At 34.5% G+C, this 122,727-nt stretch overlaps 23 protein-coding genes and 1 pseudogene across 49 annotated transcripts in view; 13 read left to right on the forward strand and 11 right to left on the reverse strand.

Annotated features, from left to right (window-relative positions):
* The window catches only part of LOC140825050 (tRNA (cytosine(38)-C(5))-methyltransferase 2), a 3,665-nt gene extending 2,261 nt beyond the window's left edge, over positions 1-1,404 (reverse strand). For 7 of the 9 annotated variants that reach the window (XR_012116574.1, XR_012116573.1, XM_073186548.1 and 4 more), the window contains exons 1-4: positions 1,276-1,404; positions 1,074-1,184; positions 480-573; positions 236-354 (exon numbers count right to left, since the gene is read on the reverse strand). Coding sequence is in view for 7 of the 9 variants with exons in the window: in XM_073186548.1 (XP_073042649.1) it covers positions 236-354; positions 480-573; positions 1,074-1,184; positions 1,276-1,338 (387 nt within the window). In the remaining 2 variants the exon portion in view is untranslated. The remainder of the gene's footprint in view (positions 1-235; positions 355-479; positions 574-1,073; positions 1,185-1,275) is intronic. The other 2 variants (XM_073186550.1, XM_073186554.1) reach the window with 2 other exon arrangements.
* An 868-nt stretch (positions 1,405-2,272) lies between these two features.
* On the forward strand, positions 2,273-3,563 carry LOC140825052 (U-box domain-containing protein 8-like). Its single transcript, XM_073186557.1, has 2 exons — positions 2,273-2,852; positions 3,087-3,563. Exons 1-2 carry the CDS (start codon positions 2,445-2,447, stop codon positions 3,558-3,560), a joined length of 882 nt encoding a protein of 293 aa, XP_073042658.1. The 5' UTR covers positions 2,273-2,444; the 3' UTR covers positions 3,561-3,563.
* Positions 3,564-3,706: 143 nt separating this feature from the next.
* LOC140825051 (uncharacterized) lies at positions 3,707-8,348 on the reverse strand. Of its 2 annotated transcripts, none has more exons than XM_073186556.1 (11): positions 8,196-8,348; positions 7,453-7,580; positions 6,985-7,077; positions 6,770-6,871; positions 6,401-6,669; positions 6,020-6,151; positions 5,745-5,867; positions 4,946-5,074; positions 4,651-4,865; positions 4,418-4,571; positions 3,707-4,028 (listed from the first exon to the last, which is right to left on the reverse strand). In XM_073186556.1, exons 2-11 carry the CDS (start codon positions 7,550-7,552, stop codon positions 3,810-3,812), a joined length of 1,536 nt encoding a protein of 511 aa, XP_073042657.1. In that variant the 5' UTR covers positions 7,553-7,580; positions 8,196-8,348; the 3' UTR covers positions 3,707-3,809. The 2 variants fall into 2 exon arrangements, with proteins under 2 accessions (XP_073042657.1, XP_073042656.1); XM_073186555.1 differs by having other exon boundaries at positions 3,707-4,049.
* Positions 8,349-12,448: 4,100 nt separating this feature from the next.
* On the reverse strand, positions 12,449-14,273 carry LOC140825053 (F-box only protein 13-like). Its single transcript, XM_073186558.1, has one exon. The coding sequence runs from the start codon at positions 13,820-13,822 to the stop codon at positions 12,581-12,583; it is 1,242 nt and encodes a 413-aa protein (XP_073042659.1). The 5' UTR covers positions 13,823-14,273; the 3' UTR covers positions 12,449-12,580.
* A 2,190-nt stretch (positions 14,274-16,463) lies between these two features.
* LOC140825054 (chorismate mutase 2-like) lies at positions 16,464-20,148 on the reverse strand. Of its 2 annotated transcripts, XM_073186561.1 has the most exons (6): positions 19,880-20,148; positions 19,156-19,373; positions 17,456-17,545; positions 17,209-17,352; positions 16,950-17,042; positions 16,464-16,860 (listed from the first exon to the last, which is right to left on the reverse strand). In XM_073186561.1, exons 2-6 carry the CDS (start codon positions 19,363-19,365, stop codon positions 16,630-16,632), a joined length of 768 nt encoding a protein of 255 aa, XP_073042662.1. In that variant the 5' UTR covers positions 19,366-19,373; positions 19,880-20,148; the 3' UTR covers positions 16,464-16,629. The 2 variants fall into 2 exon arrangements, with proteins under 2 accessions (XP_073042662.1, XP_073042660.1); XM_073186559.1 differs by lacking the exon at positions 19,880-20,148 and having other exon boundaries at positions 19,156-19,571.
* Positions 20,149-23,377: 3,229 nt separating this feature from the next.
* Positions 23,378-25,850, forward strand: LOC140825055 (protein POLAR LOCALIZATION DURING ASYMMETRIC DIVISION AND REDISTRIBUTION-like). The gene is made up of 3 exons (XM_073186562.1): positions 23,378-23,899; positions 24,355-24,785; positions 25,459-25,850. Exons 1-3 carry the CDS (start codon positions 23,629-23,631, stop codon positions 25,750-25,752), a joined length of 996 nt encoding a protein of 331 aa, XP_073042663.1. The 5' UTR covers positions 23,378-23,628; the 3' UTR covers positions 25,753-25,850.
* Positions 25,851-29,478: 3,628 nt separating this feature from the next.
* On the forward strand, positions 29,479-36,521 carry LOC140825056 (pleiotropic drug resistance protein 1-like). The gene is given in 22 exon segments (XM_073186563.1): positions 29,479-30,072; positions 30,169-30,289; positions 30,396-30,484; positions 30,565-30,649; positions 30,758-30,917; positions 31,010-31,086; positions 31,574-31,718; positions 31,832-32,133; positions 32,229-32,414; positions 32,416-32,511; positions 32,607-32,923; positions 33,003-33,163; positions 33,304-33,407; positions 33,510-33,660; positions 33,740-33,981; positions 34,086-34,418; positions 34,507-34,797; positions 34,875-35,092; positions 35,196-35,423; positions 35,522-35,693; positions 35,775-36,029; positions 36,113-36,521. Coding segments are annotated over 22 exon segments (4,329 nt in total). The 5' UTR covers positions 29,479-29,737; the 3' UTR covers positions 36,374-36,521.
* Positions 36,522-36,746: 225 nt separating this feature from the next.
* On the reverse strand, positions 36,747-40,512 carry LOC140825057 (phototropic-responsive NPH3 family protein NPY1-like). 6 transcript variants are annotated; one of them, XM_073186565.1, is made up of 5 exons: positions 40,000-40,512; positions 39,688-39,779; positions 39,161-39,230; positions 37,823-38,986; positions 36,747-37,422 (listed from the first exon to the last, which is right to left on the reverse strand). In XM_073186565.1, exons 2-5 carry the CDS (start codon positions 39,747-39,749, stop codon positions 36,901-36,903), a joined length of 1,818 nt encoding a protein of 605 aa, XP_073042666.1. In that variant the 5' UTR covers positions 39,750-39,779; positions 40,000-40,512; the 3' UTR covers positions 36,747-36,900. The 6 variants fall into 6 exon arrangements, with proteins under 6 accessions (XP_073042666.1, XP_073042665.1, XP_073042667.1 ...); XM_073186564.1 differs by having other exon boundaries at positions 39,688-40,511; XM_073186568.1 differs by lacking the exon at positions 39,688-39,779 and having other exon boundaries at positions 36,748-37,422; positions 40,000-40,509.
* Positions 40,513-44,139: 3,627 nt separating this feature from the next.
* LOC140825058 (patatin-like protein 2) lies at positions 44,140-52,712 on the reverse strand. 3 transcript variants are annotated; one of them, XM_073186572.1, is made up of 7 exons: positions 52,479-52,712; positions 52,017-52,198; positions 51,734-51,920; positions 51,443-51,604; positions 51,007-51,309; positions 50,737-50,912; positions 44,140-44,331 (listed from the first exon to the last, which is right to left on the reverse strand). In XM_073186572.1, the coding sequence occupies exons 1-7, from the start codon at positions 52,623-52,625 to the stop codon at positions 44,256-44,258; spliced, it is 1,233 nt and encodes a 410-aa protein (XP_073042673.1). In that variant the 5' UTR covers positions 52,626-52,712; the 3' UTR covers positions 44,140-44,255. The 3 variants fall into 3 exon arrangements, with proteins under 3 accessions (XP_073042673.1, XP_073042674.1, XP_073042672.1); XM_073186573.1 differs by lacking the exons at positions 50,737-50,912; positions 51,007-51,309; positions 51,443-51,604; ... (1 more) ...; positions 52,017-52,198; positions 52,479-52,712 and adding exons at positions 44,620-44,795; positions 45,014-45,316; positions 45,443-45,604; ... (1 more) ...; positions 46,619-46,800; positions 47,325-47,572; XM_073186571.1 differs by lacking the exon at positions 44,140-44,331 and adding an exon at positions 49,871-50,116.
* A 5,860-nt stretch (positions 52,713-58,572) lies between these two features.
* Positions 58,573-62,513, forward strand: LOC140825059 (transmembrane 9 superfamily member 9-like). The gene is made up of 7 exons (XM_073186574.1): positions 58,573-58,812; positions 59,937-60,101; positions 60,178-60,287; positions 60,387-60,492; positions 60,586-60,698; positions 60,811-60,961; positions 61,125-62,513. The coding sequence occupies exons 1-7, from the start codon at positions 58,681-58,683 to the stop codon at positions 62,280-62,282; spliced, it is 1,935 nt and encodes a 644-aa protein (XP_073042675.1). The 5' UTR covers positions 58,573-58,680; the 3' UTR covers positions 62,283-62,513.
* Positions 62,514-66,375: 3,862 nt separating this feature from the next.
* On the forward strand, positions 66,376-68,904 carry LOC140825060 (uncharacterized). 6 transcript variants are annotated; one of them, XM_073186578.1, is made up of 6 exons: positions 66,376-66,970; positions 67,258-67,328; positions 67,430-67,610; positions 67,700-67,781; positions 68,485-68,531; positions 68,623-68,896. In XM_073186578.1, the coding sequence occupies exons 1-5, from the start codon at positions 66,851-66,853 to the stop codon at positions 68,514-68,516; spliced, it is 486 nt and encodes a 161-aa protein (XP_073042679.1). In that variant the 5' UTR covers positions 66,376-66,850; the 3' UTR covers positions 68,517-68,531; positions 68,623-68,896. The 6 variants fall into 6 exon arrangements, 4 of the variants coding, with proteins under 4 accessions (XP_073042679.1, XP_073042678.1, XP_073042677.1 ...); XM_073186577.1 differs by having other exon boundaries at positions 68,626-68,895; XM_073186576.1 differs by having other exon boundaries at positions 68,485-68,898.
* Positions 68,905-73,738: 4,834 nt separating this feature from the next.
* LOC140825062 (probable phospholipid hydroperoxide glutathione peroxidase) lies at positions 73,739-75,723 on the forward strand. Its single transcript, XM_073186579.1, has 6 exons — positions 73,739-74,098; positions 74,489-74,565; positions 74,713-74,774; positions 74,877-74,995; positions 75,080-75,247; positions 75,526-75,723. Exons 1-6 carry the CDS (start codon positions 73,835-73,837, stop codon positions 75,556-75,558), a joined length of 723 nt encoding a protein of 240 aa, XP_073042680.1. The 5' UTR covers positions 73,739-73,834; the 3' UTR covers positions 75,559-75,723.
* A 990-nt stretch (positions 75,724-76,713) lies between these two features.
* Positions 76,714-79,176, forward strand: LOC140825064 (enhancer of rudimentary homolog). 2 transcript variants are annotated; one of them, XM_073186585.1, is made up of 4 exons: positions 76,714-76,801; positions 77,796-77,889; positions 78,376-78,496; positions 78,884-79,176. In XM_073186585.1, the coding sequence occupies exons 1-4, from the start codon at positions 76,799-76,801 to the stop codon at positions 78,972-78,974; spliced, it is 309 nt and encodes a 102-aa protein (XP_073042686.1). In that variant the 5' UTR covers positions 76,714-76,798; the 3' UTR covers positions 78,975-79,176. The 2 variants fall into 2 exon arrangements, with proteins under 2 accessions (XP_073042686.1, XP_073042685.1); XM_073186584.1 differs by lacking the exon at positions 76,714-76,801 and having other exon boundaries at positions 77,790-77,889.
* Positions 79,177-79,210: 34 nt separating this feature from the next.
* Positions 79,211-82,795, reverse strand: LOC140825063 (probable folate-biopterin transporter 2). 3 transcript variants are annotated; one of them, XM_073186580.1, is made up of 5 exons: positions 82,055-82,795; positions 80,860-81,119; positions 80,667-80,762; positions 80,424-80,594; positions 79,211-80,107 (listed from the first exon to the last, which is right to left on the reverse strand). In XM_073186580.1, exons 1-5 carry the CDS (start codon positions 82,419-82,421, stop codon positions 79,508-79,510), a joined length of 1,494 nt encoding a protein of 497 aa, XP_073042681.1. In that variant the 5' UTR covers positions 82,422-82,795; the 3' UTR covers positions 79,211-79,507. The 3 variants fall into 3 exon arrangements, with proteins under 3 accessions (XP_073042681.1, XP_073042684.1, XP_073042682.1); XM_073186583.1 differs by having other exon boundaries at positions 82,087-82,220; XM_073186581.1 differs by having other exon boundaries at positions 80,860-81,132; positions 82,055-82,188.
* A 3,506-nt stretch (positions 82,796-86,301) lies between these two features.
* Positions 86,302-87,426, reverse strand: LOC140828605 (probable steroid-binding protein 3). The gene is made up of 2 exons (XM_073191542.1): positions 87,400-87,426; positions 86,302-86,875 (listed from the first exon to the last, which is right to left on the reverse strand). Exons 1-2 carry the CDS (start codon positions 87,424-87,426, stop codon positions 86,507-86,509), a joined length of 396 nt encoding a protein of 131 aa, XP_073047643.1. The 3' UTR covers positions 86,302-86,506.
* A 1,652-nt stretch (positions 87,427-89,078) lies between these two features.
* LOC140825068 (uncharacterized) lies at positions 89,079-90,876 on the forward strand. Its single transcript, XM_073186588.1, has 3 exons — positions 89,079-89,299; positions 89,969-90,118; positions 90,455-90,876. Exons 1-3 carry the CDS (start codon positions 89,108-89,110, stop codon positions 90,530-90,532), a joined length of 420 nt encoding a protein of 139 aa, XP_073042689.1. The 5' UTR covers positions 89,079-89,107; the 3' UTR covers positions 90,533-90,876.
* Positions 90,877-91,123: 247 nt separating this feature from the next.
* LOC140825065 (protein TIC 55, chloroplastic-like) lies at positions 91,124-93,763 on the forward strand. The gene is made up of 3 exons (XM_073186586.1): positions 91,124-91,821; positions 92,293-92,395; positions 92,492-93,763. Exons 1-3 carry the CDS (start codon positions 91,382-91,384, stop codon positions 93,623-93,625), a joined length of 1,677 nt encoding a protein of 558 aa, XP_073042687.1. The 5' UTR covers positions 91,124-91,381; the 3' UTR covers positions 93,626-93,763.
* Positions 93,764-93,986: 223 nt separating this feature from the next.
* Positions 93,987-96,079, forward strand: LOC140825067 (peroxidase 18-like). The gene is made up of 4 exons (XM_073186587.1): positions 93,987-94,715; positions 94,859-95,038; positions 95,135-95,300; positions 95,636-96,079. The coding sequence occupies exons 1-4, from the start codon at positions 94,413-94,415 to the stop codon at positions 96,052-96,054; spliced, it is 1,068 nt and encodes a 355-aa protein (XP_073042688.1). The 5' UTR covers positions 93,987-94,412; the 3' UTR covers positions 96,055-96,079.
* Positions 96,080-96,778: 699 nt separating this feature from the next.
* On the forward strand, positions 96,779-99,861 carry LOC140825069 (aspartyl protease family protein At5g10770-like). The gene is made up of 2 exons (XM_073186589.1): positions 96,779-96,998; positions 98,422-99,861. Exons 1-2 carry the CDS (start codon positions 96,845-96,847, stop codon positions 99,690-99,692), a joined length of 1,425 nt encoding a protein of 474 aa, XP_073042690.1. The 5' UTR covers positions 96,779-96,844; the 3' UTR covers positions 99,693-99,861.
* Positions 99,862-100,722: 861 nt separating this feature from the next.
* Positions 100,723-102,307, reverse strand: LOC140825071 (protein ENHANCED DISEASE RESISTANCE 2-like; annotated as a pseudogene).
* Positions 102,308-106,087: 3,780 nt separating this feature from the next.
* On the forward strand, positions 106,088-111,022 carry LOC140825073 (probable protein phosphatase 2C 59). Its single transcript, XM_073186591.1, has 9 exons — positions 106,088-106,374; positions 106,758-107,075; positions 108,080-108,207; positions 109,010-109,108; positions 109,200-109,358; positions 109,865-109,951; positions 110,055-110,146; positions 110,442-110,516; positions 110,614-111,022. Exons 2-9 carry the CDS (start codon positions 106,993-106,995, stop codon positions 110,770-110,772), a joined length of 882 nt encoding a protein of 293 aa, XP_073042692.1. The 5' UTR covers positions 106,088-106,374; positions 106,758-106,992; the 3' UTR covers positions 110,773-111,022.
* Positions 111,023-111,527: 505 nt separating this feature from the next.
* On the reverse strand, positions 111,528-113,676 carry LOC140827956 (ubiquitin-NEDD8-like protein RUB2). 2 transcript variants are annotated; one of them, XM_073190921.1, is made up of 4 exons: positions 113,516-113,676; positions 112,595-112,700; positions 111,920-112,181; positions 111,528-111,814 (listed from the first exon to the last, which is right to left on the reverse strand). In XM_073190921.1, the coding sequence occupies exons 1-4, from the start codon at positions 113,533-113,535 to the stop codon at positions 111,705-111,707; spliced, it is 498 nt and encodes a 165-aa protein (XP_073047022.1). In that variant the 5' UTR covers positions 113,536-113,676; the 3' UTR covers positions 111,528-111,704. The 2 variants fall into 2 exon arrangements, 1 of the variants encoding a protein (XP_073047022.1); XR_012117070.1 differs by lacking the exon at positions 113,516-113,676 and adding an exon at positions 112,833-113,400 and having other exon boundaries at positions 111,681-111,814; positions 111,922-112,171.
* A 594-nt stretch (positions 113,677-114,270) lies between these two features.
* LOC140825074 (peptidyl-prolyl cis-trans isomerase FKBP13, chloroplastic) lies at positions 114,271-116,217 on the forward strand. The gene is made up of 4 exons (XM_073186592.1): positions 114,271-114,700; positions 114,879-114,971; positions 115,656-115,716; positions 115,961-116,217. The coding sequence occupies exons 1-4, from the start codon at positions 114,359-114,361 to the stop codon at positions 116,092-116,094; spliced, it is 630 nt and encodes a 209-aa protein (XP_073042693.1). The 5' UTR covers positions 114,271-114,358; the 3' UTR covers positions 116,095-116,217.
* A 78-nt stretch (positions 116,218-116,295) lies between these two features.
* LOC140825072 (zinc finger protein CONSTANS-LIKE 3-like) lies at positions 116,296-117,847 on the reverse strand. Its single transcript, XM_073186590.1, has 2 exons — positions 117,064-117,847; positions 116,296-116,736 (listed from the first exon to the last, which is right to left on the reverse strand). The coding sequence occupies exons 1-2, from the start codon at positions 117,781-117,783 to the stop codon at positions 116,443-116,445; spliced, it is 1,014 nt and encodes a 337-aa protein (XP_073042691.1). The 5' UTR covers positions 117,784-117,847; the 3' UTR covers positions 116,296-116,442.
* Between the last annotated feature and the right edge of the window lie 4,880 nt (positions 117,848-122,727).

Raw genomic sequence — 122,727 nt, forward strand, 5'->3', positions numbered from 1 at the left:
ACGGGATAGATGCACAACAGTTTGGAGAAATGGTAAGAAGATGAGAATAAAAAACCAGCTAAAACTTTATTCCCCGATGCCTTTCCATTCAGTACTTAGGTTTAGTGAGATCCACGGTTATATAAAGATGCTTCACAAGAAACGAAAATCTGGAAAAAAAACCACCTAAAAACTGATTTTATGGAGAATAGATGTGATTAACCCAAACCGAGAAGTAAATGTAGCATAAACAAACCTCAAATCCAACTACATTCTCCACAAAGAGCATCAGTGGAGGCCGTGAAGTTTGCGGGATGAGTTGAAGAATTTTCAAAAAAGAAGAAGCTCTAGCATCACCTGACCCTTTCTGAAGACCTTAAAATATAGAAATTTTAAGAAGGAAACAGCGATCGACCAGGAAAACAACAATTCCATTTTCCAAAAGTAAAAAAAAAAACATAATGGTACGGAAAAAGAAAAGAGGGAAAGCAATCCATCACCTTGTCGCGTGTAAGGTTGGCAAGGGGGGGATAAAAGCCACACTTCTGCGTCATAAGAGTCGAGATCAGCAGCACTCAAGGTCTGAATGTTACCCTATCATCATAAATGAATGTAGATGTATTAATTATAAGATTGGCAAAACATTGGTACTGAAATCATAAAACAACCACAACCTGTTGTGTGTATACATATGCGTGATTATATTTTACAAAACAAAACGCGAAAATTTAAAAAGTATAAGCGAAGGATAAGACATCATCCTAACTAATGTAACAAAGACGCAGATTAACAACCCAATTTGACGCCTTCTCTCAACATTAATAATTACATATATACTGTTCCAGCTAATACAAATGGTTATCCTACTGATAAGAAGTAAATGAGATTTCTTTGAAACTGTATCCCGACTAATCAATATTCTCCGATAGTTACAAAAACTCCATCCAACTCAAAACTTCATTAATATCCATAAATTAAGTCATACAAACTTCAGAGACAACAAAAATCAGAAGAGCCCTCTCAGATTAGATCAATTAACAAAGCACAGGGTGCGTGCAACTGAGACAATAAATAAAATAAATTAAAAGTGAAACCTGGTGGGGACGGTGGCCAAAATTTTGCTCATATACATCATTCGCTGTGTCGTTAATGTCAAACGCTTCCACCACTTCCGCGTTCACTCCCGCCTTCATCAATGAATATCTCTATGGGAATCATTCACAAAAAGGTCCCGTAGTTACACGAAAATCCCACAAGTAATCCGCAAGAATAGCTAAAAAAATGAAAACGTTTTACCATGCCACCAATGCCACTGTAGAATTCCAGCACCCGCCATAATTTATCCTCTCCCTTTTCCATTCTCAATCAATCTTACAGCAAGTACCCCTCTCCACAGTGTACAAATTTCAACCTTGAAGCCAATTGACAGCGTAGCCCGTCTTAGAGTATAAATTGTCTTTTTATTGGGCCTGGGCCGACCAAATTGTCTAGATTTGGGCCTTCATTCTGAACTTTCAATCATGAATTTGGAGCAGCACCAATTCATAACCCGAATTCTATTACAGACATGACTGGCAGTCTGGCACAACCCTGATGATTTTTAAAAAAATATATTTTCTGATAAAGGATTGTTATAATTGGATGTCAAACACCATCTAGCATTCTAAACTATTATATATACACACACGGGGACATGACTGGCGCAACCCTAATGATTTTTTTTTTTTTTTCGATTTTAGTTAATTTTTTGAGGTGGTGCTGTGACACTTATGTTGTGTCAACGTAGCTCCAATATGATGTTGATGTCTAAATATCATATCATCATTTCGATTAAAAAAAGATTAAATTGTCAAAATTTAAAAATATATATTATAACTAAAATTGAACAATATAAAATATTAAAATGGCCAAGGTAGACCATATATATACTAGTTATTCTGCACACGCGTTGTGTGTGTACAATCTTTTTTATCATTATCGATAGACTAAAGTAAAAATTGACAAATTATGGCGGGACTAAATTGATATTTAATGATTGAAATAAAAATAAAAGTGTGTGTTGAAATAAAAAAAAACAAAAAAACAAAAGTGTAATATTACTATAACTGTAAGGGTAAAACTGGAAAAAAAAGATGGTGTCCTCCTTGACAGTTTTTATAAGGTGCTCAGCCTTAATAAATAGTATATATATATATATATATATATATATATATATATATATATATATATATATATATATATATATATATATATATATATATATATATATATATAAAATGAGGGTTTTCCTTGATTTATTTTGAGTGGCACTGGCGGACAATTCAAGCTTTGCCACGACCTTGTTTCCTCAGAAATTCCGACATTGCAGTAATCGAAGTCGTTCTGTTCAAAGAAACAATACATGTATGTATCTACCCTCTTCAAAAACCATTCAACTCCAGCACTGCAATCAATACGTGTAAACCATGGGAAGTCGAGTGCGCGAGGCCATCGTGGAGTGCCTCAAAGAAGTTCGATCCGATCAAGAACATGAAACCCAAGTGGCACTCCAAACACTGGTGGCAATCACAAGAGTGAGCCCGCAGAATCGGAACCTGCTTTCGCAAACAGATGGCGCCGTTGCAGCACTGGTTAACCTCTCCAAATCCCCATCCCCTGCGTCTGTTCAGATTCTCGCGCTTTCCGTTCTGTTTAATCTGTCGCTGAATCCCAACTTGAAGAACTCGCTCGCAGATATCGATAATATTACTCATCTCAACACTGTGATCCTGTCGTCCTCAGAAGAATCCGTGAAATTAGCAGCTTCTTTGCTTTGCAGTTTGGCCATGTTGGACAAAAATAAAGCTAAGTTCGGTGTTGCTGGAACCATGCAGGTTAGTAACCAAGATTATACGAGTCAGGGCCCTGAATTTACCAAAGCATAAATATTGATTCTTATGTAATATAGATCAAAAAGTGCATTTTGAGTAGTAAAAACGAAATCTAGCTGAAAAATTAAGGATCATGAAGTATTACAAGGCTAGCTATTATCGTGCGCATATCTGCATATTATTCAGTACAAACTGATTCAAATCTCTGTCAATTACCAAGAATCCTGCTTTACTCAGGTGCTCGTGAAGGCGATCTCAGACACGCGAAGCCCCGCGGCACACTATCTCCTCAGCTCCCTGGCGGAGCTGGTACAGTTCCATGGCAACTGCACTCTGGCTGTGCGGTCGGGGGCGATACCGGTGCTTCTGGAGTTGGCGGAGAGTGCCGACGGCGAGGATCTCTCCGATACATCACTGACCATTCTCGGGCTGCTAGCACGCTTCCAGGAAGGGCTGAATGAGTTGAAGAAGACAGATAGGATAGTAGCCCGGATGGTGGGAGTGTTGACACAGCTTCGCATGCAGAGTAAAGAGGGGGCATGCGAGATTCTTCTACGGTTATTTGATGAGACTGAAGTGTGCATGAAGGAAGCCATGCGACTGCCAGAATTCACGTCGGTGGTGGCGGATATCTCTGTGAGGGGCTCGGGCAAGACTAGGGAGAAGGCCGGGTTGCTCATGAAGAAGATGATGGATCCCAACTTGTATTGACAAGTGTGAGCTGGGTCACATGAGATGGTGTTTAAACGAAAAAATAATCCTTTTTTATATATAATTTTTACCAAAATTTTGATCACAATCCAATCTTACAAATAAACAAAATCTCATAAAAAATTTCATCACAAATACACAAAAAATACAGCCGCAACTTCCACAGGTCTGATGAACAAACAAAGAAATCTGCAACATTTTATGAACAAGTAAAGCGTACACCATAAATCTTTTTGTGTGTTCAGAAATTCAAGCTCTGATCACCAGCTCGTAAACATTAGAATTATTATCACCAGAAACTCGTTTCATCATTTCAAAACTCTGTCGACTACCAAGAAAATCAATCCGCTTGAACTCCACATAACCAACTTCAGCCGCTGCCTTGCTGCAGTAAGCAGCTCGAAGCCTGTCAGCATGTCTGGAGTCTGTGTGGATCGCAACCTCGATTTCCTCGGCCGACATATTCTCCTGAGTACAATTACATATAGTCTACTGATATTGTTAGTCCACCTCTCATATGCTCAAGCTTTGGATAAAAATGAATTTTAACATAACATTAGAGCCAAGCTTTTGAGGCTTTGAACTTCTAATGGGCGATCCTCTTTACATGGCTATTAAATAGGTATTGGATGGTAATATTTTGGCCTCTTTTGCCCAATAGACATCACCAATATGCAAGCTTACATCTTTTGATATTATTTCGAGTATATATTTCCGCTCTCTAGCTTACATGGGAGGGAAAGCATTAAATTGTAAAACTATCGTTGGTCCACCCTATGAGCTCGGACTTGTGAGAAACGTGTTTTTCTAACAATTGCAATGTTAGATTTAGATTGAATGAAAAAGGATATACTGACCTGGTAAAATGAGTAGATATGATCCAAAACTTGCTGACATGTAAAGCCTTTATTACTGAAAAATGTCCTTGAACATGGTCCCATCTCCGAAAATCGATCGACAGGGAACAGTATAGTAAGGAAATGGCTTTTGAATATCAACTCAGATTTCTGACTGCAAATTCCAAGCAAGCAAACTTCAAGAACACAAAACGCATAATACCAGAGAGCACAAGTTCAGAACATTAGATAACCTTTCTGCGAGTGGTCTGGATAAGTTCACAAATAAAGTATCTGATTCCTTTACATCTGGCTTCACATCAAAGAACGCTGATCCCTGGTCTTCAATGACATCGACACTTAAAGAGTCTGTATAGATACAAGCTTTTGATGTTGGATCAGAAATTGACCAACTTATGGAATCCAAAAGCCTGCTCGGTGTTATTGGACGTATTGGAGTTTGACACGTCTGAATTTGCAATAGAATAAAGCATGCCATCAAATCTGAGAGCAAAAGACTGAGACAAATATTTGAATAAACAAATATACCTGCATTCGACGATTCCTATGATTTCTGACCCCATCTTTAGCCAGTTTCGCCATCGCTTGCCGTTCTTCATGGCTGACTTTAATAGCAGAAGTGGGAACATTTCCAGGGACCATTACCCTCTTAATTTCCTGCAGATAATCCAAAGTGACTGGTGAAATTTAGAAATTTCGTGTTTGCTTTCATTTTGTTACACATGTCACACATTGATATATTAAACTAATAAAGAGTAAACTCAACAATAGACAAACTTTTTGAGATGGTACCCCTCTTAAGTTTATAAATTAACATTGGTGCTCTCGTTGAGAGTCGAAAGAGACCATCGGAAAAGGTGATTAAAAACCATCTACAGTGGGCCGCTGCAGATGTTAGGTTCTTAAGGAGTAACATTGTCTAACATTGATATATTAAATTAATAAAGAGTGTTTTATAAACTCAAGAAGTTACATCTCCCGATAGAACAGCCTTTTGGGATGGTACAACTATTGGGTTTATAAACTAACACATTTGCACAAAATAAATGGGAAGGAAGTCAAGGAACTACCAAATGAATTACTGGATTGATTTCTCTTACATTTTTTGATCATCATTTGTTATTACATAGAAAAATCACTTTTAAACGAAAAAGGAGAATAAGGGGGAGGAGGGTTTTTTCTGTGGCTGAACATGGAATAAGGGTAGCTCCAAACTGCTATACAATTTAAAGGACTTGGAGTTGCAATGTCAATCAACAATAAAGTTTTGTATAGTAATAGATGGTCAGTCCTGTATAGGGAAAAGTGAACGGAAAAGGCCATGTACCTCGTTGGAAACACCATCCTGAAATCCATCAAGCATAACTCCAGAGAACCTGGCTAAATCGGCAGATAAGTGAACGAGTCTCTGTAAACATTTCTCTTGTGCAGACTTCAGAACCCATAGTGGCTAAGGCAGGAGAAAAAATACTTAGAATGTGGTATAGATTTGAAAAACGAAAAAATTTCCATAAACGAAATATGGAATCACGAGCATATATTCATGCAAGGTCGAGAAATTTTAAAATATGATAGAGTATACATCTGGGTAGAAGCACCCACTGTAACAAGATAACTAGAGTGCCCCAGATATTTTCGAGCCGATGTTCCTTCACATACTACGTGGCTCGCTTTGCTGCCAACAAACCATTGACTTAATAAACTAGCTCCTTGTGCAGAAATAACCTCGGTGACCTGTGAATGAATGCATTATAGTTAATTTTCTTCAATAATGAGATCATTTAAACCAGAGAAGTGAAGTTCAATAAGAACGGGCATCAAATGATCTCTTATAAGCATCATATGAAAGAAGCCGAGAGTCGATGACTTAAAATTTAAAGACCACTGACCTGGTAATTTTTTAGGAAAGGTGAAGTCATATCTACAACCATCAATAAGATATTCGGAAAGTTATTTGATTTCTTGAAGAAAATCCAAGTTTACCTTGGAACGAAGTTCAGCAGGGACTTCCACGTCGATGTAAAACGTTTGACCGGACCAGAATGAAGGATCAGTTCGTCTTTTACTCTCGCCTTCTGGATACCGTGATAGGGGACATTGAATCGTGTCAAGTTGTGTGGTATGCTTAAGCAAACTGTCTCGAAGGCAAGAATTCTCAGCTCCAGCATTCTGATCGAGCCGCTTCGAATCATCAGTTTGGGCACCAGTACCTCCAACATTATTTATGCTATAGAGAGATTCATTCAACCTAACTGAAATGAAATCAACGATAAAAACACAACGTTGACAATAGAATTTGGTTCCACAGATGCAGAAAAATGTAAATACTCAACATGAAACAGCGATCGTTACCATTCCTTTTGATGCTGTCCACAAACCAGCTGAGTGTGACCAGGAATAAACCATTTGTCGGCCCATGTTTTATGGCATGTTCAAATTTATGTCCACGCAAGCTGTGATGATTGTTAAGTGCTAACAAGCAACTGATTGAGCATCAAATACCATCTCTCACTATCCTCCATTTCAACTATTCATGCAAAAAAATGAAATCTGGACAAAAAAGGATATCTGAACCACCAAATGAGTGCATCGAGGATGAAGATGGGGACTGTATTGACCTCCCAATCTCTCTGTTGCTTCCTTCACCTGTTTCCTTGTTTCTGTAGTTGATATCATATAAACATGATTAGTAAAACCAACTGCAGCATCGGTGGCATCCTCTCCATAAACTAATTTTAGCAGGAAACATTAATAATTCAAGAAGAATCTCCGTTCAGTAAACAGAAAAATTATTCCCAAGATTCCAACTTAGCAAAGTAAAGCTTCAGTTTCACAGCATCACATTTACGAATATTAACAGAGTCATGATGATTCAAATGCTGATTTCCTGGTCAGCATCTAATCTTCGACACCTTGGTCTATTGGTTTACAATTCAAGTTACTCAAGTTCAGTCGAATGGTACGCAATCCAGAATCAAACACAGTACGAACATTATAGTAAAAAAAACAAAATAAGTAGCAATAAATCTTTCCACCTTTAGAGAGCCCGGTTACGCAGATGACAAGGCCGGATAAAGGTCCGTGGTAATCCACTGGAGTTCCCAAAGTAATAGAGGCAGTTGAAGCAGGAGACATGGACTCCAACGGAGAGGAGTTAATGCCCCTGAATGAGGAAGAAAAATCAAAAAATCTCCTTGAACACCCCTTACCGTTTATCAACTCCACTCTTCCTCCCCGTCCCCAAATACCACCACCCATATTTAGAACAGCTTCAACCAAATTCGCAATAAAATGCAATGCAAGGGGACTACTTATCTGAAAATTAAGATATTTCGCAAAACAAATAGGTCGGGTCTCTTCAGGAAAAAAAAAGTTGAAGAGTTGTATACATGCAAGAGAATAGAATATACCGCCGCAGTGCTTATTATTTGAAACACCGAAGATACAGAAGCATAAATGGTGTCCTTTATATGCTTTTTTGGAACAAAAAGTGGGTCAATGGAGCATTATAAGCAGAGAGAATACATGGATTTTGAAATTTTCATTAAAAATCAAATCTTTTGTCATAAACTGAGAAGAAAGGCAAAGAATGAAGCAAAAGAACCCATAAATTTTCCAAAATCACATTTTTTTCAAACATTAATCGGGAATAATGGGCGGGCAATGTGAAGCTAGAGTAAAATTGAAGAAGAATCTTCATAGCAACTTTTTTGAATTGTACTTTTGCTTTACAGAGAGTTTAAATAAAGTGAATATCGGCGTGAATCATCAAACTTACTTTAATTTCTCTTTATTTATCTTCGCTCTATGTTTTCCGGGGCAGGATGACGCTCAACGACGCGAGAGCCCTTAGCCGGTGACTTTGGCGACTTGCATTTGCTTTTGAATTCAATGGACGTCCGTTATTTTCCTTTCTGCCCTTCCATTTTATTAGTTCGCATTTTCTGAATTGAATTGTTAATAAATGGTCATTTTACTAAAAAATATTTTGATAACTAAATATGTATTATCTTTGTTATTATTATTTATTAAGTTAAAATATCTATAGAAACTAATTTTTATGTGTTAGTGAAACCTTTTTGGAATTTCAGATATATCATTTTACCACCTAACTTCATATTTAAAATTTCTCTTTTTGTTTTATTTTAATTCCAACAATTTTAATATTAGCATTGCTATATCATTGGATCCATCCAACTATCGTACATTAATATTACCATTGCTATTATCGTAACAGGTTCTATTTTTTCCATCTTGTCTTTATTCTTTGCATAAATAGTTTGCTTCTTAATTTTGCCTTTTATCTTGACTTTGTTAATTGTTTTGGGATTTTTCAACACATAGCAATCAATTAAAGTCTTTTATCTGATAATTTATTTGATTAACAAGATTTGCAGACTCTGAGATAGTTCGAGGTTTTACTCGGTACACTGGCTCAATTGGTACCAGGATTGTGCTAAGTAACTATATATCCATGTGGTCTTAGGTTCGATCTTGGGAAGACACATACTCCATTTCATGGGCTGGAGGAGTTCTATGAGTAACCCGTACGACGTCTATGGAAAGCCCGTGAGGGAAAAGACCCTATAGAGAGAGCCCAAGATCGGGATAAGCCTTGGGTCGATCGGGCAGTGGGCCGTATGGACGGTCTACTGGACCTGTAAAAATAAAGTTATGAATTTTCATATACTAATAAAAAAAAAATCAGTTATCTGACCACTCAAAGTCCTCCGGTCATTTCCAAAGTGGTGCATTTTGTTGGACTACAACCCATCACAAAATTACAAAGTGATGTGCGTAACGTGGACATGCAAACAGTGACTTAGTGCAAAGAAGATTGATTGTACTGAACAAGAAAATTGACATTTTTTTGGAAGTTCAATGGAAAGTTTACCAGTTAAACATCACTCACTATCCTCCAAATCGATAAAGACTATTGCACTGAATGCGCTATCTCCAACAGAACTGCTCAAATACTTATCTCCAAACGAATATTTGTAGTTGATTGTACATCATACAATGTGGGAGAAAGAAACAAAGGCAACCCCCAAACGAACATCTGTAATTTATTGTACATCATACAATGTGGGGGAAAGAAACAAAGGCAATCGTGTCAGGTGCACACTTAATCATATGCTTTTGCCCTATTCATGTCCAAATCTCATAGAGAATATACATTAACAAATATAGGATGTAAATGAATCAATTTGCTCACGAATAGAGCTCGGTGTAAAAAGCTCGTTCAACATCATCTGTGAATATTATCGAACCGAACTCGAGCTTAAGAATATATATTTGGTTCGTAATATCGTGAGTTTGAACTCTGCTAGTTTGTTGAGATATTTTATCGAGTAATGAATGTAGCATTGGAAAGCAGCGTATTTTGTTCCACATTGAGGTTGTAGTGAAAGAGAAGACATGTTTAAATTGCTATAAAATGAGAAAAATACTCCTTAAATTTTCATGTATTAGTTGTCATTTTGGCTAAAAATACTCAAAAAAGATCGAAAATGAGTTTGTTTGATGACCTTGAAAATGATCAAATGTAATGGTTTTCCATTAACTTTTAATATTTATAATAGAATTTTTAAATATTCAAATAAATGCAGATGATATATCATATCCGTCTAAAATGTATAGATTTTTTTTTAAACATATTAATATTTTAATCATGCGATGCACATATTGTTATTTTATGTAAATAAAAGCATATGATATACAATTTCCGGCCCGAATGTATAGAGTTGCTTGTTTTTAAACATATTAAAAATGTTATTGAACGAATTTTTTATTTTATTCTTATTAAATAATTCAAGAAATGATTATATGTATTTCAAGACTTAGTAAAATAGAAATATATATTAATAAAAATAAGAAAAAATTATGCTAAACATAAATCTGACCTATATATTTAGGAAAATCGAAAAACAAAATATAGCATGTACTTCTGGGTTTTGAGACTTTGTGTGAGTATGAAGGGAAAAATTTATTTATTTATTATTTCAATATTGGTGAGGCACACGTGTATTTTTGGCAAGGACGTTACACGTTCCAAGAAACAGTGAATCCCCTAATTTCCCTCCATTCTATTGTCTAGTCAAATTTGAAACAAGCAACACGTACCTCTCAATCTTTGCAGATGGCACCGCCCAATCCCAACACAAAGCCCAGGATCAATCCAATCCTTCTTCCTTGGAATGTTTGGATCTGCAACAAGAGAATATGCAATGGCTTACATTAAATGAACAAGAGAGCCGTATTCATGTTGTGCCCATGTGGACATGGTAAATATATTTCCTTAATATGTCAAGCTCATGGATGGATCACATAAATTTTATTTGTCGTCGAAGTAAGACATAATTGTGTTGGGTTCACAGGTTGACACCAACTTTTCATTTGTGTAATTTAATTTATGTATGGCTATTTCCTTCAATTTCTGACAGGGTCGATATAGTCTGATAGTTGCCTTCTCCCCCACTGGCCGATCATTTGGAAAAGGAAAGAAGTCTACCGGGAAAATGTGGCAGCAGGGCACCATTATAAGGTGAACTAATTTACCAACATTACAAAATATTTATGTAAAAGAGTTTATTTTTCCGTTAACATAGTAAAATTAATTATGCCTAGCGAACACCAATTGGTGCCATGCCACTATCAGTTCACTGAAGTTAAGTTGCATTAGGTCTAGCTCGAGTTTTTGTGTATATGGATTTATTGTTTTAAGTAGTAACTGAAGCTTGAACTTCGATTTTTTCACTACATTTCCTTCAGGTACGAGGTACCATACAGTGAACATAGCAGCTTCACGGAGCTGAGGGAGTTTGTTAAGCTAATTTCTCCAGTGGATATAATCCATAGTATCAATAATCATGACCGAGATTCCCATAATTCGATGATATCTCATCTCTTAGCTTAGGCCGTAAATGTCTTTCATGTTTATTAACGAGGTACAATGTTAGTTATATTTGCATGTTGGTTTTACAATGAGCAATTTTGGTTAGTTTGAGTTTATGAAATACAGGGAATGTACAAATCTTGTCAAAATAGGTTCACGTACGCATTCCACAGTCCCATGTGTGTCTTGCGGCTGCTATAATATATCTTTATCCGTGTTTAACAATAGTCTGTTAGTATTATTTCCAGATACGTGACCCATGGCTAAAGTCTAAATGTACCGCAAGATATGAAAGGATATTTAGTTCTTGTTATCAACAAACTCAAATCACACCAAAAGCACCTCACAACTTAGTTACTTTCTCGAATAAAACACCAAAAGCTACTATAAATTGTACACTGCCATTCAAATCCCCAACTCCAAACAAGATTTATTCTCTGATACCCTCTTCATAAAAATACAAAAAATCATGAACAAAATAATGATCAATCCCTCAATGATTTTCCCAATTCTTTTACTAGTCACCCTCACAATTTCTATGGCCTCAGCAACCGAGCATGCTATACACCCTCACAACAGGAAAGAAATATATTTCCAGAAGCTGGCAGCACGTGATGCAATCACCCTTAGCATTCGGGAGCTCCAAGAAATAAGAAAATTTGTAGACTTGATTCCCAGACTAAAAAACAAGCAGATGCTCAATTCCCAAACTTTGAACCTTCTGTTCAATGTGGATGGCCTGGTTTTCAAGATGGGAGACTTGAAATCCACTCTGCACAGGGTGCGGCACCTGAGGGGTGACCGCCTAATGTTCGAGGCGTACACGCTGAGGAGAAAGATGTCTCACATTGTTAGTTTGGGGAAGATTTGCAGCAACTCACTTGTAAATAATGTGGATCTCATTGTGCTGTCAATGCTTAATAGAAAGTTTGAGGATCTCGCTATGGTTGTTGAGTATGCCGTATGTCGTGTTTTGGAGCTTGAAACAGGACACTTTTGACGCTAAGCAATAGGCTCGAAAATATGTAAATTTTGGTATGTTATTAATATGTGCTTGGCAATAAGCTCTTGATACATACATCTCTTGTATGTTATATATATGCTAGGTATTAGTTAAATATGCTGAAGAATTCGTATGTAGCCGATCATAAATAAAATATGTAATGAAAGATTTCATAATTTTTTTCCTAAATCATACAAATACTGCAAAGAAGTGAATAAAATAAAACAAAAGAAAAAGGGCCTTTTAAGTGTGTCGATTCTTCTTCTCAGATGTCAGCTTCTATCCTAGGCTCAAAAGAGAAAGCACAAACAAAGTCTCTGGCTTTATCATCTTCTGTGTGGTAGTGTGGCAATTCAATCCATTCGTTTCTGACCAAATTGCACATAACATAACTACATACTTCTGCAGAATACAAACACACTAACATCTCATCACCAGCTCCACTGCAATTTATGTCCACTTTCTTGCCATAAAACTTATGCGAACTTGCTGGTGGCATTGCTGCAATCTGCTGCCAAGCATGCATATTTTCATCCCATTTCCATACCCGAAGACTGGCGCTTTCAAAGAATTCCGAAAGCAAAACAACGTACATCTGGCCCCCACACTCAACAATATCAATTGAAAATTCTGAAAAAACAGGCAGTAGCCTCGGGTACTCGAAGAATAACTTGTGGGTAAGGTTGCAGGACACCACCGTGCCGGAGGAGCTAAGGAAATACAAAATTTCGTCTCCATTTTCAACTGTGAGTGCCGCTGAGTACTGCCTAAATGGGCTCCTCTGCATATCTGCGGACACTACGTTACCACTGGTCAAGAAATACTGCGAATGATAATCGTTTTTTTCTGCTTCAGCAGAGTTGTTGATCTTTTGGTTGAGGGAAATTTCCTCTTCCCATAGATCAGTATACGAGTTGTACATCTTGAACGAGAGATTTGGGAGTTGGTCCAAGATTAAAACAAGCTTGAATCTTTCGGAATTCGCCGCCATCGAAATGGAAAGAATGGGTTGCTGAGAAATTGAATTTAGCGCCGGGAGGAGGCGGGTAGATCCGGTGACAGGGTTGCTGACAGTAAAATCACCATTTGTGGAGTGGAAACAAATCAACCCACCTGATGCAGCAACGGGTATGGAATTGCTGCAAGTTTCCTGATTCTTTTTCGGGTGGACCAGAGGCAAGGGATTCAATTTTTTCCATTTCTTTTCGGCAGAATCGAATACTACTGGATGCTGGCTAAGGTGGGGATCAGAATCCACCATGAAAAAACATGGATCACGAAAAGGAACTTGAGAACAAGCGAGCCTGAAGGTGGCAGAATCCGCCACTGATTTCCATTTCTTGCACACTGAAGTCAGGCGTAAAAAAGTAGATGTAGGCAGCCATGAAAGAACTCTTTCAAGAAGATCTTGATTGAGTTCTTGAAGCAAAGATCTTGAATCCTCGCAGATTTCAAGAAACTTTCTCTTCTGTTTCTCTCTCAGAACAAGATTCTCCCCAATCTCCATTTCATGGAAGAAAGAAACAAGAAAACGGGGGTAGCACGATCAAAGAATAAGAGTATTCTTGTTTGAGGCCTGTTGGGGTAGCTTATGTTGAGGAAGTTCCGTGGGAAGCTCAGATTGAACTCATTTTATACCCAAGGATTCATGGGTTGACAAAGAGTAAAGCAAAAGATTGCATTTTGACAAAAGATTTGTTTAAGAATGAGGCACGGGAGGGTGGGATGTTGTGGGAAAAAGAAAAAGCTGAAAAGGTTATGATAAGTCCTTAGTGTTAAATAAATAACAGAGGATTTAATTCTCACGAGGAAAAAGAGAAGTCCTTAGTGTTATCACGGCGCCGATGGGGTTTCCACTGGGGACTTTTGGTGACAAAAGTGAGTAACAAAGGGACCCTATTAACACCTTTTTTTATCTCTGATTTTAGGTCCATCGACGTTTAGATATCAAGAAAGAAGGATCAGTTTGCACATTTGATGGCAAATGAGACTAATTGAACGCTCAAGTTTGGACCTTGTCGTCTAATATACTATTGAGTTGAGATTTTAGGTACAAGTGTGAAAGAGGTGGGGTGGCTGAGCATTCGAAAGTTGACCAAACAAACATATGTTGACATTTTGCTTGCAATGACTTGAGAGGAATCTATCCCTCGTGTATTCGATTTTCTTTTCCTCTTCTCTTTGAATATTTTAATATTGTCATTCTTGAAGTCAATGCAGAATCCAAAGCAATTGACTTTTGTTTCCAGACATGCAGAAAGTAGGCAAAATGGGCTTTGGATGCGTGATAATAATGATTAATAAATCAGAGAAAAGCCATGGATTACGGCTTTTGGTGCTTTCTCGTGTGGTCTCGTCAAATGATGTGTTTGTCTGTATAGGGGTGGGGTGAGGGCTGATATAGTTGAGGTCTAATCTCGTGAGAGTTGACGAATTGCATTATTAAAAAACTAAATAAACCGAATTGAATTAAAATCGTTTACTGTGTTATGCATTCCGAGTTAATCGATTTTTTGGGAAAAAATTGTAATACATTTTTAATTAAAAATAATTAATATTTAATATAAAAATTTACATTTTATTAATAAATTGCTTTACATAATTTAGCTTTTTTATTTAAAAAGAAATTAAATCAAACTGTTTAATACTTTAATATACGATGATGCTAAAAATATTTAGAAATGACAAAAGTAATAAAATTTAGAATATTAATAAAAAATAATAGTATTAACAAAATTAAGGACGAACAAAACTTATGTTAATTAGTTTGATTTTAAATGATTGAATTACATTGACGTCCCCGTTAGTTTCGTTTAACTAAATTTTTGTTTATCCTTAATTCTATCATAAATTTAAGATATTGATGTTAAATAAATTATAAATCGATAATAATTTATTTGATAAAAATAATAATATTCCCATTCATCAAATATAAACGGGCAACATTCAGCCCAATTAGGTGAGTTGAATTATGTTTTGTCCATACTGTCCTTATATTTAATTTTTGTATGTTTTATTAGTTATTATTATTATTTGCTTTATATTAAATTTGTTTGTTGTTCATATTGTCCTTGTATTATAAATTTTGTCTTTTATTAATGTTGTTAAATTCAATTCGAGTTCTTCGATTTGTTAGTTAAAAGTTAAATTTCATAGTTAAAAATTAAATTTTATATTGTCAGTGTATTTTATTAATTACGTTAATAATTAAATTTGTGTTTTGAAGAATCCCAGATAATGAAGCTGTCAGAGAAGGAATGATGATAGATAGGTTATGAATTGTCGGGCCAATTGAGGAGGACAATGCTGGAGGGGGAACAGGATAAGCTAATGAAAAGTCCCGAGCAGAGGGGACTGAAGCTGTTTTTGAGAGAGAAGAGGGAGGAGGAGCAACTAATGGCAAGACCTTCGGAAAGCGATATGTAGTTGTTGAGGGAGAGGGAGGAGGAGGGGGAGGCAGAGGAAAAGATAATAGAGATGGTGATTTAGCTTTCTAAGAAAGGTGGCGGAAGAGGAGGAGGTGGAGATATACTTTGTATAGACGGAAGTGTCTTTTTTACAGAGGGTGGAGGGGGGGTCTGATGATGGGTTTCTGGAATAAGAATTGGACATGAAAAAGATTCGGGCAAAAAGAACCTCTGAGTGGGGTCAATACAGGGAGTAGAAGCCATCTCTGAGCAGCAAGATGGAGAAGAGACTGGGGATGGAGAAAATGATTGTCCATGGGAAGACAAAGATGTAGGGTATGCAGTACAAGGTGGGGGAGGAGGTGGTGGATGAGGCATTGGCAACTGCAGTCTAATGTGACCTGACATTTTACAGTCGAGGCAAAATTCTATGATTGGCAGTACTGGAACAGATGAGTAAGGGTTGGATTGAGAAGGCTGTGGTGAAGGTGGAGATGATGTTACTGATACCAATGCTTGTAGTGGCGGAGACTCTTGTCTTAATTGAAGAAGCGATGGTGTTGGTAGATTAGACTGAATACCTGACGATTTTGAGTGATGCATTTGACAAGTAGCAGGTAATGAAGGTGAAGATAGAGATGGGGGTGAATAAGGTGGCACTTCTAATTATCTTAAAAATAATTTAAAATTAAAACCTGGAAAGCCTATATTGAAGGGAGCATTTCATTAAACGCCACCGAAACATCATAATAAACTTCATTAAAAAAATAAGGGAGAAAATGTGAAATGTTCCCTACACATTGACATTACAAAGATCCAATATTTATTCCAAAAACCTCTTCAATTCCTAACTATGTAAGAAGGCTTCATAGATCATTTGAAGATTGTTGTATGCTACAAATGACCTTTACTCGAGACGACGAAGAAGGTATTCAACTTCAACAAATTTTGTTAATGGCATCACCCATTCTTCATATAACTGAGAAACAACAGAGGGGTTAACCTTGTACTTGCCATCAGTGTCGTTTTCTTGGAGATCCACATCTTGACCGAATATCATTGCTTTTTTTGCCACCCTTTTCTTTATCGCCTTTTCCACACTTGGAAAAGTTAATAACTCCATTAAAGCTTCTCTGTTCTGCTAGAATTCAAGTTACATATGATTGGATACTGCTTCTTCTTCTTGGGGGTTTATAATTTTGAAATATAAGTGAATTGTGTTTTTACCTTAGCATGTACAGCTGGAGTATAGTCTGCGGGGGCATCTCTGAATTTAACCTCGGCTACAAACTTTCCCAAGTGAATCCTTCTTGAAAGTGCCTAAAAATATGAACGTTGCATTGCGACTTGAGAAATCGTAGAAATATTAGCAAGTTTCAGATGATCTTCCACCAGACTAGTCTTTAACTTTGAACTCCGCTCTTATCTTACCATCCAATATTCATTTTGCGGGTAAAAAATTGTTTACGCATATATTTTTCTTTACCTGCAAACAATCTAAATCACTGACTGCAGTGGCGGCATAGTTCCCATCATCTCCCTCACTAGTAATCAAAGGTAGCAATTTTTTGAGGTAAAAATGTGAGATTTTGTCATTTACGTTAATGGAAGCTCCTGCAGGATGCAAGATCTGGAACAATGCATTAGTGTAAAAGAAAACATATGAATCGATACAGAATACTGGTAAAATTGCTGAGATAATCTCAAGACTTCAGTTAATCATCAATCATTACCTGCGTAGAAGAGTTGAGACTTTGCACCAAAGGAGCTGGTAACTTATCTGGGAAAAAGGCGTTCTCTTCTGGAGATGTGTAACGACCAGCCTGAGAACAAACCAGTGGAAAGTTTTACTCGTAAACTTCACACGATGATAAACATTATTCATATAGGCTTCTAATTCAACATCCACTGGATTCGTTTTCATATACGAAAATATTGAGACCAACACCCCCGTAGTCCTAGATGTACACTTTTTATGTTGTATGGCCATTAAAGACATCGGCAAAAAATGTCTATTAACATGATTCTTCTTTTTAAATCTTACAGAAACACCATGTTCTTCTGTCAGTTTGGCTGCAGAGGAATGAAAGCGAACCGACCAAACTAATCCTAAGAGCTAATTTTCGCCATATCACTGAGATGGATTCTGCTGCTTCCTTCGAGTATCACTCCGCCACGCACTTGAAAGACAAAACGAGGAAAAAAATACTGATGTAACACGCTTGTGCAGAGAAAATGGGTAACAACACTGCGAGGCAATGGTTTTTAAATTTCTTTTTCTTTGTTTTTGAACCAGATGCACCATATGATAAGACACCCGCCACAACCACAACACACTTGCTCAAAGCAAGCGACCAACCTTGCACGGCTTGATCAAAATCAAAGTAAATTTTCTAACTACAAAATTCCTATTTATAGCTTTATATACATTCGTAGCTTGCTTTGTGAAAAAACTCCAATTTTATTTAATAAAAATCCAACCATAATTATTGAAGGCATAACGCCTACTAAGGTGCAACACATGTACTCTGGATCCTATGGCTCTTGGCACAAATCAAAGCACGCACGTTGAAGTTGAACCACGCTGAGAAATGGTATTATCAAATTTTGATGTAAGAAGAAATTGTACGATATTGCATAAACATAAACTTTACAAACCATTAAAAAATTCAAGCAATCATAAATGATTATTATATTGGGTAGGACTTGAAACTTAAAAAAGTACACAATCCTTTCATTCAAGGTGCATTCAAGTTGCCTTGGCCCAAAGAAGCCAAAGTTGACCACAAAATCATGGACGAATCTTCCAAAAATTTGAGCTTGGCATATTTCAAGATAACTACAAATGATGGTTCAAACTCCGCACCAGGGCCAAAAACTCATCAACCAAGCCATATGAATTACAAAAATTAATACATCCCAATTATTCCTGAAGAAACATAAATAAATATATATATATATATAAATACATAATTTTGTTATGATACCCAGTATCCATCAACAATACCAACATCAATGATGTGATATTCATTAATTAAATATATCATTTTGAAACATAACATGAATACTTAAATCGATTCTTGTAAAAATAAGTTGTTGGTTCGAAATGCTCATTTGAATAATAATATAAAGAAGAATAAGTCATCTCTGTGTGTGGTTCTATATATATACACACAGAGATGACTTATTCTTCTTTATATTATTATTCAAATGAGCATTTCGAACCAACAACTTATTTTTACAAGAATCGATTTAAGAATTAAAAACATTCATATTGTCACTATCGAAAAAATAATAAACTACTGGGTTAGTTAGTCAGCTTTTTGTTGGCACATACTAACAAAATTCACACATTTTATGACCATAATCCAGATCAGTTCCTTTAAAATTGGAAAATAAAAAAGAAATGAAAAGGGAAAGAAGAAGAGTATACCTTGGCCTGAAGAGCTTCGGATTCTTTGAGAAAGAAATCAAACAAAGAATCCGATGACTCGGGAACACACTTTTCCTCGTACAAGGCCAGATTTCTGGGGTATTTCGCTCTCTCAATCAGATAGAAGATAATGGTGTCTTCTTGGCGAACCAAGCTCTTTCTCAGATAATCAAGATTCAACAGCTCATCAATTCTGGTGCTTTGCGCCATTTTACAGACTACAGCAATCAATATGAACGTTAATACTGCGCTATTGAAGATCCGAAACATCAAATGAAAGAAGGCCGAAAGAAGGGTGTCGATGAAATTATGAAAGATTGGATAATGATTGGAAAATGTGAAGGGGGAAATGTGGATTTTGAAGTGAGGGATGGCGTTGAAGTATCGCCAATAAAAAGAAAACGAGTGGGTGGGTGAAGGGTTGACTTCGTGAAGAAACCTTTTTCTTTTTGCTTTTTAATTAATGTACACAGTATTCAACGGTTTTTAAAAAATGTTTATCAAATTATAATGTCAGCATATAAGGTACACTTTTTTGACGTTTGCCTGTTCAATAAAGTACGTAATCTAATTTACAAACAATCGATTCAACTTTTAATTAGTTTTTCCATATCTTTGGTATGAAAATATTTCGATAGAACAAAATTTGCGGAATCTTCTTCTGTACAGAGACGGTATGAATTATGAAAAACCAACAAAAAAGGCCAGCAATAGAAGACGATACCTCTGATTTTCCTTGTGATATCGTGCAAAACATACTCTCAAGACTACCCGTCAAGTCTCTTCTCCGATTCAGAACCTGCCGCAGATCATGGAGCGCCACGATCAAGGATTCGGGATTCGCCAAGATTCACTTTTAACCAATCAAATACGTCCAACTCCCAATGGTTCTTTTGACAGCTTCATCTTTTGATGGGAAATATAGATTGATCAAGTCTGAACGCCAGGAATTTGAGGTGCAATCGGCGGTTCAATTTCCATCGAAAGAATTCGAGTCTGCCAACCTTTAGATTTATTCAAGGGCTCTTTTAGCCCAACTTGCCAGAAGTATGTGTTACTGAACCCATGACAAGAAATTACTCGATCCTTTCTTGCCCCCCCTCCGTCCATGGTCGTCGTTCCTTAAGTTATGGACTTTGCTTTATAAATATGAAGATGATTATAAAGTTATAGTTGTTCTAGAAGGATGAAAATACTTGGTTTATTCCACTAAAAACGACAGTTGGGCTGAGAGACAAAGCGAATTTAGAGGATATGTAAACCTACGAGGGACTTATGCTGAAGGAGTTGTATATTGGATTTTGTACCTGGCTGGATCATTTCACAGCATGATATCTTTCGATCCTGAAGATAACTTGTTAAAGAAACTAGGGAATCCCGAAAAGAAGTTTCTTTTCTTGGAGAACGATGGAGGAAATTTATGTTTCTACACATGTGATCTAGAGATGAGGATTGCAGCATGGTTGCTGAAAGGCAGTAAATGTTGGATGAAATTAACAAGAGCAGCAAGTGATCCATTGATATTCTTATTTCCTGGCATGCCAATGTGCATGACAAGCGATAACGAGGTTGTGTTTTACGGTGATCAAGTTGGTTAAGGAATTTCCAGGTTGCCATAGAGTGGATTGGATTAGCATTTTTGATAGATTAGTCGAGTTTGATGCATAAAAAAAATTAGATCTTCATGATTCATATTGTCTATTTGACATCGATATTTTCGATTTTATCTTTTTAGCAACATTTGTTTTATCAATTGTCATGCATTTTAATACGGCAAAAACTTGTGTGAGACGGTCTCACGGGTCATATTTGTGAGACGGATCTCTTATTTGGGTTATCCATGAAAAAATATTATTTTTTATGCTAAAAGTATTACTTTTTATTGTGAATATATGTATGAATGACCCGTCTCACGGATTAAGATCCATGAGCGATCTCACATGAGACCTACTCTTTTAATACAGCTTACCTAATTCATTCACAGGTTTTTTTTATCCATCCATTCCAACATTCTTTTTATTTTATTAAAACATTCCTTACATAAGAGTAAAATGAATGAAAATACAAATTATGCTGAGTATCTTAGTTTGGAAAAATATAATATGTTGTTAAAATTTAATTTTTTTATTATGCGACATATATGTCGCTTAAAACACATTAGAGAATACAATTATCAATTTATTTTTCGGTTTCTAATTATTTTACAAATATTTTTTGTGTGGTGTTTTATAAAATTTTATGACTAATAAAAAAAAAGATGTCTTTTAAAGGGAAATACAGTCTAGGTCAGTAATGGACTACGGCTGTCCCAATTTTATGAACACAAAAACTTTTCGAGATGTTAATTTTGTGAGACGAATATTTTATTTGGATCATTCATTAAAAAAAATTACTTTTATTATAAATATGAATAAAATTGACTAATCTTGCAAATAATAATAAGTGCACAAAAGATCTACTCATGAAATACCATCAATGGAATCCATGCAATTGCAGAAATCGTATTTTCACACTCAATTTCAAGTTTTCTTAATTTTTTTAGTACACTTAAATTTAATTTCAACTCAACTTTATCGGAATCATAATAACTGTAAATATTTATTTTTTCAAAAAACAAACACAAATAACTAAAATAAATCATCATCATTAATATCAAAAAATTAATCATTTATTTTTATTGTTATCTGAACAATCTTTATGAATTAAAAGAATAATATTCATATTGTGTTAATTTACTGTAATATAGTAAATATAAATAACAAATTTATATATATATATATATTTGACCCAAAAAAATAAATTTATATTGTAAAAAATTATCAAGAAACACATGAATAATAAAAAATATTATATTGGACAAAAAAGAATTAATTTTTTATATTAAGGAAAAAATACACGAAGAATAAATTTATGTTATGTCAACTTACGGTATTATATAATATATATTTCTTTTTGAAAATTATGAATGCTTGAAAAAATTGGTCCAAATAACTCTACATTTGCATATAAAACTAAAGTCATCGACTCTTTATAGTTTGATTTCATAAAATATAACTTGTCTTCTAGCATCGTTGTATTTATGTATGGCTATACAATGTGTCTTATCAGACAGGTGACAAAGAACATAGGACGGGTAGGGTACATGATTTGGTCGGGTATGGTTTTTGTTATCCGACCTTACTCGAGTGATTATCCGATTAGTCGGGTTACCTGGTCGGATAGGGTTCATTCAGGTATTCGTCTTTTTCTAAAAAATAATTTACGTTTTAAAAATAAAATGCTACCGAATAAGCTTCTAATTCATATTACCAAAAGAAAAAGAAATGATTGTCCACCTCTTGTAGAACACCTAATTTCTTGATTTAGAGGCAATAATGAACCCAAGAGATAGGGACTTAGAAGGAAAAAAAACACCCACACATACACGCACGCAAGCGCGCATATGAATGATCTCGGCCATTGCCTCAAGAGAACACATCTTTAAACTTTGGCAAATTATTTATTTTATTGGATAAAGCTAATTTGCAATGGACAATTCAATCACGTGTATGAAGTGAATGAATAAATATCGGGACCATATTCACCAACATATATCTAAATAATAAATGGAGATAATTCTATGTAAATCTACAATTGACGCAAACGTCACGTTCAATCCCATTCGATTATGATTTGCTCATTATAGTCTGAGTGAAAGCTCACGTGAAAGTCACATAAAAAAATCTTCCATTTTTTGTTGAACGTATTTTTCGAAAAAAAAAAAAAACAATAAGGTTTAGTATTTGATAGATGGTTCGTCTCTTTATGAAAAATAATAATTGATATAAACTCAAATATTTAAACCAACTCAATCATGTCACTTTAATAAAACTAAATGAATAAAACGACGTTCAGATATTTTATAAAACATAACAGTTTAAGTGCTCACGAATCGATCGCTCTCCCATAATTAAACACGATCAAAACCAATATTTTCAAAACTGGACCGGTCTAGAATTGGGTTAGAACATCGACCCAAAAATCCTTTTATTTGTCAAAGGATCAAAATCGGTTAAACTGATTAAGAATTAGTTGGACGGGTGTTTTGATCCGATCGAACGATTGAACTACTGATTTTAAGACATATCAATTTGATCTCCCGTGCTATTATAAAAACATCGTTCAAAACAATGTTTCAACTTTCGCATTAAAAGCCCGCTAACTTTTGGATTTTGATTTAGATTGATTAGATGCCACAATAAATACTAATCTGGAGAGACGCTAAAAAAAGTTGAACCCTGTCTCTCTCAACCCGTGAACTGCACTCTGATCAATCACCAAACCATTTCACGATTCTCTCTCTGCACTAATGGATAGTGGGAACGAATATTTAATTTTCGATCCATTTCATTCAATTCTTGATTCAGCCACAGTGGTTTTAACGCTATATAAGTGCACAATGGCTTCTTCAGTCATGTTTCAGATTGTCCAAAAATGATGGATGATGGCACCGTCGCGGCGGACATGGATCGGCGATGCAGAAAGAGAAGAGTTCGGAGTTACCGGAGCTTCGCTTCTTGTATTTCACCTCGATTGATTTTGTCTCGATGGTTGAATGGGAGAAATTCCAGGGGTGATAAAAATGAAATGGGGAAAAATTGGGAAATGCCGAAGATCGGGGGAAATTTTGGCGTTAATAGGAGGCGGGTGAACGGTTCGACGGATTTTGGATGGTCACCTCCTTCTTTTGCACCCAAAAGTTCAGGTGATTTCATGATTAAGCGAGTAAACTTTTTTTTTAATTGATATTCACATTGAACTTTTATGCTGTGTAAATACACTTCAATTTGTAATTCATTGAAATGCGCCATTCAAATTCGGAGGAGAATGTACCTTTTTAAATAAGATTACCATCTCATTTGGTATTCAAAAACATGTTATTCACTTGAATATATAGAGCAAATGAAATATTTTTTTTAACAGAAAAAAATGCATTTAAGATAGGACGAGTTAGAACTAGCTATCTAGAAGCCAAACTCACGCACAGAGCTATTGTTTTCATTTTTTTCAAATATTTCATTTGCGTACATTTTTTAAATGATTAGACATAGAGATTTTCCACCCAGTCCGCATATCCTGGGTCCTTCTTTGCGAATAGAACAGCCAATTAATCATTGTTGACTGGAAATCAGGACTAAATATTTTCATTTGATTACACAGAAGAAATTGGGAAAGAGGCCTCTTTCAATCTTGGAGTTGGATTTGGTCTTATGTTTCTGATTGCTGCTAGTAGAAATGAGCTGAACAAAATGGTGAATTTGCACAGACAAATGCAGATTTTGTTTCAAAGTTTCAGAACTGAATTTCAAAATAATCAAGAAAAGGAGCACTGCTCTGATTCTATGATGGCTCCATCTTTCCCTAGTGATATCCAGGAAATATCATATGTTGAAAAAACCGTTTGTAGTCAGTACTTATCTTCCCACAATTTTGAAAGCCCCGAAGTAAATTTCAGCAGTGGTCAACATATACGGGAAAATAGTAGAGGAATGGATCTAATTGGAGACGAACTTGAGGCTGAATTAGATCGTATGCAACTCCAAATCGATACAGAAATCCCTTCAAAATCCTCAAAGCATCAGCATTCAGAGGTATGCATTTGATTGTTCACAAGATAACATGTACGGGTACAAACATTAAGAGGTATTCCTTTAATTTAGACCAAGTATGAATTTTCATGAGATCATATTTTGCAGTCCCACGTCGACTTGAAGAACTTGTGTGTTATTGACATTTGAGAGGACACATTTGATAAACCAGGCTTTTAGGCTTGCCTCTTTTGATGGGCTTGAAATCTTTCGGTGTTTTTGTTGATACTCCAAGTTGAAATGGGCTATTAGATAAAGACTACTATTGTTTGCTATGTCGTACTTTACTCCTTGATTTGGCCTAAAACAAGGCCTTTGATAATGTGGCCAATGTTTAAGTTGGATTAAGATGCTCAAGCTAAATATTTTTATAGAGTAAGCGTGCCAGATTATATTTTAGTTTTTTAATTTTTCGATCATCCTTTCTTATTTGTTGATTCAAGCCTAAAGATAACAATATCTTGGAATCCGTGACGAGGGGGTGGGGTAATAACCCTACTCCCCATATAAACTGTTCATTCGAGTGTAATTTCACTACCTAAGTCTTCAGTGTGTTAGTTTCGTCTCTTAAGTAGGAATCGTGGCTCCATCACTACATGGAATCATTCCATTTTCTTGCTTTCATGATAAAGCTACCAATCGTCAAAATATTTGAAGTTGTGATATGTTGTAACAGAGAAATGTAGAGGATAGTGCACCTGAAATGAGCCTCACCTCAAGCTTTGAAGACATTGGCAAGCAGCCTTATCAATTGATGATGTGCAATCAAGATCAATTCTGCGGCATCGATCCATTTGAACTTGAGAGAAGATTGCATCAAGTGTTGGAAGCAAGACAACAAGAAGAGATAACTGAGCTTAGTCACCAGCTTGAGCTTAAAGAAGCTGAGCTTTCTTGGTGGAAGGACACCGTGACGCTCATTTCTCAGCATGCAGAGGAGCCTGTCTATGGGACTGAATCAGAACATTGAAATTAAGGCTATCTTCAACCACAAAATCTATTTTGGTGCAAATTTTATACTAAAATAGTGCGATTTCTGCACCAAATATAAAATCCATTTTCAATCTATTTACTTCAAGTCTTACGTCAAAAAGAATATTCTCGAAATATTCTTTTTATTTTCCATATATTAATTGTTTTCTTTTATTTAATATCTTGTATTATGAATTGTAATATTATATTGATTTTTTGTATTTGTACTAAATTATATTATTTATAAATAATAAATCAAATTATTCTTTAATTATTAATAATTAACATAAATAAATAAACATTAAAAAAACATAATTATTTTTTTAATTTTATGATTAAATATTATAGTATTATTTAAATACTAAAATAAATATTATATTATTATTTAAATAATATTTATAATCATTAATACAAATATTTATAAATAAAAAAAATTTAAAAAAAATTTTTTAAAAAAAAGGAGCGAGCTCCCCTTGGTCGCAGAAGAAATGGGGTTGAGCTAATTTGGCAAAATAACGCAGTATATTTCTCTGCAGAAAAAACGGTGTTTCACAAACCCACGTTTGATATCGAACCAAAATGTAAAAAGAATAATGACGGAGATCCCTACTTTTTGAATCTTCAGTATGTTCTTGTGCTCAGGTTGTCTGGTTGACCGGTCTCACAGATTATTATCCGTGAGATGGTCTCACAGGAGACCCACTCAAATAAAGTCTAAATTTGAACCTTTTTTTTATCACGTGCTGTGTAACTATTTCACATTACTGGAATTCAAAGCAGTCTGCCCATATTCGAAGTCTACAATAATGTTTGCAAAAAAATAAATAAATATACACACATTTATATGTATTAAAAAACAAAGTTTTACCATTTCTAGTCAATAATTTAAACACAACATCGCTATGGTAATATTAAGGTTATGTTTGATTGAAAGATAAAATGATGAAATGGTTAAGAGATAAATAATAAAAAGAATGATTGAAGTAGATAATGATAAAATAATATTATGTTTGGTATAATTGTCGAGAAGGAGATAATTAAGAATCTTTTGATAAATTGACAAAATTGTCCATCCACTTTGGCGGCAGCGGCGGCGGCGGTCGTCTGGCAGCAGTGTCGGCGGTGTTCGACCGACTGTCGGTGGGCGATCGGTGACGGTAAGTATTGGTAAGTTTGAATATAGGAGAATGGTAAAATTCGATACATAGGATGTATTAAGAGTTGGATAAATAATTTTAGGAGGTGAGGAGTGATTATTTATCCCAATTAATATAACATAATCATTATAGGATTAATTGACTTGATTAAATAAAAATCCTATCAAACATGATATTAGATGAGTTAAAAAATCATAAATCCACTTAATTCATCCAACCAAACGTAGCGTAATAGTATTTCATTAATTAAGCAATGCAAATTTTTTTTATGCAATTGTTGTGTATTTCAAGATTATCCTTCTAGAAGGGAGCCATTAATTTATTCTGTATCGCACTATGTGTGGGCCGCATGACTCAGAATTAATTAAAAAAAAATAAGCGTCTCGAGTGGTGCAAATTTCATCCACACACATCTTCTAGATGAACACATCCTATAGCCGGGTCAAAAGTCTAACTTCAACATTATATAGAAGAAATTAACTATAGGAATAAATTATTTTTTAAAAAAAAGGTATCTTAAATGTTCTTGATTTAAAATACTAGAGATAAAATTGATTTCTATATTAAAAAATATTCAAAATCAAAATGAATTTTGCCTCATGTATATGCTTTATATCAATTTTTAAATTTGTCGATAAAACAATCTCATTTTAAACCATATTTAGTCAATCTATTAAGTATGAGTGAATTTATATATCGAAAACTACTATATATTTCATTTCAAAATAAAATTTTGAAATAACTCTCACAAATATAACCCAAGAAATTTGCAAATTTTGGTCATGTATGTCCGTCTCTTTGTATTTTTGGTATTTTGTATTGATAATTTTAGTCATATTTCTGATGTGACGATAACAAGTGTACGGCTAAATACAGTTTTCTCCTAATAACCAGTTGGGACACGAAAGTACCTTCTCCATTTTGTTGGAGTAGTAAAGGACTGAAATGTGATTCAACCCTAGAAGTTGTTTTTTATATTTAATTCATATAACCCAAAAGGGGTTGAATATTAATTTGTCTTTCTTCAAAGATTATAACCAAATCTCAATTGTAGTTTGACTAGTTTTCCAAGTGGAATGATGTCAAGTGGCCTCAGACTCCAACTCACGATGCAAAGAACGGATCCATTCAGATATAATTTCATCAAAATTTTCCCATCAAGATGGAATTAATATGTATCTCTAGGTTTAATTTTGTGACAATAGAAATCATAGAATTGGCAGAAAAGAAAATTGTAATTTTAGTCATATAACTTAGTCTATGTTTAAGTTTAGTTATGTTAATGTTAGGTTTTCCTCATCTGACTTGGATTTTTTTTTTTTGTCATTTTCATCCGAAACAATTCAATCTATCAATATTGTTTATTTGATATTGATATCTTTTTAAACGACAAGATAACAATAATAAAATATATTTTATACGTATTAAAATCTATTTAAGCAAAAATAAAAGAAAACGACAAGCTTTTCTCCTCTCAGTTTTAAAATATTTAGTGCTGTTTTACTTTAATTTTGTTTAGATTTATTTTTATGTGTGTACTATTTGTTTATTCTCGCTACATGAGCTGCGTATAATAACATCGATGTCAAATAAACAATATTCAAAATAGTTACGACTTTTGGCAAAAAAAAAAAGTTAAATAAAAAAATTTAGCTATTAGATTAAAACCAAATATATATCAGTTACATTACTAAAATCTAAAATAAATCGAGATAAAATTGTAATTTTAGATTTTCTTTCAAGAATTTTAAGAGTCGCCAATCAAGAATGGATAGCTGCCAGATTGTCGAATATTTACGTGTAAGATATGCTACGGCTGAGAGAGATGTTGGCTGTATTTGTTTACGATCGACATGGACAAACGCTATGTTTTGTTTTTAAAAATAGTCTTCTTCTGTATATTGTAATTTACATTCGAGCCGGTAAATTATTGGAACCTATTTTTATTAAAGAAAAGAAAAAGATAATATTCGTAGACGCATTCTAACTGATTACTTTATTAATTACCAACGTATTCGCTTATAATTTTTGCTTTAATTAATAATAACATATATATTAATATACGGAGTAAAAATTTTATTTCAACAAATTTTAAAATATTTGCAGTTAATATATTTTTATCAATAAATATTACACACGTGCTAATTGAATTTTTTTTAAAAAAATTTGCAAGAGTCAATTTTGTGAAACATAAATTTTATTTGGGTCACTTATGAAAACATATCACTTTTTATATCAAAAATATTATTTAATAGTGTAAATATAGACGTGATTGACTTGTCTCATAAACGATATGTTAAATGAATTTGTGTTATTTTTATAGTTAACATTCGGAGTTATATTTCTTTGTTTTTTTAAAAAAAAAAAATTAATGAAAATCATGAGATGACTTCCGATTTAAAAATTGAATTTAGGTAAATTGTAGATGTAAATATCTAGATTCCAAAAATGTTTCTATCAATAATAATATATGTGAATAGAAAAGAAAATGGCAAATATTGACCGCTATATAACTGTAATATTATTCTAATATAAAAATTCCTCCAGTCAAATTAGGCTGGCCAGTTGAACCTGAACATTTCCTTGAAGCTTCTCAAGATCCATTCATTGATAATTTTTTGTTTTTAAAAAGGATCCCATTTTGAGAAACTACTCCCACTTCATATACTACACATTGTCTCCCTTTCTTTTTCATTTCAAGAACACCAAGAAAAGGCTTGGTTTCAATGCTCAGAAAACTGTAGCAGCAAGAGAATTTCGAACCCATAAATTAAAGAGTGAGAATCTCCGAGCAACATATACTTCTGCTGCTGACAGGCTCAAGAAATGGATCCCGGTGATCTGTACAAAGCAAGTGGCAGTTTAAGAGCGAGTGGAAGAGCTAACAGCTCCAATCTATGGCGGAATACGGGTATCGAAGTTTTCTCTCGATCCTCGCGTGAGGAGGATGACGAAGAGGCCTTGAAATGGGCTGCGCTTGAGAAACTGCCTACTTTCGATCGTCTGAGAAAAGGGCTCTTATTCGGATCGAAAGGCGCGAATGAAATCGATGTTGGTGATCTTGGATTCCATGACAAAAGGAACTTGGTCGAGAGGCTGGTGAATACCGTGGACGAAGATAACGAGAAGTTCTTGCGGAAGCTCCGGAACAGGATTGATAGGTACTGCCTTGTTTTGCTTTTTATTGGGTTTTCTAGCAAAATGAACTCGTGCGTTTGGTTGCTGATTTTCTTGTTTCGAATCACGTGTTGCTGCAGAGTTGGAATTGATTTGCCCACGATTGAAGTGAGATATGAGCATCTGAATATCGATGCACAAGCCTTTAGCCAGAGCAGGTCTTTGCCCACTTTTCTGAACTTCATTATCAATATGGTGGAGGTAAGAAAACTATATATACCATAATTACATATAACATATACATGCATATATATTTTGCTGAAAATAGATTTGGTATCTAAATTTATGATTTTTCTTTTGTTTAAAGGGAGTTTTGAACACTCTCCATTTGCTCCCGAGTGCAAAGAAGCCTTTCACCATACTTAAGGATGTAAGCGGAATCATCAAACCTTGCAGGTAATTTAAGACTAAAATTAAGCCAAGAAATTTAGTAAATTTTATATCGGATACCCATTTTTCATGAATGTTTTCTGCAGAATGACGCTACTTTTAGGCCCTCCAAGTTCAGGAAAGACATCCCTTCTGTTGGCTTTGGCTGGAAAGCTTGATCCAACTCTAAAAGTCAGCATCTTAATCTTACTTATATATATATATATATATAATATATATATATATATATATAATCAACCATATATGATATATATATTGAGAAACTGAAAATATATTCAGGTTTCTGGAAATGTGACTTATAATGGACATGGACTGAATGAATTTGTACCGCAAAGAACCGCAGCATACATCAGCCAGACTGATTTGCATATCGGAGAAATGACCGTAAGAGAAACCTTAGCATTCTCTGCTCGATGCCAAGGAGTAGGCGATCGATACGGTAATAACATCGAAATTACATTTTAAAAAATAGGGTTATTGAAAAGAAAATATTAGTTTATAAATTTTCTAATTCTTTGTTTTTTGAAACAGAAATGTTGGCGGAATTGTCGAGGAGGGAGAAAGCAGCAAATATCAAGCCTGACCCAGATATCGATATCTACATGAAGGTGAAAAATAAAGTCCCACTCGCATTTTTTTAATTTATTATTCTGTGAATAAATGATGTGGTGAGTTGTCCACCCAGAAAAGTTTTAAGCTTTCTAGAAACTTAGACTTTTCTGCTTAGAATATTGTCCGGAGGCTGACTATTTCTGTATTTTAATATTAAATAATTTCTTTGAAATTGATTTTGTACCGGATAACTTATTTATTATATTTTATTCATCGGAATCTAGCAACACCGCATGATTCACGGGCTCCAAGATTTAATAAAAGAATTATTTATATTTTTTTAAAAGATATTAAATTATCGTATGATATAAAAGTAGTATACTAGCTAGTATAAAAATTGTTTTCATAACTTGTAATATTTCTATCTATCAAAGGCTATATAATTTGAATTTTAACTCACACGGGTTGGACTTATTAATATAATCATCATTTTTATTTTATTCTATGTTGACTGGGAATATTTACGAAACAAACATGATGCAGGCAGCGGCAACTGAAGGAGATGAAGCGAATGTTGTCACAGATTATATTCTCAAGGTTTTGGGTCTCGACATTTGCGCCGATACCATGGTCGGGGATGAGATGATAAGGGGAATTTCCGGGGGACAACGAAAACGTGTTACAACCGGTAATTGAAACTTGCTTTGAAGATCAAAGTTTTCAAGTTCAGCTTGTACTGAGGGATCATTTATATAGAAACCTGAATTTTTTTAATATATAAAAAAAAACAAAATGTGACAGGTGAAATGCTGGTTGGACCCGCAAAAGCACTTTTCATGGACGAAATATCGACAGGACTGGACAGTTCCACGACTTACCAGATTGTCAATATGCTTCGACAGTATGTGCACATTATGAAGGGAACTGCCTTCATTTCCCTCTTGCAGCCAGCACCGGAAACTTACAATCTTTTCGATGACATTGTCCTCTTGTCCGATGGCCGGATTGTATATCATGGCCCGAGAGAAAACGTGGTCGGTTTCTTCGAATCCATGGGTTTCAAATGCCCCAAGAGGAAAGGAGTTGCCGATTTCTTGCAAGAGGTAAGCAGGAAGATGATAAAGATAACAAGTTAACAACCTTTTAAAGATATTGTGTTGCATTTGTTCTGATTAGAGGTTCAAATTACAATACACAGGTGACGTCGAAAAAAGACCAGAAGCAATATTGGGCACGTAAGGATGAGCCTTACCGGTTCATCACAGTGAGTGAATTCGTCGACGCGTTCCAGTCATATGCGGACGGACAAAGACTAGGGGATGAGCTATCGATTCCGTACGATAAGAGCAAAAACCATCCAGCTGCTCTGAGTAAAGACAAGTACTGGTGTTGGACAGAAAGAACTCCTGAAAGCCTGCAAAGATAGAGAATATTTGTTGATGAAAAGAAATGCATTTGTCTATTACTTCAAGCTTTTCCAGGCATGCACTTACACGCAGAACTCCTCCTATACGTACATTTGTCAAGTCGACTGCATATTGCTAACAGTGATTTTTTTTTTAATATTTGCTTGCAGCTAATTACGCTGGCATTGATTGCCACGACTGTCTTCCTACGAGTCAAGATGCACAAAGATACTGTCGATGATGGTTCCATATATATCGGTGCTCTATTTTTCGCTGTGATTCTTACATTGTTCAATGGATTGTCCGAGCTTGCTATGACGATTTACAAGCTTCCTGTATTCTACAAGCAAAGGAATATGTCCTTCTTCCCGGCATGGGCATATGCTATTCCATCTTGGATCCTAAAAATTCCAATTACCTTCGTTGAAGTGGCCATATGGACCTTTTTCTCCTACTACATCATCGGATTCGATCCTAACGTAGGAAGGTATGCATGTCGTTCCTTTGAACAACTTATGCATCAGTTTTCTTCAAAATATTATTGACCAAGAATTCTTTTATTGCAGATTGTTCAAGCAATACATATTACTCCTGACTTTGCACCAGACAGCAGGAGCGTTGTTCAGACTTATTGGAGCATTGGGACGGACTATGGTTATTGCGAACACATTCGGCCTGTTTGCATTGCTCATGCTTTTTGCATTAGGTGGCTTTGTGCTGTCACGAGGTATGAAATGTTGATAATGGATTCCAATTTATTTTTTTACCAAAAGACGATTGTTAAAAAACAAACTACGGTTAGTCCACCTCTCGTGGGCTCGAGCTCGTGGAAAAAATCTGACAACTTATCACATATTATGATGGCAGATGACGTGAAACCATGGTGGATATGGGGTTATTGGTCATCACCATTGATGTACACGCAAAACGCGATTCTTGTCAACGAATTCACAGGGCACAGTTGGAGCAAAGTAAGCCAATGGATTGTCCATTTCAAGTTTAGATTGTTTTTCGTGTTTATATGTATACACATTTGTTAACACCAAACTAATGCAGAATTTATCATTTTATAGTTGGTAAATGGAGTCAAATTGGGAGAAACAGTGTTGAAGGCCCGAGGGTTCTTTCCTTATCCATACTGGTATTGGATAGGATTGGGAGTTACACTTGGATTTGTCTTTCTGTTCAACGCTCTCTATATTCTGGCACTAACGTTCCTGGACTGTAGGTGTTTCTACACTGAATTCTTTCAAGCTCTTTATTTTTAACATTCAGCAATTAATACAGTCAAATTTTTTTGCAGCATTTGATAAGCCTAGAGCTGTGTTGCCTGAAGAAAGTGAAGATGTCCAACAGGGTGACTTAGTTAACCAAGTTTCAGCTCCTGGTGCTGCTAGTAAGCGTAGAAGTGTCTCTTCTGGATCCTCGTCTGTCAGAGAAGATGCAGATGTAGCCAATGCGAACCGGAAAAGAGGAATGATTCTACCATTCGAGCCTCATTCCCTCACTTTTGACGACATTAGATACTCAGTTGACATGCCAGCAGTATGTTTTTGCTTGAAAAAACAATCTCTTCATGCTTATTCCAAATGTGTCATTTGTTTCTTAAACAAGTATAAGTTGTTCATTCAGTACTCGATGTTTTGCAGGAAATGAAAGCTCAAGGTGCCACTGAAGATAGATTGGAGCTCTTGAAGGGTGTAAGCGGCACTTTCCGGCCAGGCGTTCTTACAGCTTTGATGGGTGTTAGTGGAGCCGGTAAAACAACCTTGATGGATGTGTTAGCTGGAAGAAAAACAGGTGGATACATCGAGGGAACTATTACGATCTCAGGTTATCCGAAGAACCAGGCAACATTTGCTAGGATTTCTGGATATTGTGAGCAGAACGACATTCATTCACCAAATGTCACTGTTCACGAGTCCCTTATTTTCTCAGCTTGGTTAAGGTTGCCTCCAGATGTTGATGCAAAGACCAGGAAGGTTAGTACATCCAGACATGATTTTATGTATTGAATCTATTTGTGTCCTAAGATTCTCCGAGTAAACAACTTCCCTCATTTGCTTACAGATGTTCATTGAAGAGGTAATGGAACTTGTCGAACTTACGCCTCTGAGAGGAGCGTTGGTTGGATTGCCTGGGATCAGTGGTCTCTCGACCGAGCAGCGAAAGAGGCTTACAATAGCAGTGGAACTTGTAGCAAATCCATCTATCATCTTCATGGATGAACCAACGTCAGGCCTTGATGCTAGAGCCGCTGCAATTGTGATGAGAACTGTCAGGAATACCGTTAACACCGGAAGAACTGTAGTATGCACCATCCATCAGCCTAGCATAGACATATTTGAAGCATTTGATGAGGTAAGCTGAATCGAAGTTCAAACAGATGTATAAAATTTGGTTATGAAATGACTCACTAAATTGACACAATTTTGCAGCTATTTTTGATGAAACGGGGAGGGCAAGATATATATGTTGGACCATTGGGACACCACTCATCCCATTTGATCAAGTACTTTGAAGGAGTGGAAGGAGTACAGAAGATTAAAGACGGTATCAATCCCGCAACCTGGATGTTGGAAGTCTCCACTTCAGCACAAGAACTGCTTTTGGGGATCGATTTTGCTGAACACTACAAAAAATCAGAACTATATGGGTTAGTATTATCCCCTCATTCCTTGGAAGAAAATAAAAAAAACTTTTCATTCTTGTAAAGTTCTATATGTTAATAATCTCACGAGTACAAGAAAATTCCGCAGGAGGAATAAAGCCCTGATAAAGGAGTTAAGCGTCCCTCGTCCCGGCACGAAAGATTTGTATTTCCGTAACCAATACTCCCAATCTTTCCTCATGCAATGTGTAGCTTGCCTGTGGAAACAACACTGGTCGTACTGGCGGAATCCTCCTTATACAGCCGTGAGATTTTTGTTCACAGTCTGCATTGCCCTTATATTCGGCACAATGTTTTGGAAGCTTGGCTCTAAATGGTAAGCCCGAAGATAATTGAAACAAACCTCTTAACAGGTCTACGACATCTTCTATTCCATTCCTGTTAATATTATTGAGATGATGTTGTGTTTCTCAGGAAAACTCAACAAGATCTATTCAATGCCATGGGTTCTATGTATGCTGCTATCCTCTTTCTGGGATTCCAATACGCCTCGACAGCTCAGCCTGTCGTGGCTGTCGAGCGAACGGTCTTTTACCGAGAAAAAGCAGCCGGAATGTATTCAGCTTTACCATACGCTTTCTCACAGGTAAATACCAGCGAAAGATGCATGAATTTTGCAACCTTTGATGCTGAGATTCCCTAACAAAGCTTTTCCGTTCCATTGCAGTTTCTCATCGAAATCCCATATGTTTTCGTACAATCATTGGTGTACAGTCTCATCGTCTACTCCATGATGAAATTCGACTGGACCGTCGCGAAATTTTTCTGGTTTTTATATTTCATGTTCTTCTCACTTTTGTACTTTGTATTGTATGGCATGATGGCTGTGGCTGTCACGCCTAATCACAACGTAGCTGCGGTTGTTTCTTCTTTCTTCTACGGACTTTGGAACCTTTTCTCCGGATTTATTGTCCCACGACCGGTAAGTTCTCCAACAACCATCCATTGTGTTGGTCTCTATAGACACAAAACACTAACAAGAGAATGTATTATTTCTTGCGACAGAGAATACCTATATGGTGGAGATGGTACTACTGGCTAACACCCGTGGCCTACACCTTGTATGGCTTCATAGTGTCGCAATTTGGACAAGTTCAGGATACACTTGAAGGCACAGACGAAACGGTGGAACAATTCTTGGACCGTTACTTCGGGTTCAAACACAGCATGCTTGGACCAGTTGCGGCTATACTTCTCGGATTCGTGGTACTTTTCACCGTAATTTTTGCCTATGCCATCAAAACATTCAATTTCCAGAGGAGATGAGGCGGTTCCCTGTACAAGTACTACTGTATTGGTTAAGCTTTGGCGTGGTAGATGTTAAGATAGTGTGTAATTATGAAATCTGGCTTTCTCAATTGTGTACTATACATTAAATCATCAGTGAATTCAGCTAGCTGTTTGTTTCTTTTGACCCAGCTGTAAAATTATCCAACCTTCCAATTCTAATCCCCCCGAGTTTCAATTCCATAAAATTAAGGGTTTCAAGAAATGGGATTTGGGGTAGATGAAGGTTTTCGATGTTAACCATTAGAAAGGAAGATCAACGGTCTGGTGGTGAATTAATTGGTCATTGAATGTGATTAATCACCCCCTTAGTTGAAATCTTATAATCTCATTTCATTCACAATAAATAAATAAAATTGATGAAAACACCCCATAAATTACACATCAGGACAAGAATTCCAAGAATTTTGAGTTTCCTGCAACAGAAAACGATAAATAACCACATCTTGTTCAGACCGAACCTCAATCTACTCAGATCCTACGTACTAAACTTTTCTAATGATGCTCTAAGAAACTGAGTATCTCCTGTGTCTTGAAGATAAACCATAGGACTTGGTCTCCCCTTGGATCATTGAGATTGGGCTCTGTGAACTCGCTGACGTCTCCAAGCTCTTAACGTTGCTGTTTCCGATCCCTTTACCCATGATCCACACTTTGTCAAAGATACTCCTTGAACGAGATGGCAGCAGATGTCCCGCAGATCCTATAGTATTCTTGCTGCCTTTTCTCTTCAAATTTCCATTCTTGGTATAGTCCTCTTCTTTAACAGTCAAGCCATCCTTTTGTTCTCTGAGGGATCTGCAACTACCCATGGTTAGTTTTGTCCAATTGCCTTCGGTTTTTTGTTGGCTCTGGATGTTAGTACCGGCTGCTGCTCTAGCTTGGTCGAAAAATAGGATTTGAATGATTACCCGAAGTGGTAGCTGGTTGTTTTGTGCTGCGTCCATGACCGCATTTGGAGTCAGTTTCTTGGCATCCATAAGCCCACACAAGTTCTTTTTCTCGGCTTTTGACAGACTCAGGTGCTCCTGCGAAACAATTAGCCAATCGCGATCATGTTAATAGCTTAGTACAATTCTAACTTTCAACCGCAAATATATCAACATCCACGACACAACGCCCAGAGTATTAAAACATACTACTAGTCCCTCTCAACTTAGAAGACTACTATCCCGCCATATACAAAGTGAAAATATATAGAAAATAAAGTTTCTGAGAGGAAATGACCATAAAATCATATCAAATAAACATCATATTCTTTGATTTCTAAGTTATCATATATACTTGCACGGGAATCGCCTTCTATTGGAGTCGAGAAATAAACATGCAGCAAAACCTTTCCAATAAATTCTTTCGGAGTGGTTCAAGAGTAATCAGGAAAAAAGAGTATAAACACAATTAATGATGCATACTGAAGAACAGGGATACCTTCAAATAGATGTTAATGGCAGCATACAATGCATCGTGAATTGGTCTTGCTGACTCGGGTATTGACCGAGATAATTTGATGAAATTTAGGACCTGGAGATTCGGGTCACAAGCAACTTCAGCAAGGTAACCATCAATTAGTTTTGCAACTGTTAACCAAGATCCGTGTTCTAAAACAAAGTCACCATCATTTTTGTTATTCTTGCTTATTTGTTTTCCATTTGTCATAAATTGTTCCACAAGATGTTGAACAAGATCTATATCATAGGTGGTAGGTTGTGGAGACCTTGCAGGAATCAAAAGATCGCTAACATTAGCTTCGTCCAACTTAAAAGCAACTCTTCTCACCAGATCTACCACCACCAAATCATCAGACCCGATCAAAGAAGCAACATTAAGCAACTTAAACAAGAAACTACAAGAACAGCTAATTCCCTTGTCAGAAAGCAACAAGCAAATTATGGTTTCCACCAAAGACTTATTCTTCAGGACATGGTCTTGAGATACCAAAGTGTCTAAAGAATCTGGCAACCATCTAGCCATATACGTCCTCAACGCCTCACCAATTAAAACTCCCTCCACTCTACCTTTTGATTTTATCATCACCATAACTTGTTTGAAGAAATCAACGTCCAACTCGCATATATCTTCAACCCACCAATCTCTAGGAACAAATTCTATTTTTTGGGGAAATTTCATAACGCTTGGAACCATCTTGTCTGACACTGCCATTTTTCGGTTGTATGTGTAAGACCAAGTGATTGTTGAAGGATCAACTGAGGTTTTAGATGCAGTAGAATCTATACACCTAGCTACGACGATCTTCAGACTTTCAGACCATGGAAGAAGAGTTTTAGTAGTCTGTAAAACAATAATAGAATCTTTCCAGCTCTGTAAAATGCAGGAGTTGAGAAATACATCGATCTTGAAAATGAGGTTGCCTCGATCAATATCCTCAGTCATCTCTAGATACTCTGCAGCACAAAGTGCAGCCACAACATTGTAGGGGTTCAAAGTCACCACCATCCCATAACAGAACTTAGCACAGATTTCAAAAGCTTTAGGCCCACCAGGAAATTCGACCAACTGAATTTCATCAGGGATCTCATAATTGGATTTCGATACCAGCTTTCGTAATTTGTGGCTCTTAGACAAGAGGGGAAACTGTAAAGGAGCATCAAAAGTACAATATCTCATCTAGTGAAACAGGTCATTAACAGAGTTGTAAGGGTAAATGTAATTATCACCATACAAAAAATTAAGAGGAATTCAGAAAATGAACTTAATCGCGTGGAAGTTGTAACTCGCTTCAGTTAATAAATAGTCTCAAAGAGTCACCTTATGGAGATGGAACTTCACTTCGCCAACAGTTATAATAACATCAGTTAACAATTCAGATGATACAAGCCTGCAGAAGCGAATGCACCGAACACGATTTATCAGTTAGAATGTCCATTTTGTCTAATGTTATGATCCAAGGGCCAATATTAAGGGCGGTGTGCCAGCCGATAGCAGCTTGATTGTCATTTTACTCAAGGAAACAACTTGAGTAAGCGTATAACTGCAAACTTGGTTATCTAAGTGTTGTTGGAGTATGTAAACTTGAGTTTTGCACGACAACTTGAAGTTTGTGATTGATCCTAAGGAACAATATTACCAAATCTCCATTAACGGAGAATTACCTACTTCTTTTCTGCATAGAAAAAGAGGGAAGAAAAACAATATTGGCAATGCATATGCATAGTTTCCTAAAAAAGCGTCAGCTTTTCTACAACGGAGAAGGGCCATGCAGTATATGATGATTTAGAGGGTTAAAAGAAAAATATTTGAGAAAGGTAAAAGTTCGATACGAACAACACTCACACCTTGTATAGCTCCCTGCAGATTGGAAAGCATCAGGTCTCGATCCCAACTTCATAAACTTCATATTTTCTTCCCGGAAATTACAATTTTCAATCTCAAAATTTACCACCCAACAAAAAGATAATTTTACCAACGAGCCAACGAAAAAAACGACCACTAATAACCAAGTAGGTTCACAATTAAAGCATGAATCTTTATATCATTCCACCACCTTTCGATCCCTCTTCCAACATAAAGCAAGAATAAACCGTACAAAAACTCCATTCCAAACACAACAAAACAAACCCACGAGAAAAGAACAAAAATCCCATCACCTGCAGGACTTTCAGTGTATCAGCGGTGTAAGAAATGCCTCCACTCTTTTCTTAGTCACACCACTTTAGGAAAATGCATCGACCTTCGAGCCAAACAGCAGCAAAGCTACAAGCAAACGGGTAGAGAAATATTTCCTTATGCCACGTCTCTTTTCGTTCTTTCTTTTTTCACTTTTTTTACCCACGCTACATCACAAATGAATATTCCATCAACGATGCGATCGATTGATGGAACCGTCTTTTGATACAACTCTTCCGGATTCTCAAAGATCTCTCCTTAAGTAGCGAATCTCAAGAACATCCAACCTTCAATTCCCCTCTGCTCTCTCTGTGCATGTGTGTGCGCATAAAGCTTGGAGATATGGACTGTACGAAGTTGTGATTCAGCTTTATTCAGAATTCTTGCAGAATTGTAGCTCACTGGTCCCCGTGCAGAAGCTTTTTGTGCCGCTAATGCACGCCATCCATTTTTGTAATTGTTGTCCAATTTAATTTTCGACTTTTCTTAGGTATCCGTTATTATAATATGAGTCGATCATCGAAGTAGGAGGTGATTGGTGAAGCAACGTGGAAAAAATATGATTTAATATATTTGAGAATAGGACTTCTGCTATTTATTATTAAAAAAATAACAATAAAAAGGCAAAATTTCTATCATTTGGGTTTAAAAATATGGAAAATAGTTATTTTCTTTCACAAATTTGTTTAATTTTAGATTTTTGTTCCATGTTTTTGTAAAGTTTGTTTTTTGTTTGTTACATTTTAATATTCGACTATTTCGATCTAATTATTGACATGAGATCGAAAAATACAAATATAATCTTATAAGAAAATATTTACATGACACGATTATAAGTATTTTTACAAGTCAAAATCAACAATTAGAATAATGAAGAGCATATATATTTATCAGATTATCATACTGTTGCAAAACTTACAGGCAAACAATTACAAAAATAATCATAATACCCTGATATATATCTAATATTTAATGAGTGAGTCTCATGTGAGACCGTCTTACGGATTTTAATCGGTGAGACGGGTCAACCCTACCAATATTCACAATAAAAAGTAATACTATTAGCATAAAAAGTAATACTTTTTCATGGATGACCTAAATAAGAAATCCGTCTCACAAATACGACCCGTGAGACCGTCTCAAACAAATTTTTGTCATATCTAATATCTAATCTATTATATATATATATGTATATATATATATATATATACATATATATATATATATATATATATATATAGTTTGAATTGTGAGCTTACTATTTTATCATTTCATTTATTTTACGATTTGTTATGTTAATGAGGTTTTTTAAGTCATTTTATATGTTGTTTTAATATGAGCTTAATTCAATCAAAATAGTTATTAATTTGATTTTAATTTTAAATTTAATTTAATTACATGTTACATATTTAAAAAACAAATACTATTATAAATGAGTTTGAATTGTGAGCTTACTATTTTACTCTTTAATTTATTTTACAATTTGTTGTGATAATGAGGTTTTTTAAGTTATTTTATATGTTAGTTTAATATGATCATTAATATACTTAATTCAATCAAAATAATTATTAATTTGATTTTAATTTTAAATTTAATTTAATTACATGTTACATATTTAAAAAAAATTTAATATTACGCTGTCAAAAAAAAATTAATATTACTACCGTCTATTAATTTGATTTTAGTTTTAAACTTAATTTAATTAATGTTACATATTTAAAAAAAATTCATATTACTAACGTCTATTTTACTATTATAAATATATGATTTTCATTTGTAAACTTATTATTTTATCATTTTATTTGTTTTATAATTTGTTATGTTCATGAGCTTGTTTAAATTATTTTCTACGTTATTTAATAGGATTATTGATGAAGTACTTAGTTAAGTTATTTATTATTTTAATTTTACTTTTAAATTTAAATATATATCTATTAAATATATGACTTTCATTTGTGAGCTTACTATTTTACTATTTTTTTTTACAAATAATCATATTCATGATGTTATTTAATTCATTTTTTTATGTTAGTTTAAAAAGATTATTAATAATGTACTAACTCAATCAAACTAATTATTATTTTAATTTTAGTTTAATTAGTTAAATTTATACATTGCAGTCAAATTCATGAAAATTTCTACCATATTAAGATAGATAACAATGGGAAGACTAAGGGAGATGAGACAGATTGAATAAAAATAAATTATTAATAAATATTAATTTCATATAAAACTTCTTTCTCCCATTTAGAATTGAAATATTTTCAGACTTTTTATGTGTCAATTGAGATACGTGATTGAGAGAAATGTTTGTATGTAACTGATTTTAAACACTGTTTTTAAGCTATTTAATCAATTTTTTATATACGTTGCTAAATAATATGCTTCATTTAATCATTTAATGTCTTACAATGAGAAGACATATATATCATTTGTGTTGATTATGTTGTATGAATGTCATATAAAATGTTAATATTTCTCAAAGAATAAAAGCGTTTTTCAAAAAGAAAAAAATTCTTTCATCCAGGAAAAGAAATTAAAAAAAAAATAAAGTGTACACAATTCTCATTCTATTTATAATGGTATGAGAACAATTCTAAAGCTTTGTGGACACAATAGATCAATTTTGTGAATTTTTAGTAACTTGAGACATTGAGCCAGTTGCACTCTATTTACTCTAATATTATCTCGATATATTCCAATGTGGCTAAGAGGTTATTTTTGTCTCTTTTTAAGTCAAAGTGATTAATCAGCTAATTCATAAGATATAAGATGGTAGTATTGAAAACTCTCGCCAAATAAATTCACTTAGTCAAATAGTGAAATACAAATATAATTCTACAACAAATTAATCTTGACTATCATAAAATACTCATGAAATCTAAACAGTTCTATTATAGATGAGATATTGAATAAAACAAATACATTTATCTATATTTGAATGATATCTCATAGGTATATTTTAATTACGTTATTCGTGCCTCTTCTCAGAATTTTGAAGACACAATAATTAATTTTGTATATCGTTCCGTAAGATATAAAATATTATAAACAAAATGTAAACTCGATTGAAGAAAATTTGTTTTGTCTCAATGAATAATATAATATTATGTTCTAGACATAACAAATGAGATTGAAACTATGATGAACGCAATCATTGTTCCAAAGTTCTAAAAAAATGATTAACGAGATGATTTTCCTAAATTGCATAAAATTAAACGAGGACATGATTGTAATATATAGCAATTTGAATAGATTTTCAAGTATTATTTCTTCCAGTAATTGAGAAATAATTGTTAAAAATTTATTAACATTATAACTATATGTTAATGATATTGATATTAAATATATAAAAATGATATTACAAATATTACGATGTTTGAAGAAATTACAATACCGTTCATTGGTTATGTTGTTGAAGGAATATATATATATATATATATATATATATATATATATATATATATATATATATATATTGTTATATATAATTTTACTCACAAGTGAAAACATATCACGACTAAAATAATTTTTTTTTAGGAGTTACAGTTCATGATTGTCATAAACTGAAAATCATTCAACAAAAAAAAAAAATAGTCGGAAATATAAAATTACAGGATAAAAAAAATTTAGAAAACCGAAAAAATGTCGTGATAGATAAGCAAACTACAAGAATGTTAGATCCCAGATGAGGATTCAATATAATATAATAAGTGTTAAAGATGATAGTATACTTGTTGAGTGTACCAAAATGATTATACACATATTTTAAAAACTACGACAAAAAGTTGTTGAGTTGTCAAAATCAACCAAAAAACATATTAAAAAATATGTCAAGTGAATAAGATAACCTTTTACGATTCATATACCGTCTGGTTTGTTTTAATTGATAAATGCTACTAGTCACATTTTAATTCATTTAAATATTATCAAATTTTCTTTCATATATTTTCAACAGTTTAGTTGTTTACGTGCAAGCAATGCACGTGCACTTTACTAGTATTATATATATATATATATATATATATATATATATAATATTATGTAATTAAGTAATTTTAATTTTATCTCAATTTCCAACCATTTTTCAGATAACTAAACCAATGAGATACACACACATAAGTTGCAAGTAATTTTTTTATTTTATTTCAATTTTCAACACTATTTTGGAGAACTAAACCAATGAAATACAAACACATAAGTTAATCCACATGGTTGGTCGCTGCATCATCCACTCTCAAGTATCCGAATTGTTTTGAGTAGCTGCGTTTGATCGTCGGAGTTTCTGTTCATCAGACAATATTTTGGCAAACCTACACAATTTTTTTTATTTAAAAAAATTGTATTATACAAGATAATCATTAATTAAATATGTGCTACCAAGCATTAAAAATATATTATATTTCTATCTTCTAAAATTCGCCAAAACTTTTTCCTAAAACTGCTGAACTGTTGTATATGTCTGAGAAAAAAAATTAAACAAAAACTTAATTTAGAGAAAATTATCATATAAAATCACAAAAAATTATTGCATGTAAAACTATATTCAATTCATATTAGTTCGAATTAGAATGGAATATATTAAGGGTTTTGAAACATACTTAATCAAAGCATCCTCATTTGTTCCTCCGTCGACTGCAGGCACTGACACTCCGGTTAGCAGATCAACCCTAGAGCTTGAACCCTTTAGCAACTTTTGTCCAATCTGTGCAAGCTCATCAAGATTCTGCTTCGTCGAAACATCCACCGATGCATTCGGTCCAACTAATGAATCATCCTGTATTAAGAAAACGATCGAGTTTTGGTCACCATATGTATCATGACCACAAATATTGAAAATGAATCAACGATGCATTGGGTCCAACTAAAGAGTCATGTCATTTTGATAAGACGGAAGTCGCAAATTGATAAAAAAACTACTTGACAAAAATAACTGATCACCAAGGATAAGAACAATTGATGATATGAAATTTAAGACGAGTTTCATGGAATTACTTCAATCCGGAGGTAATTTTCTTCGGAATGACGGGCTTGGAAGACGATGGACAAGAAATAATCCACCATATCTTTGCTTGCTTGAGTGAATACTTCCAAAATTGGGGTTGAATGTCCTTGAATCAACCACCCAAACAGACCCCAACTGGCAGCCATTTCTGCTGTATATTTCTGTTCCTGTTTTGCAGATCCAGTGCTCAATGAGACCACCAGCAATTTGCTGCAATCCATGGGCTTCATCGGGAATAAATTGGGGTCTTTTCTGTATACTTGTTTCATTATCTCTCCGACGGCAATCAATGCCTACAAGAAACATTAAGGAAATTAAGTCCATATTTATATTACATAAGGACATGCAATAATATTTTACATGTTTATTATAGCTTGACCTCGACTCGACTTAACTCTTTTTTAAGCTTATATTTATACCGGATTATTAGCAGCGACGCCGCCATCAATTAGATTGAACTCGGAAATATTCCCAGAGCCATCATCGTTAGTGAAATAGTGGGCCGGAAAATAAGTTGGTGCAGCAGAAGTGCTGATGCATATATCAGATAACAGTGCATCCAAAGCTGGAGAATTCTTCGTCTGCATGAATTTATATATGACAAACAAATGGTTAAATATTTAGTAATTATTTGATTTTCGGTCAAAAGTATTGATCAAATAACGGATTATTCTAGATATATATGAATACGTAAAATATTGGGGTGAAATGCATTTGGGCACCCTTTAATATTCACAAACATGATAAAAAAAATGCTTGAGAAAAAAAAGTGAAAGATTTATAACATTCTCTGATTAAAGATACCTCTAATTATTATCCCAAGTGACGCACATCAACATTCAAAAGGATCGTTTCGATCTGCATGTTAAAATTTAGAACTTGTTCTATTTTTTTTAAAAAAATTAGAGACCAAAATAACCGTAAATTGAACCAAAATAGTCAAAATTATAAGTTAATGTAGCAAAACAAAACTTTGAAAACTTAACGGAACAAAAGAATGAACAAGTTAATGGAAAAAATATTAAATAATACATGAAGTTGAAAGATCAGGTACAAAAAATTTATTCCTTCTTGATGCCATTCAATGAATTAATAAAAAAGAAAGAAGTCAGCGTCAATTTTCATAATATAAAGACGTGCATTTTAATAGTCGTTTGGGATGAATAAATAATCACACAAATTATAAAAATAAGTTAAAAACATACAAATCAGATATATTATATCCATTCTCTCCAAAGTTTGCGATCGCTAACAAATAAAAAAAGAAAGAGATGGAATTAAACAAGGACCTCAAAGGAGGAGAATATGGTGGGCTGCAAATTCTTGATGTCAAAAGTTGGAATGACAACGTTTGTTAAGGTATCGTGCAACCGGGTCTTTCCCAAATTGTCCCTTATCAACTTGTGCAGATACTTTCCATCGTATTTGGGGTTCCCAACTTGAACCAACGTGTTTTCCACTGATCCTATGATACCTCTGCAAGAATCAAACAAATATATTTAGAACCCCTAATTTCATGATCATGAAAATTTATCAAATGTAAAATTTTAAAAACCGAAGACATCCTGCCCGGTAGAATATAAATTTATGCGTACCCTTTTTTCGGAAATATGTAAGATCCATGTTTTTGGTAGAATGGAACAATATCTTTAGCTGCATATAATGGTCGATTGTTGGCATCAGGTGCCGTTAACATGGCCGTCACAAGTCCACCAGTGCTCGTTCCAGCCACAATGTCGAAGTAGTCCGCGATTCTAGCATCTTTACCGTCCAATTTCTGGGGATTAATTAAAAAGTTTCCAGTTTAATACAATTTTTTTTTTTGAATTTTATCGAAGATGGTGCTTATGCGGAAAGTAGGAGGAAATCTGTACCATCCCAAAAGAAAAAAAATCATACATTTTTCAAATAATTTAAAGATATAGTTTGATTTTAACATCCAAAATATATTGATCAGTGGCCTCCACCAGTCCTTGATGAAGTATTAAAGATGGAGTGCAAGTCTGAAACTTGCAAGTTAATTAGTGATTTCGGCAGATTCGATATTGGCCTTTTCATTTTCTGGTGCTCGATCGGGTGTGTATTATTTAGAATTATTTTAAATCTACAGATACTACTGCATAATTTGATCCTGAAACCAAAGATGAAAAGTACTGCATAGTAAAATAAGTCAACTCTAATTCCAACTGGATACCTCCTCATGCTCATCTTCAATTTGAGCTGAAACCATGTTTTCTTCTTGTTTTCAAAACACAATAACTCGATTCGTTACAATCTTAAATATAGCTAGAAGTATTATACCTGGAGTTCGGATTCGAGAAAATCAAGAATGGTGGCAGGAATGATGCCTCGAATTCCTCCGCCGTCGATACTAAGAATAGTCACTAATTTTCCAAGAGCTGGAGGTTGGATTTTATTGAAAGATAGCAACGAGGTCATTTGAGATACAATATTGAAGAACTTACGTGAACGACTTGATTTTTATTTTGTGCAATGGTGGACAAAACTCGAGCGTTTTTATAGGAAGAAATCTGGATTCTCCATGAATATTGATTATTATTATTGTAATATTCAACGAACCACAATTTTTTTTTTCTTTTTTTTTTTTGCTCATGCTTTCCACACATCAATCAAACGTCGTGCCAATTATTTAAATTTCTAAATTCTGTTAAAAAAAATAATCTATTGGCTTTGGTCAGCTGTTAGGCACTGCTAGGTATTAATTATTCTTCAATGTAAATTAAAACCGACGTTTCTTGGTGGAATGGATCATCTGCTTGCAATAAAAGATTAGGATAACATGAGAGGTCGTGAGACGCTACCTTAGGGTACGTAGTATCCCAATCATGTATCCAAATGTTTATTATATTTCAATGCATAGATAATATTAATGTTCACAGTGATAACGTGACAAAACACGAGTGATTTAAAGTTATAATAGGTAACGCGAACTTATCCTAAAATAAGATGGCTAAGGAATATTAGTGTTTGAATTTAGATTCATCATTATCCTCTTTAATTTTTTATTACATGCATGACTGTGTCCTAAATTTTATATTAGTGCCCACATGTTGGCAGGCGTTTACATAATTAATGCACTAAATACTATAATTTGTGAAAAATCAGAATAAAATTAAATAATACTAATCGATAATATAGTAATTAGTCCAATTTAAAATTTTAAGTTTTTAATTATATAGAGACCACATGCTTATCTCGAAAGCTAAAGTACAGCAAAGGGTTGAACTAAAAAATGCTTTTAAATACAATGAAGTATTATGTAGACAACTTGAATGGCGATGATCGATATCGGATGAAAATCCCCAAGCTTGACTTTTTTTGTAATTTATTTAAGACGATTATGAAAATGTGAAGTTGGAACCCTACTTGAAATTATGTGAGCAATAGCGTTTCAATCATATTGACTGAGGAAAAGTTGAGATGATGTAGCATGATATCTGCCCAACATTTTCTTTGAGAGGAAATAATTTTTGGTCCATTAACTAGTGAAATATTAAATTTTCAAATTTTGGTTTTGATATACTAACTTTTAATTTTCTTCTATTTTTTTTTCAAATTATTGACGTTACATCTGAAAATCAATAAATTTTTTATGTTATATTCAGTGTCACGTCAACAATTAGAACCAAATGGACGAAAATTGGAATAAAAAATTACATTTTTGGTCTTTTATAGTTGCGTTTTATATCTTCTATGTTATCAAATTTCAGTCTCATGAGTCTTGTATATTTCAATTTTCGAAAATTTTAATTTAGTAATGTTTAATCAGTAGTGCTAATGTGTCACCACAATTATCAGCATCACATCAGCGTCGAATGCAAAAAACAAAAACAAAAAGATAGTAGACTCGGACTGAAATTTGACAACATAAAATATCAAAATCATAAAAGACAAACATGAAGGAACCAAAATGCAAATTTCCTTCGTTTTGGTACAATAATCTTTAATTTCCATTTAGTTCAATAAGTTTTCAAATTTTTGTTTTGGTGAGGAATTAAAGATTATTGTACTAAAACAAAATTTGAAAACTTAGTTAACTAAATATAAAAATTGTACAAGTTAACGGACCTATTAAATTATTTTCGCTATCTTGATTTAACAAATTATTTATTGAGTTGTTCTTATGTGAGACGATCTCGCGAATTAATATCCGTGGAATGGGTAGGCTAGATCCATATTTAGAGTGAAAACTAATACTTTTTTACATAAAAAAATGTAATTTTTCATGAATTGGGTCGGATAGAAGATCCGTCTCACAAAATTAATTTGTAATATGGTCTCATAGTAATTTTTGTGTGTATTTAATTAATACGTGTTCATCATAGTCGTGGATAAAACTAGTATGCCAAAATATTTAATTAAGACATGCTCGTCATAGTCGTGGACAAGTATTACGCCAAATTATTTAATTAAGACGTGTTTAAAATTTAATATACAATAAAACACGAATTATAATAAATCAATTATTAAACGTATATGGACTCTATCAACTTGTTCAAATATAGGAATTAAACATTTTTTTCCCAAAATTATATATAATATAATAAGGATGAATAATTTCCAGTTAACCAGCCAATCTACGTACAATTAATTAATTAAATAAACAGTATGGTAGTTGTATTATATATATATTCTTTGAATTCCATTTATGATTTATTCGAGATCATGTACTTAATTGCATAAAATTATTTTGGTTTTTTTGGACCTTATATATTATTAATTATTATTTATTAAATAATGTTTTTTCAATGTCATTAATGAGAATAGACTTTCATGGTCGAGTATTCACGGAGCTGGGCGAGGTTAGCAAATCTGCCCGATGAAATACGGTATATGGATAATATTGTTTTACAATCACAACAATAAAAATACCAATTAAAATCACATGAAAATTAACCAAATAATACCTTAGAGAATTAAACTAAATAAATGAAATACACACACACAAAATAAATTATAAAATCCACAGTTGCTGCTCGTCCTTCGTAATCCACAATCATGTATCCGACTTGTTTTGCGTTGGTGAGTTTGATCTTCGGAGTTTTTGTTCATCGGATAATATTTTTGCAAACCTAACAAAGAATATTAAATCAAAATGATTAATTACTTTTTTTTGTTTCCAAATACTAACAGATACCCAAAGTATCTATTTTATGTTATTAATGGGTCTAAAAATTCCAATAAACCTTCTCTATAAAATATATATATATATATATTACCCTTCCAAAAATAATTTTCTTTTATGATAAAAATAAAACAAAATTAATCAAAACTTCAGCATAAATTTAGAGAGGGAAAAGTTTCTCCATCAGTTTATTACTGTTTATGTAAAAATAAATTCGTATAATTATATTTTATCTTAAAAATGCAATTGTATGCATCTTTTGCAAAGGATGACTAGTTTGAATTTAAATTGAACAAAGAAAAACTTGTCGGTGCTGTATTTTAGATTCTTGGAAAAATCTCGTCATCTGTACATCTTGTCAAAATGAGGTTATGTTTCGCAATTTTTGTCAATGTTTTTTTTAATTTTAATATTTATTTTATGATAAAACTTATGTGATACTTCACACATCAGCGACACGTTGAAAAATATATATATACACATGATAAAGAGACGAATATATTACTAAAATCATAATTTTCCTTGCGTAAATTAAAAGTATTGAAAGCTATGTTATTATGTGCATACTTTATCAAAGCATCCTTATTTGTTCCTCCGTTGACTATAGGCTCTGACACTCCAGCTTGCAGATCAACCCTAGAGCATGGACCATTTAGCAAATTTTGTCCAATCTTTACAAGCTCATCAAGATTCTTCTTCGTCGAAACATCAACCGATGCATTCGTCCCTACTAATGACTCATCCTGTATTAAGAAAATAATCAAGTTCTTTTTTTTTTTTTTTTTTTGAAATGGAAAAAAAATGACACGAATTTTAAGTTGGGTTTCTGGGTCTTACTTGAATCCGGAGGTAATTATCTTCAGAATGAAGGGCCTGGAAGACGATGGACAAGAAATAATCCACCATATCTTTACTTGCTTGATTGAATACATCTAAAATAGGGGTTGAATTTCCTTGAATCAACCATCCAAACAGACCCCATTTGGCAGCCATTTCTGCTGTAAATTTCTGTTCTTGTTTTGCAGATCCCGTGCTCAATGAGATCACCAGCAATCTGCCGTAATCCATTGGTTTGATCGGGAAAAAATTGGGGTCGTTTCTGAATACTTGTTTCGTTATCTCTCCGACGGCAATCAGCGCCTACATGAAATATTATGGAAGTTAAGTTCATATTTTCTACATTACATAACGAACATATATAATATTTTACATGTTTATTATAACTTGAACTTGACTCGTTCTTTAGTTGGCATCTTATCATATATATTTATACCGGATTGTTAGCAGCGACGCCGCCATCAATTAGATTGAACTCGGAAGAATTCCCAGAGCCATCACCGTTAGTGAAATAGTGAGCCGGAAAATAAGTTGGTGCAGCAGAAGTACCGATGCATATATCAGATAACAGTGCATCCAAAGCTGGAGAATTTTTCGTCTGCATGAATTTATATTATATGACAAATTAATTAATTATAACCATCTTCCAATTCGTCAATTTTTGATTGGTACTAAAATTAATCGCTAATAAGTTGTAATTAAAAAAAAGATAAAAAAAAAAAAATACCTCAAAGGAGGAGAATATAGTGGGCTGCAAATTTTTGATGTCAAACGTCGGAATGACAACGTTTGTTAAGGTATCATGCAACCGGGTCTGTCCCAAATTGTCCCTTATCAACTTGTGCAGGTACTTCCCGTCATATTTGGGGTTCCCAAGTTTAACGATTGTATTTTCCATCGATCCTATAATACCTCTGCAAGAATCAAGGAAATAATTCAAGAACCCTAGCAAATTTCGACGATTTTTAAAAAAGTTATCAACGTGTAAATAATTTATCTGCACTCAATACCCTCTATATGGAAATATCATAGGTCCATGTTTTATGTAAAAGGGAACAATATCTTTAGCAGCATATAATGGTCGGTTGTTGGCATCAGGTGCAGTCAACATGGCCGTCACAAGTCCGCCCGTGCTTGTTCCAGCCACAACGTCGAAGTAGTCTGCGATCCGAGCATCTTCACCATCTAATTTCTGGGGAAAAATTATTTCAAGTAAAAATAAATAAATAAACAAGATTCAAATTATTAGAGGGAGGGTTTACTGGGCATAATTATTATTTTTTTGGTAGCTTTTTTTATAAAAATATAATTTATCGTGAAAAATACGTGGAGTAGCCTCCTCCAACAGTCCGTGATGGAGACCCTCGATCAAGTAAGATTACCCACCCCGTTTTTTTGTTTTGTTTGGGTTTTCTGAATAGAAAAAATCGGTTGTATGTTTACGATTGCGACATCTAAAAAAAATATCTTACCTGGAGTTCGGATTCAAGAAATTCAAGAATCGTGGCTGGAATAATCCCCCGAATGCCTCCACCATCAATACTAAGAATGGTAACCAATTTTCCAAAAGTTGGAGGTTCGATTTTGCTGGAAGACAACGAGGAGGCCATTTGAGACATAATATGGGGACAACAGTGTACGAATAAATTTTTACGTGTTCCAATTCGAGGGTTTTATAGGAAGCTAACGCTTTTCTTCCATCAAACAAAGAAAGTTCGTGTCATGAACTGATTTTTCTAATATAAGTTAAGTATTATAATTATTATTCTTAAATGTAACTTAATTAAAACGATGTTTCTTGGTGGAATGGATCATTCCGTTGACTTCAAATTTGCAATAAAATATTACGATTGCATACAGTTCTTAGGGGATATTGTTTAATTTTGGAGTAATCATTATCCTCTTTAGTTTTTAAATACATGCGTCCATTACTATATGTACATGTCCTAAATTTTATAGGAAAATTTTCATTTTTGATAATATATGTTTTTTTTTTTCCGATTTTTTTTAAGTTATCATGCGGGTATATATTCTGATTTTTAACAATTTTAGTTCTTTCATCGAGAGTGTTAGTAAGTCTCACATTAGTACCACATCGGGAAAAAAAATAAAATTACCAATAAAACAAAGATAGTAGATTACTATTGAAATTTAACAACACAGAAAATCAAATTGCAAAGAGACTGACAAATATATAAAATCGGTAATGTAAATTTTCAATTTTATATATGCGCGCAATTTTCTATTGGCAAAAGTTGTAAAAAAATCGTGAGTTAATTTAAATGGTAGACAAAATTAATGCATTAGATTAGATTATTTAGCAAAAGTGAAACCCACTTTTTATAATATTTTGTGACAATATAGTTATACATGACTATAGCTTAAATTTGAAGCTTTTTGAACCGATGTAAGTGGAGATCGAAAATATTAAATTCGATCTTGCTAGAGACAGCAAGGCTCGACGCGACCTATAAACTTTTTTTTAAAAAAAAAAAACCCACGAAGTATAATATATATATATATATATATACATATATACATATATATATACATATATATACATATATATATATATATTATACATATATATATATATATATATGTATATATATATGTATAAACATATATACATATATATATACATATATATATATGTACATATATATATACATATATATATATATATATATATATATATATATATATATATAAACACACACACACACACGCATTATGTAGATAACTAAAATTACGATTACTTCAAATGAATATATCCGAATTAATTAATTCTTTTGAGGCAATCGTATAAAATACGTACTGAACTCGTGAATTTAAATTTTAAAAAAAAAACACACACACAGACACCTCCACATTCTCGAGTCTGTGTCACATTTCTTTGACTAACATTAATGCTATATGTAGAATTGGTGTAGTCTATGTTGGCAGTCGAGATGACATATAAGGTCATCTCCAACGCTGATATATATATATATATATACATATATACATATATATACATATATATATATATATATTATACATATATATATATATATATATATATGTATATATATGTATAAACATATATACATATATATATACATATATATATATATATATATATATATATATATATATATATATATAAACACACACACACACACACGCATTATGTAGATAACTAAAATTACGATTACTTCAAATGAATATATCCGAATTAATTAATTCTTTTGAGGCAATCGTATAAAATACGTACTGAACTCGTGAATTTAAATTTTAAAAAAAAAAACACACACACAGACACCTCCACATTCTCGAGTCTGTGTCACATTTCTTTGACTAACATTAATGCTATATGTAGAATTGGTGTAGTCTATGTTGGCAGTCGAGATGACATATAAGGTCATCTCCAACGCTGCGCAGCTTTTCATTCTCGTGGCGCTATATTTTGCACTGAAATGGCCCGTCCTAATTTGGTGCAGGGCCAATCATTTTTTCTTAATACGATTATTTGTTTGTAATAATTATAAATAATATATAGATAATAATTTAATACTTATTTATTTTTTTAATAATTAAATATTTAAACATCAAAATTTAATAACTATTATTCGTTTAATTTTATAAATAAATTTTTAATTATTGATTTTATTTATTTACATTAATTATAAATAATTACGGAATGATTTAATTTTATAACTAAATGTTTAATTATTGATTTTATTTATTTATATTATTTATAAATAATTACGGAATGATTTGATTTAATGATTTATAAATAATATAATAGTCTAATACAAATGCAAATAATTAATATGACAATATAATTCATAACTAAATAATATAATAGTTTAATACAAAGAAATTAATATTATAAAATATTAAAAGATACAATTAACATATATAAAATAACAAGAATATTGCGATAATATTCTTTTTTGGATAAGATTTCAAGAAAATTTGTTGGAAATAGATGTTGTATTTGATGCAAAAATCACACTATTTCAGTGCAAAACTTGCACCAAATGGATTTTTTGTGGTTGGAGATAATCTTTTTCCATATTTAATTATTTAAGTCATGTTTGAAATTTCAATATATAATAACTCAGTATTAAACTCTAATTGTAAGAAATCAAAACGTACATGGACACCATTAATTTGGTCAATGGTAGGAAAAATAGGTTTTTTTAGTTATTATTATTATTATACAATATACATGATCACGCTAACTGTCTGATTTTTAATTGAAGAAATCTATGGAAAAACTTACAGAACAATAAATAGCAAGAATTTATGCACCATTTCAAAGCACGGTTGCTTACCAAGTCAAAACAGAAGAAGATTTTTATAGCCTAACCCAAACTCGAACCTTCTCTCCAGTTGAAATTTGAGTTCAATTGAAGAATAGTAGCTTGCTCGATAAGCTTGGCTCGCGTGATGTGATGATAATTTAAAAGATAATAATTACAATATTGTTATTTTTTAATTTTAATTATTTTATTATTTGAGACAAAAACGTTGTTAAGATTGGAACTTGAATCTAACTCAACTCCAAAAGTTAGCTCAAGAGGGGGAGGATTGTCCCAGCCAATATATACAACTCAAGTTATTTATCCAACCGATGTGGGACAATTAACGAGCGTGATGATTCTAAGATGTTGAATCTCCTCGTTCGCTGTCATGACAAAGTTATAGGCTAAAATAGTTGTGTAAATATAAGGTCGGTTTTTTCTTAAATTTCGGCGTTTTCATGGAATGGAGCAAGGATTTTGCGGAACATTTTATGTAGTTTTCTTAATTTGTGTCAATTAAAAATTTTCCAAGTTATATAATTATTTATAATTTTATTATAAAAATACTTCGCGTGATAATAACTGTGATAGTTCTACGAAATATCAATAAAACTGGCACAACTATTTGTTTTTCGCGACCACGTCGACCAAACCATTCTTTTATTAGTCTATACTTTGCATTAGAATTTTAAGTCGAGACTGACAAATTTCCATAATATTTTACCGAAGGCGGTTGCAAATTAAGTGTTATCTGCAGAACACGAGAATTCGTTACAATTTTTTTTTTTTTTACAAAAATTATCTATAATTTTTATAAGTTTTGCAATAAAACAGTCCATTTTCGGACAACCTTCTAGATCCATTATTCATCTGTTAGAGCCCACAAAGTTTTAGGTGTGTGTGGAAAAGCCCGATGGATTAGGGTTTTATTTCTCATAAATGGAAGTATCCCCTAATTACATATTTTTTGTTTGATTTTACCACATTTTTACAAAAAGATTATGGTCATATTTTATTTTTCACCTTCACATCTCAAAAAATGAAACGAACCTTAAAAATTGTTTAAAGTTACAGATCTCTACGACAGTATTGATATATAATAATAATTAAATAAATCGATTCAGTACAATAAATGATTTGCGAGGACTTTTTAAAAAGTTTAAAGCTATGTATGTTATAGCTTTAAAATAAATATTAAAAAAATAATGTTTGAAATACAAATTACAATATCATGACTTAATATTTAGGTGTCAACTCAAATGGGTCGAGTCGCGTAGGGTTGGTTTAAACTGTCACACAATGGGCCCTAACTTTTTGTGAAATATTTGAATTTTCTACACAATTGTTTTTGAAGTAATTAATATTAAACGATGAAAATTTATGATGTCGGTATATAATTTAAAAAATTTCAGCAAACAATATTACTTCCAAGTTTTAAGCTCTACTATTTCTATGTCGTTTCACTCTTTTTTGTGGAGTCGAATTTTGAAACAATGTATGAAATAAAAATAAATAAAATATGAAAACTTTTAAAAAAACCTTAATTTACAAAATTTAACTTGCTCACTTTTCAATGTTCAGTATCAATAACAATGTTAGAATCACCAATAATATGTTGCACCAATATTTAACTCAGCATTCTCATTAATGAACTAATTCATAATATTTTTAATCAAATAATCTAATCCTCTCAATATTTTCCACAGAAAAAAAAAAAAAAAGTTTAAAATTGAATGATGAACCACTTAATCGTGTGTCCATGTAACTAATTTATGCAACAAATTCATGTCTCAATAACATTAAACTTTATCAGCCCTGAAATAAAAAGCTCTGGGATGTTCACGTAATGTAAGAAAATATAAATAGCTTGAGTGAATTGGATGAGTTTGGTACTTTGGTTTGACGGGTGATTTGATTTTTAATATAGATCAACCGAACACAATCTAATTTTTTTCGGGTTAGATTTCGAGTCCAATCATATTTGATCCTAAACCTAAAACCTCCTGTCCGAGCCCAAATTTTTTTGGTAGGTTGGCGGTTCGAGTTTATTTATTACACCTTACAATAATTTATATTCATGTTTTTAAAACCCATGTTTTACTTGAATAATTTAAAATCTCTCAAGTTAGAGATTTAAATTTATTACTCCATATCTTATCGTGCAATCTTCTTTCAAATTATGGATTTTAAAAAATTTAAAGCCACGTATATTACAACTAATTTAAAAACTTTACATTTTTTTTATTGTAAACACAAATTATAATATCAGAACTTAATATTTATTGATTTGTTAAAACCCAAGTTAAAACTTGAATAATTTAAAATTTCTCAAGTTTGAGATTTGAATTTATCACTCCATCACATCTTACTATGTTAATCTTCTTTCAAATTATTGATTTTAAAAATTTTGAAGATGAGTATGTTATCAACTAAATTATAAACATTAAAAATATTTTCTTTTAGATACGGTTTCACGAATCTTTATTTGTGAGACGAGTCAACCCTACCGATATTCACAATAAAAAGTTATACACTTATCATAAAAAATAATTATTTTTCAAAGATGGTCCAAATAAGATAGTCGACCCACGAAATTAATCTAAGAAACCGTGTTACAAGAGTTTTTATGTTTTTCTTATTATAAATTTATATAAATCGTTGTTTTTAAAACCCATGTTTTAAATTGAATAATCTGAAATTCTTAAGTTCGAGATTTAAATTTAGGGGAAGTTATTGAAAAATCTCCAATCAAAAAATTTTTTTGGCTTCACTCTCTACCCACAAAATTGTGGTACTATGTCATACAAAATGTGGTACACTTCACGTGGAAATGTGGTACATTTCATGTGGAAATGTGTTACTAAAAAAGTACCTAGGGACTGAACACAAAAAAAATGGTGGCTGGGGACTGAACCCAAATTTCCCGTTACATTTATTACTCCACGTGCACAATGAAACTAATTTCTTCCGTATTATCTCACACGTGCACAATTTTCCCGCGGCTACTAAACATATGTACATGCAAAAGTGAATGCGCATACGATGTGACACTACACGTCTGCACCATATGGACATATATTGTGACCAAGTTGAAAAATGATTACACAAAGAATAACAACAAATTAAAAGTAACCAATATAAATGAATAAATTTGCAATTTAGACAAATATATATATATATATAGATAACCAATTTCGATTTCAACAAACCTTTGATGTGATTGCCAGTTTTGCCATTGGTGAAATTGCAACTACTAATGCAACCGACAGCCTTGAAATTGAATACACACAAAGATTATTAACTCATCTTAATTCCCATTGTCCTCCCTCTCTCTCTCTCTGGATCTGAAAGCACAGAGTACGGCTTTGAATTTGATTCCACAATGGCAAGAGCTGCGATTCAATCTCATACAATGCGGTTAATCTTCATCTTCGAAACCATCTTCGTTTTAACGATTTCCCACAATGCCATCGGCTTCTATCTTCCCGGCGTTGCCCCCGAAGACTTCCAAAAGGTCCGATTTTTTTTATTTTTTTATTTTCTGTGAACAGCATTTTTATGTTCGCGTACTTCCATCTGAATTAGTGAAGTTTTGGCGTGTTTCTTGATCTGTGTTCTATTTAAAGATCTGATCTTTTTCGTTCTCTGTGCTTTTATGTGGAATTAGCTATTCGAATTGGGTTTTTGTCAAGTCATAGATTTGATCAGAGGTTTTGATTTGAACAAAATGCATCGGAGTCATCGATACTTGTTTCCACTAGATTTTTGTCATGAGAAGAGGTGAAAAGATTGAATTTTTGGAGGACAATGCTCTTTGTTTAATCTTGTGTTTTAAGACGGAGATCTACTAATGACAAAACTCGTGTTATCAATCGTAGTTTAATAATAGGGTCGTATTGGAGAAGAAAGAGGAATTTTGATTATGGACGAATTCATGTATTTTCTCGGGGCAAAGCTTAAAGTTTGAAGGATTTAACTTGAAATTTGAATATCTATCAATGTGTGTGTGTGTGTCTGTTAAAACCAAGTATATCAGCTAATATTTTTATTGCTGTGTCATATTTGGTAAGTGATCTACAAGACTGTAAATTATCTAGTTCATGAGATTATTGCTTTAGTTTCTTGCTCGTTTCTCTCAGAATTTTCATGTCCATCTTTGTTCCCATATGCTTCAGAGTGACTGACTTATGAAGAAGGATGTGTTCCATTCCGGATATTGAATCTTGGAAGATACGGAGAATTATAATTTTGGAAAAGGACTCATAAATAGTTGCTTAATTTGGTGAAGTTGCATTTGCATATTTCGGCCATTTTATTAAATTGAAAAGATTCTCCGAAAAAACAGATAAAATTTAACTTACAAGCTGTATCTAGTGCCACCTGAAGTTGAATTTAATGAGCACACACTTTACCATCGGAGAACAAGAAGAGAGTTGACTCTTCAGTGTCGCAGTGGCCGTCTTTTTTCCCTTCTTTTGAAGAACTGATGCGTGTAATTCGAGGAGTTAATAAAATTGCATGTTTTATGTTTATATCTTCAATGCTTCCTTCTCTACATAATGCGGTCCGCTTGAAGTAAGAAATGTTCTTATGTTAGCCTTTTTTATATTTTTCTTTTAATGTATAATTTTACTCCAGGGAGCTCCACTGAACGTGAAAGTGAACAAATTGACTTCAATAAGAACTCAACTTCCCTACTCATACTATTCTCTTCCCTTTTGTTCTCCGAAAACCATAGTTGACAGTAGGGAAAATCTTGGTGAAGTGCTTCGTGGAGACCGTATTGAAAATTCCCCCTTTGTGGTCAGTAAAATTTCTTACCTGATATAATAGTCCTTTTAACCGTTGTGTTTGTCATTAACATTGCTTACTGTCGCAGTTTAAAATGAGGGAACCACAAATGTGCAGTGTTCTTTGTCGGGTTATACTTGACGCCAAAGTTGCAAAACAATTCAAAGACAAGATTGAGGATGAATATCGTGTCAACATGTATGGAACATATATCTATCTTAATTATGTTATTTTTAAAGTGTATTTAAAATTTAAGAGCATCTCCTTGCCCAATAACTCTACCTTTTTGTTCTACAGGATCTTGGATAACCTTCCATTGGTAGTTCCAATTCCAAGACAACAAGAAGGACCAACAATCTACCAGCTGGGTTATCATATTGGGCTCAAAGGACAATATAGTGGCGTAAATGGACCAACTTCGTCCTAAATTTTTTGAATGATATCTGTGGAACATTTCTTTCGTTTTTTTCACTGGCGTCGTTTTTGTTATGTCCAGAGCAAGGATGTAAAATACTTCCTCAACAACCACTTGAGCTTCACGGTCAAGTTTCACAAGGATCAGGTGACCGAGACTGCCAGAATAGTAGGTTTTGAGGTCACACCATTTAGGTGGGTTTTTTCACGGATGTATTTTTCTAGACCATCTCCCTCCCTATTACGTACTCTCTTGGTGAAGTCTATATTCACGAAACCTTTAATCGTGTTTCTCTTTATTTCTTAGCGTCAAGCATGAATATGAAGGGCAGTGGAGTAAGGATGTTCGTTTAACTACATGTGATCCCCATACTAAGCGTACAGTTTCATCTTCAGACTCTCCACTAGAGGTTGAAGATAAGCAAGAAGTGATATTCACTTACGACGTTGCATTCCTGGTGATCATGTCTCCCATAAATTTCTCATCCTTGATGATGAGTCGTTAAATATATAGCCTAAAACTTCTCATCTTCCTTTCACGGGACATGTTTTTTTGTTAGTTTGCTTTATCTGATTAAATATTTGCGAGGTGGACGTTTTGTGATACGAACTGTATTTCAGGAGAGTGAGGTAAAATGGGCATCAAGATGGGACACTTATCTTCTAATGACCGATGATCAAATCCATTGGTTCTCCATAGTAAACTCTCTGATGATTGTTCTCTTCCTTTCTGGCATGGTAGCGATGATAATGCTAAGAACCCTTTATCGTGACATTTCCAAGTACAACGAACTTGAGACGCAGGAAGAGGCTCAGGAAGAAACTGGATGGAAATTAGTCCATTCGGACGTGTTCCGGCCTCCAATCAACTCGGACTTGCTCTGTGTGTATGTTGGAACCGGTGTACAATTCTTGGGAATGATCCTCATTACGACAATCTTTGCCGTCCTAGGATTCCTATCCCCTTCGAACCGGGGTGGGCTGATGACTGCCATGTTATTGCTTTGGGTTTTCATGGGAATTTTTGCTGGTTACGCCGCTGCACGTCTCTACAAAATGTTCAAAGGCACGGAATGGAAGAAAATCGCCCTCAGAACTGCTTTTTTCTTCCCTGCTGCTGTGTTTGCGGTCTTCTTTGTGCTAAATGCGCTCATCTGGGGCCAGAAGTCTTCCGGGGCTGTGCCGTTCGGGACAATGTTTGCCCTGGTCTTCCTATGGTTTGGAATCTCAGTTCCGCTCGTGTTCGTGGGCAGCTACGTAGGGTTCAAGAAACCGGTAATAGAGGATCCTGTAAAAACGAACAAGATCCCGAGACAGATTCCTGAACAGACGTGGTACATGAACCCCATCTTCTCCATATTGATCGGAGGAATCCTTCCATTTGGAGCTGTTTTCATCGAGCTTTTCTTCATACTAACTTCAATCTGGATGAACCAATACTACTACATCTTCGGTTTCCTCTTCATCGTCTTCATCATCCTCCTCGTCACCTGCGCCGAGATAACTATTGTGCTCTGCTACTTCCAGTTGTGCAGTGAAGATTACCTCTGGTGGTGGAGGTCATACCTGACATCCGGATCCTCAGCATTATACCTCTTCCTCTACGCCACGTTCTACTTCTTCACCAAGCTGGAAATAACGAAGCCAGTCTCAGGTGCTTTGTACTTCGGCTACATGTTGATTGCTTCTTACGCGTTCTTTGTGCTCACGGGCACCATCGGCTTCTACGCGTGCTTCTGGTTCACAAGGCTGATTTATTCTTCCGTCAAGATCGATTGAGCCACGCACAAGTAGCGCGGTTTCATAGGCATAAAGATGGGACCAAGAACATGTGTGAATTTTGGAGAGAGAGCCTGGGGAATTCTTGGAGAAAAGTCAATTTTTTGTATTAATTTGTCTTTTTGAACTTCTTGTTTCATCTATGTAGCAACTAGCGAGAAACTGACGGAAAATTTGCCTCAAACTCGGAAAGTTTCTCTATGAATGAATCGAATGTAGGATTAAATTTGATTTTCTAATTATAAATTGCTAAGTTTTCCATAATATACCAGCATACTTTTTCAGAAACATGAACGTAGCACATATAATTCTTGAATTAATGTTTCTTACGCAACATGAGAATTCACGTACAATAAATATCAAAATATTATTTTACTACATTACATCCTATAAATTCGACAACTGGAAAGTCGAACAAAGAAAATAATACAATAACGCCGGTACACATTCCTATTTGCGTGGCCGAGTTTCATCGGCGGGGACCCTCTGCGAGGACTGGTCTTCCTGTTGTCTTCGGGAGTTCCAGTACCAGAGACCTCCGACCGCAGCGAGGGCGGCTGCAGCAATGGCGTAAGGGCTGTAAGGCATGTTCCGCCGGTACGCTGACCCAGCTTTTTTCACATCATCGGAGTTCATCCTGTGATGGATTACGGTTTCATTTCCAAGTGGATGGGCGTATATATCATGAGGTGGTTGCCACGTTTGGCTTGTACAGCTGCATGGAAGCCACACGTATCCATTTTCAATGGGGTTCCACACTTCCACTCACACGTGTTGCTGCTGCTTAACTCACATCCGTTTTATTTACTTTTCATTCTTTTTTAAAATTCTTGCTTGTAATATGAAAGGAATTATGTCAAATTTAAAACTATACATAGGACACTATAAGAATAAATGTTTATAGTGACATTCATAAATTTTATTATATTCAATATTTAGTGACATTTAAGTTTTAGTAACATTTCAAACAAATGCCCTCTATTCCAATATCGTCTTAAACTTCCTGACATTTTTATTGTCATTATAAGATGATAATGACAACTTCATATGTGTCACTAATTATTCATATAATGACAATTTTAAATGTCAGGAAAACTCATGTTTTAAATACATTTTTACATGTCTTATTATTATAGTAATAATGACAAATTTATATGTCAGTTAAAATCATTTATAATGACAACTACAAGTGTGGTATATGTTATTTATAGTGACAATAATAAATGTGAGAATATTTGGGTTGGATAAATATTGGAGGAGGGAAAAATAGAATAAATAAACGTGGGAAAAAAAAAACATATTAGATTAGTTATTCTGACATTTTTAATTGATGTCATTTTTTATATGGAAAGAAACAATTATTTTCTCTCCTCTAATATTTATCCAACCCAAATATTCCCACATTTATTTATAGTGACAAATTTTTAGTTTTCTAATAATTTTGTACGATGTGGGAAAAATAATTGTTTTCCTCCATATAAAAAATGACATCAATTAAAAATGTCAGGAAAACTAATCTAATGTTTTTTTTATTTTACATATTATTAATTTTTTTACAAGTGTCATTATTAAGTATTTGTAACAACATTTAATTAAAAATGTCTACAAAAAATGTTACAATAGCCATTTATTGTTGTAATGAGAAAACTGTATGTGAGGTCGTGTAAATTTGTTTTTTAAGATTTTGGAAATCTGTTTTATATAATTTTATTTTTATAATGTATATTTTCATGTTGACAATTTTACTTTTTTTTTTAAGTGCAGATGTATATCAACACATTGCCGAAAAACGATTAAAATTGTCCAGAAATAAAAATAATGGATTAGGAATGATGTTTCATAAAAAAATCAAAATCACATCACAAAAAGGCAAACTTACAAAATCAATTGTAGGTCGATTACGATTTAATTGAAAATAGTGGTTTTTGTTATGTGTTGCATGCTTATACAGATTTTTTTATAATTACTTTGATTAATTTATTTTATGGCAAAAACTTATGTGAGACGATCTCACGGGTCGTATTCGTGAGAGGGATCTCTTATTTGGGTTATCCATGAAAAAGTATTATTTTTTATGCTAAGAGTATCACTTTTTATTGTGAATATGTGTAGGGTTGACTCGTCTCACATATTAAAATCCGTGAGACGGTCTCACATGAGATCCACTCTTATTTTATATTCAAATATAAGTAATATCATAATTGTAAAAATTAATGACTGATCATACTACAATTTGAAACTATTACAACTACAATTTAATTGGATTATATTTAAATGAAGATCATATCATAAACAAAAACTTGTGTGAGACGGTCTCACGGATAGTTTTTGTGAGACGGATATCTTATTTGGGTCATCCATGAAAAAATATTACTTTTTATGTTAAGAGTATTACTTTTTTATTGTAAATATGGGTAGGGTTGACCCGTCTCACAGATTAAGATCCATGAAACGGTCTCATATAAGACTCATTCCAGAACTGTAATTTTTAAATAATGAATTTTGAAATCCAAAAAATAAAAACAAAAGATACCATGAAACCAATTCTTTTGGGTCTATTGCCCCAGCTTTAAAAATAGTAAGAGATAACTCAAAGATCATGAGCAACTCAAGTTTGATCTGAAACAAAAATCCTTTGATATTATAAAATTAAGCACAAAATAATTACTATACGTCATATAAAATTTAAGTTCATAATAAAAAATGATCACACGAGTTTGAATACTCATGAGAATATTTAGATAAAGAACAAATTTCTCCCAAGTCAAAAAGTAAGTGCAAAACTCGAAAGGGAAGAAAAATAAATGGAGATCGTTCCATATATCAATAACCAAAATTGATAAAATCATTCCGCTCTGTGGAAACAATGCACTATTAGAGATTAGCCAACATATTCACAAAACTATATCATATTATTATTTTTGACACTTTTAATTTTTAACATGTATATTTATATATAAAAATAAAAATAAATCAAACAAAATCTCTAACACACTTTCAATCAAATATCAAAACTAGTAATTCTATGCAATTCAACAATTCATATAAATTCCAGAAATGTTAACGTGTATATAATCCACAAAATCTCATTTACATTCAAGATATGAGAAAACTTGATACAAGATATGATCATACAATTTAATGTCTGTTTTGGAAAATCTTCGAAGCAAAAGTTATTATTCCCATCAATTATATTAAAATAACATATACCATAGTAAAAAAATAAATGAGTCAAATAGGGAACTATAAAACATTTCACTTGATACATAATCATTTTAACATGACCCAAACAAATTGAGTTCGGATCGCTATCCATTCTATTCATATCCGTTCTCATCCCCAATTCACATGTAGCCACCCCTATGTTGCAAGTCTTTTGTTAGCACTAAAAATATGCAAACTTATCTATCAATACTTGCTCTTAGAGATACAAACGAATTAAACCGTTTGCGAGCTATCTAGAACTGGATTCGGTAAAAAAGCTTGCTCGAGATTATTCGTTAAACTTATCGAGCTGAGCTTGAACTTAAGGATTTTCATCTCCCCGAGTGTGCGAGCTTGAGCTCGACTAGTTTGCTGGATTTTTTAGTGTACCATAATAACTTGTGTTATCTCACATCGAAATTTGAGTGTAAGAGAAGTAACCGGAATAGTATAAATACGCAACGAGCATGTTTTAACGAGTCATGCTCGATTATTCGCGAGCTTAATAATTTTAAAACAAGTCGTTCTCTAGTCTTATGATAAAAACTCGACCTTTTATACTTCTTAAAAAACCAAGAACAATAGATAATTGTTTAAACAATTTTTGTGTTGAGTAACTTCTTAAAGTTTGTCTTTGTCGGATCTCAATTTATTTCCTATTTTCTGGAACTTCATTCAATTTAATGGGTGTTAAAATCAAATATTTTATCTAATCTCAGATATTGGAGAACCGAACATTTTATTTTCTTAGAGAAAATCTGCAATAATTATCATATAAATATCTCTGTTTGATTAAGTTAAACAAATTAATATACATTTTCCTTTTCATTTTATTTTTGTTATTTTATTTCCAGCATCAAACTCATCAAGGATCCGACCCGAACTTTGCAGACAATAGTAAGCCTGTAGCCATTGATCTTCTGCACCATATCCTATGCCCACCCCAAAGTATCTCTCTCCCATCAAACCCAAATCTTCTCACTCCCAATCTCTATCTTCAATGTCGTCGCTGGACCAATGATTTATATATGCACCCAAAATATAAAAGGAAACTCATTCAACAAAATTAATACTATTATTATTATTATGGAAAACGTATCAAGAGAAGGGGAGAAATGGTACAAAAGAAGATGTATTCTAGCGTCCTTCAGCCACACAAACAGAACCTTACGTTGCTTGCCATTTGTGTCGCTTTGTTTATGGGTTTTTGTTTTGGTTTATCACATCCAGAGATTCAAGAATAAACAAGAATACGAGTGTTCTGTTTGGAACTCTTTAACCTTCTGCTAGTTCAGGATTGTTTTTTCCCCCTTCTTTCTGTTGAATCTTTGATTTTTTTTGGGTAATTTCGATGCGTTGAGCGGATGATGAAGAGGGATTTTTCTGTGTCTGCTGGTGTTGACCAATCTCTTGGTGTTGATGATGGAGCCGTGGCTAAAGTGAAGTATCAAACACTTGTGGGGGATTTCTTGGAACTGCAAAAGGTTCAATATTTATAGTTTTGTTATGTTTTTGTTTCCCAATTGATGCTGTAATAACATAATCTGTTGTGTAATTGGTTGGTTCTTGGCTTGTGCTTTTTTTCAACAATAATTTGTATTCAAAATATTTACTGTTCTGTGCCTATTGAAATGGGCCGAATTGAATGCTTAAAGTCTTTGATTGAAATCTGCGTACTCATGAATCCCCTTTTGTATCATATCCATTGTTAGTAAATATGCAAGTTAGTCAGCTCAATTTAAGCAATGGAGTAATGTGAATTCTTGATTAGGATTTTGTGTCAAGAAAGCGGAAATTGCATGCTGCAAAGCAAAAGAGAGATACAATTTTGGCTGAAGTTCGGTAAGTTCCTTGTTTAGGATTACTCCAATCTTATTCCATGGAAAAGAGTAGACTTTTACTCTTATGTAACCATGAGTTCGTGACTTAGTCTTGAATTTCAGATTTTTGAGGCGAAGACGCAATGATTTGTTGCAAAATGAAGCTTTCAACGCGGAAAAGGATCCTGTGCATCTTTCAAATTCATACTTAAAATCGAAAGCATTAAAGGGTGAATTAAGTTTCAATGGTCCTGAAGCCATGCCAGAAAATTCTAATCGTTTTCTCCTCTCAGATTCACATAATGTAATTCAACCATTAATTTACATCAACTTATCGTTTTTCTTGGTGTTAAAATTGGTGTTGCATTAACTCAGTTTTCTAATGTATTGCAGGGTGACACAGATCAGGGAGTACGAGACAATGAAGTCCTTGAACTTAAGTCAATGGATGGCATAATTCACCCAAAAACAGCAGGCAAGAGGAAAATATCTTGCCTGATCAAGTCACGTTAAATTTCTTAGTTGTCGTGGCACTGCACAAACGAGATATTCCATAAGTCATGTATAGTCGGAATGCATAGCTTTAAGTTTCTTAGTTGTTCCTTCCAATTGTTTTTTGCCAAACTTTTAGTAAAGTTGAAAAATGTTATAGTTTGGTTAATATACATGAAAGTTTCTTGAAATAAAGTATGAGTCGTCTGTATGATTTCCCATTGCAGAATTTGAAATTGGCCTCTTTATGTTCATTCAACATATTCGTTGATCATATCATATCTGGTTGAAGATGTGTGTATATTGATAAAATTCATCAGAGATCTGCTACACGGTTTTACTGGTTTTGTGGATCACTGATAAAGCTTAATATATGGACTGAATCAAGTCCTTGTGGGTTAATACTTTTTCCTTGAATTCTTGGTTATGTGAAGTAATAATGAAAATCATATTATTTAGTACATCACTAGCATATTTAGATTTGGATTTAAGGAACCAACAAGCTCTTACTTATAATTCACAAATTTGTTTGCTTGAGCTCAATACTTTCGTTCAACTAAATGAATACTTTGAGCGGGGTTCATGGCCTATCAGATTTCATTTTTCAAAATTTCGAGCTATTTTAAGTTTTTTTAGATTGAAAGATAACCAAAGAAGCAAACCAAATTGTCATTTGATTTTGTCAGCTCCAGCAAAATTATGTGCATTTACTCGGTGAAGTTTCTCAAGCACGGTAAGCCATGCAGTCATTTGCTGTCACTTTGATTCATTCAGCTTTTCACCATATTCTACTCTTCTGAAGTAGCTAAACTTATCATTTGCAGCAGATCATGTGCTAGGCTGGGCCGTCTTCTTAAATTGGATTAGAATCATGGTCATGTATGTTGTCGCAGCCCTTGCCTCGTTTCGTGCCTACGGTTTCACACATCCCAGAAAGTTCACCTTTCCTGCAAAGTCGTTCGTGATCAGCTAAGACAGGATCGGTGCTAAACATGTGGTCTCACTGCGTTATGAGTGTGAACTGAAGTGAAATGGCTTCTTGAAAGAAGTATTAATCATTGCTCCGACTTTTTAAATTTTAATTAATTGATTTGATAATTTGACCACTAAACATGCTAAAGTCTAAACTGAATAGCAGCTATGGTTCAATATCCTATTAATTAATCATTAATAAACAACAGATTAAATTGACTACTGCAATAAACATGCTAATACAATGTTAACAAGAAAGTAGAAAGTCATTTCTCCCTTAATTAAGGACCTAGGCAAAAAATTGTGTGAGACGGTCTCACAGATTGTATTTGTGAGACGGATCTCTTATTTGGGTCACCCATGAAAAAGTATTATTTTTTATGCTAAGAATATTACTTTTTATTGTGAATATGAGTAGGGTTGACCCGTCTCACAGATTATGACTCGTGAGACGGTCTCACATGAGACTCATTCTAAGACCTAAGAACATCTTCATTTTGTAGCTTAAATGAATTATTTTATCAAATGGAAACGGTAATATCTTTGCGATTTTGATAATCTATTTTGTTAAATTTCATTCTTTGTTTTATATCTTTTCATTTTTTGACAGTGTTAGTAATTTTTCATTAATAATATTAATGTAACATTACACACATTATCGGGATGTCAATGTTACTGTCATGTTGTCGACATGTCAGCGCCACATTGTTGTCGGTGTCACGTCAGAAAAAATGAGTAAAATTACAAAAAAAAAGATAATAGATTAAGACTGAAATTTGACAACATAGATGACCAAAACCGCAAGTGATAAATAAATAAGTTAAAAACGCAATTTTCCCTTATCAAATTATCAAGTCAATTTATTCAATTTTAAATAGTTTTAATTGTATAGCTCAATATATGTTTGGGATGTGAAATAGTAAATAGAAGGAAACAAATAGTAAATTCAATTAATTTAATGATACACGTTCAGTCAAAGCAATTGTATGAGAAACATTCATGACATGGATATGAATATATATTGAACAAATTTCTTTCATTATTATAATTGTTAATTGTTGTTGTTGTTATTATTATTATTTTCACCCTTAACTCTTGATTTTTTTCCCTGCTAATGCCATGGATACAAACAACATGCACTAGAAGTAAATCAATGGCAAAAGTAGCAAATTCACATAGCAAAAACTGTCCTTCATCCACACATTTATTTTGTATTTATATAAGTAAAAAGATAATAGATTAAGACCTAAGAAAAATTTGATTTTTGTAACTTAAATGACTTGTATTATAAAAAATTAAATTTAAAAAGTCCGAGCAATCATTAATTATATGGATCATTATATATTTGGTATTGGAAAATATACATACACACATATATATATATATGTGTGTGTGTGTGTGGATATACATACATATACACACACAAATATAATATATACACGAATGTAATTAAACACCTTTAAATATAAATCAATGAAAAATTCACAAATATTTATCGTTATATAATCGACACATTGACATAAGTAATAGATTCTCTTAAATTATTTTCAATAGTAGGTTTCTTATGATATCGTCTCGTGGTACTTTATTCGTGAGACGGGTCAATTATGCTCATATTTACAATAAAAAGTTAATTTTTTGAAAAAACATAATATTTTTTGATGGGAGACCCAAATAAAATATTTGTATCAGAAAATTGACTCGTAAAACTGTCTCACATGAGTTTTTATGATTTTTAAAAAACCAATTTTCATGAATTTGTCGATAAATTATGCTTGCTTTTGTTTATGATCCGGATGGTATGCATATATAGTTGCTTAATATCACACAATAAACATATGTGCACGGCCTGGTTGCGTCCTCTATAAAAGCACTAGCTAACGTGGATCCTCCTCGTGCTCACTTTATATATCTTCCAAACTGAACTGAAACTTAACCAAAAAAGGAGAATGAAAACCCTCAAACTCAGTTCAGAAGGTAGCTAGCTATATACGCATACAGCATACTTAACCTTACACAAACACATGCACGTACTTTATTTAAACATGCAATCCATATTTTTAGTGGGATTTTTCGGTGTTGCAGGCTCCCGAGTCCCGTGACAGGCAAATTCAATTACCCGAAGATTGGCTACGGAGAAGACGCAAATTTAGACCGTATCGGTGTGGTGGAAACACGCGATGAGAATTGTGTGGGAGATATACTGAATGCGTTTCAAGATTATCTTACAGGAAGTGCCAGCTGTTATCGTCTAGATAAGCAATCGTGAGAAGATCTTGATCCGTCCGGGGAAAAGGAAACATAATTGGGATCAGTTTTTTTCATGAGCTGCATATATAAACAGATGCAGGAGCTATATATGTGAAGCAAATGCATTAATTTTTTGTTTTGTTATGTGTTCCACATAACCAAAAGTGCCACCATTACTTGGCCCTTTCTCCGTTTCTCGGGTTCTCATTAAACAACATCATCCGTTCAATGAGAGTATTTACGGTTTGCATTCATCAAAAAGATTCGAGAGAGGTGCTTTGGATTGGTTTGCTCAGTTGTGGGGACTCGGAATGGATGAGTACTGGGGATACAAAAGTAACAAAACCAATGGTGGACAGAAGGGAATCTTCACACCCTTCTGCTAAAGGAGGTGTAGACAATCTTGATCTTGTTATAAAGAATGTGGCTTCTCACAAAACCAATATACATTCACTTTGATGCAGCTTTATCTGGCTTCCTTATCCTCTTTCTCAACCAGGTAATACATACTCGATCTTGTCTGAGAAATTTAAATCATCTGTGATTACCATAAAACAGGTGAAAACCCTAAACTTTGGTCTTATCCCAATTATAGGGCCCGAACTACACTTTCCAGAAGCCTATCGGAAGTCTGGCCATTTGGGGCCACAAGTTTTTAGGCTACCCGGTCGATGCCAAGTGGTGTTCTTCTCACAAGGAAGAAATACATCAATCTTCTCACACAAAGCGTTGAATATATACATTGCCTCTCTTGACACCATCAGAAACGGGCACGCTCCCATATTCATGCATGTGGTACGTACAGTCGGAGCATAAAGGGTAATACACTATTCGAACACGGAACAAGAAACAGGAAGATGTGTGAGTACGACTAATTACGTCTCAAGGGCGAAGAAATAAGATCGATGATCAATGATACAAGCTTCGTCGTAGCTTTCGAGCGTCCTTTAAACCAGGAGTTTGTTCACTTATTGAAGCTTCAATGTCAAGGAGACATGGCACATGTTGTGGTGATGCCTCGTATTACTATAAAAATGTTGGATCTATTGGCGACGATCTTCTACCAAGTCAAAAGGTCTGGTATGGCAGTGGGAAGATTGAGCCTCCTTGCCTCGCTGAGGATATCTGGGTTCTTAACCGTGCTTGTTCAGTTCATGGAAATGGAATTTCATGCATTAATCTGATACGATACGGATTTGTAGCAAATGTTGTTCGACTTAGATGCCTATTGGGCTTGTATCTTTTGAATGAGAAATTGGACAAGCAATGTCTAATAGTTGATAAGTGAGAAATATCCCACATAGGAAAATAAACATAGCATTGGTGAGCTTATATTGAGTTGCACTTTATAGAGGTGTAACAATGATTGGTCAAGAGGTTCTTTCTCGCGCACGCCGACATAGGAAAAGGCTTATATTGAGTTGCATTTTATAGAGCTTATTATTGAGTTGCACTTTATAATGGAAAAATGCTTGACTTGTGTGCAAGTGTACGAGCGTGACTTGTGGGTGCGTCGAATGTCTGACCGATCAAGGCAAAATTTCCCACCAAGGTTCACCTGGTTTTTGCTATTTTTTATTTTCGAAAATTTAAATTATGGACCAAGACATTTGGTATTTCAGCCGACCTTTGGTGTTCCAACTGAAATGACCTTTGATGCTCCAATTGGGCTGACCTTTGTCCTTTAGGATGGCCAACCGTGACTGTCCATATGGAACCGGAGCGCCTATATATAGGGACAGCCTCAAGTCCTTCACACACCCAACACACTCTCCAGCTGGGCTGACCTTTGTCCTTTAGGATGGCCAACCGTGACTGTTCATATGGAACCGGAGTGCCTATATATAGGGGCAGCCTCAAGTCCTTCACACACCCAACACACTCTCCTGCATTCTGATATTTTCGAAGCTTTGCTCTGCTTTGTTGTCTCGGCTGCTGCTGCTGCTTCCAATGGCTGTTGTTCCTCTGTCATTACTCTGCACTAGTGATAAAGTTGATATACATTTCAGTTCGCCGTAATGGTATATCGTGCTAGGGTACTGCTGGTTGTTCCGTTGTATCCTGGGAAACAGACGTCCAAGTTCATTCTCGAAGCACATACCAGAGGGGACTAATCTCTTTTAATGACACTGTATTATATACAGACCTCGGTTTGCTTTACTTTAAGCATTGTGCTACTGTTTTCTTTACGACAATAGCTCGTCGATTTTTCGTATACCTTTCTGTTTCTTCCATATATTTTGTAACAAATGTTTCATAATTCCTATCATCATAATACTTCAAATAATCAATCTTTTCAGGAAAGTAAAAGATTAAACCAATCCTTGTGATTTAGTTTACAGCTAGCATCGTATGTAAATAACAACTAAATTTGAAATTATTGACACTTCAATGCCTTATAAATTACTACAAATCCCACAAATTGCATTTAAATGCTTCATAGGGGAAAAAAAGGAAAACGAAAAACGAAAGAAATATATCTATTTATAGATTTAAAATAATATTCTGGCCTGTAATTCTGTTTTCTTCTGTTTTTATTTTTTAAAAAAATTACAATTTATTTTATTATTATTATTTTGAATTATAATTTAATCTTTTTTTATATTTTACAATTATGGTATCTTTCGATTTAATATACATAAAATTAATTACAAAACGCAAACCGTGTAACCGTGGACCAGTATAGTTTATCTTGTCCCCACCTCGGGAATCGATCCACGCTTGCACTCGATTATCCATCAAACAGCTCTTTCTCCATTCTTCCACAGAGCGTGCAAACTTCGATACTCTGAGCGCGACACTTAGCACCTAACAATGGCTTCCATGACCGTCTCTTCTGTTCTGCCTGTCCGTATTTTAGGCCCGGCCAAACAACAGCCCAGATCAAAAATTTCTTCCGTGGCGTTTCTTGATTCTTCGCATGAAACAAACCTTGGTTCATCAAAATCTGCTTTCTGGCGAGACGGGTTCTCGAGTTTGTCCTCAAATATATCTGGGCTTCCCTTAAAGTCCCGATATTTTTCAGCTGTTTTTGCAAGAGCCGCCACAGAGAAGACTATACACGACTTTACTGTCAAGGTAACCCTTTTTACTTGTTCACTCGCGTGATCTGTATTTTATGTTCTCGATTAAGTAGCCTTTAACTGGCATTTATAAAAAATTAGCAATACCAGCCACTCAAAAATTCTGTATGTTTCCAACTTCCTTTCTAAAATGGCTTTATGAAACCAAAAGAGAAGGTTACTTATCGTTGGTATTTGGGTTCAATTTCTAGCACTGTCAATTTCTTCATGGTGGTAACAATGTTCTTTTCCCCTTCGTTACCCTTTTGAGATGTTGACGCCTCTTCATATTTGTGCAGCACTAATATCCAATTCTCTTGTTCTTGATTCTGATTGATTGATAGTTAAGTTCAGTTACTTGGATTATTACTTAATATCCCTGTCTTGTTTTTCTCATCGAAAACAGGATATTGATGGGAATGATGTTGCCCTCAGCAAATTCAAAGGAAAGGTTCTTTTAATAGTGAATGTCGCTTCAAAATGGTATTTCAACCACCATATACTCTATAGAGTTCCATATTTTTGGTGTTACGTGTTCTGTTTGAATCTTCTAACATTGTTTCTCTGATTAAGATTTATATATATTTGTATGCGTCCTGAACTAATATTTGTTAATGGATTTGGATTCAGTGGATTGACATCCTCAAACTACCCGGAGCTGTCTAATGTCTACGACAAATACAAAACTCAAGGTTAGGTTTGGCTTCAGTCTACCTAATAAGCCATTTGGCCTAACTAGTTTGGTGATGACTGTATTAATTGAAATAGATGACAACAAAATTCGTAAAATGTAGGATTTGAAATACTAGCCTTCCCTTGTAATCAGTTCGGGGGCCAAGAACCGGGTTCAAACGCAGAAATTAAGCAGTTTGCTTGCACAAGATATAAAGCAGAGTTTCCCATTTTTGATAAGGTTCTTAGTATTGAGTTTTTTTGTTCTTGCAACTTTTGAATTCAAAAAAAGTATATGCCAGTAACTTGTTTTCATTTAGAACAGATTGATGTGAATGGACCAAATACTGCTCCGGTTTACGAATTTCTGAAGAAAAATGCTGGAGGATTATTTGGTGATTTGATTAAATGGAACTTCGAGAAATTCTTGGTGGACAAAAATGGTGTAGTTGTCCAACGATATGCGCCAACAACTTCTCCTTATCAAATAGAGGTAAATAACTTCTTGCTTTGGTTCTACAATAAAACAAGTCACAGACAGTGCCGGAATGCCGTAACTGCTCCATTCTCTGAACACATTAGTTATAGAGTTGCAAGTGAGAAGAAATCTCAGTATTACCTTTCTGGAAACATAAACATCATCCCTAAACTCCATCAAATCACATTGTCAATCAACTTCCTACTCCTGCTCTGTCGAGTTATTTTCTCCGAAGCTTTTGAATGACGGTGTTGCATTCGCTAAATTTTGTTCATATTTACCATTTGTTGCAGAAGGATATACAGAAGGCACTCGCAGCTGCATAAATGACTCCAGATATATGTTATCCAGTACTATAAAGAAGGAGAAATAGAACGCGAGACGAGGAAGATTATGCAGCTCTAAAAAATACATGTGATGTATAGACTAAAATCTTGTTTCCACAACTTTGGAGTATTTTGCCACGCCTGCATCAAATTTTCCTCTTCAAATGTTTGGCTTCTTCTTAAGATTTTTTTTTATGCAACGAACTTGAGAGATTTTCTAGCTGCAATCGATGATGGTATATGGCTATGACTGATATATTGATTTCTTCTACATAGAGGGAGTCAATGAAATACAGTTGAAACAAGAAAAGAAAAGGAAAATTAACTTCACCCTTCAATCTTACAAGATGTGTGTTCTCGGTTCTCCATTGGTTTTCCAGTGGTAAAATTAATAATTTAGTACAATAGAACCGAGTTACCAAGCCAAGTGTCCGGTCTAGTTCGAGTATTTGGTGCATTTATTTATTTTAATTTAATCACACTGCGTTAAAATAATTTGAGGTAAATTTGATTGAATAATTTGAAACGAAATGACTTGAATTTCATGATCTAAAGTTTTATTTCGGTTTTATATCTTAAAACCGAAATTATTATGTTTTTTTGGCACTCAAAACCGAATCGACTATTTAAATTGTATTTTAAAACAATATTTTGTTTGTATTTAGGTTATTAGTAATTGAATTTAATTTTAATTATTCAAATATAAATTATTGTATTTCTATTTATACACATATATATATATATGAAATTTGTATAACTAATTATAATTTTACTAAAAAATAATTAATAATATATATATAACTATAAAAATTTAATTAAATGATTATTTTACAATTTTAGAATGACACCAATGAATCAATCGAATATGTTTCTAAATAATATAAATCGATATATAAAATACTATAAAATTGAATCAAAACCTAAACGAAAAAAACTTGTTATCAAATTAGAATTTTCAAAAACTGAAAATGCGACCATAATTATGTGACGTTAAAATCTATTCTATTTTATTAAAGTTGAAGATATGAATAATCATTTAAAAAAACGTCAATTTTTTCTTTCAATTTCATCTTTAAATGATATTAATATTACATTTTTTTTGTTTCTTATTTAAAATTTCAACTCACACTTCCATTTTTTTTTATTTTAATAATTCAAATATCAATTATAAAAAAACTGAATACAGAGAATAACTAGTCCCCATTATTTCGCTCGCCTCTGAATTGTTCGTTTCATCGAAATGGTAAAGCTTTCCATCTCTATTTCTCCATCTGCGCCTCTGTGGAATTTAATTTTATTGATGACCTAATTTTCCCTTTTCTTTTGATTCTATTTGTTAGGGGAACTTCTTGTGTTTTGGTTTTACTTGTGCAGCTAATTCGTCTAATTACTGTTAATATTTCAAGTTTATTGAATCATTAAGTTAAAGTTGGTGCCTGTGTACATATGTCTGTTATATTTTGTTTTTAATTCGCGTTTGTGTTTGCTTGAATATAGCTTATTATGGTTAGATACAGGTTGAATCCGTTAATTCAGGCTCCGAGCAAATATTTTATTTTTTTCATTTATTACTTATGCAAATGCTGATGTAGTGTATAGGTCAAAGAGAGAATCTTTGTTGAGCTTTCCTCTTACTGTTTGGCAATTTTTATTAGAAGAGCACAAGAAAGTGTCAGGGATGATTTTTTTGTTGTCGAGTCTTTTTAACCATAGATTCTTAATCCTTCGAATGATCATTTCTGGTGAATGTTATTCTTGATACTGGAAATGCAGGCTCGTTTATAATATCGAATTGCTGGATGACCATGATGAAAGAACATTCTTCTTTCATGATCTTGTTCTGCCAGCCCTATCATGAAACTCTTAATCTCCACTCCGAACTCCAACACTCCCTCTTAATCTTATCCACCTTAACATATATTTTCGTTTCTCTTGTTTTACATTTCATCTGTTTCAGTAATCTTATTAGTTTGTGAAATGCGAGTTCATCATGTGTACAATTAACCTCAGGAAGCATACTGGAGCCAAGGAATTATCTCATTTTGAGTCATAAATCATAATTCTTTTTGTTGAAGATTCTTTGTCGTAGAAATTGTTTCCTATCTATTTTAACTTCATTCTATCCAAGGTTCATAGCGTTTTTCCATGCTCAACTTAATTGCGATAATGGCTTCAAATAGTTTATGAATTAGTGGTAGCTCAGTTCTTTGATGTTCCCACCTGCAAAACATATGCAGTCGAACAGGCATACTATTATTCTCATGCAAACATCTCAGCATCGAGCAACTCGGACTTTCATGGATTATGACTCCATCAGTCAAGCCATGGATGGTATGTACTAAATTATGTTTTATTAAATGAGATTTTTACATGACACTTACCTCTCGTATAAGTACAAAAATGATAACATGCTAGGGAAACAAGTGTAAGTACATTCAATTATGGAGAAATGAATGCAAAACCCTTCATTATATATAAGATTCTAATTGTTACACTTATTTGGAGTATTGTAAGCTCCGAAAAGCTTCATTATGAGATATCATGTGTTGGTTAAATCGCGTAATAGATATTGAAAGGTGTAGAGAAGAAACTTAATTTTCCATTTTATGTGTGGAGTCCTTGTATATTTTTGTTACTTTGTCACTTTCAAATCACTTGTTTTATTTGTCATGTTTTGCCTTTTTGAACCTTCCGTGTCTAGGCCATCCCAGACATTGGTTTTCATATTGCCATCAATAAGATTGTGTTCACTGTACAGGGTTTGGATGATGTTTACATTATCATCGTAAAGTGTTTGGGTTTCATGACGTTCTGCAGGGATATGTGGACTATATGAAAGAAAAATCAAGGAACTGTACCCAGCCATAAGAAACATAACTTATGACATTTCAGATCTTTACAATTTCATTGACGGGCTTGCTGATTTGAGTGCATTAATGTAAATCTCTCTCTCTCTCTCTCTCTCTCTCTCTCTCTTGTGCAAAGAGAAGACCAGCCCAATCTGGCCATCATGGACATGAACCGATGAAAGTGCGTGCAAATGAATGAATATTTTAATTTCTTGAATACGGAATTGCATATGGCAAACCAATTTGTTCTGTTGAACTTATAATTATCAGCCTACCGTCTGATGGCTTCAAACGCTAAGTTCTACCTCATGCAGTCCTACCGTTACCCTATAAAATGCTGGCTAACACGTTCCTGCCCTTTAAGCATTTAGTTGCAATCTTCTACTGTTGAACTACGACCTAATTCTGAACTGCCTTTTAGAGGCTGTTGCCATGGTCAAAGTAATTTAAACAGTTCCCTGTTATTTTTTTTGCAGCTATGATCACTCAGTGCAGGCATACCTACCTTATGATCGGCAGTGGATAAAGCAGAGGACATTACAGCACTTAAAGAAGTTGGCTCAATGAAGTCTTAAGTTGTGCAGATAATTTCTTACTGCATATTGCAGTTAAAAGCTTAATCCGCTGAGTTGGTCAGTCGGATTCTATTATCCAAATCCTACACTAATATACAAAACTTTGTGCCATTTCGTTACAAAACTTCTTCTTGGTGTGATCTGTGATGTATTACTGTACAAGTGCTTTCAAGCTTCTTGCTTTCGAATTTTCTTGTCCTGCGTATGGTGTGAAATTTTAGCCTGTCATTTTAAGCAATACAGTATGGCATTGTCTCACAGACAATTCAGCTGTCTTATATACAGGTTGTTGATTCAAAACGTGGATTGTAAACCTTTTTAAAAATATCCAAATACATATTTGTTCTTGTTACGCCTTTGTTCCTCGACCTAATCGCTCACTCTAACAAAGTTACCCTATCGGTATGAAAGTACGTAACGAGCATAGTATTAGCAAGATTCATGCCCACCAATCCATAATGAACAAATCTTGCCTGCTAAAGAATGAAACAACACAGCATCTTCTGTGTCTCTTTCCCATTAAATCTATCTGCCATCCACGCTCTTAACCAGAGCTACAAGTTCAACATCATCTAATTCTTCAACACCTGAATCCTCGTTCGAATCCAGAACTTCATCTGTAAATATAGTAGACTTGGGATCAGCTCTTGGTACCAGAAACAGCAGAAACAATGGGGTGATCCTGAGTAAGTTCCTTATCAAAATCGCAATCCAAAACTTGTGAAATTCAGTCCTTGTTACATTAAAAATATGAAGTAACAAGCCACCCAACCACGAAGCAGTGAGAAGCCCAGCATTGTCAATCGACATAAGCAATGCGAAGAAAGTGCCTTCGATTCCTGGAGGGCAGAGCTTTGCACTTAAAACAAGTAGTGGCATCCATTTAAGCCTTCCAATCAATTGAGACACACTTGCATCAATCACTACGAACAAAAAATCTGGTAATCCGAACTTTAAGTTCCATCTAAGAACCATCACCAAATCGAGCATTCCTGAGAGACAAGAAAGAATCTGAGCCCAGAAGAGTAGATCACGAAAGGGATAGTCTTTTAGTCTGTATTGATATAGTATCGCCCCTAAAAGGGATCCTACCGACCCGATTGCCATTATGTATCCAATGAGTTCCTGCGTTCAGAGGATAGCAAGTGTCAGCATGCAAGTTGTTTGCTGAATAGGGGCGGATTCATAAACTTAGTCAAGTATGGAGAAACTAATATTGTGGGGTAGGGCTGTTGTGTGCTACTTTACAACAGTCCCGTAAACGATTTGTCCTACTAACGACTACATCTGCTAAAAATAGTTCACCATAGTTGCTAAAAATAGGCCATTGCTTTTACTTAAAAATCTATTGACGCTTATCCTTCAAAATGTGACCAGCATCTGAGATCTAGAGATGATTCCTTTAGGATCGATGACAACAAAGAATTGTGAAAAGATGTACCTTGGAAAATGATGGACCGGCCTTTGAATCTGTGGCCCAATAGAACATCCCCTCGGAGATATTAAGACTCAACGAAAAGGATACATACATGTATAAACATGGCCGCCACACGTCAGGAAGTTTTAACGTCTTCCACATAGTTTTACCAGCATTAATAAAATTCTGGTTGATCTGATGACATGACTTAAATTTAGAGCTCCATCATTTGGTAAGAAAAAAGCCACAATAAGAGGATGAGAATACCTGTTCGTATTCAAAAAAGGATGTTTGAGGCTCGTTGAGCAAGACACCAACTAACAAAACGAGCCCGGCAGGTATCATCAACAAGCCAAACACTCCCTTTTTATTTTGACAATTAAAGGGTAAAACAATCACTTTAATTGTAATCCCTAAACCGAAATACAAGATTTTCTCGAGAATGATGCCTAAAGATTACCTGAGGACCAATTAAGTGGACAAAGATACCGCTAATGGAGAATCCCACGAGAGAGCCAATCGAAGAGCTAAAGGAGCATAAGCTTTGCATATCTGCTGCTAGGGAAGGATGAGTACCGCTATTCTGTGCAACGCATGCATCGACAGTTACATCTGCAATCGCAACACTGGCACTTGCAGCTGTCAAAAACAGCAATGCCAGTACTATGTGCAGCTCATTGTGCAGTGATAAGAAGAGCATGGCAACAACACCGAGGAAACCTGGCAAAAAAATCTATAGAATCACTTGTACGTTGGTATCATATTGACATCAGCTTTTATATTCAAGAAGTTGGAAGAATAGCTGTCTGCTACAAATGTCTGGAAAAATTCAAGATCACAGGGAAACAAAGTTGTAAGGATATATCTTTCCCACAAATATAATCAAGCCAACAATAATTGTGGTGGCATCAACTTTAGTTTTCACATTTGACATTGCAAAGTTTTGAATATTCAAAATGTGTATCCAAAATATTTATCTTCATGATTCAAAGTCTTATCAATCTTGACAGTAATGAAATACTTCGATCCAAGGATATATTTCTTCTGGTGAAAGCTCCTGGACACTTCTAGAAAACTTGAGGGCTTTTGTGACGAAACAAGCATCTTATAATCTGTATGCATGCAGAAATTTTCCATATTTTTCATACTGCTTAAGTAATTATTTATTTTTTCCAACTCTTATTCTTTATATCTTATGAGACAAAATGTAATCCCATCAAGAACATAGAAACACAAACTGTTGAACCTTCCAGGTCATAATTTCTTATTTCACTATCCAATTTCCGAAATTTCTAGTTATATCCCTCTGACATATTGTAATCACCAATATCACTCAAATAGGTAAGCCTTAGAAGCCTTACTATCAATTCAAATGGCAGTAAAGTGAAAAAATTCATACCAGTTCTCACAGAATAGCATCTGACATGTTGAGTTCAAACATAGTTTACTGACAACTTTTTACCTAAACGGAGTCTACTTTATAGCAGAAACAGACAGAATCACGCTTTGCAATCAAGAATCACGATAATATCAAACGATATATGGCAAATTGGATCTAACTCCATCTTATGTAAACAGTAAGGGACAAACAAACAAGGCAAATAAGCTACAAGAAAATCAAACTCAACAAATCCAAAGACATCAGACATGTTTACCAGCAAAGACAAAATAAGATCTCCGATGATACCCCAAAATAGGAACGACGTCAGTAAGAAGACCCCACAGAGGCTTGATAATCCAGGGAATGGAAGTGATTCCAGAATAAACCTGAGCTTCAGAAGGCTGCACTTTCTGAATATCCTTCATGTAATACTCAGTCCCCACCCTTGCTAAAGATCCGCCAAAACCTTGGCTGATTCCATATACAACCATTACCCCAAACACAAAACTCCAGTGCAATTCTTTTGCAAGCATGCTGAACCAAGAAACTGGTGTAGAAACACAGCTCAAGATCCTGTTTTTCGGCTGCTCGTTCTCTTGCACTTCTTCATTATGAGGAAGGAGTCTCGGTTCCTCCCCCATGATTTTGCGATCTATTTCTCTAATGCTTTCAAGAAACGAACAAGAACCCAGTTCAAAACCCAGCCGCTCTTGGACACATTTGCGAAGTTTGTGTTAAAGAAGTCAACTTTTCTGCCAAAAAACGGATCTTGATTCTTTTTTTTTTTTTATCAATTCAACATCAAAAGGGCCGAAATCTCAAATAAGCTTAGCTGGGAAGTCAATATCTTAACTGCTCGAGTCTTGACAATCTCCGCGCAAGTGATTTCTTATCCTTCCAACAATCAATGAATAGTAATGTAAAAAAAATAACCGAGGATGAGGAACTTCAAATGTCGAAGATTGCTGAAGTGAGACAATACGCCATAAAAATAATAAAAGAATTCAAATATGGACCCATTTGGATTAAATATGAAGTAATCTTATGCTAAAACAAGTATAAATAACAAAATATCCATATTATATATTCGTTTATTTAGAACCACCAATTACTCAAAAATACGTGTCATTGGCATCTCAGGCCAAAAAAAAAAAAAAAAAAAAAAAAGAAGAAGTGAAAACAACCACAAAAATAATTATGATTTAGTTACAATTAAAGAGTGAGTCTCATGTGAGACCGTCTCACGGATCATAATCCGTGAGACGGGTCAACCCTACCCATATTCACAATAAAAAGTAATACTCTTAGCATAAAAAGTGATACTTTTTCATGGGTGACCCAAATAAGAGATCCGTCTCACAAATAATACCCGTGAGACCGTCTCACACAAATTTTTGCCACAATTAAATTGTAGTTACTTATCATTAAAAAATCATCTTAAAACACTCAATTTATGATCATTTCGTAAATACTAAATCCTATTTTCTTTTATATTTTCAAATTCAAATTGAATTTGTTAAGAATTTATTTTCCTTTGATGATACATTGAGCTCATAATTAATTAAAGCATACAAAAATTCTCATGAGATTGTCTAATTAATTAATTTTATGAGACCTATATCTAATATGATTTAATCTATGAAAAATTATTATTTTTAATATCAAAAGTATTAATTTATTTTGTAAACATGAAACAGAACTCGTCTAATAGATATAGATTCATGAGAACGTCTCGCATTATATTGTATTGCAATATTTTACATTTTGTTAAATAATATTTTTTTGAATGATTAAATAAACAATTTAATGCACTTAAACAAAATTTTAATTTTGTCGGCTGATTGATGTTAAGAAAATTATCTCTTCTTAAAATTTTATTTCTCATTGAGGTTAAAAAAATTATGATATTATACAAAATATAGAGAACTTCTGATTTAGAAAGATTATTCTGTCAATATATCCAAATCTATCATGATCCAAAATTAATTAATCAAATTCTTGAAATATTTAATTGCACATCACCGATACTCACTTACTCTTTTGATCAAAGTTGGTCATACTTCTTATTTAGAAGTAACACTATCATAGAAATTCATACCAAATTATGGACGTGTATTAAAAATGGGTGAATTTTAAATCAGAAATATTTTTATATTATGTGGTTTATATTTTATCTTAATGTAGTGCGATTTCAACCAAAATTTAAAATTTTCGAACTTCGAAACGAGCTCAAACTCGAATAAAAATAAAAATAAGCAGAAATAAGTTTTGAATTTTCAGTAACAATTTGTATACCTACCTAATCCCAATTCCCATGTGTTCTAGCTTCATATTCCAGCAAAACTATCCACCTTACTGGATAAACTAATTCCTAGTTAAAAACGATCAAGTGTATCACCATATACTGCAGTATTGCTTAAAAAAATTAAAATGGAATTAACATTTATAATGTATTAATCTCAATCCAAATATCCAAAAGCAAAATAAACGAAGCAAATTTTCAGTAAATTTCTAATTATGGTTTCCCCAAGAATTGAAAAAGGAATATCTGGTTGCCATTTCACAATCAAGAGACAACCCTGTTCCAAGTCAAACAAATATCAGCGCCTGGAAAACAATTTACTCTCAACTGCAATGACAACTGAATTTAACCGCAAGAATCATTAAAAGATACTACCGATGGAGGGCAGTGATCTTGGAAATGCACTTTGTGGAACGGCCATTCAAAGCTTTGCCTCCTGGAACGAAGCTGCGGGTGCTTGTGCCATCAACAAAAATCATTCAAAGCATATGCCATTACGAGAGATTTCTTTGATGGATACCTCGCCTAGCAACAGCCAGCAATAGGAAACAAAGGGTCAGTCAGTGGCGACAGGGGTTGGCAGCTCAGATCCTGTGGTATAGACCTTTTTGTACGTAGAAAATAGAGTAGCATTGTGAAGCTTTAACGGTCCCTTCATCCACCTCTGTTATCCAATCATCATCACATTTATACCACTGATTTTTCAGACGTAAATAAGCTATGAAACGGTCGCACTTTCATATGAAGAAGCAGACTATATTGTTGCCACTTGTGAAGCAATATGGTTACGAAGAGTTCTGAAAAATTTAACATGTCTACTATTGATATGTCGAAGTTTTCTATGTCAGATCTAAACACACACAACTCCGTCACCATTTCACGAAGAATATCGTCAATGATTTGGTTAGCATTGAAGAACAAATAGCATATTCATTCACAAAATATATTTTACACCCCTCCTTAATTATAATGTATTATTAAATTTGTCTTCTTTGACTTTTTGTATTCGATGTACCAAATATAATCACGCATGCATTATCAAGATAACATTGCCTCATTTTCTCCCTATCCTATCGTGGATCTCTTTTTGCTTCTCGATCATCCGAAAATACATATTCTTCGGCATCATAAATTTCATCCAAATTAAATCTTTCAACCCAACAAAATAAAATTGTTATTTGGGAGATATTATATAAAAATATTAAAACGTAGTTCTCTCATACGTTTAAAAAAATTGTACACAAATATTACAATTTTCTTGAAAAGGGAGGGAGGGGGAGTGCAACTTCTGCATGGCTGATCCCGGTAACATCAAACAACATAATTAAAGTTGCTTACCGATGCTTTAAGACATAATCCGAACCTGTGGATTAATAACTGAAAAACAAGTTACTAAAAGAGGGATCAAGTGAAGCGTCTACGTTATACGATTAATTCCCAAAAACACACGGGTTTGATAACCTGAGCCCACAACCTTCAATGTCAATCCAGGTAGCACAGCAGTGCAGCCACCACAAAGGGTGAAGCGGTAACATTGGTGATTATACATTCAGTGAGACACACAACCAATATATATTTATCATAAGAAAGGTTGCAGCACAGAATGTCGTTGAAGATTTGGATGGTTGTAAAACATAGGCAACTTAAAATGCAAGCTGGCATTTAACGTAAAAAACAGACTTAATCCCCAACTAAAACAACATGATATCAAGAATTCACAATTATACACAAGACAGTTTCAAAACTAAGATTCAACCATGGCTTCTTTATTAAGCTACATTGATCACACATAATACAATAGAACAAAACTTGACCAAAACTTCACAATCGACTCAGGGAACTTGACGTGCCAACCGCTCGAACAAATAAGCACCACGAGACAAGGATAAGAATCAAACAGAGTAAAAACACCACCATCACCTGAACTCATACTAAAGCCCTGGTGATTGATTTTAAGCATAATGAATGATATGCAAGCTACAGTAATGTCTACAGTCTACCCTATTGTTAATCTCCGATCAAGACATACCAAAGACTTCAATCTTCTTTCTCCCCTCACCATTGTATAACATTCAATTTGAAAATTGACAAGATGGTCCATAATTCTAATCAAGAATAACAATAAAAAGAATAAAATTACCATTTGGACGATTGAGGGACATTCTGGCTCGAGTATGAATATAAAAGTAATCCCTCAATCACTCGCTACACCATGAGAATAACTGCATAAAATTCTCAATTATTTAAATAAAATTTCCAATTTAATCATCCATAAGCAAGATCATATTCATACAAAACACACATCCGAGCATAAATATTACATAAAAAAGCATTGTTCTTTATTCTAGTTCCATATATCGATAGATCATACCACAAATCACTTTATTTTACAGTAAAATCATAGAAAAGGAGGGTTCCCAGTTTTCAAGCACTAGAAACTCTACCGACGATAGGGTACTTGGCCTCGAATTTCTTCTCCCAGTCATTAAGGACGCCGATCTCCTTATCGGTAAGTCCATCAAGCGAGGGAACGACGTCGTGCTCTTCCTTGCTCATCTTAGCGAGTGCGCGGCTGGCATCCTTGCCGGCGAACATGCAGTACGCCCCGCCGGGTCCGTAGAAAGATTTTCCAGTGGTAACGTCAAATATTCGGCCCCTGATCGCCACGTATATCGGCTTGGATGGATCTGTTCCATCATAGTTTTTGAGCTGTTGTGGAAGTGAGCTCCATTGATCTCTTGTTTTTGGATTTGGTGAGCGTGAATGGAACGGCAGACGGGAAGCGAGAAACACCTACTTTTCTAGATATTTTAAAATTCCTCTAAAAAACTAAAATAAATTGAAGTTAAGTTCCAATTTAGGACAAAAAAATTGTGTGCGACGATATCACGGATCATATTTTGTGAGATATATCTCTTATTTGGATAATTTGTGAAAAAATATTGTTTTTTATGTTAAAAATATTAATTTTATTATGAATATCGGTAGGGTTGACTCGTCTCACACATACGTAAAAAGTAATATTTTTTCGTGGATGACCCAAATAAGATATATGTCTCACAAAATACAATTCGTGAGACCATCTCACAAAAAGCATAGAACCGAAGGTCAACTTCTAGAAGACTAGAACCAACAGTCGTGTGGTTGCAATTCCCATTTTGCTCTTCATGTCATTTTTGTGCTCTTTCTCAGTTCAACACGCACAAATCGAGTAATTTGTGCTACTACCTCTGCTTTTGGTGCTTAGCATGGTATTTTACACTGTCATGATATTATCTGTGTGCATCGTGTACTTTTTTGTGTTTAAAATTGATAACTTCAGGCCAAAGGAAATCGGTAGCCATTGACGTAAAAGAACCAAAATGGATGACATAACAATTATAATGGCTTGGCTTTGAGTATCACCAGTCACCACGGATGTAAAGCCTTTCGGCAGTGTGATTTGAGATCGTCAAGTTGGAAGATAATACCAAATTAAGGAGCTGCTGAATGAAAATGTCCGGTCTCAAGAATGCGGAGAAGATTCGATTATCGCTCATGGATGGCTGATTAAGGAACCAACTTTTCAAAGTTTTTGAAAGAGTAAAGAGTACTAATGAGCCAATGCAGGCAGTATAGGTACTAATGAGTCAAATCACTCGTGGATGACTTCGGCTAATCCTCAATTTGAAGATGAAATATCTTTTCAGCATAATTTACTTTTGAAATCTTGTTTAATGGATTATTTTACTTTTACTTAGTGATTTGAATACTTGGATTATTGATTTTGGAGTCAAATCTAATTATCAATTATGTAATTGTTTTGAGATGAATTGTAATTATTGTTTGAATAATATGCCATCTGTTTTTTAACAAATAATGTTACAAATAGTCAACACATGTCTAGGAAAAATTGAACTAGAGCTCTTCCATAATTACTCAATATTAAGGTTCTAAAGAACGTAAAGCGCTCCGAAGCGCAGATGTCGAGCTCCAAGCTTGAGCGTGATTAGTACAAGCTTAAGCGTGAAAAAGTTTTTTTTTTAAAGTTTTAGTGTAATTGTAATTATCTCAAACCAATAAATAGATAAAATAATATATAAATTTGATAAATTTAAGTCTGATACATTAATTCTCATATTTAAAAATAGCATAAAAATCTTAAAATTACAATCTTTATTTGTTTTTGTAACTATATCACATTAAAAAATGCTAAATATTTGTCAAATCATTATCAAATATGCTTAATCATAAATAAAATTTAAAAATAAATATCTAACTTATAAACCTAATTTATTATTATTTTTTTAAAAAAGACATACATTCAAAATAAAAATTTAAAAATAAAGAGATGTGATTAATTGTACATAAAAACACTTAATTAAACACCTTAATTACACTTAATTCGATCTAACCATAGTTTAACTCTTTTATCTTCCACTTTTCTCCTAAGCGGAGTGTTTTGTCGAGGTTCAAGTTAAGGAGGTTTTTTAGAACACTGTTCAAGATGAGCTTCCTTAAAAAAACACTCGATATCTGAGTAATTGAGTGGCTTGGCTTAAATCAATGTCGCTTAAAATAAAAAGCGCGTTTTTTAAGAACACTACTCATGAGATGTTCCTTCTTTAAAAAAAAAACGTCGTTAATTATTTGAGTTAGTGAGGATGGCGTTGTTTGGCCAATCATTGGTTAGCTCGTGGAAAGGGAGGGGAAAAATCGAGAGCAGATTTTGACACCAAAGTGCTGCCGTCGAAATGGACAAAAGCGCAAGAGGGACACATACCAAGTTGGGGGGGGGTGGGGTCCGGTTCGGAGCGTAAGGACTGAACGGCCCAATATATAGGCGGGCCACAATATTTTAATTGGACCTCCAGTCTTGCGAATTCCCAAGGCAAATTTTCATATCAAGCCAACAACGTGCGTTTGCATAAGATCGTGTGATCTCGTTCTGTCTTGTATGAAAGACCCCCAGAACTTTAAAAAAAAAATCACAGGGAGGGGCGGGGAACCGTGGGGTTGTTGGAAAATTGAAATTTCTTGCCAAAAATGTCGTGTTGTTTTTGCTGCAAACCCATTAATTTTGGTCTGTTAAAGTTTGGCATATCACGGGGGAAAGTGGAATTGATGACAAAAAGGAAGGTCGGTGTTGGGGCGGGGAGAGTAAGAGCTTCAAAGTTAGAATCTTTCGGGAGTCCTAATTTTTCTGAACGTATGGAGCGTGCCTGGTTGATTTCTCAGGTTTTTGTTGTTTTTCTGCTGTTGATATTAAGTTCTATTCGATTATCTTGCTGGGTTGTCATGAAATTTTAGAAAAGATGAATATCGATTGGATGATTTTTCTGTATGATGTCTTGAATTCTTGAAAAAATAAACCGCGGGGTTTCTCAATTTCCATCGAGGGATGAATGTGGCATAACTAAATTAGGCATTTTTAATTTGTTATGTGATATTTTGATGAGCCACAGCTAAAATGTTTAACCCGGTGATCCTAAATTGATTTGGTAGAATCACGAAGAAAGTGTTGTATGAAAGAAAAGGAAGAAATTCGGGCTTATATTGATGAGCTGGCGATTCATCCATCGTCTAGGGTGGAATTTCCCCTCCTGTAGCCTTTTGTGCATCATTCGAATTTTACTGATGGGATTGAGTATCTTTGATATTTAATGGTGTATCTACTTTCAGCATATGTGTTGGGCAACCTATGTTGGATGGTTGTTACTTGTTAGCCTCATCCCAAACAGCGTTGTCCGTTAATTTTTACTTTTTTTGCGCTTTGATTGTAATATCTATATTGAATCTACTAGCTTGATTCCAATGTATTTCGCTTTCATTGATTCAACACTTCTTTTGGATAACCGTATAGAGGGCTACTTTTCTTTCTTTGATCAACCTCTATTGTGAATGCAGCAACCAAGGCCGGTTGAATGTTCTCGTTGCAACTCTGAGGGACATGTTGAATGCATATGGTGCAGTGGGACTGGTTTCTTCATTATAGGTGATAACATGCTGTGTCAAGTCCCTTCCAGAAATACCACATGTGTTATATGCTCCGGAAAGGTAAATATTGATCGAAGTAAAGACTTCATTCTGCACGTAACCATTATGTTGGACCAAAAATCTTAAGCCCTAAAGAGCGATAGTGCAATTCAAATATTTGAATCCTTGTGGCGGGCGGTTGCCCTTGCACCAAAAATCACGGGGCAACTCAAATATTTTAGATGTATACGACCTGTCATTTCGATATATTTTCGATTGTTGTGCTGTATAAGTGACTATGTAAAACTAGAGGATGAATAGTTGCTCTCCAATACATTGTTATGTGAACCACATATCTAATTTCTTGCGGAGACTTGATCACTGATGCCTGACATAAATATACCGCTGTGTTTGAAGGGTTCTGCATGCTGTTCTGACTGTAAAGGAACCGGTTACCGCGCGAAATGGCTAGGAGAACCTCCAGTTTCAAAGTAGGAGCATCCCATTTCTTGTCGTTGGAGCTAACAGAACTATTAAGTTGCTTCAGTTGATATCGAATTTGGCTGTCTCCGAACAACCATAATCTGCCTTTTTTTTTTGTTATGTTGGAAGCTGTAAATCATATGATTTGATAAATTCATTATCGAATAATTGATGTTGAGCAAATAATTATTTTCTTGGCTTTGAGCACTGAGTTGTCAACAGACTGCAAGTGCTGTTCGTCCTATGTTCTCCATTTTTAGTATATTTTACATTTTTGGACAGTGACCCATAGTCGTAGCAAATGTTGGTGATTCAGATTCAATTTATTGTGCTCGAGTTTGCGTCATAGTTATTAACATTCTTTTAATTTATTATTTTTTTCGGGCCAATTATATGTTTAAATAAATAACTATTTTTTTATAAAATAAAAATAATTTTTAGAGATGTTAAAATGCTCAACATAGTAATTTGAGATTTGATAGCGTTCAAACTTAATTTTTTTCTTTTTACTGAGAATGAAAAATGTTTCACTAACAACCCACCATAAAGATAAAGCTTGATTTTATTATCTTAATCTTGATTAAGTGGCGTTACGCAAATCTGAAAACTAACACAGATATTATTGATTCCAATGCCCAAGTTTCTAACTTTAGTTGCTCATATTTGGTCAAGGATATCGGTGGAAGTTTACTTTTCCAATTTTTGGTATATCACTGAATTGATTGTGTGGCTGGAATTAATGCACAAGTTCCAGAAGGATTAGCCCATTCGTCTCCCGCAAGTTTACCCACATTTTCTCTTACATAAGCAAAGACAAATTTGTTCTTCCTTGATCACGCCCCTGATTCCAAGAAAAGAAGCATGGCCGTGTTACAATTGCAACACTTCTTCTCGGATGCACTCCCCAAGATCACAACTTTCTCACATCTTAGCCCATTTCACAAAAAAATTGCCAAACCCAAGGCCATTTTATGTGCCCATCCATCCCAAAACCCTTCCTACCAACATGAAAAAATTAAGAGAAGTGGGCAGAAGTTGAACGCAGTTGCAAAAGAAGTTGGTGTTAATACGCAGGATGGTGGTGGCCAAAGTGTAATTTTCGGAGCATCGAATCAAGAAAAGGTGATTGAACAGAGAGATGTGGTTAGCTATGATTGGACTGAAGAATGGTACCCGCTTTATCTCTCCAAGAATGTGCCAGATGACGCTCCTATAGGCCTAACTGTATATGACAAGCAGGTTGTGTTGTACAGAGACGGTACTGGAGAGCTTAGGTGTTTTGAAGATCGATGCCCACACAGGTATTTGTAAAAATTGTGTTCTGAGAATATCTGTGTAACTTAAGAAAAGGTTTTGGAGTTTGGTGTGTGTGGATCATGGTTTCTTTCTGAGTAAATTGAAATGGGATACTTGGATCCAAGAATTCTAGGTTGGTAATCTCGTTGGTCTGTAGTTAAATTGATTGAAATCTATGAGTTATTCTCGTTGCTTTATCAGAAATTGAGGTAGCCTTTTTGGAGAATTACATTCCACAGCTTGACTTGCTTTGTTTTGATTCACATAACTGATGATTTAGCCTGAAAGAAATAATTTGTACTACGCATGTGATTCGCAAGTGATTGCGTATCTTTTCCTTTTATAAGCAGTGATGACTGATGATGCTACATCGAGCATTGAGGTATTAGAAGAATCTATATTATTCTTTGACGCCTTGTCTAGTAATTTTCAGCTGAATGAGTTTTCGTATCCTTTGATTGTTTGTTTTCGTTTAGGCTAGCAAAACTCTCGGAAGGTCAGTTGTTTGACGGGCGACTGGAATGTTTGTACCATGGTTGGCAATTTGATGGGAGTGGCAAATGTGTGAAAATACCTCAGGTTGGGATTCCATATTTAGTCCCTATGAATTTTGTTAGACAATATGTTGCTGTAGTGGATCTTTGATGGTTTCGTTCTTGCTAATTTTATTCACAGCTAACCTCAGGTGCAAAAATTCCACAATCAGCTTGTTTGAAACCATACGAAATTAAGGATTCCCAAGGTGTTGTATGGATTTGGATGTCTCACAAAACACCACCAAATTTCAAGAAAATACCTTGGTTTGAGAACTTTGATAGGCCTGGATTTCGAGACATTTCAACAATCCACGAGCTTCCATATGATCATTCCATCCTCTTGGAAAATCTCATGGATCCTGCCCACGTGCCTATATCACACGATAGAACAGATTTTACGGCGAAAAGGGAAGACGCAACCTCACTGTTTTTTGAGGTCACCGAGAGGACAGACCGAGGCTTTGCAGGCTGGTGGGGCAGAGAAATAGATCGATCAACGCCAAACTACATACCTAACTTTTTACGTTTTGAGGCCCCTTGCGTCCTTCAGAACAACCGGGAAATCATCGATAAGAACGGTGAGAAGCACTACTTTTCAGGATTGTTCCTTTGTCGGCCCTCAGGACAAGGAAAATCAATGCTCATAGTTAGATTCGGGAACACGAGAAAACCACCAATGCTCTTAAGACTATTTCCACAGTGGTATCTCCATCAGAATGCTGGTAAAGTTTTCGAGCAAGATATGGGATTCCTTTCGTCCCAAAACGAGATTCTTATGAAAGAAAAAGTTCCCACTAAAGAATTGTACATAAATTTGAGATCATCCGACACATGGGTAGTCGAATATCGAAAATGGATGGACAAAGTCGGGCACGGAATGCCTTATTATTTTGGACACAGCACAATATCTCTACCTGAGTACCCTGCCGTAATTGAGCATGCACCTGCTGGCTTGGTTGCAAATATCTCAGCGTCTCAACCGGCAAAAGGAGGGATCGGAACTATGCATGCACCAAATCCTGCCAACAGATATTTCCGGCATGTTATTCATTGCAAAGAATGCATGAATACTGTGAAAGCATTTCGAACATGGAAAAACATATTCTCTGCAGCTGCTCTTACATCAGCTGCATTAGCGATTCTTATATCTGGAAGGCAATGGAAGGCCTTGCTATTGTTTTCTACTTCTTTGTGCTTGGTTGGAATCCATCTTTGTTCGACGGCAATCACGATGAACACAACAAACTTCATAAGGACACACAGAAGGCTCTGATCCTGCATGGCAAGTTGTAAATAACAAGTTAGTAAATGAGTTCATTTCTCGATTGAACGTATTGATTTTGTATGTTCTTTCCTGTGTAACAAGGTTGAAAGATATAAGCTTCCAAAATTGTCTGCAGCAGACTTTTCACTCTGTTTGCCAGCTACTTACTGCTGTGTTGCTTAGTATTCTGATTTGAAGTCGAAGAAATATGATTGTGGCTACCGAAAAATAGATTGATCCCGTATGAGAATGTCTATAAACAAAGCGAATCCGTGAAGCTATATCAATTGCCATTTTGATCGAATATATGTGTGATGCATCTTGATTGCCACCTGAGAACATACAACTATCCGATGAATACAATAGATTATCTTCAACACAAATACCATCAGGGAAGTGAATATTTGAAATTTTTGTAACCACCAACCTCTCTTGTTATGGGCCATGATGAGTTACTGTGATTCTGAGATTCTGACAATGCTAGTAAAGATATTTAGGCTAATCCACCCAACTTCCACCCACCTGTAATAATCAAACTCTCTTTACTCCTGTCTGGTTATAAACAAATAATATTAATGCATTGGTCAAAAAAGGATTTCCCGTCTCTGTTTCTGACTTAACATTACTACTAGAGTGTCTTTTAAGTGTGTTTGCACATATTGGGCGATATCATATGACGTTAATGTCTTAATCGCATAGCCATAAGGAACAAGGGGAGCAATTACTACCAAACAGAATCATTGCCAGCCTACCACGGCCACGTGAAATAAATGCTCATACAAATAAATAGCAACGTATGTGCAATCATACTTTCAAATTAAGAAATATGAGTAAAGAAAGTTGCGGAAAACTTGTCTTTCCAAATTCACACAGTATGGCGAAACTTAGAGTTTGTTTTCATCATTACAAGCTGCTGCTGTTTATTGTCGTGTTCTGTCAATCAGCTTCTTCCTCCACCAGTCTCTCTTTTGGATTCTACACATTTTCTTGCCCCACTGCGGAAATAATGGTGAAAAATACAGTGAGAACCGCTTCTTTTGAAGATCAGACTGTCCCTGGAAAGCTCATTCGCTTGATTTTCCACGATTGCTTTGTTGAGGTCGCACATTTATTATATTTTACTTTCTACAAGTTAGATAATAAGAATTGAGTAAATCAGTACATATTTGTAAATATCAAGCTGTCAGTACTTTGCTGATAGACACCGCGTTGAGTTAATACTGCATGTATTCATTGTGATAGGGATGCGATGCTTCTGTATTATTACAAGGAAATGGAACTGAGAAAACTGATCCGGCAAACAAATTCCTCGACGGGTTTTCAGTAATAGATTCAGCTAAAAAAGTGCTTGAAGTCTTTTGCCCTGGAACAGTTTCTTGTGCTGATATTCTTGCCTTGGCAGCTAGAGATGCTGTAGAATTCGTAAAACTCGAATCTTTGCGCCTTTTTACCTTAGTGTTCCAATGTGGATTATATTGCTAAAGAAACTGCAAATTTCTGATAATTTTACTTTAACAGAGTGGAGGGCCAAGTATTCAGATTCCCACCGGGAGGAGAGACGGCCGAAGTTCTTTGGCTGAAAATGTGAGGCCAAACATTATAGACACAAGCTTCACATTGAATGAGATGGCTAAAGTCTTTTCTTCCAAAGGCTTATCCTTAGATGACCTTGTTGCCCTCTCGGGTACGTTTACGGCTTGGTCATTACTCTCATAATACGTGAAAGAAGTTGTTTTCAATTTAGGAAATGAAAGTGTATTCCCACCAATGTCCATTTTAAAAATCATTTTGTCGGAGAAGCTCGATCTGATACGAAATATATAACCATAGATTTTACTTCGGAACACCGCGCTTCGTGTAAGTTGTAGATCAGGAAAGATACTGAGGAAATAAATACTCAAACATACTTGTGCACATTACATGATACTATTTTGTCCCATATATAAAGCTTGAGGTGTTTATTTCCATAGTTGTTCTATACGTTAACCACTGTATTCACATGACTTTCTGGTTTTTCAGGGGCTCACACGATAGGATCGGCACATTGTAACTCGTTCAATGAGCGGTTCAAACTTGACTCTGACGGAAAACTTACACTGATAGACAAATCATTAAACGGACAATATGCAGCTCAGCTCACAAAAATGTGTCCTGCTGGTACCAGAGACGATTCGATCAAAGTTAACAATGATCCTGGAACACCGCTACAGTTCGATAATCAGTATTACAAGAATTTGCTGGAGCAAAAAGGGTTGTTTTCATCTGATTCTGCTCTGCTAAGTGATGAAAGAACGAAGAGTAAAGTAGCAGAATTTGCAAACAATCAAGATAGTTTTTTTGAGAGCTGGGGTGCATCTTTTTTGAAACTTTCCGCAATTGGTGTCAAGACAGATAACGAAGGAGAGATTAGACAAAGTTGTTCGATGATTAACGGATAAAATGCTCAAATTATTTTGAATGATAGATTTGTTTAAAATGGTAATGTGATATTGTTTGATGTATAATGACAGGAGAATTCATTGTTAAATGTTGATAATTTGTATCATTCGCAAGTGATTTTCAATCAAACAAGGATATCATTAGTAACATTTTATGTGCACCATCTCGTTTCCAAGTAGAAAAGTAAATTATTTTGTCTGGGGTTTGAGTTGAGAGTAGACAAATATTTGAATGATGATTATATGTTTGATTCTCACGTCAACATTTTTTTAGGTGAGCTAATATAAGGACTGCGCAATACGGTTAACCTAACTAACATGATTTGCAGTAGTACGAGGTCTACCAAATATGTATCAAAAAATTACGGCCGCGAATTACATCATCATAATTTATATAATTTTACCTATTTAAGCCTTTCTTTTCCCTTGAGTGCAACGAGACATCTTCTTTTTAAACGTGTCAGTAATTCCACTTAAAAAGTCATTAGTACAAAGCTCAAAAAACTAAAGATGTAAGATGTTAAGTAGTTATTTTTAAATAAAAATGCATGTGGAATAATTTTTCATGCTGTGTTAAATTCAATTAACAATTACTTAATTACATTCGAATATGAATTTTTTTTTTACAAAAAAAAAAAAAAGAGTCGAAAAGAACAATTAAACCTACAATAGTGGGTGACGTGGATTCTTGAATTCCAGCTTATATACATAGATATAAAAAAAAAAAAAAAAAAAGCAGCGATGATTCTCCAGCCAGAGAGCTAGCTAGAGTCGTGGGGTGAATAACAACATGGGCACTCTCATCTCCTTTCCTTCGATGAAATTTTTTCTATCTCTTTTCTTCATTCTCACCACAAAAGCTTCCATTAATAGTCAGAGTCACACTATTCAAATAGCCTCTCTTTTGCCTGCTTCTCTCTGCACCATTCCATCCAACACCAAAGGTTATCTTTCTGTTTTCTTTATGTAATATGTATATATTGGTTCTTGTAGTAATCTGCATTTTTATCTTCAAAAGTAAGTGATTACCAAATAAATACGCTTTTTTGAAGTGATTTTTTACATTTACTTAATATATTTGATATTTATCTCTTGTGTTATGCATTTTATAAAGAAAGATAATAAGTTAAGTAGAGGTGATTGAATTCAAAAATCCCTTTTTGAAGCATTGAAACATATATATAGAGAAAGAGGAAAGAAGAATCTTTTCTTTCTGTTATTTAACAAAGAAATGGAAGAAGTATATTTCTTCATTTGGAATGGAAGGGTTGATAAATGATTTTTAATTTTGGAAAGTATCTTTTGATTTTCTTATTTGTGGTGCGAAAAAGTTAACCATGAAATGCGATTTTGTTTTTTACATACAAGAAGATTTATATATTTTTTATCATTCAAGTCTGAAATCCGAATTATAGGAACAGAAATGGAGGATATTATGAATTTCACAAAAACTTGTGTGAGACGGTCTTACGGGTCATATTTTGTGAGACGAATCTTATTTGGATAATCCATGAACTTTTTATTGTGAATATGGACAGGGTTGACCTGTCTCACAGATTGAGATCCGTGAGACGGTCTTCAAATAGAGATCCGCGAGACGGTCTCACATGAAAACTACACTATGAACTTATGATTTTACTTTGAACTATAACCACGAATATAGGAAAGAAAAGCCTCCTGTAGAATATACCATTCATGCTTATACTTTTTATCTCCCTATCAAGGATATTCCTATGTATCTGCTTTTTAGGAGTAGATTATATATTATCAAGACATATATATGAATGTCTAATTTAATATTTTTAAATAATTGGATAGGATGGATCACAGCTGTTGAGAATATGGATTTTTTGTTTCAGACAATAACTCATTAACTTGTGTACGAACACGAGCATAAAACAAGTGGATTGCTAGCTTTTTGTCTCCGCCACTGCTTAATTTGGCGTATTTGTTTTTAACATTATGACATTTTTCAGTATCAATATCAATTATTAAATCATGAAAAAGTATTTCAATATTTTGTTAAACTTTTACATTCCATATTTTCACTTTCTGTTTGAAATCTAACTTCAGAATTAACCAATTGATCAAATCATATATTAATTTTTAACTAGTTTGTCCTCTCCATGCATATATTATTATCGGATTATTTTATGTCACATTTGAATTATTCCCCTCCTTCTAATGTTGTCAAATGTTATCTTGGATGATTAACATATATTTCAACTCTCATAAAAATATGAGTAACCCTGATGATCTAATCATATCAGAATAAGAGAACGAACACTCATATAACATAGACTAACCCTATTTTATATGCCAAGATAAAAGATAAAATGTAAGACTTTTAACAAATTCTATGATTAGATTCCGACAAGACACGATCCAGGATGAGAGTATTTCACAGGCATGGTCCATGTTCTCGGCTAGATCAGGACAAGAATGCGGCCTCCACCACGACACCGTCTTTAAGCGAAGTCCTAGCCCTGGACCAATCGAGGGTCGACTCGATCCAAGCTCGACTCAATTCCAATTCAAACACAGATCAATTTACTGAAAGAAAAGCTAGCCTCCACGTGACATCCGGTCGGTCACTCGGCACTGGGAACTACATAGCGACGGTCGGCCTAGGGACCCCACTGAAGACCCTCTCCCTTATATTCGACACTGCTAGTGACCTAACGTGGACTCAATGCCAACCGTGTTCGGGATCCTGCCATCCACAGCAAGATCCCATTTTCAACCCTTTGACCTCAAGCTCATACTCCAATGTATCTTGCAACTCAGCTCAATGCTCTCAGCTCTCCTCTGCCACCGGGAACAGCCCCGGATGCTCCTCTGGTACAACATGCATATATTTACTCGCATATGGTGACCGATCCTTCACCGTGGGATTTTTAAGCAAAGACAAACTAACCATATCCTCAACCGATGTGTTCCCAAATTTTGTATTCGGCTGTGGCCAAAACAACCAGGGACTGTTCGGCGATACTGCTGGATTGATAGGATTAGGAAGGGATCCATTATCGCTCATATCCCAAACTTCGAGTAAATATGGCAGATTCTTCTCCTACTGCCTCCCTACTTCAAGTTCAGTAGGGCACTTAACATTTGGCAAAAATGGAGCCCCAAACAATGTTAAATTCACACCTTTTGCTAGCTCTAGGATAGCATCATTCTACTATATCGACATAATCGCTATAAGTGTTGGGGGTCATCAGTTACCAATAAGCGGCTCAGTTTTCAAGGCTGGAGGAAGCATCATTGACTCGGGCACAGTTATAACTCGTCTGCCACCGGCAGCTTACAGCACAATGAGTTCTGTTTTCCAGCAGGGAATGACTAAGTACAAGAGAGCACCAGCTTTTTCATTACTGGACACTTGCTACGATTTCGGGAACTTGACGACTGTGACTATGCCAACTATAGCTTTCACCTTTGGTGGCAATGTCAGAGTCGACCTAGAGCCCTTAGGGATACTTATAGCCGTTAGTTCTTCAAGCGCGTGTCTTGCTTTTGCCAGAAATAAGGACGCTGGAGATGTTACAATACTCGGAAACACTCAGCAAAAGACAATGGAGGTGGTGTATGACGTTGCTGGAGGGAAGCTGGGATTCAGCCCCAACGGCTGTAGCTAAGTAAACCATTCAAATTTCAACTCCAACTTTTAAGCAATCTATCATTGATGCATGTGTTTACTTTTACAGAGAGAAATTATTATGGAGCTTGACAAGAAATTAGAGTGGTCATGTAAAAAGGGTGCCAAGAAATGTTGAAACGTTTATCATGATGTTGCGGTTTTAGATTGATTTGATTTGATTTTATTTTATTTATTTTATGTTATGTTGCGGTTTTAGGTTTGAAGGCCATAAGTTTCTAGTTTAAATTACAAATGTTCAAATTTGGGTTTCATCATGTATCATTTGTTTTTCGAAATTTATGGAAAACCATAAGAAATGGTGCTCACATAAGTAACTTTACATCGTACTCTAATCCATTGTCGATTAAGTGACTTTTCCGGTTTTTCCGGGTTCTCTTTTGTCTGTCATGCCCACAAGCTGAAGGGCACTCATATATGGACTATGGTTGTTATGAATGTAATTATCATACCGTTCTTCGACCAAAACATCGTATTTCGATGCAACACAACAATTGACAACACGGACCTCAAAAACAAGACATTAAAGTACATCTTTTAACAGTCGACAGCTTTATGACATATTATTGGATTCACCACTTGCCTATCGTGTCCAAATCAAATACGGAATACCCCCACAATTTAAATTCACACCATTTACAAACAATTCTATAACCCCCAGTCCCCACCACTTATATTTCCACACAAGAACGTAGAACACAAAGAGAAATCGGACAATCCCTTCGCTTCATCACCACTTACAACCGAACATCAGAAGAAAACACAAGGTGAGATTTGGTTTCACATGCATCACAAGAGCAGGAATATGACACAACCCTTTTCTTACTCGATTCAGTCGTGCTGGATATCAATTTTAATCACATTATGTATATCAGGATTTACCATTTAACATGCTCTAGTTTAATATGATAAAGCGTATGCATATGAACTCGATCACGAATCGTTGTGAAGATTTAATGACTGATGAGTATCCAGAGGATCGAGTGGGATTTCGTATGCATGTGTCTAGCGAGATCAAGAAACAAACCACCTTAGTCATAAATAGCAACCTAAAGTTACAGTTACACCGGTTTACAAGTGCTGCATAAACATAAAAGCATTACATAGTTGGCCTCCCTATCATCACCTGCTGTTGTAGGAGAACTAACACTACCAAACTAGCCAAACATACACTCCAGTTTGTATCTAAAATCATGATAGCAGGAATCTACGAAATAAACCGGTCGTTCTGCTGAACTATGTTGTCTTCCCGTCGGCGGAAGGGGTCGCCGCGACTGAGCCTAAGAGTGCGTTTTGGCTTTTTACGAACAAAATCAAGAAACACTGGCAACGATATATCATACAGCCATAGCAAAGAAGAAATAAACTACACTCGATGCAAGTATGCAACCATATCAAATAAGAAATACCGTATCGAATGCAACGTAAAGAAGAAATAAGCTGTTAATCGATTCACTATTACCAGCAGCAGCTGTTAAATGTTATATACAAGAATCAGTACTCATTTCAGAGGGAGTCCATTTTTTCACCATGATCATCATAAGATTTCAGGACTTTACCTTGATTGAGAATGGAAAAAATCAATCTTCCTACTGATCTTCGTCGATTTCGCTTTCGCCGCCGCTGCTCATGGGCAAAACCTTACTCGTCGGAGTTGCACCGTCAACAAGAGTCGCCGAACCCATCTCCATTTGGCATATCCTCACCGCACCAAACAACCTCTCCGGCAACTCCGGATCAGTTTGCGCCTCCACCAAGAAGCCCATATCTATTGTCACAGCCGTAACACATCCCAACGCAAGCCGTAAAATCGCCGTAGCAATAGCAGAACTACCGATATCCACACCAATCTCCAGATAGTTTGGTCCTCTATGGTAGCTACAATTCAGCGCCTTACCTAATAAACACGCAGAACGATTTCCCACGGCAGTTTTCACAATCCACGGACCATTGACGATTTTATTCACGATCTTAAACCTGCTGCTGCGAAACGCGTCTGTTCCATTGATGAACTGATAGAGCAGTGGATTCGAATTAATCGACTCATCCAACTTAGTCGCAAAGTAAAAAACGGCGGAGTAATGGTCGCGGCCGGGTACTTGAAGATTTATCGCGATAACGAATGTTTTCGATTTTCATAATTCTTTGAGCTGCGCAATACGTTCATTACGCGGTTGTCGGGCCGGGCCAGGACATGATCGAGCTTTGCGTTGGATCGGAGCCAGTCAACCCCAGCTGGATTCAACAACCACTCTCCGGCAGGGACTTTTCCTTTCTTGGTGAAATAATTAGGCCCGCGCACGGAGAAGACATCCCCCGGCGGCGATGCCCAGCCGTTGGACCCATTATGTAGGTCCACGTGCTTCAAAGATCCGCCGTTGATAGCTTCTTCCCTCCATTCATCAAAGTTACAAGTAGTGGAAGCAGCGGAAGAAGTGGAAGACCGGTAGTGGTGGTGGTGGTGGTGTTTACGCTTTACCTTTTCAGGTCGCATCCTCGGGGAGGCGGAAAAACTCTTCTACGACGCCGTTGGAACTTGGAAGCTCCGCCCGTGAGGAGAATTGGCGGGGTTTACCTGAGAGGAGCAAACGAAGGGAAAGAAGAATATATATATGCTCGAGTTTTCGAAAATTACGAGATTACCATCTGTTTAGATTCTTGACAACTGATTGATGCGGTGTAGGATTTCGAAATATCTACACTTTTTCTTTTTTTTTTTCTAAAATTTGTTTTTCGTGGTTTTTTTAATTAAAAAAATTGCAATTTCTCATGAGCGACTAATTCTTGTGTAACACGATTTTATAAATTTTAACTCGTAAACGAATTAATTATGTTTATAAAAATAATAATAAGAGTAGGTCTCTAGTAAGATGGTCTCACGAATCTTTATCTGTGAGACGGATCAATCATACCTATCTTAGCGTAAAAAGTAATACTCTTATCATAAAAAATAATAATTTTTCATTAATGACCCAAATAAGATATCTCTCTCATAAAATACGATCCGTGATACCGTTTTATACAAGTTTTTATCTAATAATTTTTATGAATGGTGTAAATAAAAAATAAGTCTAACAAAATTTTTTGTGTTTTCATAAATAACACAAAATAAATTTCTAACAACATACTGCTCTGAAATATTTATTCTTTTTTTTTTTACAAATGAAATATTTAGGGGGGTGTATTCAATCTAAACTTTTAATGACTTTTAATGACTTTTTTTAAAAGGTGGACTTTTGTGGAGTTGGTGGATTTTGATTGATTTTTATAGAATCTCATGGAATTGTAAAACAAATTTCATAGACTTTTATAGACTTTTTTTTCAAGATTTTTGTAGACTTTTGTAAACTTTTGTAAACTTTTATAATTGTGATTTATTTTTTTATTAATTTCTTTTAAATAATTATTGGACATGTATAACCTATTAAATTTTAATTTTTTTTATTTATGAAAATGTAAATAAATTTTACTTATTTAAAGGTTAAATAAATTTAATTTGTGAAAAACGACAAATGAACTATCCAATTTATTGAAATCAAAATTTCAATTCTTTATGTCAATTCAACATATTAATGAACAATTATAAGTTCATAATAAAATTTTATTAAAATGAACAATTTATGAAATACAATAATCATAATGATTCAAGAAAAAAATAACAATTTATCTATTTTTACACATAAATATTGGCAATATAATAAATTCAAGATTGACCAATCATACCTTTGAATAGAAGAAATTTTGAGAGAGAGAAGAACCCTAGAGATGGCTTGAGATAGAAGAGAGATAGCGTATTTTTTATAAAAAAAAAGTCCATCAAAATCTTTGGTATAGGTGGAAGAATATTTTAGATTTTCTGCAATTGTACATAAGGCTTCAAGGTTTGTACATGAATAATAAAATAAGAATCCTTGAAAATCTATGGATTTTTTGGATACCTCTTGACTTTTGTAGAGTTTTAAAAAGTCAAGTTTGAATACCACATGACTTTTTAAAACTCTACCAAAATCCATGTTGAATACCACTAAACATATATAGAGTCATTAAAAGTTTAGATTGAATACCTCTAGATTTTAAAATTCATAAAAGTCATTAAAAGTTTAGATTGAATACACCCCCCTTATTCTTAGGTAAAAACTTGTGTGAGACGGTCTCACGGGTCGTATTTGTGAGACGGATCTCTTATTTGGGTCACCCATGAAAAAGTATTACTTTTTATGCTAAGAGTATTACTTTTTATTGTGAACATGGGTAGGGTTGACCCGTCTCACAGATTGTGATCCGTGAGACGGTCTCACATGAGACTCACTCTTATTCTTATGCATTCCGATATTGTGATGATTTATTATTCAGTTTTCTCCAAAACTGAGTTATCGTGAAATATTTGAAATTTAAGATATCATACTTTAACTATTATCCACAAAATATTCATTCGAATATGAATTTGATAAAATTATTTATCGTAACACAAAAAAGGCCAATATTTATTTACTTGGTGTACATAATTCGAAGATGGTGTTTTTAGTTGTTTATCAGGTATCTAATCATATATCGATCATCAATATTAGTCATTCTTGTCAAAAAATGTAATTAAATTACTTGATAATATTAGTAATTTAATTAGATGATTTTGATGAAAAAGACTTAAATTGATTGACCAAAATTCAAATATAATTATATGATTATATTATTGAGCCAACAAAAATTATAGGACTAAAAATATCATATTCAATGCATAAAAAGATTCGCGATACATTTCCTGAACTCAAGAAACAAGATCAAACATTTTCTTATACCGATCTGATTATATTTGTGTTATGATACAGATCCACCAAATAAATGATTTCATAATTATGATTCTTTTGTTGATTAATTTATGATATTTAAGTAGAATAGATATATCTTGTCATATAACAAAGATTTAATGTTTCCTCCACCTAATTTGATTTCACATCACTCTTTATTCTTCCTCACCATCAAAACAGAAATTATTATTATTATGAACATACCATTATCACGATTTTCATGTTCGATGTCGTTTTGAATGGCGGAAAAAAAAATTTCTTTTGAGTTGGGAAAAAAATTGTCGTGAATATTTGAAATATCAAACTTCGTTCCAAAATTGAGATCTTAATCGAATGTTGTAAATTTCAATTATTTATATGTTATTTCGACGTTCATTGAATGTAAAGCATGCGCGTTATCATGGACCAAAGCAATCCATCCAATTCTTTATTTCAAATTAATGTCCAAAATCTGATTCAAAGAAATAAACCAACATAAATATAAGAATCCAATAAGGTCATTGTCCCCAAGCATGAATCCTTGATCATAATTTTTTTTAAAAAAAATTATTCAAATTATTTAAAATGCGAGTTTTCTTTGAATTGGACAACATACGCTCTATCATTTATTCATCATGGTATGATTTCTTTCCTAGGAACGTTGGATTTTCTATGTAATTATTTTTAGGTGAAAGGATTTTGTTATATGCAACCTTATTGGGGGAGGGGTGGGGTGGGTCATTGAATTCTATGTTTACTAATAATATCTTCATTTAATAAAGTTGACTTATTGTCATGTCATTAATGTATATTATAATCTCTGCATAGAAATGAAACCACGCTAATACCTTCACTTTCCTTATGATCATTAAATATGTGGGCAAATATTGTTGTTCGTGTGGTGAAAATTAATGGATTCTCGCGTGACTTTTGAACCTTTAGAAAATAATCTTTTAAAAACAATCCAAAGCCAGAGCTTGTTTTTAATTTAGAGTGGGTTTCATATGAGACTGTTTCATGGATCTTAACAACCTGTCATATTCACAATAAAAAGTAATATTCTTAGCATAAAAAGTAAGACTTTTCGTAGATGACCTAAATAAGAGATCTGTCTTACAAATAAGTCTGTGATACCGTCTCACACAAATTTTTGCTTTAAATTTATTGAATGCATTTTTTGAAATAATTACCACAACATTCGATTCCTAAATGATAAGATCAATATATGGATATAATAATGTTGTAATTTTAATCATTGGTAAAATTTGAGTTAAAATATTTGATAAGTGTTTTATTTTTACAACAACTAATATCGTTGATGTTACGTTACGGTAACCTGTAAATTGATATTGATAAATTTAAAACTCTCTTTAAAAGAAGCAAAATTTTTTGAGTGACAAAAAATTTCAAAACATAATAGAAATGTTTGGTTTCAGATGATTCAACACAGATTAGAATGTAAAATTAATTAGCCCACCCGTTGTTTGAATGAAACCGGAGTTAAAGTTACACGTCAAGTTTGTGTTTTGACCAAGTTTCATTTTCAATCTTCATCCCCTTAATTTCGGCTATGCGTAGGACCCCAAAACCACCCATAACAAGTGAAGACAAATCATCGCATTTAAACGAGTTCTCTCTCTTTTCTTCCTGGAAATTAAATGGGAAAACCCCAGAAAAGACAGGAAATATGAAGGATTTTTATGATATTATTATTCTTGTTGTTGATTGTTGATTATCTTAATCTTGACTAATCATTGATCCATTTTCTTGATTCAAAACCATGGCAATAATTTATTGTGCTATTACAAGATAAGCTGATATTTTCTTCATCTCGTCTTTCTTCTCTCTCATGGCTCTCTTCTGCAGTCCATCTTTCAGGTCTGTATCTCTTTCTACGCATGCCTCTGTATGTTGAATTAATTATGTTTTGTGGGTTTTCTTTTATGTATTTATGTTATTTGATGAGCGTAACACTAAGTCACCGTTGAAGAAGTTATTCAGTCATGTTGTGATAAAAGATTTCATTTTTGAAGCCGAGAAAATGGGAAAAAGTTTTAAATTTTTTATGTGGCGGGTATTGGATGTATCCCGTATTTCGACTATGTAATCTGATCAAGGGTTTAAAAAATTGAGGACGTTGGATTTGTTCGCTTCTCCTTTTGTGGCTCATAAAGTTCATGCCCTTGCATATTCTTAGATCTGTTACGTTTGATGGGATTTTTACTCTCTTCTTTTGTTTTGTTTTTTTCTTTTCTTGGCAGGTTGGATGGTAAATCAATTCTTGGGATTGAAAATACTTCAGATGCTGTGATGGTGTAACAGTTGTTTCTTGGCACCAATTCTATAAGCATTTTCCTATTTAGGTTATCTAGATTTGCTGCACATTCTTGCCAGAGGGCAAGAGAACTTGATCCTTTTGCATTTGATTTGAAAAGGTCAAAATTTTGAAGCAATAAAAGGACTCAGCATAAAGAATATAAGGTTGAGATTGGTTATATGGGTTATCTCAATTCAGTTTTGTCGCAATCTACCAGCCAAAACAAAGTTGACAACGCCCCCGTCAGCGGCGGAGGCCTCAGGTGATCGTCTTGTCCATGTTTCATGCCAATTTGAATTATCGATTATGTTGTTTATTTGATTTGATTTTATTTCAGGTTTCTAATTTGCTCACCAAATCAAGATTCTTTTATTATTTAACAAGAAAATATGTGCTTATTCATTCTGATTTATGAATCAAATTCTCTTGTTATTTATCGACCACTTGCATTCTTTAATGTGATTTACCGTTCTTTGTATGTGATCATGCACAAAGTGCAGTCAAAAAAAATTCCATGCCCTTCGTTCATTATCTTTTCATCAATCTTAATATCTGCTAACCAGCTATAGGTGGCTAGTGACTTGTTTTTTGAGGTCTGAGTCACGTGTGGTTACTCTGATTAGTTAGTTGTAAAACCTTTGTCGCATTTTGTCGTGTCTACTTTGCATTAATTTCGGAAAAAAGTTTGTTTTTGTTAGAAGTTTTAATGGAAATAATGAATTTTTCATTTGTCACATACGTTATCGGCACCGCACGATTTAGGTGCTTATAACATGTCTGTTGGACTATATTTGTCGTTATGATGGATATTTTTTAGATTATCCTTTCTTTTTTGTGAAAAAGCTTCGGAAAAACTTAATTTTTCATATTCCCTGTGTTGCTATTTCTTTTTTCCTGTAAAAATGATACTTCTCCCATCTATGAGATTTAACTTAGTATATATGACAAATAAGTTGGACTTGTTTGTTTTTGCTGAGAAAATGTGGTTTTGTTAGTATAATTGACGCTATCTGTGGCTTTGGAAACTTGTTAAGATGAATAAGCAACAAACTTTTTGACGCCAAAAAATTCTATTCATTTTTGGGCTTTCATGCATGGTATGTATGAACAGCAGCAATTTGGTTTAAATTTCTTGAAATTGTACAGTACTGAAGTTTCTGTTTCATCATATCTTGTCGAGATATTCATGGATGTTCATCTCAGAAAGAAGAACATGTTGCATGTTATATGGTCTAACCCTTAATACCCCTAATTACCTTGTTGCAGTCAGAATGAGAAGTTCAGCTACGGATATGCAAGTGCTCCAGGTAAAAGGTCCTCGATGGAGGATTTCTACGAGACAAGAATTGATGGTGTAGATGGAGAGATAGTTGGTCTGTTTGGTGTCTTTGATGGTATGTCTTCCCTCTCTCTCTCAATTTCTCTCCAGGCAATTGGAGTTTACACAAGTTTGTCTTCAAAATTTTCATGAATGAAACAAGTAATCTACTTTTACAAGCTTCTAATACCACGTTACTATCAGGGACGGATCTAGCGGGAGGCAAGATGCAAATTTTGAATTTTATACCTTTTTTTAAAATGCACATTTTGCCCTTCCAAAATCCATTAAATCAGCGGTCCAGGTAAATATATTTAGGGTTTTCTCCTGGACATGCAACGATCCTTAAGTTTTATTGTTTTCTTGCAATGGAGGATGATTGTATTCACGGTTTCCCCTTTCTAAGGGTTAGAAGACCTATGGTGTAGATTCTAGCCCCATAATTAACATATGGAAATTTTCCATGTGCTAAGTTTTTCATTAACTTCGTTGTCTTTTTCTTGATAAATTTATAAACACCGTTGACAGAGGAGATGTAAATGACAAATGTGGCAGGTCAAGAACTAATGAAATCAGTAACATCTACCTTATTCATCGATATGCAAATTAATGTGAACAACTCATCTCATTCAAAAGTCAGTAAATGTCATCCAGCACATTCATATTAACAAGTAATATATAGCATAATATATGTCTACTTTACTCTTTTCTTGATTTTCTTTGGTCAACATTCTTGAAGGTCCCTATAGTTTCACCTAATTTATTCCGTGTTATTTTTCCTAGATCTAGAATTTACTGCTGAATGACTTGTAGTAGTTTACCAAATTCTATGTTTTTGGGGCAGTTCTTCACTTGTGTATCTGTCTTTGCCATTATAGGTCATGGTGGAGCTCGAGCTGCAGAATATGTTAAAAAAAACCTTTTCAGTAATCTGATCGGGCACCCAACATTTATTTCAGACACCAAGTTGGCTATAGGTATGTATTTCATGTTTCATCACAATTATTACATTATATTACAAGCTTCTCTTACTTTTCGCTTTGTTTTGCTGTCTTGTTTCCTTTCCAGCTGATGCATACCGTCATACAGACTCGGAGTTGTTGAAATCTGAAAATAATCAGAACAGGGATGCAGGGTCAACTGCTTCCACGGCTATCCTTGTTGGTGACCGTTTATTGGTGGCAAATGTTGGTGATTCCAGAGCTGTCGTTTGCCGGGCTGGTAATGGTAAGATCGACATGCCTTGTTCTTTTAAGCATCTCTATAGACAATTTACTCGAACTGAAATCTTCGTTGAATCAGTTTTATCTTTAGATGTAGAATGAAAGTCATTGCCAATTAAAACCGATCACATTTTTTGGATATCAGTGATGGCCTGCAGTCCTGTATGGCTGCTTTCGCCGTACAAGAGTGGAAATTCAACATTTAGGCGCTATATGGATTAAATACTTGAGTTGAACTGATACTGTTATTTATAATAACTTAGTTACAACAACCGACACTTTACAACGCTACATACTGAAATTAGAACCCTTAAATTCAGGGAGTATATATTTGATGCAATTAAACAAGCAAGATTATCAGTTAGCACTAGAACTTGAACTTTTTAGAATAATACTAGCTTACTGATCTTTGTGGATGCTGACTGTACTCAATATACTATCTATTCCATGGAGTATTCACTCTGGAATTTGTTATTCCACGGGATTAAATGGTTTGGTTGTATCTTTCAGCCATTGCTGTCTCCCGAGATCACAAGCCGGACCAAACAGATGAGAGACGGAGAATTGAAGATGCTGGAGGTTTTGTAATGTGGGCAGGTAGTAGTAGTCACCATAGCTTTTTCATTCTCGATTATTATTTAGTATCATTCTTGCGGTGTGAATGGTTTCTGGCTTTATACTGATTTAATACTCTCTATAGGGACTTGGAGAGTTGGAGGTGTGCTTGCAGTATCTCGTGCATTTGGTGATAGACTGTTGAAGCAGTATGTTGTCGCGGATCCAGAAATCCAGGTGTGCTGTAAAGACTCTCCTATAATGATAAATGTGAACAAGTCAATATCATGCAAACTATCATATTATTTTGATGGAAAGAAAATATGGACGAATTGTTGTGTTATCATGAAATTTGATCTTTTTTGTTTGAACATCTGATGATTCTGATCGTCGTGTGTGTTGTGGCCCCAAATTTGTCATTTCCTGATATTTTAAAGCGTTATGGCTAAAGCCTTCAAGGGGTCTATGTAAGGCGTTTCTAGTAAAACCATTGGTGATCCTATCCAATGTTTTGATACCTTGTTTTCCACAGGAGGAAAAGGTTGATGACACCTTAGAGTTCCTTATCCTCGCAAGTGATGGACTTTGGGACGTTGTTACGAATGAGGTGCTACATTTTGGGTTCAGTTTATTGGTTGTGTAATCTGGATTCTTGCTGTTATATCCAAGGTTGAATATATTTGTAATTAATACTTTATCTACAGGAAGCCGTTTCGATGACTAAACTGATCCAAGAGCCCGAAGAAGCAGCAAAGAGGCTAATGCAGGAAGCATATCAGAGAGGAAGTGCCGATAATATCACCATCGTTGTTGTCCGTTTTTTGACCAACAAAGATGAACCCTCGAATAGCAACTCAATTTGAGGCATAAAATGCTTTTATATGGTGGTTCAATGCTTCTTCCATTTCTCTATTTAGTCGAGATTGGAGAAGTAACGAAGACAAAACGAACACGAATAGAAAGAGTTGTGCTCCAATGAAGTGTAGAAAAGACAGAAACCTATCATGCCAAGTTATGCTCTACTTAAAATTTGTTCTTCGGAAATGTGTAACTTCAGGTATCCAACGCAATGACTGTCTTTAATTTGATGTGTAATGTTATTTCCTTGTGTAATTTCTTTGATGTCTACTTGGAAGATCCATGCGCCGTACTTTTCTGATCGCAGTATCCTAGCACTAGGGAAAACGTAGACAGGAGTAGAGCTCCTACGTTAGCAGAACGGACTCATCTCTCGAGTTGATGTAAAACTCTAAACCCAAAATATTAGTCCATTAATTAGAAAAAGATCTTGAAACTAAAAGACATTGCATGATCATTTGTAAAAGAATATCGCCGACCAACGCCTACATTGGCTCGCTTTTGGGGGCTTATGGAAATGTATAACCATTCGCGAAAAAATGCAAATGTATCAAATTATGGGTGCCCCCAACGATACCACTTTAGATAACCGTTATTCCCATCGCGTAGTTGACACGGCCACAAATTTAGAAGGATTTAAATCGGAGAGTCTTCCCAGCAGCTCATCGATCATTTTTGTCCATTTGTTTATGAAACACCACTATGTAGTTGTAACACAAAGTGACATTAGAGCAAATAGAAACAATTTTCCGGACTCACAAATGATGAATTACTTCTCCTCAGTGAATCAATCCCGTGATTCAATATGATTCAACCGCCAACTAGAGGATTCACAGAAAAAAAAAATTCTCATAATTGAGACACATAAATAAGGGAAGACACAATCACAATTTCATGAATATTTCAATAAACTGGCGTATGGAATCCCAGTTGCTCTTTATAGACTCCCACCCCTTAGAGCAAGAACCAGGTGAAGAACAGAGCCTCCCTCGATGTTGTAGTCTTTGGCAGTTTTATCATCTGAAAGTTGCTTACCAATGTATGAGCCTACATACAAAAAATATGTTGTTTCAACCATATGGCCCAATATATTAAATTCCAAAATCAATAATCAAATCAAGATTCAGTCAGCAGAAAAAGAAAATGTACCACACCTTTGCTGCACTGGAGGGATTCCTTCTTTCTCCTCGACTCGTTCCTTAATCCGGTCGATGGTATCAGTTGGCTCAATATCGATTTCAATCTCTTTCCCAGTGAGGGTCTTAACCTTGATCATCGTCCCTCCCCTTAGTCTCAAGACAAGGTGAAGCGTTGATTCTTTCTGGATATTGTAATCTGACAATGTTCGGCCATCTTCTAACTGTTTACCTGCAAATATGAGCCTCAGCTGATCTGGAGGTATACCTTCCTTGTCCTGGAAGAGCAGGGAGCGGCGTATTTAATCAGTTTCAGAACAAGATGAGCTCCTATGGAAACCAAATTGCAAAAACAAATCAATGTTTTACCATACAACATTACATCCAGCTCGTCCCCAATCAAAAGATGAGGAAAACAAGGTGAAAAATGAAAATGAATAGTTTTCGTGCCAATATTCAAACCCTTTCCGCTAAGAGTGTAAACGAACTGAGCCAGTTCACAAACTTTTCGAGCTGGCTAGAAAAATATTTGATTCGTGTTATCGACTTCAAGCCGAACTGCAAATATTACAGGCCAGCTTCCAGGACTCCAATTACCAAGCATAATGCTTAAACACAAAATATATGCAGAACAAAAAGAAACAACAAACTATAGAAATCAGCAACAATATATGTGGAATGGGTGTCTCACAAGGTTGACTTCTTGGTCCTCACAGCATGGGAGTCGGTCTGTTAAACGGCCATGACAGATAGAAACTTTCAAGTCCAAGGGTAACTGAATTAGTTGGGGTAATTTGCTGGTATAAAAGGAAGATACAAGAGCTTTCAAAAACACAAGAAACTTATAGGATTCAGAATAATAACAAGGAACAAAGGATAGAAAAAGATAAGAATAAGGGCCGAAAAGTTGAGAGCTTGAAATCTCATACTATATTTCTTATTCTTGGTGTAAGCTTTGTAAAGACTTGTTGATTTAACAAAATGGTTCCTCTCCCGTGGATGTAGGTCACATTGGTCAAACCATGTAAATCGATGGCGTGTTTTAAATTTGTTGGCTTAACTTTCTTTGTTTCTGTCAAGTTGATTTTACTTTTCTGGTGCATTGCTGCATATACATCATAGACTAGTTGGTTGATCTGGAATCATTAATTTGTTCTTGGCAAAGTACGCAATACAACTGATCTTGATGGTGTTAACGATCAAATCTGCAACAATATATGACTCTATTTCAAGTTGCATCATAGCTATTATAGCATTTGTTTGCTAGCTTCTGTGGCTCGTAACTGGAAGGAGGCTCAGCGCTAGCGGGTCAGTCGCCCATCTCAGTATGGAGTATGTTCTGTATTCATATGCAATATTTTTGCATATTCAGCAAGATCTTATGAATCTTTCTAGTTTCACCCTTACATGCAGTGCCCACCACCCCTCTACCTCGTTCAGCTCCACCACTAGAAATCCAAACTTAAATCACGAAAAAATAGCAATTTCAGAACTCTAGTTCCTTCAATATCGTTGACACTTGACAAACAGAACAATATAATCAGCATTACAGCATCAAATGATCCAATTTAAAATAGCTGAAGATCAGAGGAATCAATCATCAAAATGGAACCTGAATTTTGGCCTTAACATTATCTATGGTATCACTGCTCTCGACCTCAAGTGTGATGGTTTTTCCAGTTAGGGTTTTCACGAAGATCTGCTTGATTTTACCCTTGATTTCTCTCAAATTCTTCACCCGGCACCGTAAGATGGACACTGGAGAAGGAATTCGGCATGGGTGAGGTGGGGTGTTTTATAAGTTAGTTAATATGTGCCGGGTTATTTGTAAATATTTTTAAAAAGACATTAATTTGATTTAAAAAAAATTTTTTGGTTGAACATAATTTTACTTGAACAAATAAATTTATTATTAGTTTTGGATGGTTATCATTTCGTGTTCATCTGACATTTATGAAATATATTTAAATTTTACATCTAATATATGAGTGACAGATCATTAAAAGACACGAAGATGAACATCATATCAAAATTACATGAAGTATTATACCAGAATTAACTAACCCACAGCTCTTATAATTTTTTTTGTTTTGACCTCTTGTTATTTGGAATGTTTTTCGAAGAACCGAGGTTACAAACCATCATCATTCCTTTCATTTTTCTAAACACACAACCAGGTTAGAAATGTCGGGCTCTCATAAAAAGAATGAAGGACCGGTTCTTATTTTCCCTCTGGTTTTTCTTCCTTCCATTTTTTTGTTTTTTTCGGTCGGATAAGAAATCTCGGTCCTTTGAACCGGACTTTTCATATATATGTGTATTTTTTTTTGTTTTTTTTTATTTTTGAGAACTCGGTTTCGAAACTCCGGTCCCTCGAGGTAACCTGTCTTTTTTTCCCCTATTTTCCGAGATGTGAATCCAAGCTTATCTCCTTGTGTTTGGCTAGAAACTGGACATGAACACACTTCCATTTTCCACTGGGGCATACAATCCCAAAACCAATGCTGCCACAGGAATCTGCAGCAAGAAACTATACAACTTCAAATCCTCAGGTGTGAAATTACAGATACAACAAAGCACGGCAAGTTCAGCTTCTATAAGCAGAAGAGAAGCAGCATTTGGGATTGGCTTTTGCTTCAGTAGTTTTCTTCAGTTTCTTAATCCTCAGCAGGATTCTGCGGCGGCCAAGGAAGCTGATTCTACACCGTGCGAGTTCACCGCAGCTTCTTCAGGCCTCGAGTATTGCGACAAAGTAATCGGGACTGGACCCGAGCCTGTCAAAGGACAGCTTATCAAGGTAATTCGAGGCATTAATTTCATGCCTATCAATTCACGAGGTATATATAGATCGAACCATAAATTATCGTAAAACTTAATTAGTATTCAATTAATTGTCTCTTAAGATAAGACTGAAAACTCCTCTGAAAAAGAAAACTTACACATGTTGAAAATGAGGGAAAGGGCCTTTTTTGCAGGCACATTATGTGGGGAAACTGGAGAATGGCAAGGTATTTGACAGCAGCTACGATAGGGGGAAGCCTCTCACTTTTCGGGTTGGTGTTGGTGAGGTAATATTGTAACTGTTGATTTGCAAATCAATATTTTTATGAGTTTGGGTACTTTTGGATGTAGTTTCATCGTAATACACGTTTATATTTGGGAAAATAATATTTTGTTATGCTTGTTCAATTATTTATTTTGGTCCATTTAGTTTTCAAAGCTTAATTTTTAAATATTAACTTTTAATTTTTGGTTATTTTGGTCCATTCATTGACCCGACATATGAAAATTCAACAACTTTCATTCACATATGCATTTTTCAGTCTCATCATCAATTTGACTATAATATTTAACCAAATACCATAACCAAATTTTGAAAACTTAAAAGACATTCGAGTTAATAGCATGTGCTCTATCTATGTGATATGTGTTAATATTATTCTCAAAATCTCAAGTTTAATATCGAATAGAACCCATCAATAACGATTATAATTTGATACTAGTCATTATATATACATTCAATTTGTAGAATTCGATCCAAGTGCAACACAATATTTTAGCAGTGGCAGTAATGATCGACCAAGCACGCATGATCGGTATCACATAAGATGTTCATTATCACAATTGTCGTGTTGTTTGATGCATCTTGATCAAGACTATATATTTGAAATAAATACACAAGTATTTCAGTATAAACATAAGATTGGATAAATTTTTTAATTAGTATTTTCGTCAAATTTGTGATAATGTAGGTGATAAAAGGATGGGATGAAGGCATCCTTGGTGGTGATGGGATTCCAGCCATGTCTGAAGGTAACACTAGTATATCATCCTTTTTTTTGGTGCTATATTCTATCATGCATGCATGTAGGTACATCTCCATTCGTCTCAAATTTTTATGTTTGTCAAATAGAACGATTGAATTTTTTGTAGATTATCTTATTGTTATCTAATTGAATTATATTAATTTGTCTAAAAAATATTGAGATTTATTGGTTAATAGCTAGAAATCCATATTTAATCCCTTCGACAAATATTGATTCATATGATTTTGTAGGAGGAAAACGTAAGCTGAGAATTCCTCCTGCACTTGGATATGGGATAAGAGGAGCTGGATGTAGAGGAGGCTCATGCATTATTCCCCCAGATTCTGTTCTTTTGTTCGATGTCGAATTCGTAGGGAAAGCATAGAATCACTGCTTGATTCTTGCAATTTAATTATTCAGCAAGAAGCAAAAAGAATTTTCTTAATGTTGGCAACTTTTCTTTCTGGTGTTTCGATAATAAATTTTGGGTAATTAATATTTGTTTGGATATTTGAAACCCTACTGTTTAAGCGATCATTTGAACCCCAGAAAACAAAATTCAAGAAACTCAATCTTGACAGTCTGCTGCAGAAACAAATTACTTCATCACATTACACAGATAAGGTTACATCATCAAAGTTAAAAAACATCGTCAAGTCGTGATTAGGTCCTACAAAACATGCATATACAATATTGTATCAAACAAGAAATGCAAACAATCCCACGACTTTAACTAAAAAGTTGGGACGACAAAGTAGGAGGAATCAAGTTCGAGCTCTGAACGTTTGGCGAACCTTCCTTTGATTCTAGGCCTCGTCTCCGCATAGGCCTTTCTCGAGGCATATCGGATGGTTTTTTCGAACTTCCTGTTCTTTCTTTTCTCCCTGTACCGCAACACCCTTGCTTCTCTGTCGAGCCCGGAGGCCGGGTTGGCAGGGATAGTCTCGTTGGTCGCAAATGTGTTTATTGCATCGGCCATCGGATTGTGGTCCGGTACCAATCCCGCATCCAAGGAGGAAGATGATACCTGTTTTTCAATTTCAGTCAGTAAAACAGTGATTTAGACTTTTAGTTTATTAGCACCAAAAGTGACTAAGATGATCTGATAGATTGGTATTATGATCCACTGAATCCAAATCATGCAATTCAAGTTAAAATAGCACGCATTAATCTGCGCTTGACGCATAAAAGTTTAATTTTCGAAATCGAGTTCAAATATAAAGTAATTTACGAATAAATTTTAATTGTTATTAGAAATAAGACAAACAAAAAAGCTGGCGAAAAAAGAATGATATTTGAAATCAAGAAAATAATAAAAGATAATATAAGAATGAAGGATATATGAAGAACGTACATTTTGGCCGATGGATTGTGAGGTGAAGTTGTACACGAAAGGCTTGGATCCTGGATAGTTCACTTCACAAGTAGGAAACCCGTCAACTACCGGACCCGGAATCTGACCCGAATCGAATTCGTTCTTGCACTGATGAACCGGCACCACTCCATCAGAACAATGGTACTGCTCTTTCTCGTTTATCACTCCAATATTCTTGAGCTTCTGCTCATACGATATCAAATCAAGATCCAAACACGGATTCAGATCATGAAACAAGTACTCTGAGGATTTATATTCGGGCGACCCGGATTCATCGTCCACTTTACTACTCGGGTCGTTGAGGAGCCATGAAGCGGCCTCCGCCTCCTCCTCGGAGAATTCATCCCCGATTATGGCGGTGGAGGGAGATGATATCATGGCTGAAGCGGCGTTGTAGAAGGGGGTGACTGGAAGGCGCTCGTGGCGGCCGGCGAGGGGGTTGACGGAGTGAATATCGCGGTCGCACGCGGCGCAGAGCGCCGCAGCGTCGGCTTTGCAGGTAACGGAAGCTGGGGCCTGCTCGCAGACTTCGCAGAGGAAGACACGAGCGTGACGCGAAGCCAGCTTGTTGGCGGCATGGATGTTTGTGTCGCATGTTGTGCAGAGGAAAGAGGAGTCCGTCCGGCAGAACACCGCGGCGGGGGAAGTTTTGCATGCGTCGCATATCTTCGAAGTGGAGCTCCAAGTTTCACCCACCATTTTTTTCTTCTTGTATTCGTCTTTTCAGAACTGTACGAAGGAAAATAATACCGTCTCCTATTTCCTTGCTTTTAATACACTAAGGCCCAATAATACCATCAAAAAGTCATCAAAATTTATTTTGAATTTATTTATTTAAATGTTTTCGAATTTTGACTTGATTATAATTTAATTAGCTCTTATAGATGATAAAAACTTATGTGACACGGTCTCACAGATCGTATTTTATAAGGTATATGTCTTATTTGGGTCATTCGTGAAAAAATATTACTTTTTATGTTAAGAATATTATTTTTTATTTTAAATATCGGTAGAATTGACCGATCTCACAAAAAAACCTACTCGTCAAAGTTATAATAGCTTGCGTACTCAACTTCGTGTTATTCTAATTTTCAACTATATTTATTCCATCAAATTAATTACATGATACGATGCAAGAATTAATTAAATAAACTTAAAAAGATATCTAAAATGATTATTATTTAGATCGAGAAAATAAGGTCAGAAGAGGATGGGTAAGGGAGATCACGAAATGGCCAATGAGAAGATGCAACGTGGCATAATATTAGCCATAGAAAAACTTCGTTAAACAGGTGGGAATAAGGGGGTGTTTGGCTCTTTGTGCAATCTGTATCAGAAGAAGAAAAAACAAGGGGATTCATTATGAGTATGGGTCCCATGTGGTTTGAGAGTTTGGGCAACTTGTACCCTTACATGTACGCATTGCTGGAAAACAAATAAAAGGCAAATTGGTAGTTCGTGGCCAAAGTTTACACGTGATTTTCCGGATAAGAGGAGGGGAACGCCTCGATCCTACTAAAATTAAGAGATTTCTAATTTAATGTTCGAAGTTATAACATTCCTCCACGAAGTTTACGAGGATACATACATATACATGCGTGGTATGTTTATTCAATTGAAATAATTATCTAAACATTATATTTTTTTTGTCATTTTCAAATTAATTAGATTTTCATATTTTTTATTAGGAGTCACTAGTATAGTTTTGGACTCGTTGTGCTGGATTTCAAATAAAACAAAAAAAAAAAGTCAATTTGATGAGATTAATCTTTGATTCAACTTATGATTATTTTTTATTTCGAAATTATTATTTTTCATTTTATATATGAATTGGATCGATCTGTCTGACGAATATAAATTTATGAGATCGTCTCACGAAAAATCTACTCATACAACCATTGAAAATTCCTCGAGTACTTAAAAAAAATGTCATCCCTCTGGCTTTGCGTATATTAGATGTTTTGATGTTGGTGACTGGATATGGATCAGCTTGAAACTCGATACTTGGCCCAATTCGGTTTGGCTTCACCTTGTTTATAAATTGCCACGAATGTTGAAATTGTGCCCAAATAATTAATTAACATAGTTTTGTCCCGTTTATACTTATAAAAAAGGAGAAAAAATTGTTCGCCTCGCACGCCATCCTGTTTTCGCACTTTGATCAATACACACACAAATCTTAAAACTTTTATATATGTTAGCTTCTACAGTGTTTTCTAGTAAAACTCTATATATGACCTTTTCAAAGTCACCTAATTATAATTATAAGATATAGAGTAGGTCTCTTGTAGACAGACAATATCACGAATCTTTATTTGTGAGACAGATTATATTCATAATAAAGAGTAATACTTTTAACATAAAAAATAATATTTTTTCATGAATGATTCAAATAAGAGATCTGTATCATAAAATACACTCGTAAAATGGTCTCACAGATTCCAACTTAAAATGTTTTTGCAATATTTAGGGAAAAGAAGAAGCGATTACTTACTTGAAAAAAATCTATGAATTGAAATTTATTTTGAAGTTATTTATTTCTGTGAATAAGATTGTTTCAGTCTATATTTAAAATATTTTTTTTTCATGATTTAAATAAAACAAGAGATTGTACTACAATCAAAGTTAAAAGAATTTGTGGCGGCGGAGAAGCTAGAAGAAAAAGCGGATGGGATGTTTGGGAAGAAGTTCAGAAGGATCCCTATACTCGTAAACTTGGGCTCGGCTTGAAATTAATATTGGGCCATTCCAAACTTGTAGTTGGCGTTGGGATAGTCTATTACCCATCCCTAAATTTAATTTAATTTTTTTCCAGTAACAAACACCTTGTCGTGTCTTTAAGACACAGCCATGTAAATTGTCACACGGGACTACATATTAGAAATCCTTAGAAACCTCGTGAAATGATGAATTACAATCACAAGAATCTCCTAAAATAGTAATCGTTGAGAAAGAAAAACCAATTCCTTAAAAAGTTATCTAACCATTAATAACGGGGAGATGCGGCCAAAAACATGCAACAACTATTTAAGGATTTTATGGTTCGAGTCGTTGAGTGCAAGGGATAAACCCTACACGCCACTCATGTCTGGCTCACACGTAGCTTTTTTATGTGCTACTTTTAAGATAATTTGTTGGATTATGAAATTTTCATGCCCCTTATATATATTTTCATATAGGCAAAAACTTGTGTGAGACGGTCTCACGGGTCGTATTTGTGAGACGGATCTCTTATTTGGGTTATCCATAAAAAAATATTATTTTTTATGCTAAGAGTATTACTTTTTATTGTGAATATGGGTAGGGTTGATCCGTCTCACAAATTAAGATCCGTGAGACGGTCTCACATGAGACCCACTCTTTCATATATACCTATAGAAAATTATTTTTTTGTTGTATATTTGTTTCTTTATGATTTTAATATTTATGTTGTTAAATCTCAATCTCAGTTAGTTACTTTGTTTTTGTTGCAGTTTTTATAGTTTTAATTTTTTTGACGTGAGATTGATGTGACACTAATATATATCGCTATGCCTCTAATATGTGTATGGTCACATCGACATTAGATGAAAAATAACTAAAATTGCCTAAAATCGGCATATGCATGACTATAACTGAAATTAGATAACCAAACTCGCAAAAGAAAATAAAAACACACACATGAGTAAATATGCAAGAGAAGATCTCTTGTGAGATGATCTCACGAATCTTTATCTGTGAGACGGGTCAACCCTACCGATATTCACAATAAAAAATAATACTCTTAGCATAAAAAGTAATATTTTTTTATGAATGGTCCAAATAAAAGATCTGTCTCACAAAATACGATCCGTTAGACCGTTTTACACAATTTTTTATGAAAATGCAATATGTCTTGTGCGTGCTTTCAAGTATCTTTTTTATATTTTAATTATTTGTTGAGCGTCATGATGTAGATAGAGATGATTAAAAATGTGAAATTTCAAATTGTAGCATAAAAGTGCGCATGTATATGGATGGTATAGCAAAAATCATGTGACAGAGTAGGTGTATAATCTTGAAAATCATTCAACTCAATCAGGTTTACCTCGAAATACATGTGTGTATCAATCAATAAAATCAAAAGGTATCAAACACGACATATTAGGCGGAAGTAAACACAATCAATTTAGGAAAGAAAAATAAATTATACTTAATTTCCTGAAATACAATTTTAAAAAGCTATCCCTTTAAATCCGTGTTCTTCCCTCTTGTTGAATAAACTCGATCGCCGGCCATCCACTGTGACAAGATCATCCCACCTTATTATGATTCTTAATCCACAAAATTCTATAGTTTTTTTTTTTAAAAAAAAAACCTTCTTTTGTTTTAATTTAAGGAACCATCTTCGTGTTTGTGTGTAGTATTGTGGGGAAAGCATTTTTCTTCTCTCTTACATTGGTTATTTAACCCAAGACAACTTTTTTTTTCCTCTTCATCTTTAATTACTTTATTTATTCTCTTTATATCACGAAGATGTAAAAAAAAAAAAATCCTATTTTATAACAGTGTTAGGGCTAAGCTCAATGTCTATGGCTTTATACTGTTCACTTTTGGGAATCGAAATAACAATAATAACAATGCAATGGAAAGATTATTGATCTCATGCCAATCTTATATGTTTTAAAATTTTATTTATATTTAAGTGTGAATTACAGATTATATTCCCTTTGAAAATTCGATGTTAATGAAAAATATTATTAACTTTTGGTGTTTTCAAATTTTGAAACAATTATTACTAATCTGGGGGATTTTAAAATGGAAGTGTAGGCAAATTTTCCTATATTTTTTATAGTTGAAATAATGGTGTTAATAATTATGGGCGTAGAAGTTGCCACTCTTTAACCTGTTAGATGAGCATGAGCTAGCTATTAACAGTAATGAAACAAATTCAGAGTAAAATGAGTACGATTTAACAGCTGTGAACAATAAAATTAATTCCCCAAAAACGATCATCTCTCCCGCATTTCACGACTAGAGCTGGTTTTCTCACAACAAAATTTATATATTTTTCTCAGATCTCAAAATTGAACAAAAACCCGAACGCAAAATTATCAATGGATTTGTTCTTGGCTCGGTTGGGATCCTTCGGTTTCTTCTGGATTTTCTTCCACCGTCGGTGTTAATTGATTTTCATTCATGGGATTCTTCGTCTTCTCGGTTTCTTTGCACTTAAGTTTCTGATCATCGTTAAAAGAAGAAGCCCTACTGGACATGGGCGTAGCCAAGAACGTCGGCTTCACTTCACCGGCCATGATCACCAAATACTTCTCCTCGAATACATGCAGGGCCTTGTCCTGGGAGCTGCTCTCCCTTTTCTGGGTGGCGGCGCCGTCGCCTTCGACATTGTTCCCTTGGCCGGAGAGTTTCCAGTAAGAGCAGGCGAGGATCAAGAGAGCAAAGGCTATGAGTCCAAGCATCGCGGCCAGGCCGCCGAAGATGTATGGTACAGGAGAGTGCCAGGGAGAGCGTTGGATGGTGGCCGGCGGAGAGAAGGTCGCCTTCGCGGTGTTGGTTGCCTCTGCCGCGGTGTTTTCGGAGAGGTGGGTGGTGTGGTATAACGCGCCGCCAGTTCTCATCTTGTGGATTTTGATTTGATTTTGAAATTGGAGACGAGAAATGGTG

Source organism: Primulina eburnea, chromosome 3 (genome assembly GCF_022965805.1).
Source record: "Primulina eburnea isolate SZY01 chromosome 3, ASM2296580v1, whole genome shotgun sequence".
NCBI classification, from domain to species: Eukaryota; Viridiplantae; Streptophyta; class Magnoliopsida; order Lamiales; family Gesneriaceae; genus Primulina; species Primulina eburnea.

What these genes read in the sequence shown, in the direction of transcription:
- LOC140825067 (XM_073186587.1), top strand. Translation starts at nt 94,413, where the DNA reads ATGTGCAATCATACTTTCAAATTAAGAAATATGAGTAAAGAAAGTTGC. An exon ending in CTAGAGATGCTGTAGAATTC is followed by an intron (nt 95,039 to 95,134) that starts GTAAAACTCGAA and finishes TTACTTTAACAG; the next exon opens with AGTGGAGGGCCAAGTATTCA. An exon ending in TGACCTTGTTGCCCTCTCGG is followed by an intron (nt 95,301 to 95,635) that starts GTACGTTTACGG and finishes CTGGTTTTTCAG; the next exon opens with GGGCTCACACGATAGGATCG.
- LOC140825060 (XM_073186575.1), top strand. Translation starts at nt 66,851, where the DNA reads ATGATGAAGAGGGATTTTTCTGTGTCTGCTGGTGTTGACCAATCTCTT. An exon ending in ATTTCTTGGAACTGCAAAAG is followed by an intron (nt 66,971 to 67,257) that starts GTTCAATATTTA and finishes ATTCTTGATTAG; the next exon opens with GATTTTGTGTCAAGAAAGCG. An exon ending in ACAATTTTGGCTGAAGTTCG is followed by an intron (nt 67,329 to 67,429) that starts GTAAGTTCCTTG and finishes CTTGAATTTCAG; the next exon opens with ATTTTTGAGGCGAAGACGCA.
- LOC140825068 (XM_073186588.1), top strand. Translation starts at nt 89,108, where the DNA reads ATGTCGTGTTGTTTTTGCTGCAAACCCATTAATTTTGGTCTGTTAAAG. An exon ending in GTGCCTGGTTGATTTCTCAG is followed by an intron (nt 89,300 to 89,968) that starts GTTTTTGTTGTT and finishes TTGTGAATGCAG; the next exon opens with CAACCAAGGCCGGTTGAATG. An exon ending in GTGTTATATGCTCCGGAAAG is followed by an intron (nt 90,119 to 90,454) that starts GTAAATATTGAT and finishes CTGTGTTTGAAG; the next exon opens with GGTTCTGCATGCTGTTCTGA.
- LOC140825064 (XM_073186584.1), top strand. Translation starts at nt 77,790, where the DNA reads ATGCAGTCGAACAGGCATACTATTATTCTCATGCAAACATCTCAGCAT. An exon ending in CATCAGTCAAGCCATGGATG is followed by an intron (nt 77,890 to 78,375) that starts GTATGTACTAAA and finishes GACGTTCTGCAG; the next exon opens with GGATATGTGGACTATATGAA. An exon ending in GCTGATTTGAGTGCATTAAT is followed by an intron (nt 78,497 to 78,883) that starts GTAAATCTCTCT and finishes TTTTTTTTGCAG; the next exon opens with CTATGATCACTCAGTGCAGG.
- LOC140825057 (XM_073186565.1), bottom strand. Translation starts at nt 39,749, where the DNA reads ATGAAGTTTATGAAGTTGGGATCGAGACCTGATGCTTTCCAATCTGCA. An exon ending in TGAAGTTCCATCTCCATAAG is followed by an intron (nt 38,987 to 39,160) that starts GTGACTCTTTGA and finishes GCTCCTTTACAG; the next exon opens with TTTCCCCTCTTGTCTAAGAG. An exon ending in CCATTAACATCTATTTGAAG is followed by an intron (nt 37,423 to 37,822) that starts GTATCCCTGTTC and finishes ATTGTTTCGCAG; the next exon opens with GAGCACCTGAGTCTGTCAAA.
- LOC140825054 (XM_073186559.1), bottom strand. Translation starts at nt 19,425, where the DNA reads ATGTTTCGGATCTTCAATAGCGCAGTATTAACGTTCATATTGATTGCT. An exon ending in GTCTCAACTCTTCTACGCAG is followed by an intron (nt 17,353 to 17,455) that starts GTAATGATTGAT and finishes GCATTGTTCCAG; the next exon opens with ATCTTGCATCCTGCAGGAGC. An exon ending in GTGATTTAGATTGTTTGCAG is followed by an intron (nt 17,043 to 17,208) that starts GTAAAGAAAAAT and finishes TCATATTTTTAG; the next exon opens with GCACTTTCAAGAAGGATTCA.
- LOC140825063 (XM_073186580.1), bottom strand. Translation starts at nt 82,421, where the DNA reads ATGGGGGAGGAACCGAGACTCCTTCCTCATAATGAAGAAGTGCAAGAG. An exon ending in ATCTTATTTTGTCTTTGCTG is followed by an intron (nt 81,120 to 82,054) that starts GTAAACATGTCT and finishes TTTTTTTGCCAG; the next exon opens with GTTTCCTCGGTGTTGTTGCC. An exon ending in TCCACTTAATTGGTCCTCAG is followed by an intron (nt 80,763 to 80,859) that starts GTAATCTTTAGG and finishes CAAAATAAAAAG; the next exon opens with GGAGTGTTTGGCTTGTTGAT.
- LOC140825055 (XM_073186562.1), top strand. Translation starts at nt 23,629, where the DNA reads ATGATGGATGATGGCACCGTCGCGGCGGACATGGATCGGCGATGCAGA. An exon ending in TTTTGCACCCAAAAGTTCAG is followed by an intron (nt 23,900 to 24,354) that starts GTGATTTCATGA and finishes TTGATTACACAG; the next exon opens with AAGAAATTGGGAAAGAGGCC. An exon ending in CAAAGCATCAGCATTCAGAG is followed by an intron (nt 24,786 to 25,458) that starts GTATGCATTTGA and finishes ATGTTGTAACAG; the next exon opens with AGAAATGTAGAGGATAGTGC.
- LOC140825072 (XM_073186590.1), bottom strand. Translation starts at nt 117,783, where the DNA reads ATGGTGGGTGAAACTTGGAGCTCCACTTCGAAGATATGCGACGCATGC. An exon ending in CACAATCCATCGGCCAAAAT is followed by an intron (nt 116,737 to 117,063) that starts GTACGTTCTTCA and finishes ATTGAAAAACAG; the next exon opens with GTATCATCTTCCTCCTTGGA.
- LOC140825058 (XM_073186572.1), bottom strand. Translation starts at nt 52,625, where the DNA reads ATGTCTCAAATGGCCTCCTCGTTGTCTTCCAGCAAAATCGAACCTCCA. An exon ending in TTCTTGAATCCGAACTCCAG is followed by an intron (nt 52,199 to 52,478) that starts GTAAGATATTTT and finishes ATTTTTCCCCAG; the next exon opens with AAATTAGATGGTGAAGATGC. An exon ending in AATAAGGATGCTTTGATAAA is followed by an intron (nt 44,332 to 50,736) that starts GTATGCACATAA and finishes AAAATTGTGTAG; the next exon opens with GTTTGCCAAAATATTGTCTG.
- LOC140825062 (XM_073186579.1), top strand. Translation starts at nt 73,835, where the DNA reads ATGGCTTCCATGACCGTCTCTTCTGTTCTGCCTGTCCGTATTTTAGGC. An exon ending in TACACGACTTTACTGTCAAG is followed by an intron (nt 74,099 to 74,488) that starts GTAACCCTTTTT and finishes CATCGAAAACAG; the next exon opens with GATATTGATGGGAATGATGT. An exon ending in CGACAAATACAAAACTCAAG is followed by an intron (nt 74,775 to 74,876) that starts GTTAGGTTTGGC and finishes CGTAAAATGTAG; the next exon opens with GATTTGAAATACTAGCCTTC.
- LOC140825059 (XM_073186574.1), top strand. Translation starts at nt 58,681, where the DNA reads ATGGCAAGAGCTGCGATTCAATCTCATACAATGCGGTTAATCTTCATC. An exon ending in TTGAAAATTCCCCCTTTGTG is followed by an intron (nt 60,102 to 60,177) that starts GTCAGTAAAATT and finishes TTACTGTCGCAG; the next exon opens with TTTAAAATGAGGGAACCACA. An exon ending in CTTACGACGTTGCATTCCTG is followed by an intron (nt 60,962 to 61,124) that starts GTGATCATGTCT and finishes ACTGTATTTCAG; the next exon opens with GAGAGTGAGGTAAAATGGGC.
- LOC140825074 (XM_073186592.1), top strand. Translation starts at nt 114,359, where the DNA reads ATGAACACACTTCCATTTTCCACTGGGGCATACAATCCCAAAACCAAT. An exon ending in TTCGGGTTGGTGTTGGTGAG is followed by an intron (nt 114,972 to 115,655) that starts GTAATATTGTAA and finishes GTGATAATGTAG; the next exon opens with GTGATAAAAGGATGGGATGA. An exon ending in GATTCCAGCCATGTCTGAAG is followed by an intron (nt 115,717 to 115,960) that starts GTAACACTAGTA and finishes ATGATTTTGTAG; the next exon opens with GAGGAAAACGTAAGCTGAGA.
- LOC140825052 (XM_073186557.1), top strand. Translation starts at nt 2,445, where the DNA reads ATGGGAAGTCGAGTGCGCGAGGCCATCGTGGAGTGCCTCAAAGAAGTT. An exon ending in GTGTTGCTGGAACCATGCAG is followed by an intron (nt 2,853 to 3,086) that starts GTTAGTAACCAA and finishes TGCTTTACTCAG; the next exon opens with GTGCTCGTGAAGGCGATCTC.
- LOC140825051 (XM_073186555.1), bottom strand. Translation starts at nt 7,552, where the DNA reads ATGTCTCCTGCTTCAACTGCCTCTATTACTTTGGGAACTCCAGTGGAT. An exon ending in CGTAACCGGGCTCTCTAAAG is followed by an intron (nt 7,078 to 7,452) that starts GTGGAAAGATTT and finishes TATCAACTACAG; the next exon opens with AAACAAGGAAACAGGTGAAG. An exon ending in GGACAGCATCAAAAGGAATG is followed by an intron (nt 6,670 to 6,769) that starts GTAACGATCGCT and finishes ATTTCATTTCAG; the next exon opens with TTAGGTTGAATGAATCTCTC.
- LOC140825065 (XM_073186586.1), top strand. Translation starts at nt 91,382, where the DNA reads ATGGCCGTGTTACAATTGCAACACTTCTTCTCGGATGCACTCCCCAAG. An exon ending in GAAGATCGATGCCCACACAG is followed by an intron (nt 91,822 to 92,292) that starts GTATTTGTAAAA and finishes GTTTTCGTTTAG; the next exon opens with GCTAGCAAAACTCTCGGAAG. An exon ending in AATGTGTGAAAATACCTCAG is followed by an intron (nt 92,396 to 92,491) that starts GTTGGGATTCCA and finishes TTTTATTCACAG; the next exon opens with CTAACCTCAGGTGCAAAAAT.
- LOC140827956 (XM_073190921.1), bottom strand. Translation starts at nt 113,535, where the DNA reads ATGTTAAGGCCAAAATTCAG. An exon ending in AGGACCAAGAAGTCAACCTT is followed by an intron (nt 112,182 to 112,594) that starts GTGAGACACCCA and finishes CTGCTCTTCCAG; the next exon opens with GACAAGGAAGGTATACCTCC. An exon ending in CCCTCCAGTGCAGCAAAGGT is followed by an intron (nt 111,815 to 111,919) that starts GTGGTACATTTT and finishes TTTTGTATGTAG; the next exon opens with GCTCATACATTGGTAAGCAA.
- LOC140825053 (XM_073186558.1), bottom strand. Translation starts at nt 13,822, where the DNA reads ATGGAGATTGGGGAGAATCTTGTTCTGAGAGAGAAACAGAAGAGAAAG.
- LOC140825073 (XM_073186591.1), top strand. Translation starts at nt 106,993, where the DNA reads ATGGGTTATCTCAATTCAGTTTTGTCGCAATCTACCAGCCAAAACAAA. An exon ending in CGTTTGCCGGGCTGGTAATG is followed by an intron (nt 109,359 to 109,864) that starts GTAAGATCGACA and finishes TGTATCTTTCAG; the next exon opens with CCATTGCTGTCTCCCGAGAT. An exon ending in TCGCGGATCCAGAAATCCAG is followed by an intron (nt 110,147 to 110,441) that starts GTGTGCTGTAAA and finishes TGTTTTCCACAG; the next exon opens with GAGGAAAAGGTTGATGACAC.
- LOC140828605 (XM_073191542.1), bottom strand. Translation starts at nt 87,426, where the DNA reads ATGGCTACCGATTTCCTTTGGCCTGAA. An exon ending in CCGATTTCCTTTGGCCTGAA is followed by an intron (nt 86,876 to 87,399) that starts GTTATCAATTTT and finishes CTAGAAAAGTAG; the next exon opens with GTGTTTCTCGCTTCCCGTCT.
- LOC140825069 (XM_073186589.1), top strand. Translation starts at nt 96,845, where the DNA reads ATGGGCACTCTCATCTCCTTTCCTTCGATGAAATTTTTTCTATCTCTT. An exon ending in CATTCCATCCAACACCAAAG is followed by an intron (nt 96,999 to 98,421) that starts GTTATCTTTCTG and finishes TTCTATGATTAG; the next exon opens with ATTCCGACAAGACACGATCC.